The sequence below is a fragment of the Oncorhynchus nerka genome, linkage group LG4 (genome assembly GCF_034236695.1).
Source record: "Oncorhynchus nerka isolate Pitt River linkage group LG4, Oner_Uvic_2.0, whole genome shotgun sequence".
NCBI lineage: Eukaryota > Metazoa > Chordata > Actinopteri > Salmoniformes > Salmonidae > Oncorhynchus > Oncorhynchus nerka.
The window spans coordinates 10,393,962-10,531,321 of NC_088399.1; the positions used below are offsets into that span (position 1 = coordinate 10,393,962).

The window sequence follows — 137,360 nt, forward strand, 5'->3', positions numbered from 1 at the left end:
GTCGACGATAAACTTTCACAAAACACTTCGAAATACTTTTGTAATGCAACTTTAGGTATTAGTACACGTTAATAAGCGATAAAAATCCTCAGGAGGCGATGTGAAAAGATTAGCTTGTCTGTGGAAAAAATGCTGTCTTGAAAAAGTCGAACCAAAATCTGGGCGGGGACAGTAGGAAAGGAGTTCCCATGTTTCGGTTAGACCAAGAATCAATTGCGCAACAAATGACGTGACTCTAGACAACCTGGGGAAGCTGTAGCCAATGAAAACTCGTCTCTATGTAATTCTGTTCGCTTTTAACAATTGCCTGTAGTCGCGGAAGAATATATTTTTCCATTTTCAGTGAACAGATTTTCATGCACTATTCGATGAAACGCACGTTCCGTAAATGCCACAGGCGTGATTTAAACAGTTTTGGAAACGTCTGAGTGTTTTCTATCCACAAACACTAATCATATGCATGTACTATATTCCTGGCATGAATAGCAGGGCGCTGAAATGTTGCGCGATTTTTAACAAAAAGCTGCGAAAATTCGCAACATCCTTAAAAGGTTTTAAGTAGTAGGAAAGAGGAGAAGAAGAGAGAGAGAGGTCAAAGGAAGAGAGGGTACATCAACAGAATGAAGTGAAAGGAATAGGAAAGAGGGGGAAGAGGAGAAGAAGAGAGAGAGAGAGGCCAAAGGAAGAGAGGGTACATCAACAGAATGAAGTGAAAGGAATAGGAAAGAGGAGAAGAAGAGAGAGAGAGAGAGAGGCCAAAGGAAGAGAGGGTACATCAACAGAATGAAGTGAAAGGAATAGGCAAGAGGAGAAGAAGAGAGAGAGAGAGAGAGGCCAAAGGAAGAGAGGGTACATCAACAGAATGAAGTGAAATGAATAGGAAAGAGGGGGAAGAGGAGAGAGAGAGAGGCCAAAGGAAGAGAGGGTACATCAACAGAATGAAGTGAAAGGAATAGGAAAGAGGGGGAAGAGGAGAGAGAGAGGTCAAAGGAAGAGAGGGTACATCAACAGAATGAAGTGAAAGGAATAGGAAAGAGGGGGAAGAGGAGAGAGAGAGAGAGAGGCCAAAGGAAGAGAGGGTACATCAACAGAATGAAGTGAAAGGAATAGGAAAGAGGAGAAGAAGAGAGAGAGAGAGGCCAAAGGAAGAGAGGGTACATCAACAGAATGAAGTGAAAGGAATAGGAAAGAGGAGAAGAAGAGAGAGAGAGAGAGAGGCCAAAGGAAGAGAGGGTACATCAACAGAATGAAGTGAAAGGAATAGGAAAGAGGAGAAGAAGAGAGAGAGAGAGGCCAAAGGAAGAGAGGGTACATCAACAGAATGAAGTGAAATGAATAGGAAAGAGGAGAAGAAGAGAGAGAGAGGCCAAAGGAAGAGAGGGTACATCAACAGAATGAAGTGAAATGAATAGGAAAGAGGAGAAGAAGAGAGAGAGGCCAAAGGAAGAGAGGGTACATCAACAGAATGAAGTGAAAGGAATAGGAAAGAGGGGGAGAGGAGAGAGAGAGAGGCCAAAGGAAGAGAGGGTACATCAACAGAATGAAGTGAAAGGAATAGGAAAGAGGAGAAGAAGAGAGAGAGAGAGGCCAAAGGAAGAGAGGGTACATCAACAGAATGAAGTGAAATGAATAGGAAAGAGGAGAAGAAGAGAGAGAGAGGCCAAAGGAAGAGAGGGTACATCAACAGAATGAAGTGAAATGAATAGGAAAGAGGAGAAGAAGAGAGAGAGGCCAAAGGAAGAGAGGGTACATCAACAGAATGAAGTGAAAGGAATAGGAAAGAGGGGGAAGAGGAGAGAGAGAGAGGCCAAAGGAAGAGAGGGTACATCAACAGAATGAAGTGAAAGGAATAGGAAAGAGGAGAAGAAGAGAGAGAGAGAGGCCAAAGGAAGAGAGGGTACATCAACAGAATGAAGTGAAAGGAATAGGGAAGAGGAGAAGATGAGAGAGAGAGAGAGAGGTCAAAGGAAGAGAGGGTACATCAACAGAATGAAGTGAAATGAATAGGAAAGAGGGGGAAGAGGAGAGAGAGGAACCGGTGAATACAAAGAACAATAAAGATAAGGTGGTAAAGAAAGAGAGTAGAGGACAGAGAATGAGATAAGGGAATGAGAGAGAGATAAGGGAATGAGATAGAGAGATAAGAGAATGAGATAGAGAGATAAGGGAATGAGATAGAGAGATAAGGTAATGAGATAGAGAGAAGGGAATGAGATAGATAAGGTAATGAGATAGAGAGATAAGGGAATGAGATAGAGAGATAAGGGAATGAGATAGAGAGATAAGGGAATGCATGAAGAGGGTGAGATTGAGAGATAAGGGAATGAGATAGAGAGATAAGGGAATGCATGAAGAGGGTGAGATTGAGAGATAAGGGAATGAGATAGAGAGATAAGGTAATGAGATAGAGAGATAAGGGAATGAGATAGAGAGATAAGGGAATGAGATAGAGAGATAAGGGAATGAGATAGAGAGAGAAGGGAATGCATCAAGAGGGTGAGATTGAGAGATAAGGGAATGAGATAGAGAGATAAGGGAATGAGATAGAGAGATAAGGGAATGAGATAGAGAGAGAAGGGAATGCATCAAGAGGGTGAGATAGAGAGATAAGGGAATGCATGAAGAGGGTGAGATTGAGAGATAAGGGAATGAGATAGAGAGATAAGGGAATGCATGAAGAGGGTGAGATTGAGAGATAAGGGAATGAGATAGAGAGATAAGGTAATGAGATAGAGAGAGAAGGGAATGCATCAAGAGGGTGAGATTGAGAGATAAGGGAATGAGATAGAGAGATAAGGGAATGAGATAGAGAGAGAAGGGAATGCATCAAGAGGGTGAGATTGAGAGATAAGGGAATGAGATAGAGAGATAAGGGAATGCATCAAGAGGGTGAGATAGAGAGATAAGGGAATGCATGAAGAGGGTGAGATTGAGAGATAAGGGAATGATATAGAGAGATAAGGGAAGGCATCAATAGGGTGAGACGAGAGATAAGAGAATGCATGAAGAGGGTGAGATAGAGAGATAAAGGAAGGCATCAAGAGAATGAGATAGAGAGATAATAATAATCATAATCATAGGTCCTATGACTGAGTGTAGTCTGGCCCAGGGGTGTGAAGGTGAACGGCAAGGCATTGGAGTGACAAACCACCCTTGCTGTCTCTGACCTGGCCGGCTCCCCTCTCTCCACTGGGATTCTTTGTCTCTAACCCTATTACGGGGGCTGAGTCACTGACTCACTAATGCTCTCCTGTCCCTAGGCACTTCTTGCCAGACTTTCTTCGCTATAATCGACTTGAGTGGGTTGAGTCACTGACGTGATCTTGCACCCACCCCTTTGGGCTTGTGCAGTTGCAGAGATCTTTTTGGGGTAGTCTCAGGGTAGTAAGTTGGTGGTATGTTGATGTCCCTCTGGTGGTGTGAAGGCTGTGCTTTGGCAAAGTGGGTGGGGTTATAGCCTCCCTGGTTGGACCTGTCCGGGGGTATCGTCAGTCGGGGCCACAGTGTGTGTGTGTGTGTGTGTGTGTGTGTGTGTGTGTGTGTGTGTGTGTGTGTCCGTCTCAGCCTCCAGTATCTATGCTGCAATTGTCTACTGGTGTAATCCTCCTGTCTTATCTGATGTCTTGTGTATGCTCCCTCTAATTCTGTCTTCTCTGTCTCTCCTTTCCAGGACGGCCTCGTGACTCCTTCTGTCCCCGTTCCCAGTCCACCTGGTCATGCTGCTGCTGCTCAACTTTTTGCTGTTCTGCCTGTGGCTATGGAACCTTGACCAGTTCCCCAGACGTGCTACCTTGTCCCGGACCTGCTGTTTTGACCCCCTCTCTCTCTCTCTGCATGCTGGGAGTGTTTGGTGCATGCTGGGAATTGTATGAGTGAATGCGAGTGTTGTGTAGAGTTAGATATCCTGGTTTTTCTTTCACGTTTCCTTTTCTTGGTGGTGATCTTTTCGTTCTTCCTCTGCATGATTAAGGTTGTCATTATTTTTATTTAGTTGTTGTGGTAGAATTAAGTATATTGTTTTCCGTGTCGAAATTACCCTGGCTTTGGCGGGGACGCTGTCCCTGTCACTTCGGCACGGCTTTAGGTGGGTTACTGAAGCTACTGTCACTGTGGGTCGTATGGTTGAGCACGGTGTACTTCTTAAAGAAGAGTGTCTTGTTGATCGGATGGTTGAGCATGGTGTATTTCTTAAAGAAGACTGTCTTGTTGATCGGATGGTTGAGCATGGTGTACTTCTTAAAGAAGAGTGTCTGGTTGATCGGATGGTTGAGCATGGTGTACTTCTTAAAGAAGAGTGTCTGGTTGATCGGATGGTTGAGCATGGTGTACTTCTTAAAGAAGAGTGTCTGGTTGATCGTATTGTTGAGCATGGTGTACTTCTTAAAGAAGAGTGTCTGGTTGATCGGATGGTTGAGCATGGTGTACTTCTTAAAGAAGAGTGTCTGGTTGATCGGATGGTTGAGCATGGTGTACTTCTTAAAGAAGACTGTCTTGTTGATCGTATTGTTGAGCTTGGTGTACTTCTTAAAGAAGAGTGTCTGGTTGATCGTATTGTTGAGCATGGTGTACTTCTTAAAGAAGAGTGTCTTGTTGATCGTATGGTTGAGCATGGTGTACTTCTTAAAGAAGAGTGTCTTGTTGATCGTATGGTTGAGCATGGCGTACTTCTTAAAGAAGAGTGTCTGGTTGATCGGATGGTTGAGCATGGTGTACTTCTTAAAGAAGAGTGTCTGGTTGATCTTATGGTTGAGCATGGTGTACTTCTTAAAGAAGAGTGTCTGGTTGATCGGATGGTTGAGCATGGTGTACTTCTTAAAGAAGAGTGTCTGGTTGATCGGATGGTTGAGCATGGTGTACTTCTTAAAGGAATGTTTATTCAAGTTACGCCGCTTTTTCTCGGTCAACAAGGGTAACGATTTCAAATGTACCGCCGTTTATTCCCAATGAGCTATTGGAGCGCAAGTTATCGCGGTTTGGGAAGTTCGCAAGTTCAATTAAGGTTGTCCCATTGGGTTGCAAACACCCGGCGTTGAAACAGGTTATGTCGTTTCGGCGACAGGTGTTTATGTTTTTGGACTCACCGGAGCAGACTTTGGAGTCATCGTTTAAAGAGTCAGTAAGACAACAGACTGTATATGGCTTATGCTAGTACGGGTAGTCAACGGTGTTTTGAGTGTGGGGATGTTGGTCATAAGCGACATGCTTGCCCGAAAAGGGAGAAGGCAGAGGGAGGGGCGCAGGTGGTCATCGTAACGCCTGGGCCCACTGATGTAGGGAGATGTGGGCTGACAGTGGTTGAGCAGCCACAAGCACCTGTTGCTGAGGAACAAGTTATCCGTGTTGAGGGCACAGTGTTGCAACTTGTACCAGAGGAAAATGTTATGCAGTAGAAAAATATTGTTTTAGAAGGTAAGGATGGATCTGAAGAGCCATTTCCTCAGACTGGTGAGGAGTTGGACAGTACGAGTGCTGGGGTACAGTAGAGGGTTCATGTGGAGCTAGGCTCTAAGGTAGTGGAGGAGATGCCCACTACGAGTAATGGGGTACAGGAGGGGGTTCAGGTGGGGCTAGTCTCCCAGGTAGTGGAGGAGATGCCCACTACGAGTGCTTGGGTACAGGAGGGGGTTCATGTGGAGCTAGGCTCCCAGGTAGTGGAGGAGATGCCCACTACGAGTAATGGGGTACAGGAGGGGGTTCCTGTGGAGCTAGGCTCTAAGGTAATGGAGGAGATGCCTACTACGAGTAATGGGGTACAGGAGGGGGTTCAGGTGGGTCTAGTCTCCCAGGTAGAGGAGGAGAAGACTGGTACGAGTGATGGGGTGCAAGTGGGGTGTTGAGAGGGATGTGGTAGAGGGGAGTCAGGGGTCTGTGGCCTCAGCTGAGGAGGATCAGGAGAAGGTTATGGATGTTTTATTTTTATGTTTATGTTTATGCTCCTAATGAGGGTACAGAGCGTATTGCTGTATTTGATCAAATAAAGGAAACCTTAAGACAGTGTTACCAAGAGGGGTGTATGGTTTTAGGGGGGGACTGGGACAGTGGATTTTACTGTTGATCGCACCGCTGAAGAACCTCACCTGCGGTCAGCAACTTGTCTGTCTGGTTTATTAACTGAGCTTTCTGATGTGTGGAGAGTAAGGAATGCAAAAGTGAGGCAGTACACATGGCTAAAAGTTCATGAAGGTTGTGTCAGTGCAGCAAGGTTAGACAGGTGATATGTATCTGATCACTACTGTAGTAGGGTTGGAAGGTTAGACAGGTTGTATGTATCTGATCACTACTGTAGTAGGGTTGGAAGGTTAGACAGGTTGTATGTATCTGATCACTACTGTAGTAGGGTTGGAAGGTTAGACAGATTGTATGTATCTGATCACTACTGTAGTAGGGTTGGAAGGTTAGACAGGTTGTATGTATCTGATCACTACTGTAGTAGGGTTGGAAGGTTAGACAGGTTGTATGTATCTGATCACTACTGTAGTAGGGTTGGAAGGTTAGACAGGTTGTATGTATCTGATCACTACTGTAGTAGGGTTGGAAGGTTAGACAGGTTGTATGTATCTGATCACTACTGTAGTAGGGTTGGAAGATTAGACAGATTGTATGTATCTGATCAATACTGTAGTAGGGTTGGAAGGTTAGACAGGTTGTATGTATCTGATCAATACTGTAGTAGGGTTGGAAGGTTAGACAGATTGTATGTATCTGATCACTACTGTAGTAGGGTTGGAAGGTGTGATATTACTCCTGTGGGTTTCTCTGATCACCATATTATTACTGTTGATTATCACTTCTCATCACCTTACTGGTATTTTAATTAAGTTGTTACATGATGTCATGTTTTGTGAAAAGTTTTTGTTGTTTTGGGAGAAATGGAGGGTTACAAAAGGGAATTTTCAGTCCTTGAGACAATGGTGGTGGCAGGTTGCGAAGGCCCAAATTTGATTATTTTGTCAACAGTATTCTGCTCTGTCTCGTATTGAAGTTAAAGAGACTATCAGGGCCCTTGAACAGGACTTCAAATCTATTGAATTGTAGTTGCTCACTCAGAATGATCCTGGACTAGTCATGAACTTACAGGACAAGAGACATGAACTGAGGTAGTTTTTACTTGAAAGAGTGAAGGGTGCCTTGATTAGGTCTCGTTTTGCTACCCTCAAGGATATGGATGCTCCTAGAGCTATTTTTTTGTTACCTAGGACAGTCGACATTGCAACGTAAAGAAATGGTCTGCCTTCGTCTCCCTGATGAGAAGGTGACCACGGATGACAGTGAAATGCGCCAACATGCCGTGGATTTTTACTCTGCCCTCGATACGGCGGAGGTTTGTGACTCTCTGTGTACTGAACAGTTGTTACAAGGTCTTCCTCAATTGGGACCTGAGCAGAGAGTTTCTTTGGACATTACACTGCAAGAGCTGTCCACAGCAGTTATGCAGCTCTCAACAGGCCGAGCCCCTGGCATCGATGGTTTACCATCTGAGTTTTACAAGCACTTTTGGGGGTCTATTGGGGAGGATTTTTAAGAAGTGGTGTGTGAATCTTTTCATGAGGGTTCTCTTCCTGTATCCTGTCAACGTGCGGTGCTTTCACTGTTGCCAAAAAAGAGAGATTTGGCTCTCATAACAAATTGGCAACCTGTTGCATTGCTGTGCACAAAATATAAAATGTAATCTAAATGTCTCTCAAACAGGTTGAAAGAGTATCTGGGGCTGCTGGTCCACAAGGACCAGTCTGACTATGGATCTGACCGCTCTATTGTTGATGAGATGTTTTAGACTTTTGTAAACTGCCTGATGTGAATGTGAGTTTACTTTCTCTGGATCATGAGAAGCCTTTGATTTGATTGGACCATCAGTACTTGTTCAAGACAATAAAGCCTTTGGGTTTGTTTTTTTGTTTTTTGTCTTGGATGAGTTTACTGTATGCTGGGACCTCGTGTATGGTGAAGGTGGGGGGTGGTTTGAGTTGCCCCATTCCTGTCCAAAGGGGCATCAGGCAGGGATGCCCAATTTCAGGGCAGTTATATAGTCTGGCGATTGAACCAATGCTTTGTTTTTTAAGAGCGAGGCTTACTGGTTTCTCTGTGCCAGGTGTAATGAAGGGTCCCACGATAGCACTGTCTGCGTATGCAGATGACGTGACAGTTTTTATTACAGGGGGTGAGGATGTTAAGGTTCTCTCAAACTCTTTAAAGGTGTATGAGGGGGCCTCCTCAGCTAGAGTCAACTGGGGAAAGAGTGAATCGCTGTGGGCAGGTCAGCTTCAGATGGGGTCCACTCCACGGTTACCAGGGGGGCTTCAGATGGGGTCCGCTCCATGGTTACCAGGGGGGCTTCAAACGGGGTCCGCTCCACGGTTACCAGGGGGCTTCAGACAGGGTCCACTCCACGGTTACCAGGGGGCTCCAGATGGGGTCCGCTCCACGGTTACCAGGGGGCTTCAGACTGGGTCCGCTCCAAGGTTACCAGGGGGGCTTCAGATGGGGTCCGCTCCACGGTTACCAGGGGAGCTTCAAACGGGGTCCACTCCACGGTTACCAGGGGGGCTTCAGATGGGGTCCGCTCCACGGTTACCAGGGGGGCTTCAGATGGGGTCCGCTCCACAGTTACCAGGGGGGCTTCAGATGGGGTCCGCTCCACAGTTACCAGGGGGGCTTCAGTGGGGCAGAGATGGGATGAAGACTTTGGGGGTTTATCTAGGCTCTGATGTATTGCAGAAAAATTACTGGGAGGGTGTAGTGGAGAAAGTGTGTGCCAGACTGTCAAGGTGGAAATGGGTGCTGCCCCAGCTGTCTTATAGGGGAAGGGTACTGGTAGCTAATAATGTTGCTGCCTCTACCCTGTGGCACAGACTAAGGATTTTATAGTCACCGAGGGGTCTGACACAAGTGCTTCAGAGGACCCTTGTCAATTTCTTCTGGTCTGAACAACATTGGATTAAAGCTGCAGCACTGTACCTGCCACTGCACGAGGGTGGGCAAGGCCTGGTGGACATTTCCTCTGGTCTGGACAACACTGGATTAAAGCTGCAGCACTGTACCTGCCACTGCACGAGGGTGGGCAAGGCCTGGTGGACATTTCTTCCAGGATCATGGCTTTCCGGCTTCAAGCAGCCCAGAGACTGTTGTACAGTGACGGTTCTAGCTGGGTCGACACAGCCTATACACTGACGAGGAGAGCGGGCTGTTTGAGTTTAGACAAGCACCATTTCCTCTTAAAGCTGGAGGGGGGTGATTTGTCTCCATTTTATGAGTCTGTTATGCACGCTTGGAGAGTTTTTGTCATGTCCCGTGAGGCCGGCACGCCACCAGGGATGTGGCTTTTTGAAGAGCCTCTTTTTTACAACACTGTCATCCAGTCTCGTGCTCTGGGTTCAGCCATCCTACAGTCATGCCTGTTAGGTGTGGGGTGTACCAAGCTGGGTCATCTGATGTGGAGCAGGAGCAGATCGTTGGAGGAGCTGGGAGAAAGAGCAGGGATCCGATCATCTCGTCTACTGAGGAAGGTCGTCGCTGAGGTCTGCGACTCCTTGCCAGTACTTCATCTGCAGTATGTGACTGACACTTCCAAATCTGATCGGTGGAAGGAGGGTCTGGATTATATGTTCCCTGCACTGATTGTTAGTGCTGCGATGGGGGCATTCGAGGAGGACGTGGGGATGCTGCTGTCCTTCGATACCCCGGAGCTGGAGGAGTTCAAGGAGGTGGGAAAGAAGGCCATGTACAAAATCTGTGTAAAAGTGTCCCATGCCTCTTCCCTGGAAGGGGTAAAATCGATGAGGTGGGCAGGTGCGTTTGGTCCAGGTGCCTCCCCAAAAGTCTGTTGGTAGTCTTTATACAAACTGCCTATCGATGAGGTGGGCAGGTGCGTTTGGTCCAGGTGCCTCCCCAAAAGTCTGTTGGTAGTCTTTATACAAACTGCCTATTGAAAAGAGGACAGCTGTTCTCCAATGGAGGATGATACATGGAGCCATAGTCACCAACATGCATCTGGTACAACTGGATCCTACTGTTGGGGAGGGATGTCCATTCTGTGCTGGGTCTGAAACTCTGGCACATCTGTTTTTACAGTGTCCCAGGTTGGTCGGGATGATTGACCTGATCACTTCTTGGTTCTCAGCTTTGGAAGAGGAATTCTCTTCCCAACTGTTTATATTTGGTCTAAAGTACAGGGTTAGTAGAAGGGGTCTAGTTATTTTACTTAATTTTGTTAGGGTCAGCTAAATTAGCAATATGGAAGACCCGAAAGAACAGTATTTGGGGACAGGGGTCTGTGGATGTGGTGGGAATGCTGGAGGGAATGTTGGCAGCGAGACTGAGGGTTGAGTTTGCCTATTATAAACTGGTTAACAATATTGATCTGTTTATGAGTATATGGGGTATTCAGAGGCTGTTGGTGTTTAGTTACTGTGGAGGATTTAGTGTTGTTTTTTTAATTGATGTGTAACTATGGGTTAGTATGTGTGTTTATTGTGTTGTGGGTTCCCAGACCCAATAAAGATTGTTTAAAAGTAAATCTCTCTCTCTCTTTCTCTTTCTCTGGGTTTCTGTATATCTGCTGATAGAACGGCTTCATAAAGACATTTGATTGATTGTTCTTGGTCAAGAAAGAAAGACAAGAAAGAAAAGTCACTTCTGATTTCAAGTGTAGAATTAGAAAACTCTTGTTAAGATGAAGAGAAAAGAATGAGGCTCCTGTCCCTGAAATAATTCTGCGCTATACCAGTAATTAGAATGTAATCAAATCACAATCGGAAAGTGAGAGGGAGAAAAAACAATTCTGTAGAACGGGGAAATAATTGGTAGTTTAAAAAGAGAGACAAGAGAATAATGAAAAAGAAACATAACTTCACAAACAGTAGGAGGTGAGCCAATCAGTTGCAAAGATGTAAACGTTTCCCTTTGAGATAGCAATCTAACAATCACCATCTTTTCTAACATGTCATGTTTTTTTGATTGACGTCAATGACCAAAAGTGGAATGTATATGACAACTGAAAACCATAAACATGATTGTGATTGCAGAAGATATCTTCTCAAGTAATGCAACCCCTATTCTGAAACGCTGTAGGCTACAGAACACATCAATCACACTTTTGGAGCCATTTGTGAGAGGGAAAAAGAAAAGATCCAGGGTTGAGGTCAATTCCATTTCAGTTTATTTTCTAAATTGGACATTGGACCATTCTCTCTCCTCCAAAAACATTGGGTAATCTAAATCCTTTTTCCAGTTGAGCACTTTACATCGCCAGAATCCATTAACTCCCTCAAATCAACTCTGGACTTCGAAGCCAGTTCCACTGTGTTTTTTCATTGTTCCCCTCTAATCAGGGACTGATTTAGACCTGAAACTCCAAGTGGGTGCAATATATTATCAGGTAGAATGGAAGAGTATTTGATCTAACAAGGCTAATCCATTAGCATTGGAGATAAACCTGGAGAGAACCTCAGTAGTGTGAGGTAAATTGGGTCTATTGAGTCGGCTATGAGATGTGTGTGTGTTTTAAACATCAGAAAGAAGCCATTAATCACCTGAAAATGGAGATGCGCACATTCATCTTCACTCACACTCCATAAGCCAATGAGTAAAAGAGTTGGTAACCTGGGTGCCCACAGACATTATCATACGAAGACCAAATGAGAGCAGAGAGCGATTGCCGTCAAGATCGACTTGATTTAATATATTAAAGCTGATCAAAAAACGTACAATAATATTATTATTATTTCATAAATAAAAGATCGACTTTGTCAGGTATACCTTAGGGCCCTGTTCAATCAGTGAAATCTGATCACCTCAAGGACAATCAATATGTCAACTGAAGGAAACTGTAATGCACTGTCGGCCTGTGCAATCGATATTTATTAATAATTCATATATGTTTTACATTCATAGATTATATTTGATCAAAACTAAAAAAGGTTATTAATCAGTACATCAGAATTTCTTAAATCTAATATCATTAAGTTATTCCTTTTTTAGGCTTAAATAGACTAGAGTACTAATGTCTACTCACTGGGCACAGCACAATATTTGAATGTGGATAATTAGGTAATATTATCGTAGTTCCACCTGTCACCAGAGGGCGCCAGAGACCGTCCTAGAGACATTAATGACACTCAGGTGTGTCCTATTACTCATTATGATTTCCCTGTTAAAAGACGTGTGTTTCCTGGTGTCCTTGGCAGAAGCTTGAATTGTTTATCGTGTACGGTTGTTTCCAGAGTGAGTTTTTCGAGACTTTGTGTTTGTTGTTTTTCAAGTGTACTGTGTTCCTGTGGCTACTGTTTCTCAGTAAAATATTATGTTTATCCTTAACCAATGATTCCTCATCTGGTCTCTTCTCTGCACCTGCGTCCAACCTCAGCACGTCACAAATATTTGTTTGAGAACAATGTTCCCTCAAATAAATGTAATCACTGAGCAAATTTCAGGTTTGCTGAGTGCAAATTTGAGCTTTGTGAAAATTCAGTGCAACTTCCAGTGCGCTGTGAATTACTGTGAACACGGAAGTTCCTGCTTTAAGATAGTTTTAACAGTAGTCAAGTAGGCTACTGTGGTTATTTGATCATAATTTAGGCCTACCATCAAAAAAATAATGCATCCCATAAATTTTAACATGGCAATAGCTTGACACTAACCTGTTTATCCACTTGAAAGTCAGACAAGGAGGTGATTAAATGTTGTTGTGGTGTTTGATGCACTTTACAAAATAAAATGCATAATTATTCCCATACCATTATTACAGAGAATCAGTCAAATTATGCTACCCTCTGCCTATTGGCTATTTATTTTATTCAAGCCTGTATCAAAATACAACACCGCCTATTTAAGACAGAAAAAAAGCTCTTTACCTGACTTGCTTTTCAAAGATGTCTAGAAATGTACACATTTTGTGCTCTTGTAGGAAGCAAACACTCCCCCATTGCAGACCACAAATGATCTATAACTGGGCTAATTACTCACTAACTAGCATAGGATATGAACAAATGTACAAATGTGAACACGTCATAGCTCTCGCTTTGATCTCAAAACAAGCGCATCAACTCACGACCACTCATGCTGTAAACACAGTCCAGTTCAAAGTGAATGGCACAGATCCATACATGGCAATGGTCTATTTGCATATAGGCCTACTGCGGCTCTGATTGGTTATGGCGCACCGGTCTGTGTAGAGTGCGGGCCTGAGTCGAGCCTGTCAACACAATAGAATCCTACTCCAATGCATTCTGCCTACAAAAAAGGTATTTGCATAGTTAGTTTTGCATACTAAGTCTTGCATAGCGCATTTTGGTTCAGTATGTTGCATTGAAAGTTGCTAATATTGCATTGATTCGATTATAATTCCCACTTTAAAGGGAAACGTTGATAGTGTTAACTAATGGGGAAAACTCTATAAAGTTCAGTGAAGTTCAATCTCGTGCTTCTCTGTGTATTGATAGTTCTTCTGCACAGCAGTCCTGCGGGAGATACGAACCCGCACCCAGTTTAGAGGAAACATTAGTTGAGAAGTTGATCAGTGAGACTGTAGTTGAATTTCCAATGTGTTATCACTACGCTTTCAACCATCTAAAAGTAAAACCAAATTCCAATGGAAAAACAATATCTGTTTTAGTTAGTTATAAATATCTATCACTGTACTTTTAACCATTTAAAAGCACAGCAAAGGTCAATTGGGAATACAAAATCAGATATTTTGTTTATTTATACATCAGATCAATGTGTTATATCTGTGCTTTATCTAATAGCAGAACCAAAACGACCTGGATTATAGTTACAGTAAAAGTACATGGTGATCAAAGCCATTCCCCGTTCGAGATTCTGCGCAGATTATTCCAGCAATTGTCAAGATCTCCACAGACCTTCGACAACATATACACGCTATCTTGAATATGCACGCTTTCTATGATTACATAAGAAGACATTTGTAGTTACAGTAACCGCAAATATGTACTAATGGATGTCAGTTGAATGTTACATTAGTTCATAAAATAACTTTAATCTATTTACTGTATTGCAAAAGTAATATTGAATTGTGTTTGGTTGTCAACGCAACCAAATATCAACATTTAAAAGGAAATGTATCTACTGCTTGGATATACAGTGGGGAGAACAAGTATTTGATACACTGCCGAATTTGCAGGTTTTCCTACTTACAAAGCATGTAGAGGTCTGTAATTTTTATCATAGGTACACTTCAACTGTGAGAGATGGAATCTAAAACAAAAATCCAGAAAATCACATTGTATGATTTTTAAGTCATTAATTTGCATTTTATTGCATAAGTATTTGATCACCTACCAACCAGTAAGAATTCCGGCTCTTACAGACCTGTTAGTTTTTCTTTAAGAAGTCCTCCTGTTCTCCACTCATTACCTGTATTAACTGCACCTGTTTGAACTCGTTACCTGTATAAAAGACACCTGTCCACACACTCAATCAAACAGACTCCAACCTCTCCACAATGGCCAAGACCAGAGAGCTGTTTAAGGACATCAGGGATAAAATTGTAGACCTGCACAAGGCTTGGATGGGCTACAGGACAATAGGCAAGCAGCTTGGTGAGAAGGCAACAACTGTTGGCGCAATTATTACAAAATGGAAGAAGTTCAAGATGACGGTCAATCTGGGGCTCCATGCAAGATCTCACCTCGTGGGGCATCAATGATCATGAGGAAGGTGAGGGATCAGCCCAGAACTACACGGCAGGACCTGGTCAATGACCTGAAGAGCGCTGGGACCACAGTCTCAAAGAAAACCATTAGTAACACACTACGCCATCATGGATTAAAATCCTGCAGCCCACGCAAGGTCCCCCTGCTCAAGCCAGCGCATGTCCAGGCCCGTCTGAAGTTTGCTAATGACCATCTGGATGATCCAGAGGTCTGATGAGACAAAAATAGAGCTTTTTGGTCTAAACTCCACTCGCCGTGTTTGGAGGAAGAAGAAGGATGAGTACAACCCCAAGAACACCATCCCAACCATGAAGCATGGAGGTGGAAACATCATTCTTTGGGGATGCTTCGATGGCGCCATCGTGCGTCCCCCTACACCAAACGTGATCACGACACGCAGGTTAAAATATCAAAACAAACTCTGAACCAATTACTTTAATTTGGGGACAGGTCGAAAAGCATTAAACATTTATGGCAATTTAGCTAATTAGTTTGCACTTGGTAGCTAATTTGTCCTATTTAGCTAGCTTGCTGTTGCTAGCTAATTTGTCCTGAGATATAAACATTGAGTTGCTATTTTACTTGAAATGCACAAGGTCCTCTACTCCGACAATTAATCCACACATAAAACGGTCAACCGAATCGTTTCTAGTCATCTCTCCTCCTTCCACGCTTTTTAATCGTTTAATTTATATGGTGATTGGCATCTAAACTGTCATAGTATTACCACGATGACCGGCAAAACAGTTCAATCACCCACGTGGGTATAACCAATGAGGTGGCACTGGGTATCCGCTTCTATAAACCAATGAGGAGATGGGAGAGGCAGGACTTGCAGCTGATCTGCATCAGAAATAGAACTGATATCTATTTTAGCCCTTGGCAACGCAGATGCTCGTTGCGCGCGCGAGCAGTGTGGGTGCAATAATTGAATAACATGGATTTCTAAATTTATTTTGCAACACTCGCGCACGCGACGCGAGCGGTGTGGTCAGCCTATTAGTCTGTTGGACTCACGTCTCCATCTCAACCAAAACGCCAAGTTAAAGAATAGAATTAAATCAAAATGTAACATTTTTTGTGACTTTTTTCAAATCCAATGTATTTTCCACGTCGATTCCATGTCGATAAATTAAGTTGAAACAACGTTGATTCAGCCAGTTTGTGTCCAGTGGGTAGTCGAGTATAAATTCCATAATATATGTCCTCAATAATCAATAGGTCTGAGGTTAGCATGCTGGTATTTATTCTAAACTTGCCCTCTGAATAAACATTTTAATGCGTGATGTTTGAGATGTCAAGAGGGTTAAGGCAGGTTCCACAGTTATTATAACATGACCTTAGGGATTATGAAGCCTTTATGAAGCCTTTATGTGATTTATGTGCTTGTTTTGATTATATAAATGCTTCAAAATTCACAAAATTGTGACGTTAGCTGATGGAGATTATATCATAGAACAAAATATATAAAATCACCTAAGCCTGTGTTTACCACAGACCTTATTTTCAGAGTATATCCAAAACCCCTCCAAGAAACCCATTCATTTGCCAACGAATCATGGTGGAGTTCGCCTCTGTTCGTTCCTAAAGAAAAAGACGCCATTACTATTTCTATCTATAGGCCAATAATATAACAATGCCCACATGTTTTAGCTTGGTGGTCCATAATCTAAGTAGTGAGCTGTCCCCAAAACAAATCATTCTGGAAGCCTCTGATGGGGCAAACAAAAATATTGTTGAGGGCCAAGCTTGGCCCATGGGCCACAATTTGGGCAGCCCCATACCCACTTTAATCCATCAGTAGTGTGACTCAAATTACGTCTATGCAATACCAACAGCAAATGTGATTAGGGTATAGGGACAAGCAAGCTGCGGCAGGAAGTAAAAGAAGGTATGAGTTACGAGCATCGCATCCCAATCTGGAAACCGCTGCAAATTTATCAGCCCATAAATGTCTGTGTCCTCCAGACCCAGAGAATGACAGTCGCTCTATCAGATCCTCCTGTTGGTTATTCACGTTCCAAGAGACATTATTAAATGCATTATTTTGACAGCCTATTCATACATAAAGACGTATGATCGTAATTTGAGCCAGTTTGCTACAGCAGGAAAATAATCCTGCAGCAACAGGAAATGTTAATTATTATGTGGATTATAATTAAAGGACATTTTGTAGGGGTTGATACATTTTTCATTAGGGCAAATCAAGTTTGAAATATCGAAGTGGAAATTACAAACTTTTAGTAGCCTTTTTAAACCTCAAATATACTACAAGTTTGCATTTCCTGTTGTGCAGGCAAATTCTCAGCAACAAACGGGTGATGAAATGAAGATCCTACAACTGTACCGTACCATCTTAATTACACCTTTTCTAATGTACCTTTTAATTCGGAGCTGGTAAATATTATGGGTCTGAGATGTTAGTGCTTTCCCCCCCTCATATTTCCCCTGTAAAATGGCTATAGGTTTATAATGGATAATAAATCATCTGTTCATTGAAGTTAATCTGTATAACGAACGTCAACTTTCTTTCTGAGATGGTGTTCTGAAAAGGCAATTCTACCAATTTTCACATTTAACATTTAAGTCATTTAGCAGACGCTCTTATCCAGAGCGACTTACAAATTGGTGCTTTCACCTTATGACATCCAGTGGAACAGCCACTTTACAATAGTGCATCTAGGTCTTTTAAGGGGGGAGAAGGATTACTTTATCCTATCCTAGGTATTCCTTAAAGAGGTGGGGTTTCAGGTGTCTCCGGAAGGTGGTGATTGACTCCGCTGTCCTGGCGTCGTGAGGGAGTTTGTTCCACCATTGGGGGGCCAGACCAGCGAACAGTTTTGACTGGGCTGAGCGGGAACTGTACTTCCTCAGTGGTAGGGAGGCGAGCAGGCCAGAGGTGGATGAACGCACCTCTGGCAGGCAGTTTCAGCCTCATATTCGTTATCATCAGAACCATACCCGTGTCTACATATCACGGCCCTGTCCCAAATCTGTCTTACCTACTACTTACTAAAACTACATACTACGTACTACATAGGGAAGAGTGGGGTAACTTGAGCCAAAGGGTTTAGTTGAGCCACCCATTGTTTCTACATAGGAAACCATACATAAAATGTATAATGTGACCAAATATTTAGGAAGAGATCATAATTTCAATGGATTCTGTGAAGGAAGAAACCACATTGGAAAAAGTGGTAAGCAAGTTTGGTCAGAAAAATGGATATTCACAAAGTCAAATTATTTATTGTGTTTCATGAGGTTTCATTGATGCATGTATCTAGATTATTTTCTACATCAGTTGGGGTCTCTATAAGCTACAATATGAGGTCCTGAACCTAGCATGAAAGTGCATCCGTGTAGCTGTGTAGGCTAATTTAGTCAATTGTTTGGGTTCGGGTAACTTGAGTCAATGGCCATGGTATTAGTTGAGCCAATGGCCATGGGATTAGTTGAGCCAATGGCCATGGGATTAGTTGAGCCAATGGCCATGGGATTAGTTGAGCCAATGACCATGGGATTAGTTGAGCCAATGGCCATGGGATTAGTTGAGCCAATGGCCATGGGATTAGTTGAGCCAATGGCCATGGGATTAGTTGAGCCAATGGCCATGGGATTAGTTGAGCCAATGGCCATGGGATTAGTTGAGCCAATGACCATGGGATTAGTTGAGCCAATGGCCATGAGATTAGTTGAGCCAATGGCCATGGGATTAGTTGAGCCAATGGCCATGGGATTAGTTGAGCCAATGGCCATGGGATTAGTTGAGCCAATGGCCATGGGATTAGTTGAGCCAATGGCCATGTGATTAGTTGAGCCAATGGCCATGTGATTAGTTGAGCCAATGGCTATGGGATTAGTTGAGCCAATGACCATGGGATTAGTTGATTCCTGATATTTAATCCTAGTAAAAATTCCCTGTTTTAGGTCAGTTAGGATCATCACTTCATTTTAGGAATGTGAAATGTCAGAATAATAGAGAGAATGATTTCAGCTTTTATTTCTTTCATCACATTCCCAGTGGGTCAGAAGTGTACATACTCAATTAGTATTTGGTAGCATTGCCTTTAAATTATTTAACTAGGGTCAAATGTTTTGGGTAGCCTTCCATAAGATTCCCACAATGAGTTGGGTGAATTTTGGCCCATTCCTCCTGACAGAGCTGGTGTAACTGAGTCAGGTTTGTAGGCCAAAATTTCAGTTTCAGTTCTGCCCACAAATGTTCTATAGGACTGAGGTCAGGGCTTTGTGATGGCCACTCCAATACTTTGTTGTCCTTAATCCATTTTGCCACAACTTTGGAAGTATGCTTGGGGTCAATGTCCATTTGGAAGACCCATTTGCGACCAAGCTTTAACTTCCTGACTGATGTCTTGAGATATTGCTTCAATATATCCACATAACTTCCCTTCCTCATGATGCCATCTAGTTTGTGAAGTGCACCAGTCCCTCCTACAGCAAAGCACCCCCACAACATGATGCTGCCACCCCTGTGCTTCACGGTTGGGATGGTGTTCTTCGGCTTGCAAGCCTCCCCCTTTATCCTCCAAATATAACAATGGTCATTATGGCCAAACAGTTCTATTTTTGTTTCATCAGACCAGAGGACATTTCTCCAAAAAGTACAATCTTTGTCCCCGTCTGGCTTTTCGTATGGCAGTTTTGGAGCAGTGGCATCTTCATTGCTGAGCGGACTTACATGGTAATGTCGATATAGGACTCGTTTTACTGTGGCATCGAGTTTTAATGACTCTAACCTAAGTGTATGTAAACTTCCGACTTCAACTGTAGACACTGGTTTGGCGCTGGAGATCATGAATATGACGGTGGTGAAAAGTGGTGTAATTCGCTTTTAAAGGTAACCCTGGATGGAACCTCTGCTTGATTGTAGGCCTATATACAGAATGCATTTAGGGTAGTAAACTCTGAAGGGTGTTAAGCTTAGAAAAAAAAACCCTACTCTGCTTTATCAACAGCACAACTAAATTCTACTTTGTCTTTTCTGATTCATTATTTCAAATCAGACATGGTCCTTAGGATGCTTGGCAGAAGACTGTTGCTTGGCATGTGTAGACAAGGGACAAGTGTTGCATAAAACATTAATCTCACCCAATTAAAAGATTCATCACGACACAAGATGATATCCCATCTCGAGGCCAGAGGTAAGATGCAACCATCCATTTGAGTACCCCTTTGCAGATAAACACTTGAGTTTATGTCTCTTCAGAATAGGGGCTGATAATTTGTACTGCATGGAAGTGGCCTCGTGAAATGTTAATGCCATTCTCAGTCGGAGATTACACCGCTTCAATTATTTACGCTGCATACAAATATTAATGCTCAGCCGGGGGCTATGGCCTTTTCTTTTCCTCCCTGGTCAGAGTTGGGGGGGGCGGGGGTTCATAGGTAGTTGAAATGTGATGGACAGATTAGAATCTAGATGGAAGTTGGTACTGTAGGTAGGAGGTAGCAAAGTTGGTATGAAGGAAGTTTGATAAGCTTTTAAAATGTGGGTATTTCCACCCCCATTTTAATCATCTTAACCAGGATTTCCCAACCCTGGTTCTCGAGCACCCCCCAACGGTACACATTTTAGTTGTTGTAGCCTTGGACAAACACAGCTCATTGAGGCCTTGATGTTTAGTTGACAAGTTGAATCAGGTGTGCTTGTTCAGGTTTACAGTACAAATGTGTACTGTTGGGGGTACTGGAGGACCAGGGTTGGGAAACACTGATCTCAACCACATTAGTATGAAATGACTGAATCAAACTGTCACACAAAGACCTGTTCATGTACAGTTCCCCAGATGAAGAGTACATAATACGCATTATCGGCAAAGCAAATCAGTTTTCAAAAAGCAGAAAGGCAAACTTCTTTTAAATTAGCATATTAATAGCCTGACAAGATGAGGGCCCTCTGAGGCACTTGATTTGAAACATCCACATCAGATTTCTGCTTCACACCATCCTTTGTTCTCCTGCCGTGCAACTGAGGTGCATGCCAATTCTTTCCACTCGCACCGCCCCCTTGTGGCCTTTACACACACTACAATCGGCTATTTTTAGCTCCCAACAACAGCTCACTCTCACAGGATCTGTGGTCCATTTGGCAGAGTAGAATTCAAAATGTTTAATTCCAGAGAACTTTTAATTAGTTCTTACTCTCAAATTGTTTTTAGTGATTTGAAAGTCTAAAACCTGGCATACGTGAACAACCTTATAGAAAAGCTCTTCGACTGGCATCCTTTTTTAACTAGGGGCTTGTATTTGCATGTAAATTACATTGACATTTTTAGCGGCAGTGTTTTAAAACCGACAAGGTGAAGCCGACTAGTGATTCATACAATCGGGGCTAAGCAGCTCAAATTTGCACAAGAGAGGGATTACTCATGCATATTGTTCATTTTTTTGTGTGCGCACATGCTGATAAGAGTCCAAACTTTCACAAAGGGAACAATGGAAACAGAAAAAGCATACAATTTAAAAAAAAGCTAAATAATCTCATCGATTGGCAACTTCAAGTGCAGCGATAATTATTCCCCTCACGGCAACTGTAGGCAGGAGCGCTCACACAGCACAAACACAAACGGCAAAGTAGGCAGCGCCATGCTCGCTACACCAGTTAAATTCATACAGGTTATAGTAGAGTGCATTTAAATTCCCATTCCATCATAAATAAATGGACATTCAGACAAGACCAGAATAAACCAAACATTTCCTGTCTCTGGGAGATTAAAGGAGAAGAAATGTCAATCACACTGTGGGGCTTGTGAAGTGCATTTATTTACCATTGATATATCATCACATTAAGTCTACGTGACAGACTGACAGTGAAATAAGTAGTAGGTCTACGTGACAGACTGACAGTGAAATAAGTTGCATCGGGACAGCATTGGACTATTTGGGGTTAAAGAGATGACGGATGGTAGTCAGGCCGGTAGACGGTCTGTGTGGACAGTTAGCCGGGGGGCCAACCCAACTGGCGTCCGCCCATCACATGGATGTGGATGTGGTAGACGGACTGGCCACCGTCGGGCCCGTCGTTCAAGATCAGCCTGTAGCCCTTGGGCAGGCCGATCTGCTCGGCACACTTCTTGGCCACTATCATCATGTGGCCCAGGAGCTATGACATCACAAAGAAAGAAAAATTTACTTGATTTTTTATTTATTTTTTATTTAACTAGACAAGTCAGTTCAGAAGAAATTCTTGTTTACAAGAAGGCATACCAAAGGCCTCCTGTGGGGACGGACAGGTCTGGGATAAAAAGAAATATATATATATATAGGACAAAACACACATCATGACAAGAGAGACAACATAGCATGGCAGCAACACATGATACAAATTAAATGAAACAAGAATCATGAATATTGATTGCAAATCCTAAGCGCTGGAATCCCATTCGGGCCAAACGTTCTGAGAAATCACTGCTTAAACAACCTGCTTAAAGAGACTAAAACAACTATCCATTAGCAACTATGGATATAAAAAAATATATATTTTTAAACATTTGATAAAAAAGCCAAAATCCTTAACTGATCATGACTCATAAAGCATTAAACATTGTAGAATTGATTAGGCTTTATGTTCTAACAGGTCTCCAATGTTCTTTACATCTGAAACATGAGCTGAATAATAACGTAGGCTACACATAACAGAACAAAATGAGTCATAGGGACGTTTTCTGGCAGGTTTCCAATAGGTAACGAGTTCCATCTGCTGGCCATTGATTGTCTACTACATTTGTCAACCAATCCATCCATACAGAGCAACACTGCAAAGTTTTTTTTATTTCCGACCCAACACTAACACAACAGACAACTAATCAAGGTTTCAATGGTTTAGATTGACCAGTTAAACCAGCTGTGTTAGTGCTGGGATGGAACAGAAGCTTACACACTGTAGCTCTCCCAGGATCAGGGGTTCGTCACTGGTCTAGGTTATAGAACTGATGCAACTGAATGAATGAGTTGAGGTGGTGTCATACTTACAGCCGCATCACTGTCCTCTGCTTTTGACAGTTGCACAATTGGTTTTCTTGGGACAACCAAAAAATGAGTAGGGGCCTGTGGGGTAACATCATGGAAGGCTATGCACTGAAAACACACACAGAATAAAAGTTAATAGAAAATACATATTAGTTAACAGCTCTACAGTCGTGGCCAAAAGTTGAGAATGACACAAATATTAATTTTCAAAGTCTGCTGCCTCTGTATGATGGCAATTTGCATATACTACAGCATGTTATGAAGAGTGATCAAATGAATTGCAGTTAATTGCAAAGTCCCTCTTTGACATGCAAATGAACTGAATTCCCCCAAAAACCTTCCCACTGCATTTCAGCCCTGCCACAAAAGGACCAGCTGACATCATGTCAGTGATTTTCTCGTTAACACAGGTGTGAGTGTTGACGAGGACAAGGCTGGAGATCACTCTGTCATGCTTATTGAGTTCAAATAACAGACTGGAAGCTTCAAAAAGGAGGGTGGTGCTTGGAATCATTGTTCTTCCTCTGTCAATCATGGTTACCTGCAAGGAAACACGTGCCGTCATCATTGCTTTGCACAAAAAGGGCTTCACAGGCAAGGATATTGCTGCCAGTAAGATTGCACCTAAATCAACTATTTATAGGATCAACAAGAACTTCAAGGAGAGCGGTTCAATTGTTGTGAAGAAGGCTTCAGGGCGCTCAAGAAAGTCCAGCAAGAGCTAGGACCGTCTCCTAAAGTTGATTCAGCTGCGGGATCGGGGTACCACCAGTACAGAGCTTGCTCAGGAATGGCAGCAGGCAGGTGTGAGTGCAACTGCACGCACAGTTAGGCAAAGACTTTTGGAGGATGGCCTGGTGTCAAGAAGGGCAGCAAAGAAGCCACGTCTCTCCAGGAAAAACATTAGGGACAGACTGATATTCTGCAAAAGGTACAGGGATTGGACTGCTGAGGACTGGGGTAAAGACATATTCTCTGATAAATCCACTTTCTGATTGTTTGGGGCATCTGGAAAAAAGCTTGTCAGGAGAAAACAAGGTGAGCACTACCATCAGTCCTGTGTCATGCCAACAGTAAAGCATCCTGAGATCATGCATGTGTGGGGTTGCTTCTCAGCCAAGGGAGTGGGCTCACTCACAATTTTGCCTAAGAACACAGCCATGACTAAAGAATGGTACCAACACATCCTCCGAGAGCAACTTCTCCCAACCATCCAGGAACAGTTTGGTGACGAACAATGCCTTTTCCAGCATGATGGAGCATCTTGCCATAAGGAAAAATATAAGTGGCTCGGGGAACAAAACATCGATATTTTGGGTCCATGGCCAGGAAACTCCCCAGACCTTAATCCCATTGAGAACTTGTGGTCAATCCTCAAGGAGGTGGGTGGACAAAGAAAAATCCACAAATTCTGACAAACTCCAAGCATTGATTATGCAAGAACGGGCTGCCAGTCAGGATGTGGCCCAGAAGTTAATTGACAGCATGCCAGGGCGGATTGCAGAGGTCTTGAAAAAGAAGGGTCAACACTGCAAATATTGACTCTTTGCATCAACTTCATGTAATTGTCAATAAAAGCCTTTGACACTTATGAAATGCTTGTAATTATACTTCAGTATTCCATAGTAACATCTGACAAAAATATCTAAAGACACCGAAGCAGCAAACTTTGTGGAAATTAATATTTGTGTCATTCTCAAAACTTTTGAGGCTTTACTACAGACCCGGGTTCGATCCCGGGCTGTATCACAACCAGTCGTGGCCAGGAGTCCCATAGGACGGCGCACAATTGGCCCAGCGTCGTCAGAGTTAGGGGAGGGGTGGCTTATTGCACTCTAGCGACTCCTTGTGGTGGGCCGGATGCCTACAGGCTGACCCCGGTTGCCAGTTGAACTGTGTTTTCACCGATACATTGGTGCAGCTGGCTTCCGGGTTAATCTGGCGGGTGTTAAGGAGCACGGTTAGGCGGGTTAAGTTTCTGAGAGCGCATAACTCGACCTTCACTTCCCGACCCCGTTGAAGAGTTGCAGCGATGAGAAAAGATTGAATTTGGGAAGAAAAACAGGGTAAAATAAATTGAAAAAAAGACACCCTGTTGTTGTTCATGGTTTGGGGCATCAGGTAGCCTAGTGGTTAGAGCGTTGGAATAGTAACCGAAAGGTTGCAAGATCAAATCCCCGAGCTGATAAGGTAAAAATCTGTTGTTCTGCCCCTGAACAAGGCAGTTAACCCACTGTTCCTGAGATGTGAGGGATGAAAGACTTCGCTCTCTCACACACACAGTGCACAGGTTTGTGTCACGCCGTTTAAAGCACGGTAACCAGGGCACCAAAATAGCAGAGAAGCTAAGCCACGCGCTACAACAATCTTATGCACCATTTACACATCGGCAGACATTCACTTTCAATGGAAGGAAAGCGAGAGAAGCAGAGTGGGCAGGGGGACCGTTGAGCGATGAGAACATGGCGAGGGAGCTGAACAGGGCGAGACTAAAGTTGGAAAGCGGAACTTTATTGAAATCCTCTGCGATATCGTGACTAGAGGTTGACCGATTAATCAGCATGGCCACCTGTTACGCGAGTGCAGCATGGAGCCAAGGTAAGTTGCTAGCTAGCATTAAACTTATCTTACAAAAAAACAATCACTAGTTAACTACACATGGTTGATGATATTACTAGGTTAACTAGCTTGTCCTGCGTTGCATATAATCAATGCTGTGCCTGTTAATTTATCATCGACTCACAGCCTACTTTGCCAAACGGGGGATGATTTAACAAAAGCGCAATCGCGAAAAAAATCACAATCGTTGCACGAATGTACCTAACCATAAACATCCATGCCTTTCTTAAAATCAATACACAGAAGTATATATATTTTTAAACCTACATATTTAGTTAAATTCATGTTAGCAGGCAATATTAACTAGGGAAATTGTGTCACTTCTCTTGCGTTCGTTGCGAACTAATTTGCCAGAATTTTACATAATTATGACATAACATGGAAGTTTGTGCAATGTAACAGCTATATTTATACTTAGGGTTGCCACCCATTCAATAAAATACAGAACGGTTCCATATTTCACTGAAAGAATAAACATTTTGTTTTCGAAATGATAGTTTCCGGATTTGACGATATTAACGACCAATGGTATTTCTGTGTTTATTATATTATAATTAAGTCTATGATTTGATAGAGCAGTCTGACTGAGCGGTGGTAGGCGGCAGCAGGCTCGTAAGCATTCATTCAAACTTTACTGTGTTTGCCAGCAGCTCTTAGCAACGCTTCATTCACAGCGCTGTTTATGACTTCAAGCCTATCAACTCCTGAGATTAGGCTGGCAATAATAAAGTGCCTATAAGAACATCCAATAGTCACAGGTATATGAAATACAAATGGTACAGAGAGAATTAGTCCTATAATTCCTATAATAACTACAACCTAGAACTTCTTAACTGGGAATATTGAACCACCAGCTTTCCTATGTTCTCATGTTCTGAGCAAGGAACTTAAACGTTAGCTTTTTTTACATGGCACATATTGCACTTTTACTTTCTTCTCAAACACTGTGTTTTTGCATTATTTAAACCAAATTGAGCATGTTTCATTATTTATTTGAGACTAAATAGATTTGATTTATGTATTATATTAGGTTCAAATAAAAGTGTTCATTCAGTATTGTTGTACTTGTAATTATTACAAAAATATAACAAATCTGCAGGTCCTCCAATAATCGGTATCGGCGTTGAAAAATAATTATCGGTTGCGCCTCTAACCGTGACGCAAGTAACCAATCAAAGCGCACCATAGCATCCAACCCCTACTGGATTGGTTGTTCATGCGTAACGCTACCTACCTTGCTTTGCTAGCTAACTTGTTAGCACTCACATGAGGGAGAAGCTAGCGTGGCTAGGTGAGTGCTGCTTGTATAGTGTAAATGGCTGGTAAATTGCCCCATTATGCTTTTCAAATTCTGCATCTACGTCATATAGCGGAGTCTACCTTTACGTCCTGCCACAGACAGACTGGCGTTTAAAAATCAAATCTATGGTACCAAAACAAAAAAAGATTATACACCTTTTAGCATCTCCAATCTGAAGTAAAATAATGAGTTGAAAATGCAAGCTTGTGTAATTTAGCAGTAACATGTTGTCCACAATAGGGAACTTGCGATATTTAAAATAATTAAATGTTAAAAGTAATGAAATATTTTAAACGTAGCAGCACACTCACATTTTTACAACAATGACATACATTTCTGAACGCTTGACGTCCCTGATTTGACAGTTTACTTACAGCAAGCTAACTACCCCACTTGCATTTGTGGGTAATAACGGATTCATTGACAACTGGTGTGTCGCTAGCTAGGTGGCTTAACCGTACCATACTGTGTGGTTAACTAGATTAATGGTGTTTGCATGAAAATAAGCATATCAATACAAATTATGAATTCATACCTGATCATCTTCAAATAATATTTTTGCAGGAATCTCCTTGCGAATGATTTTGCCGAAGATTGTATCACCGCCGGGCTGGGCAACCTGAGCTTTTGCTATCTCATCCGCCATGGCGCTAGACGTTGTCTTTGAAGTACGCATGCGCTTGAACCTCTGCCTCAAAGGTTAAAGTTTATGGGCTCCGCAGAACGCCAAAACTTGCACACGATTCTTTAAAAATATTGAATGCCATTTTTTGGATTGTCTGTATCACTGAGGTATAATAAGAACGTGCTGTATCATCGAAGACAGTACAGTATGGAGACAGACTAAAACTGCTTATACAATAGAAGTCACACAATTAGATGTCATGGTCAAGTTGACAAGCAAAAATCATCATCGGGCTCTCGCGCCACACTGCGCACGTGCAGGCCGTCAAATCAAAGGTACACCTTCGATATAAAGTTGCTTTTGACTAAAATTAAAACGTGTCAGTCTCATGAAGTTGGAGTAATAACAAGTTCGGATAGTTAAGGCATTGGCTCAAATCTAGTTGAGCCTTTAGCTTTCGAGAAAATACAACTAAGGAAGAATGTTTTACTTCTCCCCAAACCCTCCGCTTGGTCGGCTTCGCAAGCGTTCCCGAAAGTCTCGCGATGTTGCGCCTCTGGGTTTAGAAACTCTGTGGTATCAGCACTTCATACAATAAACACGGTGGGCGCGGAAGCAGGGGTGTTATCAGAGATATAACAATTTTGACCGAAATTCTGCACATTTTCTCATAGATTAAACATTTGATCTCAATAGAGTTTTCTGTTTTTAAAACTATAATATGTTATGAACAAAGTGGACTAAGGTTTGTAGACTTTACCCTTTCCCAAAGTAAAACAAAACTCGCGTTGTTTAGGAGTGCAAAGGCGAATTTAGGTATTGCACACTGCACAGGCGTTCCCAAACCGAAACATGCAAATATTTGCTAGAACGCGCCAATAAGATCTCGCTAACTTGTGCATAGATCTGCACACCTCCTTGCTTGTTCTGCCCACCAGGACTCATCTGTTCCTGTTGGAAACGACAGACTGTGGTCTATTTTGGGTTAGTTAAAACATGTTTGGTGTAACCATTAGTCCAGCAACTAAAACGAGAGTTTCTATTGGACAAATTCTGCTAGGTTCCTCCCCGTTTCGTTCTGTTGGCTTCCGTTTAAAAAACGTTTTGCAACAGAATGAATACGCCTCTGGCTAACCTCATTTCTTTTACATAGTGATAGAGGACTTCTTCGATATTATGGCGTTAGCACATTTTGTCTATCTATGACGCCACCTACTGTGCTGTAGTGTATGGTCGATCACGTTACATTTTGTGATATAAAACTAAAAGGGAAGGTGAAAAATAACTAAATGTGCACCACCAACTCACCCTACACAAAACATGAAGAACCACCTTCCTAATATTGAGTTGACCCCCTTATTCTTGACACAAACCGGTGCGCCTGGCACCTACTACCATACCCCGTTCAAAGGCACTTGAATCTGTCTTGCCCATTTGCCCATTCACCCTCTGAATGGCACACATACACAAGCCATGTCTCAATTATCTAAAGTTTAAAACTCCTTCTTTAACCTGTCTCCTCCCCTTCATCTACACTGATTGAAGTGGATTTAACAAGTGACATCAATAAGGAATCATAGCTTTTACCTGGATTCATCTGGTCAGTTTATGTCATGGACAGCGCAGCTGCTCATAATGTTTTGTACACTCAGTATACATACCACCATTTAAAAAAAACATTTAAATCACCATTATTTTGACCCTAACTGATCTAACATCAGGCCGACGGTGTAGAAGGACGGGACCTCAACCTGTCTCTTTCGCAAAAAAACAACATCAAATATAGTTTGGAAAATATTCAGACCATTTGAATTTTTCCACATTTTGTTACGTTACAGCCTTATTGTAAAATGGATAAAACATTTGTAAAAATCTCATAAATCTACACACAATACCCCATAATGACATCACAATACCCCATAATGACATCACAATACCCCATAATGACATCACAATACCCCATAATGACAAAGCAAAAACTGTTTATAAAAAAAAAATCAAATGTATTAAAATTTAAACAATGGAAATATCACATTCATAAGCATTCAGATCCTTTACTCAGTACTTTGTTGAAGAACCTTTGGCAGCGATTACAGCCTCGAGTCTTCTTGGGTATGACGCTACAAGCTTGGCACACCTGTATTTGGGGAGTTTCTCCCATTCTTCTCTGCAGATCCTCTCAAGCTCTGTCGGGTTGGATGGGGAGTGTCGCTGCACAGCTATTTTCAGTTCTCTCCAGAGACGTTCGATCAGGTTCAAGTCCGGGCTCTGGCTGGGCCACTCAAGGACATTCAGGGACGTGTCCCGAAGCCACTCCTGCGCTGTCTTGGCTGTGTGCTTAGGGTCGTTGTCCTGTTGGAAGGTGAACCTTCGCCCCAGTCTGAGGTCCTGAGTGCTCTGGGGCAGCTTTTCATCAAGGATCTCGCTGTACTTCACTCCTTTCATCTTTGCCTCGATCCTGACTAGTCTCTCAGTCCCTGCCTCTTACAAACATCCCCACAGCATGATGCTGCCACCACCATGCTTCACTGTAGGGATGGTGCCAGGTTTCCTCCAGACGTGACGCTTAGCATTCAGGCCAAAGAGTCAATCTTGGTGTCATCAGACCAGAGAATCTAGTTTATTTTGGTAAAATGTGCCTTTTACTGAGGAGTGGCTTCCGTCTGGCCACTCTACCATAAAGGCCTGATTGGTGGAGTGCTGCAGAGATGGTTGTCCTTTGGAAGGTTCTCCAGTCTCCACAGAGGAACTCTGGAGCTCTGTCAGAGTGACCATCGGGTTCTTGGTCACCTCCCTGACCACGGCCCTTCTCCCCGATTGCTCAGTTTGGGCGGGCGGCCAGCTCTAGTAAGAGTCTTGGTGGTTCCAAACTTCTTCCACTTAAGAATGATGGAGGCCACTTTATCTTTGGGGACCTTCAAAGCTGCATAATTTTTTTGTACCTTTTCACAGATCTGTGTCTCGACACAACAAGGATTTAAAAAATAAAAATCCATTTTAGAATAAGGCTGTAACGTAACAAAATGTGGAAAAAGTCAAAGGGTCTGAATACTTTCCGAATGCGCTGTACAATACAAAAATAAAATTAATCCAAAAACTCATCCCACTCCTTCAGTCATAGTCCAAATCACATCCCTACACAGGCTAAGGAGCCTGTGAGGATGGAAAATTTGTCGACAGGATTCCTTGTAATGCCTCTATTGTAAAATCCCTGAGTCACATTAAAACATTGCGCTGCATTCACAACGATGCCTGTTTTCTCAGATTTCCTCTTTGTTAGCGCTGTGCCGTTCATAACCAATGCCGACTGACCCAATAAACAACACCTTTTTAACAATAAAGTCCACCTTTTTAACATGCAACATGTCACAATCCTGTTGTTACAGGGCATCTCACATAACCCGAATATACAAGCGACTCTTCTTCAAAGAACAAAATAATGGTTGGAGTGGTTCGTCGGTGTGCACCAACCACTACATTCACCGTACGGGTCAGTCGGCGTGCACCGACCACTACATTCACCAAGTCGGCGTGCACCAACCACTACATTCACCATACGGGTCAGTAAGCGTGCACCAACCACTACATTCACCGTACGGGTCGGTCGGCGTGCACCAACCACTACATTCACCGTACGGGTCAGTCGGCGTGCACCGACCACTACATTCACCATACGGGTCAGTAAGCGTGCACCAACCACTACATTCACCGTACGGGTCGGTCGGCGTGCACCGACCACTACATTCACCATACGGGTCAGTCGGCGTGCAGCAACCACTACATTCACCGTACGGGTCAGTAAGCGTGCACCAACCACTACATTCACTGTACGGGTCAGTCGGCGTGCACCAACCACTACATTCACCGTACGGGTCAGTCGGCGTGCAGCAACCACTACATTCACCGTACGGGTCAGTAAGCGTGCACCAACCACTACATTCACCGTACGGGTCAGTCGGCGTGCACCAACCACTACATTCACCGCACGGCAGCAACCACTACATTCACCGTCGGGTCAGGCGTGCACCAACCACTACATTCACCGTACGGGTCAGTCGGCGTGCACCAACCACTACATTCACCGTACGGGTCAGTCGGCGTGCACCAACCACTACATTCACCGTACGGGTCAGTCGGCGTGCAGCAACCACTACATTCACCGTACGGGTCAGTCGGCGTGCAGCAACCACTACATTCACCGTACGGGTCAGTCAGCCTGCAGCAACCACTGCATCTACTTCTTCAATTAAATCCTCTGCGTTCATTTCTAGCTCCATTCCACTCCAGAGATAACCCCCTTTATAGGCGTCACTGTTACGCAGATCCACACAAAACACATTCCTTCAATATTAGAGGACTCTTCTTTGTATCTGTGCCATTATAGAGTCTGTGACAGCATGGGCATTTTGAAGTAGTACATTCTCTTCTTCACGATTGGTTGATCCCTCGTGATGACCCGGTTGGACATGACTCCAACACAGTGGCGTGTATTCATGGAAGCCAAGGGAAGCCAGGCTTCCCTCAAATATTTGACCAATACATTTTTTTAATTTTTTTATTAAATAATTTATCTTTCGTCTCACTGTGTTTTCAGAATTTTCAGTCAATTCGCAACTGGTTGAATCTCAGTGGAGAAATCATCAGAGAGAGAGAGTGAAACAGCGGCCCTCTGTCTCAGTATGTGTAGCCCATGTATCTGATGCGGTCTGGAACTACAACAGTATGACATGTTGCCGCAGTAGCATTTGATTGATTGATACAATCACATCCTAAGCAAAACATAATTTTCAGATAAACGTGTATTTTTCTGGTCTGCTTGTCCTGTCCTGCAGTAGGTATCTTGCTATGGAGGATGTGGATTTGACTTAATTCTCTGTACAGGCCAATGATTATGACAGCGATTTTTATCTAATCATACATTAATATATTGTGCCACTGGTCTGAGACGATTGCAGTTCAATATGTAGCCTAGTAGGTTAACTAGCTAGCTAACTAACTTAGCTGGTTCATTGTTGCCCATGTGAAGAAGTTAGGCTAGCAAGCATTTTAGTTAGGTAGCCTATGACAACAAAAACTAAAAGCGCACTGTATGACAGAGCCATAGACCGTTTTGCCAACATGAAAGTGAGGAGGATGACATTGGTGTTTACAACTAGTCTACAAGTAGGGTGAGTCAACTTTAAATGTTTTACTTGTGCACGCACGGTATGCACACGCACGGTATACAGACAGACAGACAGACAGACAGACAGACAGACAGACAGACAGACAGACAGACAGACAGACAGACAGACAGACAGACAGACAGACATCAGTACTATGGACAGACACATGATATTTAGCAAAATTGATTGGACTAAATTGTTTTAAAAATCTTTAACCTCTACGGGATCGGTGTCCCCCCTCACGGGATGGTTGAGCTAACGTGTGCTAATGTGATTAGCGTGACGTTTTAAGTAACAGGAACATTTCCCAGGACATAAACATATCTGATTTGGGCAGAAAGCTTAAATTCTTGTTAATCTAACTGCACTGTCCAATTTACAGTAGCTGTGTTTTCACACATACCATGCTATTGTTTGAGGAGAGGGCACAGTTATGAACTTGAAAATGTATTAATAAACCAATTAGGCACATTTGGGCAGTCTTGATACAACATTTTTGTTGTCACGGCCTTATTGTATATCACGGTGGTGTATGAACGAATGGGTTATAGAGCAAACAACACAATTATCACACCATAGGTTGTAATATGGCTTTTTTGCTGACTTGGCTTCCCCAGTGATTTTACCCACACACCGCTGCTGCTCCAACAGGGTCAACGGGAAGGATCCGTCAATGAAGTTGGAACTCCCACCCAGTTGACCACGTGAAAATGGATGGAAGCCCTCAATGGCGCTGCCCATACAAGTTCGGCCTTTTGGCCACTAGAGGCCTCTGTCATTCTTCATGATCCCATACGCTCTCTAATGCTGCATCGTGCCTGTATTGCTTACTGTCGAGTCGGTTCAATTGTAAAGTCAAGATGGCTTCTCGTTTGAAGGTGATTGTTAAAACGTTAAGATTTTGACATGTTTTTGTATTATATATTGCTTCCAGAGCATTTGGTTTTTATGCGACTGAAAACAATTTTAAAATAGTCATTTTTGTTCATCTGGATAGCCGTATAAGAAACTAGCTCACATGTTTTAGCATTTGAACTAGCTAGCAAGCTAGTAAACTAGCCTAGCTGGCTATATTAGCAAACTTAACTAGTCCTAGGCTTGGCCATCTTGAAGGTAATGAATAATTGTTTGTAATGCAATAGAGATTGTTGTATGATAAAGGTTATTTCATCGTTTCTTTACATAGGTCCTCAGGGTGTTCAAAGCACTGCACAGAACAAGAATGGAGTTGTTCAAAGAAGATACCAGAGCATTGACAGGTAGTTAGTTGGCTATTATCAAATGAGTTGCTAGATAGTAGACAGTTTATTATTTTTAATAAGTGGAATCAGTTGTGTAGTGCTAAATATATGGTAATGTTACGCATACACAGTGTAGTGCTAACTATATGGTAATGTTACGCATACAAAACATTAAAGAACACCTGCTCTTTCCATGACAGACTGACCAGGTGAAAGCTATGATCTCTTACTGATGTCACTTCAATCATTGTAGATGAAGGGGATGATACAGGTTAAAGAATTATTTATTTTTTAAAGCCTTGAGACAATTGAGAGACGGAGTGTGTATGTGTGCCATTCAGAGGGTGAATGGGCAAGACAAAATATTTAAGTGTCTTCGAACGGGGTATGGTAGGAGGTGCCAGGCGCACCGGATTGTGATCTGCAACGCTGCTGCATAGTATGGTTCAATCAAACCACATGTCAACAAACTCTGTCCGTGCATTTGTGACAAATTGAACAAAATCGTTGCATTGTCATGCAAAATGTCAAAATAGCTGCAGCAAAACCTAGCATTTTACACCGCAAATATCACAAAAAAAATCTATTTGAAATCCTGGAGGGATTGACTATATACGATATGTGTAGTAGCAGTGACTGTAACAGCTGTTTGACCTGACTAGCTTTTTAAAATTTGTTTTTTTAATGTTCAACCCCCTAAGCTGCAAGACGAAAGATAAATGAGGAATTCAGGAAAAACAAAAATGAGACTTCGGAGGAAAACATCAGTCAGGTATAGTAGGCTTTGCATTCATCAGGAAAGGGGATTCTTATCGATGATATGAGCTAGCACTCTTGGTTCAAAGCTTAGTCTACATATCCAGCATACATATTGATAACTGGTATGTGGTATTGTTAAACATACACTTGTTTAACAGTCTTTCCTAGCCACCGTGCTTCTACATCTGCATTGCTTGCTGTTTGGGGTTTTAGGCTGGGTTACTGTATAGCACTTTGTGACATCGGCTGATGTAAAAAGGGCTTTATAAATACATTTGATTGATTTATGTGTCTAGAGACTGAGCACAATAGAGAGATTGTTCATGTTTCTACTGTATTTTTCCAGATGATTAAAATGGCCGCTGGTGTGGAAGTGTTTCTTCGTCAAGATGTCGTACAAGCCGAGCATGTAGCTGAAGATAGGATTCGTAAGTTATTTTCTTTTTAAACAATCCAGTCTAATACATCAAGAAAAGGAAAACATTTTTTGCTATATATTTTTTGCCACGTTGGGTAATGAGAAACACAACGATTACAGCAGTCATATATAAGAACGATATGAATAGGGGTTTAGGCTATGCCCACAGGGGTTTGTTTTTTCGCATTTAGCCTCCAGTGTTTCCTGTGTCTTTTCATTTCACAGAACTCCGACCTAGAGAGAGCCTTCTTCTGGAAAACGTACCGTACTGCGATACACCTAGGAAAAGTTCTTCTTCCAACAATGCACCAAAACAAAGTTGTAACGATGCACCAATTACACGATGTGAATGACCAACAATAACAGCTGAAGACTTTATTTCTTACTCCTCTGGAAGAATTTAAGTGTAATTCAAGACATCAATTATAGAACATACAGTATGTAATTTTATGTGTGTGTGGGGGGGGGGGGGGGGGGGGGGTTGTTAAGAGTTTGTCATACAAATGTGGAAGCTGTAGATTTGGCTTTGAAAGGTCAAAGGTGAAATTCATTGTAAATTCAATGCATATTATTTTGTTTGCTGCTATATATGTTGATTTCTTGTTGAATGAATGACTGTTAATGCCATAACTGAGTTGTGTTGTATGACTTTGAGAACAGTACCAGATTTCGTATCGTAATACTCGATACCAAGGGAAAAACAGAAGGTGTATTAGCCATTAGTCACGGAATGGCACTTGATCCAGACAAATCTTTTGAGTTCAGTATCATTACATTTGAATTGTTAAATATATATTTTTATGTATACGTTAATTAATCAACTACACTCATACAAACAATGTGACTTTTTTTTTTAGCAATCTAACTACATAACAATTTATTTGAGTGGTCAATCTAGTCTTTTGATAATCTTGAGTAAATCAAAATGTAGCCTAGGCCTATTTACAATACAGATTAATGCATATTCAATAGAAGTGTGTGCATGCATTGAGTTATTGAGCTTGTTTTGGCTGATTTCATGGAAAACAATCGGTTTCCCTTCAATTTGGGACTTGTTTTATTGTACTGATCAACATTGTATAGAAGAAGAAATATCTAATTTTATAAAAGTGCGCGCGCTAAAACCATTTTAGATAATTCCATTGGTCGTTAAGTGAATTGTCCACTCACCCGGGGCACCGTGCCATGAAAAAAGGAACACCACTCAGGTTCGTGGATCGAGCAAAGATGATCTTAACTGGGAGAGACGTGACGAATAATGATTCGGATGACTATAGGCTTTGAAGTCAGCTATATTTTGAGTTATGGTTTGCAAGCAAGGTGCGAATTACACCTTGATATCTTGCCGAAAATTTTTTACGAGCCTGAAAATGAATTATCTTTTGATGTGGCATGAATAGTTCCAGTTATCAATATGTATGCTGGATATGCAGACTAAGCTTTGAACCAAGAGCGCTAGTTTACATCATCAAACTTAATGGACATTGTTGCCGTGTTTGCATTATTCAAGCGTGTTAACGTCTGTACACGTCTGTGATCCTCTCAATCAGTAGACGACGCCAGTGACCACAGGTTATGCTGCTTGAATAATAAGTGGGAAACTCGGAAAATACTTGTAAACTGGGAGAAATGAGTTGTGTGCGTTCACGTGTTTTAATAACGCAGATTAGTTCATGGCAAACAACCTGCAACAACCATAAAATACAAGTACAGATATCATCCTCGTAAACAAATGAATAGATTGTATTTTATCGTGTTTTTTTGTGGCATTTAACTGCCGAAAATGCTGGTAATTTCCTTTTTATGTGACGTCAAAGTTCAGAATGCGAGAGAAGTCGGAGCTCAGAGATGATAGACGAATGTCCCACAGGTGGGGGGAGCGTTCAAGTGGATTTCCCCCCCAGCTTTTTTTGGTTAATGTGTGTGCCAATACTGTACCCATATGGCTGTTTCCCAGACACAGAATAAGCCTAGATCTACAGTTCTACAAGGGCTATAAAATAACCCTAAAGTAGATGCTTTTTCATTATTACACTTAAAATAGAGGACTACTGAAACACACAGAAGCGGGTGGAGGAGGGTAGGAAGACGTTCTGTTTGAAGCAGATGATACTTGGAGTGGAGATGAGAGAGAGGAATTGGATTACAAAAATAAACAAGACAAATTAAGTGGTAGTGGAATCTAGTAAATCCGGTCCTTGTTCTGATTCTTTTGGGGTCGGAGTGAGGGTTTTGGATCAATGGAGTTACCTGGGAGATCCATTTTGAAGTCTATGAAAATCGTGGATAAGATGAGGTGGTGTCGGTGAGAGTAATGAGAAGTGGTCTTATTTTGGTTTTCTGTGCATCTGGAACAGAAGGGAGCGTGCTCTGCGCCTCAGGAAGATGTCGGATTGGAATGTGTTGTGTGTGGATCTTCAAAGCAGTGTGCCTATCAAGGGGGCAATGCTATGCGCTACAAGCAAATGCAAGGGAAATACATTAAGAATTGGATCAAGTGGTTGGTGCACACTGAGTGACCCGCATGGTGTATGGAGTGAGGAAACGCACTCTATCCGTTCTGTTGGTTTTTGAAGAAGAGTTTCTCCCTTCTCACGTAGTATTTGGGTTTTGTGAAATACCCTGCAAAAGAGCCTACATGCCCAAACCCCATGCAGTGTGATACATGTAAATGATTTGGTCATGTGTCAAGTGTATGTAGACTGGAGGAGTGTCGTATGACGGCTGAGCCTAAATGATACAATTGTGGAGGCGGACATGCGCCTCAATTTACTGAAGTGTCATGTTAGGGTGAAGGAGACAAGAATAAGGGCTGTCCAGAATGCCTGCTCTCTGGAGGCTGGGTGAGAAGAGTGGAAGAGAGGAATAATGGTAGTATAAGGAGACACCAGTGATTATTCCTTGTCGACAGAGCGATCCTGACATGTTTTCATGTTAAAGAAGGTGGACTGTAGCGTTTATTGCATTGATTATCAACTGTACAGCGCAAACAGAGAAATCATGGGAAAATAGGCATCGTTGTGAGTGTGTCTATGTTTTTGGGGTGATTTTACAGCAGAGGTATTACAAGAAATCCTGTCGATTAATACTCTATCCTCACAGGTTCCAGAGCCTGTGTAGGGATGTGATTTGAACTGTGACCTAAAGGAGTGGGATTTTTTAAAATTCCCGCAATGGAATATTTTTATTTCACTACCCAGTACAGTAGGTGGCAGCAACACACCAGTGGTTGTAGTCTGCCATTAAACCTCGAAGAAGAAGAAAACCCAGAGAACGTAATCAGAGTTTCTAAACCAAGAGGCACAACATCGCGTGACTTCTGGGAACGCTTGCAAAATAGACCAAACAGACCAGAACGGTGTTTGGGATTTGAGAAGTCAATGAGAGAAGTGCAAAAGTATTCCTTAGTTGCTTATTTTCTCGAAATCTAAAGGCACAACCTAGATTCAAGCCAATGTCGTAAGCAGATGAATATATTATTACTCCAACCTCATAAGAGTGACAAACGGAGACGTTTTCATTTTCGTCAAAAACAACTTTATTTCCAAGTGGTGCCTTTGATTGGACGACCTGCACATGCGCAGTTCGTCGAGAGACGACTTGTTAGACCCGGTGACGTGTTTCTACGCATGCGCTAAGCTAGCCAATTTCGCTATGGAAATCGCCTACTAGTGTGATCGGGGACTGGATAAGCAGTTTTCATACTGTACTGACTTTGATGTAAATGCATTTAGAACTACAGTGCCTGTGCATTTGTCAGGAGTGGAACTGCTATTGACTACTACAATGTAGCACTAGGGGGCGCTGTTTGGGCGTACAATATTTTTCCTAGAGATTTCCAGTGGGAGTGTTCTTATGTCAACCCCTCTCCCGCCTTGATACCGACGGATTTCTCCCTATTCAATTCGGATAGTGTGTAGCTAGTAGTAGTAAGAAGGTTACGTTCATGGTTTTTAACTTAAAATCTTCAAAACATCGCCCGTGAAAACGGCAGGCATCGGTACCGGTTTTATTCTGCGAATAAATCACTGCAAGCTCGCGGAGGTTCCTTTGCACAGGTGAAACAACCATTTTCCGCATTGGTGGAGGATTGCATTGGGATATCATCAGCTGAACGGGTCGATTGATATTGGTAAGATTGCGGTTCGTTCTACCTTGATGAAAGCTTATCCAACGTTAGTTCTAGGATATATGCCTGAAGAATATAGCATTGTTCATGTTTTGGGAGTGGAAGGGAAAAGCATTGAATGACCCAGTGTTATTTGAAATAATTTATTCCTCATCTGAATTCGTGCTGTCAAGGAAATAACTCACTGAATGCTGAAAGCTGAAAGCGTACAAAAAGTAAACCAGTACTAGAGCAAGCTATTCAGTTGCGGGGAACACCTGCAATTTTGGCGTCCCTACTAGTAAGCTACTTATTCCTGTGTATCTGTTGTAGACTAACTAGCTAGCTCTCTAATGTGTACACCATGGTATCTAGCTAACATATTATAACAGGCTAATGTGATGCTCCATTAGCCGTTACAGGATAGGTACTGTTTGGTGAAGCACATATCAATTCATTTGAGGATACAACTGTCTTCGTTCTCGATTCGGACAAACATGTATAATCTAAAATGTATGTGTCCAGTTGCAGGTGGTTCATTTGAATTGATAAAATACTAATTTTGTTAAAAAATAATTGTTTTGCGCCATAAAGTAATCCAACAATGTGTACACCACCATCTTGTCTATTTCAAATATTCTCTCAATGATCGAGACCGGTGTGCAGCACTTTGGGATGGACCCACCTGTCTCCATCAATGAGAGAAGATTTGAAATGGACAACATGGTGACGAACACATTGTTGGATTACTTCATGTTCGTGGAGCAAAACATGTATTTTAATAACGGTGCATTTTCTAAATTCAAACGAACCACCTGCAACAGGACACATACATTTTAGAAGGTACATATTTGGCCGAATCGAAAACGAAGATAGTCTCGCCAGGTTAAGGCTGGTTGAAAATGATCTGTTCTGCTCCAAAAAGTAGAGATGCCTTTCCTGTAATGGCTATTGAAGCGTCACATTAGCCCATTACATTCTGCTAGCGGTTTTGACAGGTGGCTCTTTAATCTGAACACCAATTTACATACATGGTACATATGGCTAAATACATTTTACATGGTGCTATAGCATATGGACAGCAGTATGATCAAATATAGCTATTGTTTTATCTAAACAATAGTCGGTGTCAGGGAATTTTCTGCTTGCAACTAATAGATGATGCAATCCGTTTTCCGTTTACAAACTGAAAATTCAGAATGCTGGAGTGGATTCTGTGATTCCACCTGTTCCATGGATGATGATGGCCAGTCTTGTAACCATACAGTAAGCCTACATTATGGGACAATCGTTTGTGATCTATGCAAATATTTCACAAGCAAAACAATGCATTTTTATTTGACAGAATGTTGTGGTTAGGTGACAGAAATACAATGAGTCATTGCACCTCTTATAGTCACCACAATGGAACCATTCTGTAGAAACTGTAGCCTATAATCCCTCTCTACCTTCAATTATGCTGGTAGGGTAGGGCATAATTGGTTCCTACTTTAGCTACCCTCCCTACAACAGGCTAGTGTAGGCCTACACATGGGAGTCAAAGGGCAGGCAAACTGCCAAATTGTGTTTCACTGGTACTGTGAGAACTTGCCTACATTAAACACCACTGAGGTATTAGGTGGAAATTAGTGGTGGAGGGACATTTAAAACTGGCACACTCAAGAATTTAGAACATGGGATTTAAAAAAATATATATATATGGATCAGAAAGGGGCTTAGGCGGTGGGTGTGGCAATAGATGCGGTCGACCTATCATGGCACCTGAATTTTACAGCTCCCCCATCTTGGCGGTGTACAGAAATGTTTTGTATTTTTAAGCCAATTTCCTGTAATTCTACATATTCTGCCATGGAGCTCAGATAATTTAGCCGTTTTAATGCCAATTTTATGCATCTTTCTATGGCGAATGCTGTGTTCTTTTGCTCAAACAATCAATACAGCTAAATTAGTATTATTATTTTAATTCTCCCTGTAACTTTTATTTTGGTGATTGTTCATAGTACTAATGGGTCCATTTTATAATTTTTGCATTTCCAGTACCAGTCAAAAGTTTGCACACAACTACTCAGTCAAGGGTCTTTCTTAATTTGTACTTTTTTTCTACATTGTAGAACAATAGTTAAGACATTAAAACTATGAAATAACACATGTAGTAACATGTAGTGTTAAACAAAGCAAAATATATTTTATTTGAGATTCTTGAAAATAGCCACCCTTTGCCTTGATGACAGCTTTGCACACTTTTGTCATTCTCTCAACCAGCTTCACCTGGAATACTTTTCCAATAGTCTTGAAGGAGTTCCCAAATATACTGAGCACTTGTTGGCTGCTTTTCCTTCAATCTGCGGTCCAACTCATGGGGCGGCAGGTAGCCCCGTGGTTAGAGCGTTGGGCCAGTAACCGAAATGTTGCTAGATCAAATCCTCGAGCTGACAAGGTAAAAATCTGTAATTCTGCCCCTGAACAAGGCAGTTAACCCACAGTTCCTAGGCTGTCATTGTAAATAAGAATTTGTTCTTAACTGACTTGCCTAGTTAAATAAAGGTTCAATTTTAAAAAATGAATCGCAAACCATCTCAATTAGGTAGAGATCGTGTGATTGTGGAGGCCAAGTCATCTGATGCAGCACTCCATCACTCTCCTTGGTCAAATAGCCTTTACACAGCCTGGAGGTGTTGGGTCATTGTCCTGTTGAAAACAAATGCTAGTCCCGCTAAGCACATACCAGATGGGATGGCGTAACCAGCATTCTGCAGCGATTGTGTGCCTTTAATTCTAAATAAATCACAGTGTCACCAGCAAAGCACCATCACACCTCCATGCTTCATGATGCGAACCACACATGCGGAGATCATTCGTTCATCTACTCTGTGTCTCACAAAGACATGGTGGTTGGAACCAAAAATCTCAAATTTCTTCCTGTCTAATGTCCATTGCTCGTGTTTCTTGGCCCAGGCAAGTCTCTTCTTATTATTGGTGTCCTTCAGTTCTTATTATTGGTGTCCTTTAGTAGTGGTGTCTTTGCAGAAATTCAACCATGAAGGTCTGAGTCTCCTCTGAACAGTTGATGTTTAAATGTGTCTGTTACTTGAACTCTGTGAAGCATTTATTTGGGCAGCAATCTTAGGTACAGTAAACTCTAATGAACCTATCCTCTGCATCATAAGTAACTCTGGGACTTCCTTTCCTGTGGCGGTCCTCATGGGAGCCAGTTTCATCATAGCACTTGATGGTTTTTGCGACTACACTTGAAGAAACTTTCAAAGTTCTTAATTTTCCTCATTGACTGACGCTCATGTCAAAGTATTGATGGACTGTCCTTTCTCTTTGCTTATTTGAGTTGTTCTTGGCATAATATGGACTTGGTCTTTTACCAAATAGGGCCATCTTCTGTATATCACCCCTACCTTGTCACAACACAACTGATTCAAACGCATTAAGAAGGAATGAAATTCCACAAATTAACTCTACTTTTGACTGGTACTGTGTGTGTGATATATATATATAACACACACAGTTGAAGTCTGAAGTTTACATACACCTTAGCCAAATACATTTAAACTGTTTTTCACCATTCAACATTTAATCCAAGTAAAAATTCCCTGTTTTAGGTCAGTTACGATCACCACTTTATTTTAAGAATGTGAAATGTCAGAATAATAGAGAGAGAAGGATTTTTTTATAATCTTTTATTTCTTTCATCACATTCCCAGTGGGTCAGAAGTTTACAAACTCAATTAATATTTGTTAGCATTGCCTTTAAATTGTTGAACTTTGGGTCAAATGTTTTGGGTAGCCTTCCACAAGCTTCCCACAATGAGTTGGGTGAATTTTGGCCCATTCCTCCTGACAGAGCTGGTGTAACTTAGTCAGGTTTGTAAGGACTCCTTGCTCGCATACAATTTTTTTTTTTTTTTACCTATTCAGTGGCCACAATCTCAATAGTGAGGTCACTGTATGTCCTCCGGTGTAGGGCAGGTTCTAGGTGAGACAGGGACTTGAACAGACAGGGACTCGAACCTTGGACCCAGTGCAGTAAATATATGAAGGTAGTCCTGTACATTAGGGGGGTATTTGGGGTTCATGTCCTCTCTAATGGCAGCCTTGACATCTATAGTGATGGTGCTGTCTTCCTCACTTGGGTCCATGGATTGTAGAATCCTTGTTTTCAGAGGTAGGATCATGGACACAGACGGTGCAGTTTCAGTGCTCAATAGGGTTGTAACCGTTTTGAGGGGTTTGAGCACCTGGAGGACCTCCTCTGCCACTTTCACGTCATCATCAGACAAGGTGATGATGTCTTTGTTTTTTCAGAGTTCCATCTTGTTGTGACATCGTGTATGAGCTTGTGGGTCGGTAGCTGTTACACTTCCTGCTTGGTCTTAAGCACATGAGCGGCTGTTGTGCTCCGGTGGAAAAAGGAAACCACCTCCCTGGTCCTCCCAAGGAGGTGGTCCATCTGGTTCACTGAGGTTCCCCTTTAGGATGCTAGATTGATCACATGTGCAAAGCAAGCTATCTGTGGCCCCAGTCCAGCCTCTATCACTGCATTTACTTGGTTCTTGGCATTATCCCGCCCTCGCTCCTGGTGCACGTAGGCCCGCCCTCGCTCCTGCTCTGGTACACGTAGGCCCGCCCTCGCTCCTGGTACACGTAGGCCCGCCCTCGCTCCTGGTACACGTAGGCCCGCCCTCGCTCCTGCTCTGGTACACGTAGGCCCGCCCTCGCTCCTGCTCTGGTACACGTAGGCCCGCCCTCGCTCCTGCTCTGGTACACGTAGGCTCGCTCCTGCTCTGGTACACGTAGGCCCGCCCTCGCTCCTGGTACACGTAGGCCCGCCCTCGCTCCTGCTCTGGTACACGTAGGCCCGCCCTCGCTCCTGCTCTGGTACACGTAGGCCCGCCCTCGCTCCTGCTCTGGTACACGTAGGCCCGCCCTCGCTCCTGCTCTGGTACACGTAGGCCCGCCCTCGCTCCTGCTCTGGTACACGTAGGCCCGCCCTCGCTCCTGCTCTGGTACACGTAGGCCCGCCCTCGTTCCTGCTCTGGTACACGTAGGCTCGCTCCTGCTCTGGTACACGTAGGCCCGCCCTCGCTCCTGCTCTGGTACACGTAGGCCCACCCTCGCTCCTGCTCTGGTACACGTAGGCCCGCCCTCGCTCCTGCTCTGGTACACGTAGGCCCGCCCTCGCTCCTGCTCTGGTACACGTAGGCCCGCCCGCTCCTGCTCTGGTACACGTTGGCCCTCGCTCCTGGTACACGAGGCCCGCCCTCGCTCCTGGTACACGTAGGCCCGCCCTCGCTCCTGGTACACGAGGCCCGCCCTCGCTCCTGGTACACGTAGGCCCGCCCTCCTCCTGGTACACTAGGCCCGCCCTGCTCCTGCTCTGGTACACGTAGGCCCGCCCCGCTCCTGGTACACTAGGCCCGCCCGCTCGCTCCTGGTACACGTAGGCCCGCCCCGCTCCTGGTACACGTAGGCCCGCCCTCGCTCCTGCTCTGGTACACGTAGGCCCGCCCTCGCTCCTGCTCTGGTACACGTAGGCCCGCCCTCGCTCCTGCTCTGGTACACGAGGCCCGCCCTCGCTCCTGCTCTGGTACACGTAGGCCCGCCCCGCTCCTGGTACACTTAGGCCCGCCCTCGCTCCTGGTACACGAGGCCCGCCCTCGCTCCTGGTACACGTAGGCCCGCCCTCGCTCCTGCTCTGGTACACGTAGGCCCGCCCTCGCTCCTGCTCCTGGTACAAGTAGGCCCGCCCTCGCTCCTGCTCTGGTACACGTAGGCCCGCCCTCGCTCCTGCTCTGGTACACGTAGGCCCGCCCTCGCTCCTGGTACACTTCCTCGCTCCTGGTACACGTAGGCCCGCCTCGCTCCTGGTACACGAGGCCCGTCCTCGCTCCTGGTACACGTAGGCCCGCCCTCGCTCCTGCTCTGGTACACGTAGGCCCGCCCTCGCTCCTGCTCTGGTACACGTAGGCCCGCCCTCGCTCCTGCTCTGGTACACGTAGGTCCGCCCTCGCTCCTGCTCTGGTACACGTAGGCTCGCTCCTGCTCTGGTACACGTAGGCCCGCCCTCGCTCCTGCTCTGGTACACGTAGGCCCGCCCTCGCTCCTGGTACACGTAGACCCGCCCTCGCTCCTGCTCTGGTACACGTAGACCCGCCCTCGCTCCTGCTCTGGTACACGTAGGCCCGCCCTCGCTCCTGGTACACGTAGGCCCGCCCTCGCTCCTGCTCTGGTACACGTAGGCCCGCCCTCGCTCCTGCTCTGGTACACGTAGGCCCGCCCTCGCTCCTGCTCTGGTACACGTAGGCCCGCCCTCGCTCCTGGTACACGTAGGCCCGCCCTCGCTCCTGGTACACGTAGGCCCGCCCTCGCTCCTGGTACACGTAGGCCCGCCCTCGCTCCTGGTACACGTAGGCCCGCCCTCGCTCCTGCTCTGGTACACGTAGGCCCGCCCTCGCTCCTGGTACACTTAGGCCCGCCCTCGCTCCTGGTACACTTAGGCCCGCCCTCGCTCCTGGTACACGTAGGCCCGCCCTCGCTCCTGGTACACGTAGGCCCGCCCTCGCTCCTGGTACACGTAGGCCCGCCCTCGCTCCTGCTCTGGTACACGTAGGCCCGCCCTCGCTCCTGCTCTGGTACACGTAGGCCCGCCCTCGCTCCTGCTACACTTAGGCCCGCCCTCGCTCCTGGTACACGTAGGCCCGCCCTCGCTCCTGGTACACGTAGGCCCGCCCTCGCTCCTGGTACACGTAGGCCCGTCCTCGCTCCTGGTACACGTAGGCCCGCCCTCGCTCCTGCTCTGGTACACGTAGGCCCGCCCTCGCTCCTGCTCTGGTACACGTAGGCCCGCCCTCGCTCCTGCTACACGTAGGCCCGCCCTCGCTCCTGGTACACGTAGGCCCGCCCTCGCTCCTGGTACACGTAGGCCCGCCCTCGCTCCTGGTACACGTAGGCCCGCCCTCGCTCCTGGTACACGTAGGCCCGCCCTCGCTCCTGCTCTGGTACACGTAGGCCCGCCCTCGCTCCTGGTACACGTAGGCCCGCCCTCGCTCCTGCTCTGGTACACGTAGGCTCGCTCCTGCTCTGGTACACGTAGGCCCGCCCTCGCTCCTGCTCTGGTACACTTAGGCCCGCCCTCGCTCCTGGTACACGTAGGCCCGCCCTCGCTCCTGGTACACGTAGGCCCGCCCTCGCTCCTGGTACACGTAGGCCCGCCCTCGCTCCTGCTCTGGTACACGTAGGCCCGCCCTCGCTCCTGCTCCTGGTACAAGTAGGCCCGCCCTCGCTCCTGCTCCTGGTACAAGTAGGCCCGCCCTCGCTCCTGCTCTGGTACACGTAGGCCCGCCCTCGCTCCTGCTCTGGTACACGTAGGCCCGCCCGCTCCTGGTACACTCCTGCTCCTGGTACACGTAGGCCCGCCCCGCTCCTGGTACACGTAGGCCCTCCTCGCTCTGGTACACGTAGGCCCGCCCTCGCTCCTGCTCTGGTACACGTAGGCCCGCCCTCGCTCCTGCTCTGGTACACGTAGGCCCGCCCTCGCTCCTGCTCTGGTACACGTAGGTCCGCCCTCGCTCCTGCTCTGGTACACGTAGGCTCGCTCCTGCTCTGGTACACGTAGGCCCGCCCTCGCTCCTGCTCTGGTACACGTAGGCCCGCCCTCGCTCCTGGTACACGTAGACCCGCCCTCGCTCCTGCTCTGGTACACGTAGACCCGCCCTCGCTCCTGCTCTGGTACACGTAGGCCCGCCCTCGCTCCTGGTACACGTAGGCCCGCCCTCGCTCCTGCTCTGGTACACGTAGGCCCGCTCCTGCTCTGGTACACGTAGGCCCGCCCTCGCTCCTGCTCTGGTACACGTAGGCCCGCCCCGCTCCTGGTACACGAGGCCCGCCTCGCTCCTGGTACACGTAGGCCCGCCCTCGCTCCTGGTACACGTAGGCCCGCCCTCGCTCCTGCTCTGGTACACGTAGGCCCGCCCTCGCTCCTGGTACACTTAGGCCCGCCCTCGCTCCTGGTACACTTAGGCCCGCCCTCGCTCCTGGTACACGTAGGCCCGCCCTCGCTCCTGGTACACGTAGGCCCGCCCTCGCTCCTGGTACACGTAGGCCCGCCCTCGCTCCTGCCTGGTACACGTAGGCCCGCCCTCGCTCCTGCTCCTGGCTCCTGGTACACGTAGGCCCGCCCTCGCTCCTGGTACACGTAGGCCCGCCCTCGCTCCTGGTACACGTAGGCCCGTCCTCGCTCCTGGTACACGTAGGCCCGCCCTCGCTCCTGCTCTGGTACACGTAGGCCCGCCCTCGCTCCTGCTCTGGTACACGTAGGCCCGCCCTCGCTCCTGCTCTGGTACACGTAGGCCCGCCCTCGCTCCTGGTACACGTAGGCCCGCCCTCGCTCCTGGTACACGTAGGCCCGCCCTCGCTCCTGGTACACGTAGGCCCGCCCTCGCTCCTGGTACACGTAGGCCCGCCCTCGCTCCTGCTCTGGTACACGTAGGCCCGCCCTCGCTCCTGGTACACTTAAGCCCGCCCTCGCTCCTGGTACACGTAGGCCCGCCCTCGCTCCTGGTACACGTAGGCCCGCCCTCGCTCCTGCTCTGGTACACGTAGGCCCGCCCTCGCTCCTGCTCTGGTACACGTAGGCCCGCCCTCGCTCCTGCTCCTGGTACAAGTAGGCCCGCCCTCGCTCCTGCTCTGGTACACGTAGGCCCGCCCTCGCTCCTGCTCTGGTACACGTAGGCCCGCCCTCGCTCCTGGTACACTTAGGCCCGCCCTCGCTCCTGGTACACGTATGCCCGCCCTCGCTCCTGGTACACGTAGGCCCGCCCTCGCTCCTGCTCTGGTACACGTAGGCCCGCCCTCGCTCCTGCTCTGGTACACGTAGGCCCGCCCTCGCTCCTGCTCTGGTACACGTAGGTCCGCCCTCGCTCCTGCTCTGGTACACGTAGGCTCGCTCCTGCTCTGGTACACGTAGGCCCGCCCTCGCTCCTGCTCTGGTACACGTAGGCCCGCCCTCGCTCCTGGTACACGTAGACCCGCCCTCGCTCCTGCTCTGGTACACGTAGACCCGCCTCGCTCCTGCTCTGGTACACGTAGGCCCGCCCTCGCTCCTGGTACACGTAGGCCCGCCCTCGCTCCTGGTACACGAGGCCCGCCCTCGCTCCTGGTACACGTAGGCCCGCCCTCGCTCCTGCTCTGGTACACGTAGGCCCGCCCTCGCTCCTGCTCTGGTACACGTAGCCCGCCCTCGCTCCTGCTACCTAGGCCCGCCCTCGCTCCTGGTACACGTAGGCCCGCCCTCGCTCCTGGTACACGTAGGCCCTCCTCGCTCCTGGTACACGTAGGCCCGCCCTCGCTCCTGCTCTGGTACACGTAGGCCCGCCCTCGCTCCTGCTCTGGTACACGTAGGCCCGCCCTCGCTCCTGCTACACGTAGGCCCGCCCTCGCTCCTGGTACACGTAGGCCCGCCCTCGCTCCTGGTACACGTAGGCCCGCCCTCGCTCCTGGTACACGTAGGCCCGCCCTCGCTCCTGGTACACGTAGGCCCGCCCTCGCTCCTGGTACACGTAGGCCCGCCCTCGCTCCTGGTACACGTAGGCCCGCCCTCGCTCCTGCTCTGGTACACGTAGGCCCGCCCTCGCTCCTGCTCTGGTACACGTAGGCCCGCCCTCGCTCCTGGTACACGTAGGCCCGCCCTCGCTCCTGGTACACGTAGGCCCGCCCTCGCTCCTGCTCTGGTACACGTAGGCCCGCCCTCGCTCCTGCTCTGGTACACGTAGGCCCGCCCTCGCTCCTGCTCTGGTACACGTAGGCCCGCCCTCGCTCCTGCTCCTGGTACAAGTAGGCCCGCCCTCGCTCCTGCTCTGGTACACGTAGGCCCGCCCTCGCTCCTGGTACACGTAGGCCCGCCCTCGCTCCTGGTACACGTAGGCCCGCCCTCGCTCCTGGTACACGTAGGCCCGCCCTCGCTCCTGCTCTGGTACACGTAGGCCCGCCCTCGCTCCTGCTCTGGTACACGTAGGCCCGCCCTCGCTCCTGGTACACGTAGACCCGCCCTCGCTCCTGCTCTGGTACACGTAGGCCCGCCCTCGCTCCTGCTCTGGTACACGTAGGCCCGCCCTCGCTCCTGGTACACGAGGCCCGCCCTCGCTCCTGCTCTGGTACACGAGGCCCGCCCTCGCTCCTGCTCTGGTACACGTAGGCCCGCCCTCGCTCCTGCTCTGGTACCCGTAGGCCCGCCCTCGCTCCTGCTCTGGTACACGTAGGCCCGCCCTCGCTCCTGCTCTGGTACACGTAGGCCCGCCCTCGCTCCTGCTCTGGTACACGTAGGCCCGCCCTCGCTCCTGCTCTGGTACACGTAGGCCCGCCCTCGCTCCTGCTCTGGTACACGTAGGCCCGCCCTCGCTCCTGCTCTGGTACACGTAGGCCCGCCCTCGCTCCTGCTCTGGTACACGTAGGCCCGCCCTCGCTCCTGGTACACGTAGGCCCGCCCTCGCTCCTGGTACACGTAGGCCCGCCCTCGCTCCTGGTACACGTAGGCCCGCCCTCGCTCCTGGTACACGTAGGCCCGCCCTCGCTCCTGGTACACGTAGGCCCGCCCTCGCTCCTGGTGCACGTAGGCCCGCCCTCGCTCCTGGTACACACGCTCCTGGTACACGAGGCCCGCCTCGCTCCTGCTCTGGTACACGTAGGCCCGCCCTCGCTCCTGCTCTGGTACACGAGGCCCGCCCTCGCTCCTGGTACACGAGGCCCGCCCTCGCTCCTGGTACACGAGGCCCGCCCTCGCTCCTCCTGGTACACGTAGGCCCGCCTCGCTCCTGGGTACACGTAGGCCCGCCCTCGCTCCCTGGTGCACGTAGGCCCGCCCTCGCCTCTGGTGCACGTAGGCCCGCCCTCGCTCCTGGTGCACGTAGGCCCGCCCTCGCTCCTGGTGCACGTAGGCCCGCCCTCGCTGGATGCCCCTATGACGACCAGGACACTAATCAGACCAGGGTTGGCCTGGCTACCCTGCACTGTGCAATGCTTACCCCCTGACCTGTTTGAATGTTTTACATAGCCTATACCCATTTGATTCTTAAAGAATATAATTTGTAAATACCTCATGTTCTCAGTTCAGGTTCTGCGTCCTCCGAAAAACACGACCCAGCCAAGCCTGGAAGCCTGGCTTCTTAACCCAGAAGCCAGCTGCCATAATGTGTCGGAGGAAACAACATCGTCCAGCTGGCAACCAAAGTCAGCTTGCAGGCGCCCGGCCCCCCACAAGTTGCTAGAGGGACAAGGAAATCACAGCTGGCCAAACCCTCCCCTAAACCGGATGACGCTGGGCCAATTGTGCGCCGCCTCATGGGTCTCCCGGTCACAGCCAGCTGCATGACAGCCTGGGATCGAACCTGGATCTGTAGTGACACTGCGATGCAGTGCTTTAGACTTTTGTGCCACTCGGGGGGCCAAACAAAGTAAATGTAAACAAACACTGTATATAGCCTGAAAACAGGGTTAAAACTATATATTTTTGATATCATGGATGGTCATTCCTTGCATCCATAGCTGATTTTTAGTGGTTACATTTCTCTAGGCCCATCCCTCAGCTTTAAAAAAAAAAAACAGAGGTGAGGTGACCACTTTGTTATTGTTTCAATTAAGGATTCTAGCTTTTAATGAGTAGGCTAATATATTAATAAATAAATGAAGGTAGCCTTGCAGTCAGAGGCGAGCCAGCAACTGGAGGGTTGCCAGTTCAAGTCCCGAGAAAAATCTATAAGTGAGCTGGCAACCGGAGGGCTACTACCAGTATCAAATTCTAGATGCCATTGCCTGCCATTGTGTCCTTGAGCAGGGAACTTAACTCCCCACAACAAGGGCTCCCGGGGCACCCAATGTGGCAGCCCTCTGCCCCTCCAAAACTTGTCTGTATGTGTGTCTTTTGGAGGGATTGGGTTCAAAGCGGAGGTCACATTTCGGCTGGACCTTGACCAACAAAGTGGTCATAATCTATTAAATGTTATTTTGGCTTTGTAAAAAACCATTTACCCCCAATGGACCATTTTATAATTTCTTCTCATGACGACGCCTGCTCTTGCTGGAGTTTCATTACATTTTTTTTCTGTCAGAATAAAGGTTGGAGTGGTTAATGAGTAACATTCTCTTGTAGTTTCTTTCCTCTCCGAGTACTTTGAGAAAAGCGGTGTAAATCTACAATTGTCATGTCAATGGTGGGAACTCTTTACTAGACCACATCCACTGCATTGGCTGAAGACTTATTACATTGTGCTTCTGCAAAAAACATACAACATGGAAAATGTTTGACTACGCATAAAATGCAACCTAGTTTTACTAACACTGTTGCCTTTCCCCAGATGCTTTACTTGCTGAGTCTTGACATGTTAAGTGGTTTGAGACTGACTGAGGCTGTGACCTCAAATCTAGACAAAACACTCTTCTGGCATGCTCATGATCCATGCACTTAACCTAACAGAGAACCACAGGGGTTTGGAGAAACGCAGAAAGCCCGCTATAAAGGAAAATTATGTCCTGCAAGGGGGTGTTATGACGTTGATCAACCCCCATTAAAATAAATTCAAGACATTTTATTTGTTTTATTTACAATGACGGCCTACTCCGGCCAAACCTGGACGATTCTGGACCAATTGCGCGCCGCCCTACGGTCGGATGTGATACAGCCTGGATTCGAACCAGCCTGGATTTGAACTAGGGACTGCCTCTTGCACTGAGATGCAGTGCTTTAGACTGCTGCGCCACTCGGGGACGCCCAATGGAAATGGAGGCATTACCTCTCAAGTAAAGGCATGCGAAATGATAGTCTCCTTTTGTCATCCCTGAACCACTTTAGGGGCCCTATCTGACAATCCCCCTACATCGCTTACAGCTGGCGTCTGACTGAGGAATGATAAAACACCCTTGCTTTGCACATTCAGACCTGTCCTATATTTGCTATCTGTAATATCAAGGGAACAAGCCGTACTTAAACTGAGAGCGGGTGATTTAACAGCTAAGAGAAGAAGTTACAAACCTATAGCATGACGTAACCACATCAACGATGAACGAACTCTCTAATCGAGTGAAGACTCCATTCTTTCAGTAGTACTGGAGGGCATATTCTATCAATGCAGCTGTATATACCCCAATGCCGGCTGAAGTAGGTGTCCTTGTGCAGTTGCCACAAATTGAAACTTAGGCCTACTGCCCTCCAAACGAAATTCCCAAAGAAGTCCACATTTTAAAGCATTATGATAGCTGGTTATGCCTATGAACAAGCTCGTCTGAACGTATTTTGTGACATCTGGATTCACTGGGGCTCATGCAGCCAAAACGGTACAACGTCTGCATGCGAACGGGTGAGCTTCCTTGTGTAACGCCAGTATATCTTTGTAGAACCTGAAAGAAATAAAAGCTCATGAATGAATTGTTCCCTTAGCCAACGCCTGAGCGCTGCTGTCAGTTTACCTAATTGTGATTTAAATCCAGAAGATCATTTTGGTTTATGAATCAGTGTACCTCATGTGTGGGCCTGACTTGTAATTGCACCAGTGCAGTAATGATTGGGCACATTCAGAAAGAGAGTGAGCAAATGAATGAATTTTTTTTTTCTTTTTTTCTCGCTTATAAATAAGTGCCTTGGCCCTCAGTTCAGTATCCATAGCAACTACTCTGCTTAGTGACAAGACATGTCGAGTCGCATGGGCTGTCTGTATGGAGGGCTGGAGGGCTGTCTGTATTAGAGGTCGACCGGTTATGATTTTAACACCGATACCGATTTATTGGAGGACCAAAAACGCCGATACCGATTAATCGGCCAATTTTTTTAAATTTATTTTTATTTTTTATTTTTTTACATGTATTTTTATTTATAATAATGACAATTACAACAATACAGAATGAACACTTATTTTAATTTAATATAATACATCAATAAAATCAATTTAGCCTCAAATAAATAATGAAACGTTTTCAATTTGGTTTAAATAATGCAAAAACAGTGTTGGAGAAGAAAGTAAAAGTGCAATATGTGCCATGTAAGAGCTAACGTTTCAGTTCCTTGCTCAGAACATGAGAACATATGAAAGCTGGTGGTTCCTTTTAACATGAGTCTTCAATATTCCCAGGTAAAAAGTTTTAAGTTGTAGGAATTATAGGACTATTTCCCTCTACCATTTTTTTCATTAACCTTTGACTATTGGATGTTCTTATAGGCACTTTAGTATTGCCAGTGGAACAGTATAGCTTCCATCCCTCTCCTCGCTCCTCCCTGGGCTCGAACCAGGAACACAACGACAACAGCCACCCTCGAAGCAGCGTTACAACCACTCCAAGGCTCAGAGCGAGTGACGTTTGAAACGCTATTAGCGCGCGCTAACTAGCTAGCCATTTCACATCGGTTACACCAGCCTCATCTCGGGAGTTGATAGGCTTAAAGTCATAAACAGCGCAATGCTTGACGCACAACGAAGAGCTGCTGGCAAAACGCACGAAAGTGCTGTTTGAATGAATGCTTACGCGCCTGCTTCTGCCTACCACCATTCAGTCAGATACTTAGATACGTGTATGCTCAGTCAGATTATATGCAACCCAGGACATGCTAGATAATATCTAGTAATATCATCAACCATGTGTAGTTAACTAGTGATTATGATTGATTGATTGTTTTTTATAAGATACGTTTAACTAGCTAGCAACTTACCTTGGCTTACTGCATGCGCATAACAGGCAGTCAGTCTCCTTGTGGAGTGCAACGAGAGAGAGGCAGGTCGTATTTGCGTTGGACTAGGTAACTGTAAGGTTGCAAGATTGGATCCCCCTTGGCTGACAAGGTGAAAATCTGTCCTTCTGCCCCTGAACAGGCAGTTAACCCACCAGTTAACCTAGGCCGTCATTGAAAATAAGAATGTGTTCTTAACTGACTCGCCTAGTTAAATAAAGGTGTAAAAAAAAAAAAAAAAGCAAGATCTGTGTCCAAAAATACCGATTTCCGATTATGAAAACTTGAAATCAGCCCTAATTAATGGGCCATTCCGATTAATCGGTCGACCTCTGGTCTGTGTGGAGGGCTGTCTAAACATGGTGGTATCTGTCTGTGTGGCGTAGGGAAATGTTTATACTCTGTGCTCCAGCTTTTCTACCTGTGAACATTTACCGTTGTGATATTTAGCCCCTGAAGTTTGGCTGAATTGGTGCCAGGCATTTCCATGTAAAAGGACCCATGAGCACCAACGTGTGAAGTTTTATAGGAGCATATCAAATGAAAGATAAGTCTCTTTTTATTTTTATTTTTTTAAATCAAGGTATGGATCTGTTTTTCTTCTTTATAAATAAAGTTAAAGGATTTGATTTCTGCGTAAATGGATGGAAAAGGGGGTCTGAGAGAACATCTACCAGAAAGTCTTAAAAGGCTTCATAAATACATCAACACAATAATGTTGACGTGATGAACCCTGCCAACTAATATCAACATGTATATTTATACTGAACAAAAAAAAAGTGTTGGTCCCATGTTTCATGAGCTCAAATAAAAGATCCCATACATTTTCTATGTGCACCGAACCACTGCCTGTTCACCCCGCTATCATCCAGAAGGCGAGGTCAGTACAGGTGCATCAAAGCTGGGACCGAGAGACTGAAAAAACAGCTTCTATCTCAAGGCCATCAGACTGTTAAACAGCCACCACTAACATTGAGTGGCTGCTGCCAACACACTGTCATTGACACTGACCCAACTCCAGCCACTTTAATAATGGGAATTGATGGGAAATGATGTAAATATATCACTAGCCACTTTAAACAATGCTACCTTATATAATGTTACTTACCCTACATTATTCATCTCATATGCATACGTATATACTGTACTCTACATCATCGACTGCATCCTTATGTAATACATGTATCACTAGCCACTTTAACTATGCCACTTTGTTTACTTTGTCTACATACTCATCTCATATGTATATACTGTACTCGATACCATCTACTGTATGCTGCTCTGTACCATCACTCATTCATATATCCTTATGTACATATTCTTTATCCCCTTACACTGTGTATAAGACAGTAGTTTTGGAATTGTTAGTTAGATTACTTGTTGGTTATCACTGCATTGTCGGAACTAGAAGCACAAGCATTTCGCTACACTCGCATTAACATCTGCTAACCATGTGTATGTGACAAATAAAATTTGATTGATTTGATTTGCGCAAATTTGTTTACATCCCTGTTTAGTGAGCTTTTCCCATTTTCAATATAATCCATCCAGGTGACAGTTGTGGCATATCAAGAATCTGATTAAACAGCATGATCATTACACAGGTGCACCTTGTGCTGGGGGACAATAAAAGACCACTCTAAAATGTACAGTTCTGTCACACATGACAATGGCACAGATGTCTCATGTTTTGAGGTAGCATGCAATTGGCATGCTGACTGCAGGAATGTCCACCAGAGCTGGTGACAAATAATTGAGTGATTATTTCTCTACCATAAGCCACCTCCAACGTTGTTCTGGAGAATTTGGCAGTACTGGCCTCATAACCGCAGACCACGTGTAACCACGCCAGCCTAGGACATCCACATCCGGCTTCTTCACCTGCGGGATTGTCTGAGACCAGCCACCTGGACAGCTGCTGAAACTGTGGGTTTGCACAACCAAAGAATTTCACGATAATGCATGGAACCATGATGCAAGGATCTGTATACAATTCCTGGGAGCTGAAAATGTCCCGGTTCCCTGCATACTCATCAGACATGTCATCCATTAGCACGTTTGGGATGCTCTGGATCGACATGTACAACAGTGTGTTCCAGTTCCCACCAATATCCAGCAACTTCGCCATTGAAGAGGAATGTGACAACATGCCACAATCGATAGCATGATCAACTCTATGTGAAAGAGATGTCGTAGCTGACACACCATTCTTTCTGCAGACATGTTTAAATCTTAATGTGTTTTTGGGAAACGTGGTTGCTTAACCTGATAAATTCTGTAACATGTTTGCATCTGCACAGTTCAACTAAACTCGTTTTTAATTTTGTTTGTGGAAATGGTTAAAAGTAGTCGTTGTAGTTGTATGGTTTGTTTAACTTTGAAATCAGTTCCTTTTTTTTGCATACATTTTTAAAGTGAGTCGACACGTAATTCCGTTTACCATGGACCTGCCCTAAATTTGGGTGGCAGTTATCAGTGCTTTTGCTCACACGTGGCATCCAAAACCAAAGCACATCCCTTCACACGTGGCATCCAAAACCAAAGCACATCCCTTCACACGTGGCATCCAAAACCAAATCACATCCCTTCACACGTGGCATCCAAAACCAAAGCACATCCCTTCACACGTGGCATCCAAAACCAAAGCACATCCCTTCACACGTGGCATCCAAAACCAAAGCACATCCCTTCACAGGCTCTGTTATCTGCTCAGTGGTCAAGCCCAGCCTCCTTCCACACACCAGCATGGCTGTAAACTGTAATCAGCAGAGGCACTGGTGTGTTACAGCATCACAAGGGTTATCTGTTGCTGATACTACTTATCACCACCCTGTCAGTTGGTGGTTGGATCTGGGCGGCATGGACATTTTTATATTATACTGGACATGCACACTGGACACAGGAAGTAGTCTACTACATTTCTATAGGATCTATGCCTGGCTGGGATCTGGCAGTGACCAACGAAATGCCTATAGCCCTGAATGCAACCTTGAGCAAAACCGTGCTAACGCTAATTCTGAGTTAACGCAGTAGACATCAGAAAGCCATCACTGGGGAATCTAGCTCTTTCACCCTGGAGAGAGAGGGAGAGACGGCTGATATTTAAGTCTTCCTCTTTATTGCTACCTACTTGCTCTTTCGCTGAAGGGCACGATGCAATTAGCAGACGTTTGTCTCGACCTTAGATTTACACTACAGCAGTTGAGGCAAAAGCTTTTGAGGCTTGTCTGAATTCAGTTCAACTGCATAGGGAGGAGTCATCGGCATTGTTACGCTATTGTTGGATTGGTATTGATCATAAGGATCTGAGACTAATCTGTAATGCGAGATCCGTGTAAATTAGCTTCTCTAGAGCAGTCTGAGCCTCTTTTTTTTAAGCTGATTCTTTAAGATATGTTATGCAGTATGCACTCAACTGTAAAAATGCATTTTTTAAAAACAAACAATCAAACTTGGGTCAATTACAAAAATCACTGCGGTACGACTGATGTGTACTACCGGTATGTCATAAATGAGATGTGCTCAAATATTTTCGACTATGTTTTTTTTGGACTTGCAGAACCCATTCGTTGAAAGACTGCTAGTGACTGTATCACTAGCCACTTTAAACAATGCCACTTATGTTTACATACCCTACATTACTCATCTCATATGTATATACTGTACTCGATACCATCTATTGCATCTTGCCTATGCTGTTCTGTACCATCACTCATTCATATATCTTTATGTACATATTCTTTATCCCTTTTCACTTGTGTGTGTGTGTATAAGATAGTTTTTGTAGAATTGTTAGGTTTGATTACTCGTTGGTTATTACTGCATTGTCGGGAACTAGAAGGACAAGCATTTCGCTACACTCGCATTAACATCTGCTAACCATGTGCCAAATAAAATTTGATTTGATTTGTAAGCCCTTTGACATGACAATGTGTGAATTGTCTTTGCTTCCATTGCTTAGGCTGGTAGAAGCAGTAAATCACAAACCAACCTTTCTGGCCAGTACCAAGTCCTCAGACAAATCCACACAGAACTGGTCTTAACCCCTCAAACGGGTCAGAAAGGGGACTAATTGGGGGTTTGGGGGTCTGAGTCTGTTAGGAATGCAGTAATGCAGCCTAGAGGAGCATTATGGGTATTTCGAAAGATACATTCACACGTACAGTTGGAACTGCAACTCCAAAAATGTCGAATAGTAGTTATTTTTTTGAACTTATTTCAAAATATACAATCATTTTCAAGCACATATTATTATTTTTTTGTTCAGATGTGAATGGGTGTGTGAAATGAATAATATGAAATGTCTTGCCAAGAGCTTCAGGCCCAGGGACACGCCTCGAAGCTAATGCTTTACACAAGTCATCCCCTCCCATATCGTTTGTCTTCCTTATTATTATAATTCAACAATAAGGCCGGGGGGGGGTGTGGTAAATGGCCAATATAGACTACATGGCCAAAAGTATCTGGACATCCCTTCAAATTAGTAGATTCTGCTATTTCAGCCACACCCAATGCTGACAGGTGTATAAAATCGAGCACACAGCCAAACAATCTCCATAGATAAATATTGGCAGTAGAGTGGCCTTTCTGAAGAGCTCAGTAACTTTCAACGTGGCATTGTCCCAGGATGCTACCTTTCCAACATGTCAAATTGCAGCCCTGCTACACCTGCCCCGGTCAACAGTAAGTGCTGTTATTGTGAAGTGGAAACATCTAGGAGCAACAACGGCTCAGCCTCAAAGTGGTAGTCCACACAAGCTCACAGAACTGGACTGGAGAGTGCTGAAGCATGTAAAAATCATCTGTCCTCGGTTGCAACAGTCACTACAGAGTTCCGAACTTCCTCTGAAAGCAACGTCAGCACAATAACTGTTCGTCTGGAGCTTCATGAAATGGATTTCCATGGACGCACACAAGCCTAACATGCTGACCAGATCGCACGTTGATATTGTCCACCCACACCAGACGTGATCAGGACACGCAGGTTGAAATATCATCGCAAACTCTGAACCAACTATATTAATTTGGTCACAGGTCAAAAAGCATTCAACATTTATGGCAATTTAGCTAGCTAGCTAGCTTGCTGTTGCTAGCTAATTTGTCCTGGGATATAAACATTGTTGGACTTTATATGGCGGTTGGCAACCAACTTTAAGATGCACTACCACTACCGACTGGAGTGTGAACCTCACATCATCTTTCAATCACCCTTGTGGGTATATGCTCCTAAAACCCAATGAGGAGATTGTACGTGGGTAGCGTTACACATAGAACCAAGTTCTATTTTAGCGCCTGGCTACCCATCTCATTGGTTTTTAGGAGCATATACACACGTGGCTGTTTTTCATGGTTCGGGCTTGGAAAATATTTACGCTACAGCATACAATGACATTCTAGACAATTCTGTGCTTCTGACTTTGTGGCAACAGTCTGGGGAGTGCCATTTCCTTTTTCAGCATGACCGTGCCCCCGTGCACAGAGCGCGGTCCATACAGAAATGGTTTGTCGATTGGTTGTGGAAGAACTTCGCTGGCCTGACCTCAACCCCATTGAACACCTTTGGGATGAATTGGAACACCGACTGCGAGCCAGGCCTAATCGCCCAACATCAGTGCCCGACCTCACTAATACTCTTGTGGCTGAATGGAAGCAAGTCCCCTCAGCAATGTTCCAATTTCTAGTAGAGCGAAGGGGGGACCAAGTCCATATTAACGCCTATGATTTTGGAATGAGATGTTTGACGAGCAGATCTCCACATATTTTGTCCATGTAGTGTACCACGGCTAAGGGCTGTTCTTAACGCAACGCTGAGTGCCTGGATATAGCCCTTAGCTGTGGTATGTTGACCATATACCACAACCCCCCCCCCCCCACCCACCCCAAGGTGCCTTTACAGCTATTATAAACTGGTTACCATTGTAATTAGAGCACTAAAAATAAATGTTTTGTCATACCCGTAGTATACAGTCTTACATACCACTAATGCCAATCAACATTCGTTGCTCGAACCACCCAGTTTCTAATTCATAATCCTCCTGATTTCATTTATTAATCCATAAATCATGAAGACCCTTTTTAAGTCATCCAGGCCCTACCTCTAGTTTTACCTTGTTCAACTTGAGGTTTTTGTTATTCCAACACGCGCACACAGTGTAGGCTTACATTTTCCCCTGAGAGCATTGTACTGCTAAGCACTGTGTTTGTAGTCAACACTGCAGGATGCTCAGTAACCCTCTAATCTAATCTAGCACCCATATGTTTCTTTTTAGGAGATCCTCCAATGTTTTTAAGACCCTTCCCTCCCCTCTGTAAAAGGCTATCAGTCATAGATTCCAAGTATAATTGTCCCTTGGGGCTCATGTGTTGAATTGTAACCTTTTTTATGTAATTTACAATGCATGTGAACTGGAAGAATGTACCGTAGATAGACAGAGGCAAGAAAAAGTATGTGAACCCTTTGGAATTACCTGGATTTCTGCATAAATTGGTCATAAAATTAGCTCTGATCTTCATCTAGGTCACAACCATAGACAAAACCATCTGCTTAAACTAATAACGCACGAACAATATGTTTTCATGTCTTTATTGAACACACCATGGAAACATTCACAATGCAGGTTGGAAAAAAGTATGTGAACCCTTGGATTTAATAACTGGTTGACTGTCCTTTGGCATCAATAACCTCAACCTCAACCAAATGTTTTATGTAGTTGCGGATCAGACCTGCACAACAGTCAGGAGGAATTCCACTTTAAGAAGCTGTTTCAGCTCAGCAATTTTCTTGATGTCTGGTGTGAACTTCTCTCTTGAGGTCAGGCCACAGCATCTCAATCGGGTTGAGGTCAGGACTGACTAGGCCACTCCAGAAGGTGTATTTTCTTCTGTTGAAGCCATTCTGTTTATTTACTTCTGTGTTTTGGGTCGTTGTCCTGTTGCATCACCCAACTTCTGTTGAACTTCAATTGGCGGACAGATAGCCTAACATTCTCCCGCAAAATGTCTTGATAAACTTGAGAGTTTATTTTTCCGTCGATGGCAAGCTGTCCAGGCCCTGAGGCAGCAAAACAGCCCCAAACCATGATGCTCCCTCCACCATACTTTACAGTGTGGGATGAGGTTTTGATGTTTGTGTGCTGTACCTTTTTCCTCCACAAATACCGGTAGTGCTGTGTGTTCTTTCCAAACAACTCAACTGTAGTTTCATTTGTCTGGCTTCTTCCATGGTGTCCTCTCACGAACACCATTCTTGTTTAGTGTTTTGCGTATCGTAGACTCCTCAACAGAGATGTTAGCATGTTCCAGAGATTTCTGCAAGTCTTTAGCTGACACTCTAGGATTCCTCTTAACCTCATTGAGCAAACTGCAAGAGCACAGCGCAGAAAACGGCCACTCGGGAGAGTAGCAACAGTGCCAGCACTTTCTCCATTTATAGACAATTTGTCTTACTATGGACGGATGAACATCAAGGCCTTTAGAAATAGTTTTGTAACCTTTTGCAGCTTTATGCAAGTCAACCATTCTTAATCTTAGGTCTTCTGAGCTCTCTTTGTTCGATGCATGGTTCACGTCAGGCAATGCTTCTTGTGAAAAGCAAACTCAAATTTTGTGAGTTTTAAAAAAATTTATAGGGCAAGGCAGCTGTAACCAACATCTCCATTCTCCTCCAGTTGATTGGACTCCAGGTTAGCTGACTCCAATTAGCTTTTGGAAAAGTCATTAGCCTAGGGGTTCACATACTTTTCCCAACCTACACTGTGAATTTTTAAATGAAGTATTCGATATAGACCTGAAACTACCCTGGGGCGGCAGGGTAGCCTAGTGGTTAGAGCGTTGGACTAGTAACCGAAAGGTTGCAAGTTCGAATCCCCGAGATGACAAGGTACAAATCTGTCATTCTGCCCCTGAACAGGCCGTTAACCCACTGTTCCTAGGCCGTCATTGAAAATAAGAATTTGTTCTTAACTGACTTGCCTAGTAAAATAAAGGTAAAATAAAAAAATAAAAAATCATTTGTGTTTGTTTAAGCACACTGTTTGTCTGTTGTTGTGACTTGGATGAAGATCCAATTTGACACATTTATGTAGAAATCCAGGTAATTCCAAAGGGTTCACATATTTTTTCTTGCCACTGTATGTACCCTTTTTACATGGTTTCAGCCCAACCAACACTCGTTCGACGCTCTGCTACTCCCATGTTTGAGTGGTTTAACAGCGAGGATTTTAATGGGGGTTTTCAGGCTGTCACATTCTTTGCCAACGCGTCTTGTTTCATCACAGTCGTGTTGAACTGAATATGTTCACTGCAGACCTATTCCAGGGCTTCAGTGAACGTGTTGAACTGAATATGTTCACTGCAGACCTATTCCAGGGCTTCACTGAACGTGTTGAACTGAATATGTTCACTGCAGACCTATTCCAGGGCTTCACTGAATGTGTTGAACTGAATATGTTCACTGCAGACCTATTCCAGGGCTTCACTGAACGTGTTGAACTGAATATGTTCACTGCAGACTTATTCCAGGGCTTCACTGAACGTGTTGAACTGAATATGTTCACTGCAGACCTATTCCAGGGCTTCACTGAACCACCAGACAACACAGTATAGATGTAATGGAAATGTGCAATCGGACATTAACAACATATGTCTACACTCGCTGTGTGCTCGACCTGTGAGTTGTCCCCATGACTATTCATTAGTCTGACCGGGTTGGGTTGTGTGTTATCACTGTCCTGAGACTGAAGCCAAGGGGTTAACACACATCTGGAGCGCACGCTTGTCACTGGGCCTTTTAAAAAACACCCAGAGCATTACGTACTCTGTGCGGTGCCAATCAACCGAGTTACAACTCCATCTGCCAATAAAAAATAAGACCTGGACAGTGGATACTGTAGGAACTAAATATGGCGCCATTAGAATTAGATATGTCTAGGAGTTTCTGGCTTCGGCTACACCACATTTTTATCCTTTCAGTCGGACTACTCGGATCACCATGTGATTTTAATTGGAATTTAACATTCGGTATTACGGACATTATTTAACTTGTGATTGAAGTAGCTACTCTAATCTTGCACTGACAACTGTGACCAAATTTGACAGGAGAAATTTGCTCGGTCGCACTGCATCACAGTTCCATTGTGAGAGCAGGAGAAAACTTCCATAAACATGATCAAGAAGCCTGCACGTTAGAGAAACCCTCCCTCAAGACCACAGTACTGTAAAACTGTTATTTATTTTTATTTTTAAAGCCCACCGAATCCATTGTTTGTACTTCCTGTCATTGTGAAGAACAATGGGCAGGATACTCTTAGCCTAACTAATGTGACGTACACTTATCAGACCATACAAAATGTTAGTTTGTTGTGACTAGGGAACTTATTTGACCCTAAGATGACCCCATTGAATGGTCTTAAACAGTATTAAGAATCCATTTTATTGACTCTTCATTCCAACCTTTGCACCAATTTTGGAGGATTGTAGTGGACATGTTTAGACTAAACTATTTTGCTAGCTGAGGCCCTCGTCCACAACAGTGAGAAATACACAACATACTTTTGTGCATGTAGACACCTGCTTGTCGAACATCTCATTCCAAAATCGCAGGTGTAATAATGTGTTTAATTTGGAGCTGGTCCCTTCTTTACTGCTATAACAGCCTCCACTCTTCTGGGAAGACTTTCCACCAGATGTTGCGACCATTACTGCGGGGACTTGCTTCCATTTAGCCACAAGCATTAGTGAGGTCGGGCACTGATGTTGGGCGGTTAGGCCTGGCTCGTAATCAGCGTTAAAACTCTCTCCAGAGAAAGCGTTTCAAGTGTGCCAGAGTCTAATGGTGGCGGCTTTTACAACTCCAGCCGACGCTTGGCATTGCGCATGGTGATATTAGGCTTGTGTGAAGCTGCTCGGCCATGGAAACCCATTTCATTTTTTCAATTTTATTTCACCTTTATTTAACCAGGTAGGCTAGTTGAGAACAAGTTTCGACCTGGCCAAGATAAAGCAAAGCAGTGCGACACAAACAACAACAGAGTTACACATAGAATAAACAGAGTCAATAATACAATAGAAAAAGTCTATATACAGTGTGTGCAAATGAGGTAGGATAAGGGAGGTAAGGCAAAAAATAAAATGGAAAAATAATTACAACATAGCAATTAAACACTGGAGTGATTAGATGTACAGAAGATGAATGTGCAAGTAGACATACTGGGGTACAAAGGAGCAAAATAAATAAATAACAGTATGGGGATGAGGTAGTTGGATGGACTATTTACAGATTGGCTATGTACAGGTGCAGTGATCTGTGAGCTGCTTTAATAGCTGTTGCTTAAAGTTAGTGAGGGAGATATGAGTCTCCAGCTTCAGTGATTTCTGCAGTTTGTTCCAGTTATTGACAGCAGAGAACTGGAAGGAAAGGCTCTCAAAGAGGAATTGGCTTTGGGGATGACCAATGAGATATACCTGCTGGAGTGTGCTACGGGTGGGTGCTGCTATGGAGACCAGTGAGCTGAGATGAGGCGGGGCTTTACCTAGCAAAGACTTATAGATGACCTGGAGCCAGTTGGTTTGGCGACGAATAAGAAGCGAGGGCCAGCCAACGAGAACATACAGGTCGCAGTGGTGGGTGGTATATGGTGACAAAACGGCTGGCACTGTGATAGACTGCATCCAATTTGCTGAGTAGAGTGTTGGAAGCTATTTTGTAAATGACATCGCCGAAGTCAGATCGGTAGCATATTCAGTTTTACGGGGGTATGTTTGGCAGCATGAATAAAGGATGCTTTGTTGCAAAATAAGAAGCTGATTCTACATTTAATTTTGGGTTGGAGATGCTTAATGTGAGTCTGGAAGGAGAGTTTACAGCCAGACACCTAGAATATGTGGACAACTACAAATACATATGTTAGAACCGTCCAGAGTAGTGATGCTGGACAGGCGAGCAGGTGCAGGCAGCGATCGGTTGAAGAGCATGCATTTAGTTTTACTTGCATTTAAGAGCAGTTGGAGGGCACGGAAGGAAAGTTTTATGGCATTGAAGCTCGTCTGGAGGTTTGTTAACACAGTGTCCAAAGAAGGGCCAGAAGTATACAGAATGGTGTCGTCTGCGTAGAGGTGGATCAGAGAATCACCAACAGCAAGAGTCGGCCCGAGAATTGAACCCTGTGGCACCCCCATAGAAACTGCCAGAGGTACGGACAACAGGCCCTCCGATTTGATACACTGAACTCTGTCTGAGAAGTAGTTGGTGAAACAGGCGAGGCAGTCATTTGAGAAACTAAGGCTGTTGAGTCTGCCAATAAGAATGTGGTGATTGACCGAGTCGAAAGGCTTGGACAGGTCGATGAATACAGCTGCACAGTATGGTCTCTTATCGATGGCGGTTATGATATCAGTATCGATAGCGGTTATGATAGACCGAGACTTCATGAAGCTCCCGATGAACAGTTATTGTACTGACGTTGCTTCCAGAGGTACTTTGGTGTTGCAACCGAGGACAGACTATTACATGCTGATCCGTTGTTGCTCCTAGATGTTTCCACTTCACAATTACAGCACTTCCAGTTGACCGGGGTCAGCTCTAGCAGGGCAGACATTTTATGAACTGACTTGTTGGAAAAGTGGCATGACAGCTCTACGTTGAAAGTGACTTTGAGCTCTTCTGTAAGGCCATTCTACTGCCAATGTTTGTCTATGGAGATTGCATGGCTGCGTGCTCGATTTTTATACCTGTCAGGAGTGCGTGTGGCTGAAATAGCCGAATCCTCTTATTTAAAGGGGTGGCCACATACTATTGTGTGTGTGTGTGTGTAGGATGTCAACCAATATTGATGTTCCAAGTTTCCTTGTCAGAGGCATCCAGCATTGCACATATAGGTTTGGATTAAAAGCCAGAAAATCTGGAACAGAGATGGCCTCCCCGGTCACTCCCTTCACTAGAACAAACAGCTAAAGACACAGCAATTATCTCCTGCCTCTCGTTGCCATGGTGGTGGTGCATTCTTCACTTAATGAAGGTCTGTCTTTGAGGACAGGCGAGCTGAATCTGCAGATAGCTGAAACAGCTTTTTTTTTTTTTTTAATGAAAGTACCCGGAGGGATATCGGTGTGATCCGTTCGAGACTAATCGCAAAATCCTGCCTCTTGATCCATTTACTGTCTGGCAAGAAGGAACCCAATCATCCTGCTAGCTCGAATTTCATACTCTGCTGTGAACATTCTGTAAGTAAAGGCTTTAATGCTGTGGGTCTAGTTATAATTTTGGAACCCAGCCCAGACCCAAAATGAGGGCTCGATTAATCTCCTTGCTCAGACCTTTTAAAAAAAAAAGTTTTCTGATTATGAGATTCAACATTTCTGTGGTCAAAGTGGAATCTCCATTTCTCAAGCTGAATCCCCCAGAGACCTAGACTTAGGCTACTTGTTACCTCATACTGGTTCCGTAGGTCATCTCTTTGTTCCACAATTTAGTTGAGCTGTCGTCTATTGAGAGTACTTTTGAATTTCCTTGTGACCACTAGTCAGAACCCAGGCTTTTTAACTGCTAACCACCAGTCAAATGAAAAAGGGGAAGGCCAGCTACGCTATGAGACTTGGCAACATAAGCAGATATTATTAAATAGATCAAACAGATCCTTGACCCTAACTGATCGTTCATTTACCAAACTATTTATTTTATAAAGCCTTTTTTTTATATCAGCAGTTGTCACAAAGTGCTATACAGAAACCCAGCCTAAAACCCTAAAGAACAAGCAATGTGGAGTCCAGAAGCACAGTGGCTAGGGTAGACTCCCTACAAGGCAGGAACCTGAGAAAGAAACCTGGAGAGGAACCAGGCTCCAAGGGGTGGCCAGTCCTCTTCTGGCTGTAATACTTACTGACTGTCAGTTCTGTGTGAAACTGAGAACCTTGCAGGGCTCTCTGTTACATAATGCATTGACTGTGTGCTGCTATGCTGTAGAGCACCCGATCAATAACTAAGGAAAGCTGACTCGTAAGCTGCAGCAGAGATAACAGAGATAAACGGGTTGATGATGCACCCATTACGCTGAAATACAGTGGGGCAAAAATGTATTTAGTCAGCCACCAATTGTGCAAGTTCTCCCACTTAAAAAGATGAGAGGCCTGTAATTTTCATCATAGATACACTTCAACTATGACAGACAAAATGAGAAGAAAAAATCCAGAAAATAGTCTACTTTGAGGATCCTGGTTTCTACACACAAAGCCCCTGTTTATTAGTAGTAGCAGCATCAACCTTGGGATTCTGAAGTCATTATGGTCAAATTTGTTATTATGGAAATGGTTATGATAGACTTGTTATTAAAGCATTAAGCTTTTCCGAGTACTCCTTCTCTTGCAGCATCACGTGATCGCGGAAAATACAGTTGGGCCCGTTATCTGTTAATTGTAACATAGACATATAATGGTGCTATGTATTTGCGTATGTCTCAAATGATGTTTTCATTGACAGATAGATGTAAGCAACTCTTGTTAAACAGGACAGTAACCCAACAACCATGAGGCTTAGGAGACTTGAGATCACGTCTTGCTCTTGCCTTTCCTCAAATCATCTGACCCAACTGCCTTAGGAGTTGTCAGTCAGTTGACACAAACTATAAGGGGAAAAAAGTAAACTTTTGGTTGTCATGGTTTATTACAAACAATGGAGCATTGTGTGCATGCTCACATTCTCCATTCGCTTTGAATTCAGTTGAAGAAGCCCTCCCTTCACACTTCCCACGTCAAAGGCACTTTCCCCCCCAACCCACATCATCTCCGGGGTGGCGGGGTGCTAGGCGGGGTGCCTAGCAACACAGGTTGGTTGTCAGCCGAGGATGATTTGACATCTGCCCCTCCAGGTGACCAGAGAGAACCTTCCCCATACCTATTCCTCCCTGTGGGTCTGAAAACAAGGAAAGCAAATATGTATGTGTGTGTAATACAGTGCATTCTGAAAGTGTTCAGACCCGTTGACTTTTTCCACATTCTGTTACATTACAGCCTTATTATAAAATGGATTTTAAAAAAGTTTCAACTCATGACAAAGCGAGAACAGATTTTTTTTTTTTTTTTTTCAAAGTATTCAGACCCTTTGCTATGAGACACGAAATTGAGCTCAGGTGCATCCTGTTTCCATTGATCATCCTTGATGTTTCTACAACTTGATTGGAGTCCACCTGTGGTAAATTCAATTGATTGGACATGATTTGGAAATCTTTCTATATAAGGTCCCACAGTTGTGACCATGCATGTCAGAGCAAAAACAAAGCCAAGTGGTCGAAGCAATTGTCTGTAGAGCTCCGAGACAGGATTGTGTTAAGGCACAGATCTGGGAAAGAGTACCAAAAAAAATGTCTGCAGCATTGAAGGTCGCCAATAGTGGCCTCATGTTTGGAACCACCAAGACTCAACCTAGAGCTGGCCGCCGGCCTAACTGAGCAATCGGGGGAGAAGGGCCATGGTCAGTGAGGGGACAAATAACCCAATGGTCACTCTGACAGAGCTCCATAGTTCCTCTGTTGAGATGAGAGAACCTTCCAGAAGGACAACCCATCTCTGCAGCACTCCACCAATCAGGCCTTTATGGGAGCTTGTCCAGACTGAAGCCACGCTTCAGTGAAAAGCACTTGACAGCCCGCTTGGAGTTTGCCAAAAGGCACCTAAAGGATTCTCAGACCATGAGAAACAAGATTCTCTGGTCAGATGAAACCAAGATTGAACTATTTGGCCTGAATGCCAAGCGTCACGTCTGGAGGAAACCTGGCACCATCCCTACCGTGAAGCATGGTGGTGGCAGCTTCATGCTGTGGGGATGTTTTTCAGCGGCATGGACTGGGAGACTGGTCAGGAACGAGGCAAAGATGAACATAGCAAAGTGCAGAGATCCTTGATGGATAGCCTGCTCCAGACTGCTCAGGGCCTCAGACTGGGGCAAAGGTTCACCTTTCAACAGGAAATGACTCTAAGCACATAACCAAGAGAACACAGGAGTGGCTTCGGGACAAGTCTCCTTGAGTGGGTCTGAATACTTATGTAAATGATATATATGAGTTTTTTTATTTATACATTTGTAAACTTATCTAAAAAGCTGTTTTTGCTTTGTCATTATGGGGTGTTGTGTGTAGGTTGATTAACATTAAAAAAATGTTTTTATTTATTTTTTATAAATTTGACCCCTTTTTCTCCCCAATTTCGTGGTATCCAATTGTAGCTACTATCTTGTCTCATCGCTACAACTCCCATACGGGCTCGGGAGAGACTAAGGTTGAAAGTCAAGCGTCCTCCGATACACAACCCAACCAAGCCGCACTGCTTCTTAACACAGCGCCATCCAACCCGGAAGCCAGACGCACTAATGTGTCAGCAGAAACACCGTGCACCTGGCAACCTTGGTTAGCGCGCACTGCGCCCGGCCCGCCACTGGAGTCGCTGGTGCACGATAAGACAAGGATTTCCCTACCAGCCAAACCCTCCCTAACCTGGACGACGCTAGGCCAATTGTGCCAATTGTGCGTCGCCCCCACAGACCTCCCTTATGACAGAGCCTGGGCTCGAACCCAGAGTCTCTGGTGGCACAGCTGGCGCTGCAGTACAGCGCCCTTAACAACTGCGCCACCCGGGAGGCCTAACATTACATTAAGGCTGTAACGTAACAAAATGTGAAAAAAGTCAAGTGGTCTGAATACTTTCCGAATGCACTGTCGATGGTGCCGTGGTGTAGCTGGAGGACAGCTAGTTTCCGTCCTCCTCTGGGTATATTGACTTCAATACAAAACCTAGGAGTCTCATGGTTCTCACCCCGTTCCATAGACTTGCACAGTAATGATGACGATTTCCGGAGGGTGTCTTCCAACCGATCAAATCAAATCAAATCAAATTTATTTGTATAGCCCTTCGTACATCAGCTGATATCTCAAAGTGCTGTACAGAAACCCAGCCTAAAACCCCAAACAGCAAACAATGCAGGTGTAAAAGCACGGTGGCTAGGAAAAACTCCCTAGAAAGGCCAAAACCTAGGAAGAAACCTAGAGAGGAACCAGGCTATGTGGGGTGGCCAGTCCTCTTCTGGCTGTGCCGGGTAGAGATTATAACAGAACATGACCAAGATGTTCAAATGTTCATAAATGACCAGCATGGTCGAATAATAATAAGGCAGAACAGTTGAAACTGGAGCAGCAGCACAGTCAGGTGGACTGGGGACAGCAAGGAGTCATCATGTCAGGTAGTCCTGGGGCACGGTCCTAGGGCTCAGGTCCTCCGAGAGAGAGAAAGAAAAAGAGAATTAGAGAGAGCATATGTGGGGTGGCCAGTCCTCTTCTGGCTGTGCCGGGTGGAGATTATAACAGAACGTGGCCAAGATGTTCAAATGTTCATAAATGACCAGCATGGTTGAATAATAACTCGCTAATATATCGATCAGCTCTTGCAGCATGAACTGGCATGTTGTCCACCCAATAAAAGGAACAGAGAATGAATCTAGTACTGAATGCATCAGCAACAGTGCATAAAATGTGGTGAGTAGTTGAACAGTTTTGAACAAATTAATTTCTTCAAAAATGAAGAAGCGAGAGGGAGAGTTGTTTATTTTCTTAACTTTTGCTTACTTAGCTAGTGAATGTAGCTAGCTAGTTTAGCCTACTCAAACACCCGGCTCAAACAGAGAGGGTTGCTATATTAGCGAGTTGGCTATGGCTATCCAACAGAGAGGGATGCTATGTTAGCTAGCTGGCTATGACTATCCAACATGGGAGGGATGCTATGTTAGCTAGCTGTCTATGACTATCCAACATGGGAGGGATGCTATGTTAGCTAGCTGTCTATGGCTATCCAACAGAGAGGGTTGCTATGTTAGCTAGCTGTCTATGGGCTATCCAACAGAGAGATGCTATGTTAGCTAGCTGGCTATGACTATCCAACATGGGAGCTCTTCCAAGTCAAGGTAAGCTTTTGGTTTGATTAATTTATTGCCACTGGGGCCCGCCGGTGTAACCGCTAAACTGCTTGCTTTACACTACTGCGTGATTGTAGCGGATTTACTAACACGTTAGTTCTAGTTGCTATGTTGAATATGATGTAAGCTGATATGGTGACAACGATGTAGTCTGTGTGTATCGGTTAGCATTTTATGGTATAAAGGTACTTTTTCACCTGGTCACAGACAGCTGTTTGGCATTGAGATCCTCAAGTGAAGGGAAAAGGTGAGAGAAGGAATTATACAACGAGAAAAGTGATCGTGCTGTTTATGTGCCTGCTATGAAAGTGAACTGTGTGCGAGTGATCAGGAGTGTATTTATTCCGTTGATTCAGTTGAAAAGTGTTTTACCTTGATTGCTCAAATTTCTCTCGACCTGTGCACCTACGTTGTAAACCTTCATTCATTGGCTAGGTTGTAGCAACCTCATGATGGATATAGGGAACAGTTTACTATCATGTAGTAGCCTAAACCTATTGAAGTTACATTGAGCTGGGTTAATGGAATATGAATGACAGTCATCCAATATGCTGCAATAGAAATAAGGCCATGCTCATAAGAATCTAAAGTCGCCCTCTCTAATCTGAAACGCCACCGACTACCACTGTGTATACAAAACATTAAGGACACTTGCTCTTTCCATGACATGGACTGACCAGGTGAATCAAGATGAAAGCTTGGATCCCTTTATGATGTTACTCGTTAAATCCACTTCAATCAGTGTAGATGAAGGGGAGGAGGACATCCAGCCAACTTGACGCAACTGTAGGAAGCATTGGAGTCAACATGGGCCAGCATCCCTGTGGAACGCTTTCGACACATTGTAGAGTCCATGCACCGATGAATTGAGGCTGTTCTGAGGGCAAAAATAGGGGGGGGTGCAACTCAATATTAGGATGGTGTTCTTAATGTTTTATACACTAAGTGTATATTTACAGTACATACTTTGTATGTATATGTTGGGCTATATATGTTGTTTATTTGTATGTGTTGGTCTTTAGCTGAGATTATTCTTTAGAGTCGAGATGATTTGTCTAGGCATCCATTGTTCCATGAGTAGCAGTTAGAGTTGAGACAAATTGCGAGACCAGCGAGTAGCGGCGGCGGCCTAGACCAGCGAGTAGCGGCGGCGGCCTAGACCAGCGAGTAGCGGCGGAGGCCTAGACCAGCTGGACCAGGACTCCGGATGGTGAATGACAAATGAGTAAGTTGTTTTGCTGTCGGTAGCTAGCTAGCAATATAAACTCTCTTTTTACACGAGGCGGTGTTGTACAGTACAATTTGGTGATAGATTAGGCCATAACAGGGCTTGCTAGCACCACGACAAGTTTAGCTAGCTAGCTAGCTGTGTTTGCTGTAATGTACTGTAGTCTAACATTTATAGTCAGCTAATTAGCCCAGTTTAACCTCGTTGCCTCTCATTAGGAGCAAAACTGGGGACATGTTTTTGATGGAGGAGAATTAAAAAAAAGGGGAATGACTTTGGCTTGATGACCTCATATTAGTCTTGGCGTTTGTATATCCGTGTGTTGTAGCTAGCTAGCGTCTGTGAGATGTCTCATTCTACAGCCTGCTGCTACAGTAGGAATACAGACACCACCATTGCCCATTTCTTTCACAGACAATACGGCTTAGATACTGTTTCACAGACTACTGCTTCACAGACAATACGGGTTAGATACTGCTTCACAGGCAATACTGCTTCACAGACAATACGGCTTAGATACTGCTTCACAGGCAATACTGCTTCACAGACTACTGCTTCACAGACAATACGGCTTAGATACTGCTTCACAGGCAATACTGCTTCACAGACTACTGCTTCACAGACAATACGGCTTAGATACTGCTTCACAGGCAATACTGCTTCACAGACAATACTGCTTCACAGACAATACGGTGTAGATACTCCTTCACAGGCAATACTGCTTCAGACTACTGCTTCACAGACAATACGGCTTAGATACTGCTTCACAGACGATACTGTCCCATAACACTTTCCCATTGTGTTAAAGTGCCTCAGAATACCTCACTGCACCACCCAAACACACCATATGCAAGTATTCCGTTTGCAGGACTGTACTATTTATTATAGTCGTTAGTAGTATATTTTTCTTCTGCTGTATGTATGTCATGCAATTGCCATAACTGTTCCTGCATACCGCTGTGTAAACTCACTTCAGTCTCCAGAGCAAATAAACTTTGTCTAGAATACAAGCCTAGTCTACGTGTATGTTATATTGACAGACTCATGTTTTTATTAAAACCTGCATATTTTGATTTAGCAATAAGACTGAAGCTAATTTATCCAAATAACATTTTATGAATATCGCAATGAGTGGATCAAGAAGTTGAAGTCAACACTATTGGTTTCTGATGCAGAGGGAATCCATTAGTCACCTGTCATTACACTTGTGATTAATAAAAATAAATATATATATATATATATATATATATATATATATATATATATATATATATATATAAAAAAACTCAATTATATACATATGTACTACAGCTAGTAATATCTAGACCACAATGCAGTTGTGAGCATACTAGGTGTTCTATAGTATACTTCTACAGTCTAACTTAATAAGGATGTTGTTTGTTAAATGTTCCAGAATGTTCTTCAGCTGGTGAACCTCTCTTGGGTAATGGCATATGGTTTAGCAGGTTGTGGCGGTGTTGGCAGGGATGTTTTGTTTGAGGGGGCTGAGACTCTGGCTCCTTGTAGACAACCGTCTGGTCCTTTCTGCACTACACAGCCAGGTGGACATGCCTCTCATACACTTTCTGCACCACCCACTGATTTGACCTCTTGCAGAAGATTGGTTTGTTCTGCATGTCTCCTGGAAAGAAATGAAGACTGATCGGATGTTGTGCGGATGTTGCCTGTAATCCATGGCTTCTGGTTGGGGGAAGGGAAAGGGGGATACCGAGTCAGTTGAACAACTGAATGCATATGGCTGACATGCCTTTTGCATTTAACACAACCCCTCTGAATCAGAGAGGTGGGGGGGGCTATAATAACCGAGGAACAGGGGGTTAACTGCCTTGCTCAGGGGCAGAATTACAGATTTTCACCTTGTCAGCTCGGGGATTCGATCCAGCAACCTTTCGGTTACTGGCCCAACTCATAACACTTGGGTACCTGCTGGTTGGGGTATGTATGTACAGTCACTGTGGGGACGACGTCATCGATGAGCTTATTGATGAAGCCAGTGACTGATATAGTGTACTCCTCAATGCCATCGGAAGAAACCCAGAACATATTCCAGTCTGGGCTAGCAAAAACAGTCCTGTAGCTAAACATCTGCTTCATCTGACCACTTCTTTATTGACCGAGTCACTGGTGGATCCTGCTTTCTGTTTTGCTTGTAATCAGGAATCCGGAGGATAGAATTATGGTCAGATTTGCCAAATGGAAGGCGAGGGAGAGTGGTGTTCCCCTCTGGTTGCACATTTAACATACTGGTAGAAATTAGGTTAAATGGATTTAAGCTTCCCTGCATTAAAATCCCCGGCCACTAGGAGCGCCGCCTCTGGATGAGCGTTTTCCTGTTTGCTTATGGCCGTATACCGTTCATTGTGTGCGGTCTTAGTGCCAGCATCTGTTTGGCGGTAAATAGACCGCTACGAAGAATATAGATAAAGTCTCTTGGTAAATTAGTGTGGTCGACAGCTTATCATTTGCTCCGGCGAGCAAAACTTTGAGACTTTCTTACTATTAGATTTCATGCACCAGCTATTTACAAATATACACAGAGAGCCTTTGGCGGCTGTTCAATGTTGCCGATGCAGCATAAAACCCGCCAGCTGTATGTTATTCATGACGTTGTTCAGCCACGACTTGGTGAGATATAACATAAGATATTACAGTTTTTAATGTCCCGTTGGTAGGATATACGTGATCGTAGCTAGTCTATTTTCTTATCCAATGACTGCACGTTGGCTATTAGGACTGATGGTAAAGGCAGATTACAAACTCGCCGTCGGATCCTTACATGGCACCGCGACCTACGTCCCCTATATCTCCTCCGGCAGCCATCTCCTCCGGTGCCATTGTATTCAACATGAGGAACCTTTTGGCTTCAAGGGAAGCAAGCTGTGTATTTGCACACCGACGTCTACCAAATACAATTAATGGTAATGCAAAATTAGCTTGCCTCAATGTTTAGGCTAACACACTCCCCACTCATAAGAGGAAGAGCTTTACTCAGGACAGTATGTTAGGTTCTCTTTTAACAAACATTGAATTGAAATTGAAACCCAAGTTTCGTATTACTGACAGCACCATAGTGACTGAAGATGACACCACATAGCCAGGGCGTGGTCTGTGTTCCATGCGGTGTGTGTGTGTCAGGACGAGGTTATCTACTGGATCAAGTGACCTGCTCTACCACTGACGACACACACCGGGACAGTGTTTACCTCGGCCCAACGTAAGAGGCGTGTAGCCATTCCATCTGGGACAGAAAGCGTTCTCGTGTGTGTGTGTGTGTGTGTGACGGATGCCGTGACAGTGCTGCTGTCTTGTGATTCGGTTCTCCTGAAAGACTTGCTTGTTCCTCGTCGTAATGCCTGCAGAACAACTCCCATAAACCCTGGAAAAAAGGTTTCTGCGTCACTTAAATGTCTCTCCTGTTTGATCAGCTCCATTGCCTATGGATGGTCCATATTCAATACACCATGTGTAACATGAGGCTTGTGTTAGTGTTAGGGACTAGGCTTATTTATCCATCACCTACAGTACTATAGGTGGTCCAGGGAAGTTATTTCACAATTATTTAGGTAAGTTAGCTGGCTAACTCATTAGGGTTATTAATGGGTTCGATCCTCACGTAATGTTTACCCTGTATACCATGACGAGCAGATAAGGCTGGTATGGCGAGGCTTTCAGAAAACGTAGGGGAAGGAAAACGGTGAGGAATGATATCAGGACCGGCATCCTTTTTTTTGGACTTTTCACCTATCAATTAAAAAATGCATTGATGGTAAGGGAAAGGGGATACCTCTGAATCAAGGAGGAGCATCCACGTCATAAATCAGTGCCCAGTTGTTGTTGGTGAACTGCTGCCTTGCTCAAGGGAAGAACGGCAGGTGGGGATTCGAACCAGAGACCTTTCGATTGCTGGCCCAACGTTCTTAACCGCCAGGCTACCTGCCGCCCCACTGGTATATTGCCTTAATTGATCAATTGATTAACTTCCCCTCGTTACCAATGAGAGGAGTCCACGACTGGACTGTGGACTGATATCGGGTTTGTTGTCCCTTTTTTCCGTCAATTCACCAATTAATATGCAGCTGTTAATTAATTAATTAATTAATTGAATATTGTAAATGCGAGATGCTCACATATTCACACAGTTGAAGTGGAATTGATCCCAAGTACCCATGGGATAAAGAGGAGATAAAAGGGGTAGCGTCACCAATAAGGAGGGAGATCAGTCTAACCAGGAAGAAGGTAGGGAAATGAACCAGAGAGAATACAATCTAGCAAGAGAAGAGTAGAGGAATGTCACATGCTGCTTTTGGGTGGAATGGGTCAGGGGGAAGCGTTTTGGTGGGAGACTAAAAAGGCATGCCATTGAGGGCAGTGCAGATGGCCAGGAACCCTTTTGTTTGGGGCTGTATAATCGTACTGTACTGCTAGGCTAGCATTGCTTGTGCCCATTCAGCATAGGGAGGTCTATGTGCTTTATCCTAGCAGATGCAGCACAGTGCACCCATAGAGAGAAATGAGTGGATTTGTACAGTCAAAGTTCTAGCTCAGGGTTTTGTCTAGGCTCTATGTCAGCTCTGTCGTATTGTCCAGGTCCTGTCAGCTCTGTCGTATTGTCCAGGTCCTGTCAGCTCTGTCGTATTGTCCAGGTCCTGTCAGCTCTGTCGCATTGTCTAGGCCTTATGTCTGCTCTGTAGTGTTGTCTAGGCCCTATGTCAGCTCTGTCGCATTGTCTAGGCCTTATGTCTGCTCTGTCATATTGTCTAGGCCCTATGTCAGCTCTGTCGCATTGTCTAGGCCCTATGTCTGCTCTGTCGCATTGTCTAGGCCCTATGTCTGCTCTGCTGTATTGTCCAGGTCCTGTCAGCTCTGTCGCATTGTCTAGGCCCTATGTCAGCTCTGCTGTATTGTCCAGGTCCTGTCAGCTCTGTCGTATTGTCCAGGTCCTGTCAGCTCTGTCGCATTGTCTAGGCCCTATGTCTGCTCTGTAGTGTTGTCTAGGCCCTATGTCTGCTCTGTCGTGTTGTCTAGGCCCTATGTCTGCTCTGTCGTATTGTCTAGGCCTTATGTCTGCTCTGTCGTATTGTCTAGGCCTTATGTCTGCTCTGTCGTGTTGTCTAGGCCTTATGTCTGCTCTGTCGTATTGTCTAGGCCTTATGTCTGCTCTGTCGTATTGTCTAGGCCTTATGTCTGCTCTGTCGTATTGTCGAGGCCCTATGTCTGCTCTGTCGCATTGTCGAGGCCCTATGTCTGCTCTGTCGCATTGTCTAGGCCTTATGTCTGCTCTGTCGTATTGTCTAGGCCTTATGTCTGCTCTGTCGTATTGTCTAGGCCCTATGTCTGCTCTGTCGCATTGTCTAGGCCCTATGTCTGCTCTGTCATATTTTGAATTCTGGGCAGTTAGAAATAAGAAAAGTCCTTTTTAGAATAAGAATTGTTCTGTTCAAATTGAGAGGATAGTTTTGTATCAGGATTAGACTACATTTACAAACTGCCCTCCCCCGCGCTTAGCAGACTTCTTTGAAGCACAGGTATTCTTCCAAAGGCACGATTTCCACAGACAATTCCAACTGTTACGTAAAAGTGACTTATCACAACTTTTTGTTTTTGTTTTGTTGTCTTTGTGAAATATTACTGTGGATTAGTGGCACCATATGGTCCATTTAAGCCCTCCACTGTCTGTATTCAGCTGACTTGTGGGAAATGCTGTATTGGCAAATCTGAATTTGCACTAAAAACAATAGAGGAGAGGATATATTGTTGTTGGTGCAATAAAAGGGGTGCTGTTGTCAAAATATGCATGCAATCACAATCTGAAGAGGGCATTGTTTAGGCTATCTGCACTGTTAGGCTTAGACTTCATCCGAAACCAGCAAACATTTAGGCTATTGCTGCAGAATTAGAGGTGTAGCCGAGCACATCATAAATCAATAGAATTCCCTGTAAATACATCATTCAAAGTCAATGCCATGTCACATCTGCAGTTCTGTGTTAGTCAGACTGCTGCTGAGTATATGTTTTGCTGGTTATTCCATTATCTACAGGAATGTTGGGCTAGGCCACCTCACATTACGAACACAATGTGGATAATTGTTAGGCCTAATTTAATGTGATTTAGAACTCTTCTGAGAACTGCAATAATAACAACCTGCAACTCCAATAATAACAACCTGCAACTCCAATAATAACAACCTGCAACTCCAATAATAACAACCTGCAACTCCAATAATAACAACCTGCAACTCCAATAATAACAACCTGCAACTCTAATAATAACATTTACATTTAAGTCATTTAGCAGACGCTCTTATCCAGAGCGACTTGCAAATTGGTGCATTCACCTTATGACATCCAGTGGAACAGTAGTGCATCTACATCTTTTAAGGGGGGTGAGAGGGATTACTTTATCCTATCCTAGGTATTCCTTAAAGAGGTGGGGTTTCAGGTGTCTCCGGAAGGTGGTGATTGACTCCGCTGTCCTGGCGTCGTGAGGGAGTTTGTTCCACCATTGGGGGGCCAGAGCAGCGAACAGTTTTGACTGGGCTGAGCGGGAACTGTACTTCCTCAGTGGTAGGGAGGCGAGCAGGCCAGAGGTGGATGAACGCAGTGCCCTTGTTTGGGTGTAGGGCCTGGTCAGAGCCTGGAGGTACTGAGGTGCCGTTCCCCTCACAGCTCCGTAGGCAAGCACCATGGTCTTGTAGCGGATGCGAGCTTCAACTGGAAGCCAGTGGAGAGAGCGGAGGAGCGGGGTGACGTGAGAGAACTTGGGAAGGTTGAACACCAGACGGGCTGCGGCGTTCTGGATGAGTTGTAGGGGTTTAATGGCACAGGCAGGGAGCCCAGCCAACAGCGAGTTGCAGTAATCCAGACGGGAGATGACGAGTGCCTGGATTAGGACCTGCGCCGCTTCCTGTGTGAGGCAGGGTCGTACTCTGCGGATGTTGTAGAGCATGAACCTACAGGAACGGGCCACCGCCTTGATGTTAGTTGAGAACGACAGGGTGTTGTCCAGGATCACGCCAAGGTTCTTAGCGCTCTGGGAGGAGGACACAATGGAGTTGTCAACCGTGATGGCGAGATCATGGAACGGGCAGTCCTTCCCCGGGAGGAAGAGCAGCTCCGCCTTGCCGAGGTTCAGCTTGAGGTGGTGATCCGTCATCCACACTGATGTCTGCCAGACATGCAGAGATGCGATTCGCCACCTGATCATCAGAAGGGGAAAGGAGAAGATTAATTGTGTGTCGTCTGCATAGCAATGATAGGAGAGACCATGTGAGGTTATGACAGAGCCAAGTGACTTGGTGTATAGCGAGAATAGGAGAGGGCCTAGAACAGAGCCCTGGGGACACCAGTGGTGAGAGCACGTGGTGTGGAGACGGATTCTCGCCACGCCACCTGGTAGGAGCGACCTGTCAGGTAGGACGCAATCCAAGCGTGGGCCGCGCCGGAGATGCCCAACTCGGAGAGGGTGGAGAGGAGGATCTGATGGTTCACAGTATCGAAGGCAGCCGATAGGTCTAGAAGGATGAGAGCAGAGGAGAGAGAGTTAGCTTTAGCAGTGCGGAGCGCCTCCGTGATACAGAAGAGCAGTCTCAGTTGAATGACTAGTCTTGAAACCTGACTGATTTGGATCAAGAAGGTCATTCTGAGAGAGATAGCGGGAGAGCTGGCCAAGGACGGCACGTTCAAGAGTTTTGGAGAGAAAAGAAAGAAGGGATACTGGTCTGTAGTTGTTGACATCGGAGGGATCGAGTGTAGGTTTTTTTCAGAAGGGGTGCAACTCTCGCTCTCTTGAAGACGGAAGGGACGTAGCCAGCGGTCAGGGATGAGTTGATGAGCGAGGTGAGGTAAGGGAGAAGGTCTCCGGAAATGGTCTGGAGAAGAGAGGAGGGGATAGGGTCAAGCGGGCAGGTTGTTGGGCGGCCGGCCGTCACAAGACGCGAGATTTCATCTGGAGAGAGGGGGAGAAAGAGGTCAGAGCACAGGGTAGGGCAGTGTGAGCAGAACCAGCGGTGTCGTTTGACTTAGCAAACGAGGATTGGATGTCGTCGACCTTCTTTTCAAAATGGTTGACGAAGTCATCTGCAGAGAGAGAGGGAGGAGGGGGGGGGAGGAGGATTCAGGAGGGAGGAGAAGGTTGCAAAGAGCTTCCTTAGGGTTAGAGGCAGATGCTTGGGATTTAGAGTGGTAGAAAGTGGCTTTAGCAGCAGAGAGAGAAGAGGAAAATGTAGAGAGGAGGGAGTGAAAGGATGTCAGGTCCGCAGGGAGGCGAGTTTTCCTCCATTTCCGCTCGGCTGCCCGGAGCCCTGTTCTGTGAGCTCGCAATGAGTCGTTGAGCCACGGAGGCGGGAGGGAGGACCGAGCCGGCCTGGAGGATAGGGGACATAGAGAGTCAAAGGATGCAGAAAGGGAGGAGAGGAGGGTTGAGGAGGCAGAATCAGGAGATAGGTTGGAGAAGGTTTGAGCAGAGGGAAGAGATGATAGGATGGAAGAGGAGAGAGTAGCGGGGGAGAGAGAGCGAAGGTTGGGACGGCGCGATACCATCCAGTAGGGGCAGTGTGGGAAGTGTTGGATGAGAGCGAGAGGGAGAAGGATACAAGGTAGTGGTCGGAGACTTGGAGGGGAGTTGCAATGAGGTTAGTGGAAGAACAGCATCTAGTAAAGATGAGGTCGAGCGTATTTCCTGCCTTGTGAGTAGGGGGGGAAGGTGAGAGGGTGAGGTCAAAAGAGGAGAGGAGTGGAAAGGAGGAGGCAGAGAGGAATGAGTCAAAGGTAGACGTGGGGAGGTTAAAGTCGCCCAGAACTGTGAGAGGTGAGCCGTCCTCAGGAAAGGAGCTTATCAAGGCATCAAGCTCATTGATGAACTCTCCGAGGGAACCTGGAGGGCGATAAATGATAAGGATGTTAAGCTTGAAAGGGCTGGTAACTGTGACAGCATGGAATTCAAAGGAGGCGATAGACAGATGGGTAAGGGGAGAAAGAGAGAATGACCACTTGGGAGAGATGAGGATCCCGGTGCCACCACCCCGCTGACCAGAAGCTCTCGGGGTGTGCGAGAACACGTGGGCAGACGAAGAGAGAGCAGTAGGAGTAGCAGTGTTGTCTGTGGTGATCCATGTTTCCGTCAGTGCCAAGAAGTCGAGGGACTGGAGGGAGGCATAGGCTGAGATGAACTCTGCCTTGTTGGCCGCAGATCGGCAGTTCCAGAGGCTACCGGAGACCTGGAACTCCACGTGGGTCGTGCGCGCTGGGACCACCAGATTAGGGTGGCCGCGGCCACGCGGTGTGGAGCGTTTGTATGGTCTGTGCAGAGAGGAGAGAACAGGGATAGACAGACACATAGTTGACAGGCTACACAAGAGGCTACGCTAATGCAAAGGAGATTGGAATGACAAGTGGACTACACGTCTCGAGTGTTCAGAAAGTTAAGCTTACGTAGCAAGAATCTTATTGACTAAAATGATTAAAATGATACAGTACTGCTGAAGTAGGCTAGCTGGCAGAGGCTGCGTTGTTGACTATGTAGGCTAGCTGGCAGTGTCTGCGTTGTTGACACTACACTAATCAAGTCGTTCCGTTGTGTAATGGTTTCTACTGTGCTACTGTGCTGCTATTCGGGGCTAGCTGGCTAGCTAGCAGTGTTGATTTACGTTACGTTGCGTTAAAAGAACGACAATAGCTGGCTAGCTAACCTAGGAAATCGCTCAAGACTACACAATTATCTTTGATACAAAGACGGCTATGTAGCTAGCTATGTAGCTAGCTACGATCAAACAAATCAAGCCGTTGTACTGTAATGAAATGAAAAATGTGATACTACCTGTGGAGCAAAGCGAAATGCGACCGGATTGTTGAGTGCGGAAGTTCTGTTACGTTAAGGACGACGAATAGCTGGCTAGCTAACCTCGGTAAATTAAGATAATCACTCTAAAACTACACACTCTAAACTACACAATTATCTTGGATACGAAGACAGCAAAGACAACTATGTAGCTAGCTAACACTACACTAATCAAGTCGTTCAGTTGAGTGAAAGTTGAGCTGCTAATCGGTAGACGGTGGACTAGCTAACGGTAGACGTTAGCTAGCTAGCTAGCTGCAGGGCGGTGTAGACTGCGTTAGGACGACGAAATACGATAATTACGCAATTATCTATGATACAAAGACGGCAATGTAGCTAGCTAAGAAGAAAAATTGCTAAGATTAGACAAATCAAACCGTTGTACTATAATGAAATGTAATGAAATGTACTACTACCTACTACCTGCGGACCGAGTGCAGATGCGACCGCTCGCTCCAACCCAGATAATCCGTCCCACAATAACAACCTGCAACTCCAATAATAACAACCTGCAACTCCAATAATAACAACCTGCAACTCCAATAATAACAACCTGCAACTCCACCCAGTAACAATACTGCCTCTTCACTAACAGAACAGTTCTCAAACACTTGGAACTGCCCTGTTTCATGGTCCCACAACGACAAAGCAACTGCACCGTCAAGGTGTGTACCATGGTATAGTTTTACGGTGTCGTTTTTTAAAAACTGTGTAGTTCTCTTCATGTCGATTCTGCTTTGTTTTCGTCAACGTTTGGGATCGCTACAGTGTTTTTAATTTGAGGATGACATAAGAGGATTCTCTACTCCCCGGGCCAAGTGAGGAAGCTGTAAGTCCGGTGGGCGAACCCTGCTCTGCTTTCGACTGGAGCTGATGTTTCTAAACAACTCACTCTTTGGCCAATTCAGTTGACCTTAACGTATGTCCCTTGTCCTGTGACATGTCAAAAGAAATACCATGTCCTTGAAAGACCTTGTGTCCCACCTTACTTTAACACACACCTTTGTTTGAACATTGTAGGACTGCACCTTGCTCCCACTACTCGGCTGTGTGTGAACGTGTTTATGATGCTTATGTGTTTGCGTGTGTGCATGGATGCGTACGCATGGTTAGGTAATGTGTGTAATGTGCAATCATTTGTGCTAGGAACTGTTTGAGGATTTCGCTGTGTGTTTGTAAGACCGAAGTGGGGAGCGCTCCCGATTTGTTGGGCCTTGTGTCTCACTCACCCCTTCCTCTCTGTTGGGCCTTGTGTCTCACTCACCCCTTCCTCTCTGTTGGGACTTGTCTCACTCACCCCTTCCTCTCTGTTGGGCCTTGTGCCCCACTCACCCCTTCCTCTCTGTTGGGACTTGTGTCTCACTCACCCCTTCCTCTCTGTTGGGACTTGTGTCTCACTCACCCCTTCCTCTCTGTTGGGCCTTGTGTCTCACTCACCCCTTCCTCTCTGTTGGGCCTTGTGTCTCTGTTGGGCCCCCTTCACCCCTTCCTCTCTGTTGGGCCTTGTGTCTCACTCACCTCCTTCCTCTCTGTTGGGCCTTGTGTTCCTTCCTCTCTGTTGGGCCTTGTGTCCCACTCACCCCTTCCTCTCTGTTGGGCCTTGTGTCCCACTCACCCCTTCCTCTCTGTTGGGCCTTGTGTCCCACTCACCCCTTCCTCTCTGTTGGGCCTTGTGTCCCACTCACCCCTTCCTCTCTGTTGGGGGCCTTGTTGGGCCTTGTGTCTCACTCACCCCTTCCTCTCTGTTGGGCCTTGTGTCTCACTCACCCCTTCCTCTCTGTTGGGCCCACTCACCCCTTCCTCTCTGTTGGGCCTTGTCTCACTCACCCCTTCCTCTCTGTGGGCCTTGTGTCTCACTCACCCCTTCCTCTCTGTTGGGCCTTGTGTCTCACTCACCCCTTCCTCTCTGTTGTGTCCCACTCACCCCTTCCTCTCTGTTGGGCCTTGTGTGGGCCCCACTCACCCCTTCCTCTCTGTTGGGCCCCTTCCTTCCTCTCTGTTGGGCCTGTCCCACTCACCCCTTCCTCTCTGTTGGGCCTCACTCACCCCTTCCTCTCTGTTGGGCCTTGTGTCCCACTCACCCCTTCCTCTCTGTTGGGCCTTGTGTCCCACTCACCCCTTCCTCTCTGTTGGGCCTTGTGTCTCACTCACCCCTTCCTCTCTGTTGGGCCTTGTGTCCCACTCACCCCTTCCTCTCTGTTGGGCCTTGTGTCTCACTCACCCCTTCCTCTCTGTTGGGACTTGTGTCTCACTCACCCCTTCCTCTCTGTTGGGCCTTGTGTCCCACTCACCCTGTCCCAGTGAAGATGCAGCCCGGCAGCTGCTGCCGTGGCAACAAAGCCAGGGACACAAGAATTGAGAGCCAGCCTCAAAACAAGGCCAACTATTGTTCCCTTTAGTAGTTTGGTGAAGAGATACAATGAATGAACGGGGTCTTTTCCTAAAATTGTCCTTATGTTTATGTTTGCAATTCTGAAGTAAGACACTTCATTGCTGAATCCATAGTGTGAAATTTCTCCCCTTTTTTATGATTTAAACACACAGAACTTTTTACCAATGTTCATCCGTGTTGGTTCCTGATCAACCCTGTTGCTGTGTGCTGGCAAACAAAGGGTCAATCCCAACACTGGCTTGGACTCATGTAATGCAAAATGGAGTTTTAATGCTCTTACGTGGTGCTTTGAAAAGGATTAGCCCTCGGTTCTTTTATTTATTTCAACTGAAAGACAGTCGCCCAAATTGAGTCTGACCACATGGTATTTCAAGTGTTCTTTCTCCTCCCTGAAATAGTTACATAAGACACATCTGATCGGGAAATGGTTCTGTTAAGTTGTGTCCCTGGGCTTATGTAAAAGACCCCATGTGATCAAAACCTCTTATTTTGTGTCGTCAGGACGAGGATAGGTTTTCGTGACTAGGACGGGTAGTGGTTGTGCCCAGTGGGTATTTTACCCATCGGCAACCTGCTGTATGGCTTTGGTGAGAGATCCAACAAGCTTGAATAACTCCCACTCCTTGACTTCCATTGACCTCTAAGGATTCCATAGGTGTCCACCACATCACTTTTCACCCATCCTGTCCTGTCAAGTCATTGGTCATTTTTTTTATTTAACTAGGTTAAGAACATTCTTATTTACAAACACGGCCTAAGAACAGTGGGTTAACTGCCTTGTTCATGGGCAGAACAACAGATTTTTTTTTTTTTTACCTTGTCAGCTAGGGGATTCAATCCAGCAACCTTTCGGTTATTGGCCCAACGCTCTAACCACTAGTCTAGCTGCCGCCCCGATAATAAACACCTTTTCTCTTTGGACACAGCCTAGGTCTACCTATCAAGCGTGCCTGAGTGTGAAGGGAGGCAGTTGCTAGCGAGGGAAGCAGGGAGGTGTTGGTGAATAATACCACAGACCCACTGATCCGTGACTGAGTGGGGGACAAAGGCCTATGGTGAGGAGTCCACCGAGGGAGAGAGAGAGAGAGAGGACCCCTCCTCCTCAGGCCCTGTGTTGCTGTCCCCATACTGTCGCTTTGTGATGGTGCACCTCCCTGCCACACTTGATGAGAAGGGGAGAAACTAGGTCTTGGACTGTCCACTCAGACACACTTTGCCCAGACATGCTTTCTGTGTTTGTCCCTAGGACTAGATGGTCGAGGTGGGTGAGTGATTATTTTTTGTGGTCGCGTTTAAGTTCGGTTAGGCTAATTTAAAAAAAAAAATATATATATATATATATATTTTTTTTAAATGAGTAGAGAAAATAACTCTACTACCAAATCTGTGTGTCTGTGGGTCTCTTTGCACAGACTTTAGTTAGCCAGCTCAACACTTCAGATCAGTGCAAGTCTATTCTGAAGTCTTGTCTTCAATACACTTTATGGGTACCGGTACTTTCAGAAAGATTCTGCAATGCCACTGTAAGATCCAGGCCTTGGGCCTTACCCATCATGCACTATTTGTTGTTCTACCTCCTGTAGAGTGTGTGTGTGTGTGTGTGTACCTGCCTGTGGGGTTCCCTATGGAGCGCCAATCTTCCTTTCACTGGCCCTGGTTCCATTTATGGCTCACCACTAAGGGAGGGGTGTGTAACTGTATTAGTGTGTGTGACTGTTTAATTAATTTATTTATTCACCTTTATTTAACCAGGTAGGCCAGTTGAGGACAAGTTCTCATTTACAACTGCGACTTGGCCAAGATTAAAGCAAAGCAGTGTGACACAAACAACACATAGTTACATATGGAATAAACAAACATATAGTCAATAACACAATAGAAACGTCTATATACAGTGTGTGCAAATGATTAGTGTGTCTGTGACTGTGTGTTTGGACCTGGCTCATTCATCATCCCATCCAGTGAAGGGAAAATGCAACTTCTTCTCTTGGGAGCAATTTGAATGCCTTCCCTCTCTAGCCCTGCAAATAATGTGAGAGAGAGTGAGGTTTGCCATTTTTAAAGACCAAGTAATGAACTAACCAACTCCTCAGTTCCTGCCCCAGGGAAAAGCAGGGCATTCTCATGCATTTCATGAGGTGGAGTGGAATGATGATTTTTCACTGAAGGCTGAAAGTTGTAGGCCAACCTTCCCTCAACCTCCTTCCAACACCTTCCAAGACTTGACATCAAGTGCGTTACTTAATTACAAGTAGACCTTTAGGGTTTGGAATCATCCTAGTGGATGGAATGCGGTTCCATTCTGACTTTTTGATTTAGGTTAGTTGGTCAAATCTTGTCTATTCATGATTCAAACACTGATTTGTATAGTCTCTCATCGGAAACTGACTGAAACTCCAAAGGACCCAGAATAGATGAAGGCAGGGGAGCACAGAGAGACCAACCAGAAGAGGGACAAGCACAGCATCCGCTGGAGGAATCAAAGGAGACGGAAATACAACGTTTTTTAATTTTAGCACTTGAAGATGGGGCTCTGGCAGCAATTCTGTTCTGGTGCTTTCAACTCTGGCCCGTACATATTTGGCCAATGAGGAGGATGTGTGAAGGAGTGTTTTTTCCCCATTCATCTTCATCCTCTGGTTCTATAGCGCCATGAATTAACCCCTCTGTGAGCGGAGGATGTTTATGTTGGCTTTGGACATCTTTCTTTTTTTTCCCACATTCACTGTTAAAGTGAACACTTTTATTCAGTTACACATATTTGGACACAAAGTGGTGAAAAGTATATGCCTTTTTGAAATTCTGATTTTGTTTTCTAATTTGGTAATTTCCTGTGACTTAGTATCGAGTACTGGCTTTAACAAGAAGCAACGTTTTCCGTGTGTGTGTGTGTGTGTGTGAACTTCCCTTTCAAGTCAAAGTGATTTTCCTTCCGGTGGCTCTGTCCCCTTCACTAAACTGTGATGAAAGACTTCTTGAGGTGGTGTTTTGAAACCCTCTTGCTGCAGTGTCTTACTTGGAGTTGAAAGAAAATCAGGCATTTGCAGGTTAACAATATAATACAATTCCTAATGTGATGAGTAGCCAAGATTCAGTAGCAGTTGTCACTGTAGCCTAAGTTAATTTAACTTTTTTTAAATTTATTTCACCTTTATTTAACCAGGTAGGCAAGTTGAGAACAAGTTCTCATTTACAATTGCGACCGGCCAAGATAAAGCAAAGCAGTTTGACAGATACAACGACACAGAGTTACACATGGAGTAAAACAAACATACAGTCAATAATACAGTATAAACAAGTCTATATACAATGTGAGCAAATGAGGTGAGAAGGGAGGTGAAGACAAAAAAGGCCATGGTGGCAAAGTAAATACAATATGGCAAGTAAAACACTGGAATGGTAGTTTTGCAATGGAAGAATGTGCAAAGTAGAAATAAAAAAGAATGGGGTGCAGAGGAGCAAAATAAATAAATAAATTAAATACAGTTGGGAAAGAGGTAGTTGTTTGGGCTAAATTATAGGTGGGCTATGAACAGGTGCAGTAATCTGTGAGCTGCTCTGACAGTTGGTGCTTAAAGCTAGTGAGGGAGATAAGTGTTTCCAGTTTCAGAGATTTTTGTAGTTCGTTCCAGTCATTGGCAGCAGAGAACTGGAAGGAGAGGCGGCCAAAGAAAGAATTGGTTTTGGGGGTGACTAGAGTGATATACCTGCTGGAGCGTGTGCTACAGGTGGGAGATGCTATGGTGACCAGCGAGCTGAGATAAGGGGGGACTTTACCTAGCAGGGTCTTGTAGATGACATGGAGCCAGTGGGTTTGGCGACGAGTATGAAGCGAGGGCCAGCCAACGAGAGCGTACAGGTCGCAATGGTGGGTAGTATATGGGGCTTTGGTGACAAAACGGATTGCACTGTGATAGACTGCATCCAATTTGTTGAGTAGGGTATTGGAGGCTATTTTGTAAATGACATCGCCAAAGTCGAGGATTGGTAGGATGGTCAGTTTTACAAGGGTATGTTTGGCAGCATGAGTGAAGGATGCTTTGTTGCGAAATAGAAAGCCAATTCTAGATTTAACTTTGGATTGGAGACGTTTGATATGGGTCTGGAAGGAGAGTTTACAGTCTAACCAGACACCTAAGTATTTGTAGTTGTCCACGTATTCTAAGTCAGAGCCGTCCAGAGTAGTGATGTTGGACAGGCGGGTAGGTGCAGGTAGCGATCGGTTGAAGAGCATGCATTTAGTTTTACTTGTATTTAAGAGCAATTGGAGGCCACGGAAGGAGAGTTGTATAGCATTGAAGCTTGCCTGGAGGGTTGTTAACACAGTGTCTAAAGAAGGGCCAGAGGTATACAGAATGGTGTCGTCTGCATAGAGGTGGATCAGAGACTCACCAGCAGCAAGAGCGACCTCATTGATGTATACAGATAAGAGAGCCTGTCCAAGAATTGAACCCTGTGGCACCCCCATAGACTGCCAGAGGTCTGGACAGCAGACCCTCCGATTTGACACACTGAACTCTATCAGAGAAGTAGTTGGTGAACCAGGCGAGGCAATCATTTGAGAAACCAAGGCTGTCGAGTCTGCCGATGAGGATGTGGTGATTGACAGAGTCGAAAGCCTTGGCCAGATCAATGAATACGGCTGCACAGTAATGTTTCTTAGTAAACTTGTGACTGTTTGCAACGCAAAATAGACCGTTATGAACAGAGCTCAAGTTTCGAGGGAAACACAAGATTTTGCCTAATTTAAAACTGGGCACAAATGGATATCGCTGAGAAAAGCGCTCAACTCGATCCAACACTGTGTTGCTTGCTAGACTAGTGAGGCAAGTACGCCAACTTGTTTGTGTTTGACATGGGCAGGAGCAGACCTGCAAGCAAAGGTGAGAGAATGCCATGTTCCCTGTTTGTGTTTGACATGGGCAGGAGCAGGCCTACAAGCCGAGGGTGAGAGAATGCCATGTTCCCTTTTCACCAAGGTTAGAATGATAAACTAATAGAAAATAGAAGCTCTAGATCACTTCATATTCACCATGAGGGCACAGAAATAAATAAAATCATTCAATATAGGCAAGCATGATTTGGCCCCAGATCTTTCGCTTAAATTCTTTTTTTTAAATAACAGCTGGATTGTTTTAAATCACAAGCGCATAGCTTACAGTTGGGAGTCCCGCGGCAAGAACGAAATGGATCAGGAATGGGCAACTGGCGGCCTGCAGAAATTACCTGTAAAACTGCACATTTATGTCTCCGCCCCATGGCAAAATGTGTAGAAATGCAGCAAACTTGATTTAAAATGGCAAAATGTTCTCTCCGCCCCATGGCAGAATTGCAGGAAATTGCCTTTTAAAACGTAAATGTTTTCTCTTCACTGTCACAAGGGGGGCTGCTAAAATGTTTTGCTCGTGAAGAGGGGTGGGGGGGGTTATTATGTGTACGCAGACTCACGAGCCACTGCAGTCCCTCGTGATGAGTCCTGTTTTTCACCCCCATCAAAGTTGCCCATCCCTGAAATAGATGATTGTTGAGTTGCGATTGTCAAATCAAGCTTTTATTTGTCACATGCTTCGAATACAACAAGTGCAGATCTTACCGTGAAATGCTTACTACAAGCCCTTAAGAATACAACAAGTGTAGATCTTACCGTGAAATGCTTACTACAAGCCCTTAAGAATACAACAAGTGTAGATCTTACCGTGAAATGCTTTTTGTAGCCCTTAAGAATACAACAAGTGTAGATCTTACCGTGAAATGCTTACTACAAGCCCTTAAGAATACAACAAGTGTAGATCTTACCCTGAAATGCTTACTACAAGCCCTTAAGAATACAACAAGTGTAGATCTTACCGTGAAATGCTTTTTGTAGCCCTTAAGAATACAACAAGTGTAGATCTTACCGTGAAATGCTTACTTCCAAGCCCTTAGCCAACAGTGCAGTTCAAGAAGAGTTAAGAAAATATTTACCAAATAAACAAAAGTTTTAAAAAATAATAAGTAATAAACTAACAATAACGAGGCTATATACAGGGGGTACCGTATTGAGTCAGTGTGAGGGGGTACAAGTTAGTTGAGGTAATTTGTACATGTAGGTAGGGGTGAAGTGACTATGCATAGATAATAAACAGCGAGTAGCAGCAGTGAACTTAACAAATGGGGGTGTCAATGTAAATAGTCCGGTGGCCATTTGATTAATTGTTCAGCCGTATTATAGCTTGGGGGTAGAAGCTGTTAAGGAGCCTTTTGGTCCTAGACTTGGCGCTCCGGTACCGCTTGCCCTGCGGTAGCAGAGAGAACAGTCTAGGACTTGGGTGACTGGAGTCTCTAACAATTTTATGGGCTTTCCTCTGACATCGCCTATTATATAGGTCCTGAATTGCAGGAAGCTTGGCCCCAGTGATGACCTTACGGTCAGATGCCGAGTAAGTTGCCATACCAGGCGGTGATGCAACCGGTCAGGATGCTCTCAATGGTGCAGCTGTAGAACTTTTTGAGGATTTGGGGACTCATGCCCTCCTAAGGGAGGAAAAGGTTTTGTCGTGCCCTCTTCACGGTTGTCTTGGTATGTTTGGACCATGATAGTTTGTTGGTGATGTGGACACCAAGGAACTTGAAACTCTCTACCCGCTCAACTACAGCCCCACTGATGTTAATGAGGGCCTGTTCGGCCCGCCTTTTCCTGTAGTACAAGATCAGCTCCTTTGTCTTGCTCACATTGAGGGAGAGGTTGTTGTCCTGGCACCACACTGACAGGTCTCTGACCTTCTCCCTATATGCTGTCTCGTCGTTGATCAGGCCTACCACTGTTGTCTTCAGCAAACTTAATGATGATGTTGGAGTCGTGTTTGGCCACACAATCGTGGGTGAACAGCGAGTACAGGAGGGGACTAAGTAGACACCCCTGAGGGGCCCCAGTGTTGAGGCTCAGTGTGGCAGAGGGGTTGTTGCCTGCCCTTACCACCAGGGGGCGGCCTGTCAGGAAGTCCAGGATCCAGTTGCAGAGGGAGGTGTTTAGTCCCCCCAGGGTCCTTAGCTTAGTGTTGAGCTTTGTGGGCACTATGGTATTGAACGCTGAGCTGTAGTCAATGAACAGCATTCTCACATAGGTGTTCCTTTTTGTCCAGGTGGGAAAGGGCAGTGTGGAGCTCGATTTTTAAAGATTTGTGTAAACCCAATGGCAGGTATGTGAAGCTGCATGCACTAAGGAATGTAATCAGGATTGGGGCTCAAGCTCGCTCCCTCAGGGCATTTTGAGCCTCTGAGCCTCTGTCTCTGCGCGAGTGCTGTTCACAACAAGCTTTTCCGCAGGCTTTTTCCAAACAGTCATTAATTAACTTAGTGCTGTGACTGCTGTTACCAAATCTTGTCTTATGCTTAGGTTAAGAATAGGATTTTTGTAGTCTGCATAGATGGACTCTGGAGTGGTGCAGTGGTCTAAGGCACTGCATCTCATTGCTACAGAAACCCTGGTTTGATTCCAGGCTGTATCACAACCGGCAATGGTTGGTAGTCCCATAGGGCGGTGCACAATTGGCCCAGCATCGTTAGAGTTTGGCTGGTGTAGGCCGTCATTGTAAATAACAATTTGGTTTTTTTGACTTGCCTAGATGCATGCAATGCTTTGTCATAAAGGTGGTCGTCAGCACCCCCTAATCTAAACAACTTCCCGCAGCTATGTCCTGTATGCAACCGCCTAATCTAGGTTTACGAAAAGGGGAAACACATTGTACAATATGACATCTAACATGGAGGAGGAAATGATTGTCTGAAGAAAGTTTCAGCTGCCACTGACTGAACCCAATGATAAAGAGTGAATATTTCAAAACGCCAGAGGGAATGTATCCAAACTATGTTTTCCCGCGATTGTATTGAGAAATATTACGATATTGCCCCAAATCCTGATTACATTCCTTAGTGCATGCAGCTTCACACACCTGCCATTAACGGGGCGGCAGGGTGGCCTAGTGGTTAGTGTTACCGGAAGGTTGCAAGTTCAAATCCCCGAGCTGACAAACTACAAATCTGTCATTCTGCCCCTGAACAAGGCAGTTAACCCACTGTTCCTAGGCCGTCATTGAAAATAAGAATTTGTTCTTAACTGACTTGCCTAGTTAAATAAAAGGTAAAATAAAAAAATTGTGTTTAAACAAATCTTTTAATCACAGCATGGCATTATTCACAGAATACTCCTATATTAGCCCACGTTGTGAAGGAACCCATCGAAGCCAAGTTCTACTGGATCTGTATACTCCAAAAAAGCACACATTTTTCATTTGTAGACCTTACTACAGGTGTATTGTGGTTGTACTTCTGGAGGTAACATGGGAAAGACGGTTTGTTGACATGCTTTACTATCGGAACATGAGGTAATGAATGCACTGAGGTTTTCCACAGAGGGTATTTCCATCGAAAAGGACCCATGACCACCAACGTGAAATTTATAGGAGCATATCGAATTGGGTGACAAATTTAAGTGAAGTCTATTTTTAGGGTATTTAAAAAGAGATATATATTTCACCTTTATTTCACCAGGTAGGCTTGTTGAGAACAAGTTCTCATTTTCATCTGCGACCTGGCCAAGATAAAGCAAAGCAGTTCGACACGTACAACAACACAGTTACACATGGAATGAAGGAATTGATACATTTCTCGACCATTTCCATCTACAACATTTGGCCTAAGTAAAGGCTTTAACTTAAATCAAATCAAATTGTATTAGTCACATGCGCCTAGTACAACAGGTGTACCTACGAGCCCCTAGTACAACAGGTGTACCTACGAGCCCCTAGTACAACAGGTGTACCTACGAGCCCCTAGTACAACAGGTGTACCTACGAGCCCCTAGTACAACAGGTGTACCTACGAGCCCCTAGTACAACAGGTGTACCTACGAGCCCCTAGTACAACAGGTGTACCTACGGGCCCCTAGTACAACAGCCCCTAGTACAACAGGTGTACCTACGGGCCCCTAGTACAACAGGTGTACCTACGGGCCCCTAGTACAACAGGTGTACCTACGGGCCCCTAGTACAACAGGTGTACCTACGGGCCCCTAGTACAACAGGTGTACCTACGGGCCCCTAGTACAACAATGCAGTTTAAACAAAAGAAATACCGATAAGAATAAAAAATGAAAGTAACAAGTAATTAAAGAGCAGTTGATTTCTGGATAAACAGATGGAAAAGGGGTCTTTTTAGAAATACCAGTCTGGACACACTTATTCATACCAGCGTTTTTATTTTTTACTATTTTCTACATTGTAGAATAATAGTGAAGACATCAAAACTATGAAGTAACACACATGGAATCATGTAGTAACCAAAACCTGGTACTTTCATTTCATGGCAAATAATTCAAGCGACTTCACTCACTAATTTCTCTGAACAGAGAGGGGGGGGGGGGGGTAAACAGGCCACCTACCTCGCGTTAGTCAGCCGGGCACGCCGGGGCGAAGGCCCGGGCATAGCGTGCTGATTCATTAGGCTACTGATATTCCATAGGGTTTGTTTTGGCTTGTAGATCAATGACTGTCAACACAGTTACATGCTCAGTTCAACATTGAATGAAAATGAGGTATTTTCGGAAAGTAGAAAGTAAGTAATATGAGCAACAACAAAAAATATGAATTGTGGATTCGTAACATTTGAATCTATTGTCTGACCCCTGGCCTGTAGCTCTCACAGAAACCCACTTCATAACATTTGAATCTATTGTCTGACCCCTGGCCTGTAGCTCTCACAGAAACCCACTTCATAACATTTGAATCTATTGTCTGACCCCTGGCCTGTAGCTCTCACAGAAACCCACTTCATACCATTTGAATCTATTTTCTGACCCCTGGCCTGTAGCTCTCACAGAAACCCACTTCATAACATTTGAATCTATTGTCTGACCCCTGGCCTGTAGCTCTCACAGAAACCCACTTCATAACATTTGAATCTATTGTCTGACCCCTGGCCTGTAGCTCTCACAGAAACCCACTTCATGTCACCATTTTCCCTGGTTGCCACAACACTGTCCCTGGTTGCCACAACTCTTGCTCAACAACAACAAACAAAAATGCCATCTGTCTCATCACAATTTAAGTCACGCCCCAAAAATGATTGAGGGTTGCGTTTTACCTCAAAGTTATCCTACATTTGACCTGTGTTACATTTAACCCCACTCTCCCCTATGCACTCACTGTGTGAGTGGTAACGTGCCTAACCATGCTGCTAAAAACGCTGGGTTTAAAATGATGCAGTTTCGTGCATATTTAGGAATTGAGAAATAAAGTAGGAATGGAACGTTTGGATCGCCATCTTTTTAACAGAGGCTGTTTAAAACTGCTGTGTTGTGCATTGGCTGCCTGTCAGAATGTAGGTTTCCCTCCCTGTGGCACTGGTAACTTGAATGTAGGTTTCCCTCCCTGTGGCACTGGTAACTTGGATGTAGGTTTCCCTCCCTGTGGCACTGGTAACTTGGATGTAGGTTTCCCTCCCTGTGGCACTGGTAACTTGGATGTAGGTTTCCCTCCCTGTGGCACTGGTACCTTGGATGTAGGTTTCCCTCCCTGTGGCACTGGTAACTTGGATGTAGGTTTCCCTGCCTGTGGCACTGGTAACTTGGATGTAGGTTTCCCTCCCTGTGGCACTGGTAACTTGGATGTGCCTCGGGAGGAATATTTCTCTAGCCTAGAACACATAACAACAAGCAGACTAGGTAAATAGATCAGCTATTCTACACTGGGGTTGTCAGACTCATTACTCCTTTTGTTTGCAGATGAAAAGTAAATGTGGATTGGTTCTAGTATCTTCAGTGTGCCTCGATATTAAATATATATTTTTTCATGTTTCATATTTTTGAGGAGCAATCATGTCTCACCATACCAATGGACACCTTTACGTCTCAGAATAACAATGGACTCATCTTCACGTCTCAGAATACCAATGGACTCATCTTCATGTCTCAGAATACCAATGGACTCACACTTCAGCTCAACATATGTCTGCTGAAAAAGTCCCAGACAGTCTATTGCACATTTTTTCCCCTTAAGAAAACAAGTATGAGAACACCAACATATTTGCTGTTATGTGTGGTTTCACAAGGCCAGGTGTTTAATGTGAATTGTCTTGGCCTTGGGTAGTGTTGGGACACTAGGCGAAGGGAGCCAAGCAATCTATTGTGTCTGTGTCGGTCACCAGACACAATAGCATATGTCTGTACTCTGGGCTCATTGTGAGTAAAGTAGCACCACAGCTAGGTAGAGAATAGTGTCACAAACACACACACACACAGGAGCCTGCGGCCAGTCTCTCCTGTCTTATTAAGACGAGGAATATCTCTGACCCACGAACCCAGATAGTGACGACTTGGAGAACCTTACGCATACACTGCCCTTCGAGCATTTGTTTGTGTGCACGACTGTGTGTGTGTGTGACTGTACACTTGAACACATTTCACATGTGTATGGGTAGTGCTAATGTGACGACTGTACAAACGGTCAGCTCACCTCTTGCCTCTCCTCTCTATCCCAGGTGTGACTGACCCGGTCAGGAGCCTACTGCCCTGAGAGGCTCTCTGGATCTCTACATCTCAGGCTGCGTCCCCCATCCCCACCTACCCAGGCCTGCGCTACAGTACCCCCTCCCCCACCCCACCGTGGGACTTTGGAGCATCATCCTAGCCTGGAACACGTTAAGACTGCTAAGTGATGAGCGAGTTCTGGTTGTGTTTCAACTGCTGTATTGCAGAGCAGCCCCAGCCGGTAAGTGACCCCACAAACAATAGTCATTTTATGTCACACTTTTTAATCGCGTTGTAGTATAGAACACACCCATTTAACTACGTGATTTGTGTTTGTTACGGATTTCTAAACTCACTCTTATTAGTTCAAATGTAGGTATGCGACACTCAGGATCTGGGTGTGTGTGTGTGTGTGTGTGTGTGTGTGTGTGTGTGTGTCAACTGCCTGTAGTGTCCTGCATCCTCCAAATCAGAGACCGCTACGCCTCAGACCCCTAGCCTCCACCAGTGTACCATAGAGCTCGGTGGAGAAATTATCCTAACATCCATCAGACTTTCAGATCTAGGAGAAGGAGTCGTGGGTAGGAGCTGGGGTCCGTCTTGGGTAGGAGCTGGGGTCCGTCTTGGGTAGGAGCTGGGGGTCCGTCTTGGGTAGGAGCTGGGGTCCGTCTTGGGTAGGAGCTGGGGTCCGTCTTGGGTAGGAGCTGGGGGTCCGTCTTGGGTAGGAGCTGGGGTCCGTCTTGGGTAGGCGCTAGGGGTCCGTCTTGGGTAGGCGCTAGGGGTCCGTCTTTGGCGTAGGGGCGTCTTAGGCGGGTCCGTCTTGGGTAGGCGCTAGGGGTCCGTCTTTGGCGCTAGTCCGTCTTAGGCGGTCCGTCTTGGGTAGGCGCTAGGGGTCCGTCTTGGGTAGGCGCTAGGGGTCCGTCTTGGGTAGGCGCTAGGGGTCCGTCTTGGGTAGGCGCTAGGGGTCCGTCTTTGGTAGGCGCTAGGGGTCCGTCTTTGGTAGGCGCTAGGGGTCCGTCTTGGGTAGGCGCTGGGGTCCGTCTTGGGTAGGAGCTGGGGTCCGTCTTGGGTAGGCGCTGGGGTCCGTCTTGGGTAGGAGCTGGGGTCCGTCTTGGGTAGGAGCTGGGGTCCGTCTTGGGTAGGCGCTGGGGTCCGTCTTGGGTAGGCGCTAGGGGTCCGTCTTGGGTAGGCGCTGGGGTCTGTCTTGGGTAGGCGCTAGGGGTGGGTCTGTGTTATGTGGGTGGATTAGGTCTGTTTTAAACACCCAGGCAAGGCAGGAGATGTTATCTTTTGTTGTTGAAAATGTTCTAATTTTGAAATCAGCCCCTTCCATCAACTACAGTACAGGTTGATTTATTTGAATGTTGAGAAACATGCTCCCTCTTCCAACAAGTAGGATACTGTGATCCCCAGTGTGTGTGTGTGTGTGTGTGCACTGTGTTTTTGTACCGTCTCTGTGCAATGTGAAAGCCCTCCCACTAGGCCTAAACTTTAAAATCATTACACATCCCAGGAGATAGCTGCTGTCACAACACATTAATCCTCAACCCCCCCCCATTCCCAGGCTGATCTCACACACCCTGGAAATGTGGTCTAAAAATAGATGGAAATGTGTCTCTGATTAGATTCCTCCACAGCAGAAAATCCTTTGTTCTTGTTCTTTCTCTACTTTTTGAGTGGTGTGTGTGTGAGTGGTGTCCAGCTGGTCCCCTCCCCCCCAGTGTGTCTGTGTCTCCAACTGGTCCCCCCCTCCCCCCAGTGTGTGTCTCCAACTGGTCCCCCCCCCCTCAGTGTGTGTGCACGTGCATCTAGCTTTCTCCACAATAAGAGGTGAGGTTTCCCTCCCTCTGCCTTTTATGGCCAAAGCATGTGAAGAATTCTGAGTGTTTTGTCAGCTCTGTCCAAGCCGAGAGTTGATGATTCTGCTAAGTTTGGCCGACCAGAAGGCTGAGACCTTTATATAGATTTAACCTTTTATTTAACTAGGCAAGTCCGTTAAGAACAAATTCTTATTTACAATGACTGCCTACCGAAAGGCCTCCTGCAGGGACAGGGGCTGGGATAAAAATATATATATATACACACACACACGTACGTACGTGTGTGTGTAGGACAAAACACACATCATGACGAGTGACAACACTTCATAAAGAGACCTAAGGCAGCAACACATGATAACGACATGGTAGCAACACATGGCAGCAGCACAACATGGTAGCAGCACAAAACATGGTACAAACCTAACACTAAGCTTGGCCGACCACAGGGCTGAAACGCTTGTCGCTCTGTCATACATGTAGCAGAGCAAACAATTCACTCTCCCTTCCCATCTGACAAGACACACTGCTTCACACTCAATTAATTTGTTTATTGACTGTTCTATTGAATAACTATGTTAAGACTCACCAAAGGCTTCATGAGGATCACGAATCTAGTTATGTCTATAGGTCTTGGGGTAGGCTAGGAAAAACTCTTGTGTTCAAAATAATACTGACCCACCCACCCCTGCTCAACTAAGGAAACTTTTTATCGCAAGTGGACACTGCTTCGCTGTCCTTTCTACTATAAAAACCACAGGCTAACAACTTCCCATAAGCTTCCCATAAGCTTCCCACAAACTTCCCATAAACAGAGTGATAAAGAACGAATATCTGAAAATTAGTTGGATTAGAATATAAAAAATATTTTAAAAATTCCCTTTTGTTTTTGGACTGTTTCCTCCTGAATTTACACTGAACAAAAATATAGACTCAACGTGCAATAATTTTTTACTGGGTTTACTGTTCATATAAGTCGGTCGATTTGAAATAAATTCATTTGGCCCGAATCATAATTTGATTGGTCACGTACACATGGTTAGCAGATGTTAATGAGAGTGTAGCGAGATGCTTGTGCTTCTAGTTCCGACAATGCAGTAATATCTAACAAGTAATCTAATACATTCACAATGACTACCTAATACACACACATGTAAAGGGATGAATAAGAATATATACATATAAATATATGGATGAGCGATGGCCGTGCGGCATAGGCAAGATGCAGTAGATGGTTTAGAGCAGTATATACATATGAGATGAGTAATGTAGGATATGTTATGGCGTTATATAAAGTGACTAGTGATCCTTTTTATGAAATCCATTTATAAATGTATTCAAGTGGCCAATGATTTCAAGTCTGTATGTTGGCAGCAGCCTCTCTGTTAGTGGTGGCTGTTTAACAGTCTGATGGCCTTGAGATAGAAGCTGTTTTTCAGTCTCTCTGTCCCAGCAATGATGCACCTGAACTGACCTCGCCTTCTGGATGATAGTGGTGTGAACAGGCAGTGGCTCAGGTGGTTGTTGTCCTTTTTTGGCCTTCCTGTGACATCGGGTACTCTAGGTGTCCTGAAAGGCAGGTAGTTTTCCCCCGGTGATGCGTTGTGCAGACTGCAATATCCTTTGGAGAGCCTTGCGGTTGATGGCGGTGCAGTTGCCGTACCAGGCAGTGATACAGCCCGACAGGAAGCTCTCGATTGTGCATCTGTAAAAGTTTGTGTTTTAGGTGACAAGCCAAATTTCTTCAGCCTCCTGAGGTTGAGGAGGCGCTGTTGCGCCATTTCAGTTTGTCCGTGATGTGTACGCCAAGGAACTTAACTTTCCACATTCTCCACTACTATCCCGTCGATGTGGAAGGGGGGCGGGTGCTCCCTCTGCTGTTTCCTGAAGTCCATGATCATCTCCTTTGTTATGTTGACATTGAGTGAGAGGTTATTTTCCTGACACCACATTCCGAGGGCTCTCACCTCCTCCCTGTAGGCCGTCTCATCGTTGTTGGTAATCAAGCCTACCACTGTAGTGTCGTCTGCAAAGTCCGTCAAAGTCCAGGACCCAGTTGCACAGGGCAGGGTCGAGATCAAGGGTCTCAAGATTAATGACAAGTTTGGAGGGTATTATGGTGTTAACTTCTCAAGGATAGGTGGCAGGATTTGGAATTTTGGATGAAAAGCATGCCCAATTTCAACTGCCTGCTACTCATCCCCAGAAGATAAGATATACATATTATTAGTAGATTTGGATAGAAAACACTCTGACACTTGAATCATGTCTGTGAGTATAACAGAACTTATGTAGCAGGCGAAACCCCGAGGATAAACCATTCAGAATTTTTTTTTTGGGGTCACCCTGTTTTCAATGAGAATCCAGATTTCTAAGGGACTTGCTTGCAGTTCCTACCGCTTCCACTGGAGTTCACCAGTCTTTAGAAATTGGTTGAGGTTATTCCTTTGTGTAAAGAAGTACGGCCATCTTGAACGAGTGTCACTTCATGTGTACTGTTTGATAGATCCGCAAGACCAGAAAGCATGCTTGAGTTTTGTTTTCTTCCCATCTTCAATTTTATCAATTATTTACTTTAAAAAATATCTAAAGTTGTATTACAAAAGTAGTTTGAAATGTTTTGGCAAAGTTTACAGGTAACTTTTGAGATATTTTGTCGTTGCGGATGTTGGAACCGGTTTTTCTGGATCAAATGCGCCAAATAAATGGACATTTTGGATATATATGGACGGAATTAATCGAACAAAAGGACCATTTGTGATGTTTATGGGACATATTGGAGTGCCAACAGAAGAAGCTCATCAAAGGTAAGGCATGATTTATATTTTTATTTCTGCATTTTGTGTCGCGCCTGCAGGGTTGAAATGTTTTCTCTCTTTTGTTTACTATGGTGCTATGCTCAGATAATAGCATCGTTTGCTTTCACCGAAAAGCCTTTTTGAAATCTGACATGTTGGCTGGATTCACAACACGTGTAGCTTTAATTTGGTATCTTACAGATTTAATGAAAGTTTGATTTCTATAGGAATTTATTTGAATTTGGCGCTCTGCATTTTCTCTGGCTTTTGACCAAGTGGGATGCTACCGTCCCACATATCCCAGAGAGGTTAAATGCTGAGCTCTAGTCAATGAACAGCATTCTTACATACGTATTCCTCTTGTCCAGATGGTATAGGGCAGTGTGATGGTGATTGCATCTGTGGACCTATTGGGGCGGTAAGCAAACTGAAGTGGGTTGACGGTATCAGGTAGGGTGGTGGTGAAATTATCCTTGACTAGTCTCTCAACGCACTTCATGATAACAGAAGTCATTTAGTTCAGTTACCTTAGCTTTCTTGGGAGCAGTAACAATGGTGGCCATCTTGAAGCATGTGGGGACAGCAGACTGGGATAGGGAGAGATGAATATGTCCATAAACACACCAGCCAGCTGGTCTGCTCATGCTCTGAGGATGCGGCTAGGGTTGCCTTCTGGGCCGGCAGCCTTGCGAGGGTTAACAAGTTTAAATGTTTTACTCACATTGGTCATGGAGGAGGAGAGCCCACAGGCTGACCGTGTCAGTGGCACTATTGTCCTCAAAGCGAGCAAAGAAGTTGTTTAATTTGTCTGGGAGCAAGACGCCGATGTCCGCAACGGGGCTGGTTTTCTTTTCGTAATCCGTGATTGACTGTAGACCCTGCCACATACGTCTCGTGTTTGAGATGTTGAATTGCGACTCTACTTTGTCTCTATACAGACGCTTTGCTTGTTTGATTGCCTTGCGAAAAACTACACTGTTTGTATTCAGTCATGTTTCCAGTCGCCTTGCCATGATTAAAAGCGGTGGTTTGCGCTTTCAGTTTAGTGCGAATGCTGCCATCAATCCACAGTTTCTGATTAGGCAAGATTTTTTAATAGTCACATTGGGTACAACATCTCTGATGCACTTGCTAATAAAGTCACGCACCGAGTCAGCATATACATCAATGTTATTGTCTGAGGCTACACGGAACATATCTCAGTCCACGTGATCGAAGCAATCTTGAAACGTGGAATCCGATTGGTCAGACCAGCGTTTGTTGACCTGAGCACGGGCATTTCCTGTTTTAGTTTCTGCCTATAGGATGGGAGCAACAAAAGGGAGTCATGGTCAGATTTGCAGAAGGGAGGGCGGGGGAGGGCTTTGTAAGCATCGCGGAAGTTAGAGTAGCAATGGTCCAGAATGCTACCAGCTTGTGTCGCGCATTCAATATGCTGATAGAATTTAGGAAGCCTTGTTCTCAGATTAACTTAGATAAAACTCCTCAGCTACAATAAATGAAGCCTCATTTCTTATTCACAATCTATGGATTTCACATGACTGGGAATCTGTTGCATCTGTTGGTCAAAGATACCCTTTGAGGGAAAAAAGTAGGTGTGGTTCAGAAAACCATTCAGCATCTGGTGTGGCCACCATTTGCCTCGTGCAGCGCGTCATCCCCTTCCCATAGAGTTGATCAGGCTGTCAATTGTGGCCTGTGGAATTATTGTCCCACTCTTCAATGGTTGTGCAAAGTTGGTGGATATTGGCGGGAACTGGAACACGCTGTCGTACATGTCGATGCAGAGCAAACATGCTCCGTGGGTGACATGTCTGGTGAGAATGCAGGCCATACTGGTACATTTTCAGCTTCAGGAAAAGTCGCTCTGGATAAGAGCGTCTGCTAAATGACTTAAATGTAAATGTAAATGTGTACAGATTCTTGCGACATGGGGCCGTGTATTATCATGCTGAAACATGAGGTGATGGAGGTGGATGAATGGCACGACAATGGGCATCAGGATCTCATCATGGTATCTCTGTGCATTCAAATTGCCATTGATAAAAGGCACTTGTGTTCATTGTCCGTAGCTTATGCCTGCCCATACCATAACCCCACCGCCACCATTGGGCACTCTGTTCACAATGTTGGCATCAGCAGACTGCTTGTCCACATGACACCATACATGCTGTCTGCCATCTGCCCGGTACAGTTGAAACTGGGATTCATCTGGGAAGAGCACACTTCTCCAGTGTGCCAGTGGCCATCGAAGGTGAGCATTTGCCCACTGCAGCCGGTTACGACACCAAACTGCAGTCAGGTCAAGAACCTTGTGAGGACGATGAGCACGCAGATGAGCTTCCCTGAGATGGTTTGTGACAGTTTGTGCAGAGATACTTTGCTTGTGCAAAAACCCACAGTTTTGTCAGCTGTACAGGTGGCTGGTCTCAGCTGGTTACACGTGGTCTGCGCTGGTGTGGCCGGTTGGACGTACTGTCAAATTCTCTGAAATTATATTGGAGGCGGCTTATGGTAATGAACATTCAATGAACATTCAATTCTCTAGCAACAGCTCTGGTGGACATTCCTGCAGTCAGCATACCAATGTCATGCTCACTCAACTTGAGACATCTGACATCTGTATTTTAGTGGCCTTTTGTTGTCCTCTGAACAAGGTGCACCTGTGTAATTTTTATTGTAATTTTATTTAACCTTTATTTAACCAGGTAGGCTAGTTGAGAACAAGTTCTCATTTGCAACTGCATCCTGGCCAAGATAAAGCAAAGCATTCGATACATACAACAACACCGAGTTACACATGGAAAAACAAACAAACAATCAATAATACAGTAGAAAAATCTATATACAGCATGTGCAAATGAGGTAGGATAAGAGGTAAGGCAATAAATAGGCCATGGTGGCGAAGTCATTACAATATAGCATTTCAACACTGGAATGTTAGGATGTGCAGAAGATGAATGTGCAAGTAGAGATACTGGGGTGCAAAGGAGCAAGATAAATAAATGCAGTATGGTGATGAGGTAGATTGGATGGGCTATTTACAGATGAGCTATGTACAGGTGCAGTGATATGTGAGCTGCTCTGACAGCTGGTGCTTAAAGCTAGTGCGGGAGGTAAGAGTCTCCAGCTTCAGAGAGTTTTGCAGTTCGTTCCAGTCATTGGCAGCAGAGAACTGGAAGGAGAGGCGGCTTTGGGGGTGACTAGTGAGATATACCTGCTGGACCGCGTGCTGCGGGTGGGTGCTGCTTTGGTGACCAGTGAGCTGAGATAAGGAGGGGCTTTACCTAGCAGAGACTTGTAGATGACCTGGAGCCAGTGTGTTTGGCAACGAGTATGAAGCGAGGGCCAGCCAACGAGAGCATACAGGTTGCAGTGGTGGGTAGTATATGGGGCTTTGGTGACAAAACGGATGGCACTGTGATAGACTGCATCCAATTTGTTGAGTAGAGTGTTGGAGGCTATTTTGTAAATGACATCGCCAAAGTCGAGGATCAGTCGGGTGGTCCGTTTTACGAGAGTACGTTTGGCAGTATGAGTGAAGGATGCTTTGTTGTGAAATAGGAAGCCGATTCTAGATTTAATTTTGGATTGGAGATGTTTAATGTGAGTTTGGACGGAGAATTTACAGTCTAACCACACACCTAGGTATTTGTAGTTGTCCACATATTCTAAGTCAGAATCTTCCAGAGAAGTGATGCTGGATGGGCGGGCAGGTGCGGGCAGCGATCGGTTGAAGAGCATGCATTTAGTTTTACTTGCATTTAATGACCATGCTGTTTAATCAGCTTCTTGATATGCCACACCTGTCAAGTGGATGGATTATCTTGGCAAAGGAGAAATGCTCATTAACAGGGATGTTTGTGCACAAAATTGTAGAGAAATATGTTTTTTTGTACATATGGAAAATTTCTGGCCTCTTTTATTTCAACTCATGAAACATGGGACCAACACTTTACATGTTGCGTTTATATTTTTGTTCAGTTTAGGAAGATGTGTTTAAGAGAAATTAGTTGTACGTTCCCCTAAGCATTGCATGTGTGGTTCTGTGGTGTTCAAGCATGTGTGTGATTCTGTGTGTGGTATGCGCTTGTATGATTGTGTGTATGTCTGTGAGAATGAAACTTGGTGTATGAATGAGCTTGTGTGTGAGCAGCTCTTTGTCCCAGATTTAACTAACCCTAACCCATATTAGACTAAATTGCTAAAACAGGCATTGCACTTCTGATGAGCGATGATGGGGAGGCCTATATAAATTAGACCATCCAGTACGGAGAAGAGCGCCTGAGGACTTCCTCACGTGAACACTTTCCCCATCTACACCCAGAGCACTAGTGTGTCCTCATTCCCGGGATGCCCAGCAATATGCCACATCTAGCTTTCTCATTCCGGGATGCGTAGCAATAGGCCACATCTAGCTTAATCATTCTGGGATGCATAGCAATATGCCACATTTAGCTTAATCATTCCAGGATGCATAGCAACAGGCCACATCTAGCTTAATCATTCCAGGATGCATAGCAACAGGCCACATCTAGCTTAATCATTCCAGGATGCATAGCAACAGGCCACATCTAGCTTAATCATTCCGGGATGCATAGCAACAGGCCACATCTAGCTTAATCATTCCGGGATGCAATAGCAATAGGCCACATCTAGCTTAATCATTCCAGGATGCATAGCAACAGGCCACATCTAGCTTAATCATTCCGGGATGCATAGCAACAGGCCACATCTAGCTTAATCATTCCGGGATGCATAGCAACAGGCCACATCTAGCTTAATCATTACAGGATGCATAGCAACAGGCCACATCTAGCTTAATCATTCCGGGATGCATAGCAACAGGCCACATCTAGCTTAATCATTCCGGGATGCATAGCAACAGGCCACATCTAGCTTAATCATTCCGGGATGCATAGCAACAGGCCACATCTAGCTTAATCATTCCAGGATGCATAGCAACAGGCCACATCTAGCTTAATCATTCCAGGATGCATAGCAACAGGCCACATCTAGCTTAATCATTCCAGGATGCATAGCAACAGGCCACATCTAGCTTAATCATTCCAGGATGCATAGCAACAGGCCACATCTAGCATTCTCTCCACATTTTATAACTGTTGTATTGTTTTATGATAGTCATATGGTCATTTTAACAGGCTCTTTTATCCAAAGCCATTTCCAGTAAACTATGTGATGCTTGTGGGATTCGAACTCACAACCCTGGTGTTGCCACTTGCCAGGCTCTGTGGGAACTGAATTATCAGTAGTGTGTTAATGGAAATATAAAGGCCTACATCATGCTGTTCATCCCAATAGCTTAGTGCTCTACACTGCCTTAAAGTATCCACACCTCTTGACTTTCTCCACATTTTTACAGCCTGAATTAAAAATGTATTATATATTTTGTGTCACTGGCCTACACACAATACCCCATAATGTCAAAAGTGGAATTATGTTTTTAGTATTTTTTACAAATTAATTTTAAAATGAAAAGCTGAAATATCTTTAGTCATTAAGTATACAACAGAATGTCGCCGGAGGAGATGGCTGCCGTTTTTCGGGCTCTTAACCAATTGTGCTTTTGTGTGTGTTTCGCATTATTTGTAACTTATTTTGTTCATCATATTTCTGCCACTGTCTCTAATGACCGAAAATAGCTTCTGGATATCAGGACAGCGTTTACTCGCCTTGTTCTGGACGAAGATGAAAGAAAATAACGAGTCGGATGCAAAGGATTCACTTCAGACACCCGACAAGGCCAACATCCCCTTCATTCACAGGAGAAAGAGAGGGAGATATCGGGGACGTGGGTCGTGGTGCCTTGTAAGAATCTGACGCACAGTCATTGGATAACAAAATAGACGAGCTACGATTATGAATATCCTGTAATATCTTATGTTTCTCCAAGTCTTGGCTGAACGACAACATGGATAACATACAGCTGGCGGGGTTTACGCTGCATCAGCAAGATAGAACAGCTGCCTCCGTTAAGACTAGGGGTGGCGGTCTGTGTATATTTGTAATCTGCTGGTGCACAAAATCTAATATTAAGGAAGTCTTGAGGTATTGATCACCTGAGGTAGAGTATCTCATGATAAGTTGTAGACCACACTATTTACCAAGAGTTGTCATCTATATTCGTCGTAACCAAAAAGTGTTAAACAAATCAAAATATATTTGAGATTCTTCAAAGTAGCCACCCTTTGCCTTGATGACAGCTTTGTACACTCTTGGCATTCTCTCAAATATTAAATATTTTGCTTTGTTTAACACTGTTTTTGTCACTACATGATTCCATATGTGTTAGTTCATTGTTTTGATGTCTTCACTATTATTCTACAATGTAGAAAATGGTCAAATTAAGAAAACCCCTTGAATGAGTAGGTGTGTCCAACGTTTGACTGGTACCGTTTGTGACATTTGTTACCATGCACCTGTATTGAAACGAGGCAGTGGGGAAAATGCTCTACTCCTGTTGTAAAGAGACACAATGTGCTTAATATTACGAAAGTTGAGAAACAAATATAGTAGCTGTTATAGAGTGATAAATGATGCTGGCTCATCTAACCAATAGGCAGCGCTATGACCGGTCCTAGATTGGTGACCGTTCTGTGAGCAATAGAGATAGTTGAGTATTGGTCTCCATGATAGATAGTGGTGTAAATCAGTTCCTAATAAATGTCAAATAAAGATTACATCCTGTGTCCTCCAATTATATGTTGATCTATTCAAGATACTACAGTAGGCCTAGCCTATAGAAAGCTGATGGATCCTCCTCTTTTTATTAGCAGCCATCACTCTGTTTTCTCCTGCAATTATAAAACCTATAGAAATGTTGCGCAAAATGAGCTCATGGGCTCTCATTAAGTGTTTTATTAGATTTTCATCACATTTGCATTGATGTCAGAGTGATTAGAGGGACAATAGAGTGCTGAGTACCAGGCAGTTAGCAAGTTTGGTAGGCTACTAATGATCAGCATCAGAGCTTGGAGAAGCCTAATTACCATGGTCATGTGGAATTTGACCACCGGTGTGGCAGTAATACGGTCACCGCAACAGCCCTATTCCTGAGTGGCCTAGTTTTAAATTAAATCGGCTTGATAATCTATGGCTGTCTAGTAATGATCAACATCCAACTTGACAGAGCATGAAGAATTTTGTACAATACAGGTGTGCAAAGCTCTTAGACTCATAGCTGTAATCGCTGCCAAAGGTGATTCTAACATGTATTGACTCAGGGTTGTGAATACTTGTAGATATTTCTGTTTTTCTTTTTTAATACAGTTGCAAAAAATTCAAAAAATATGTTTCACTTTGTCTTTATGGGTTATTGTGTGTAGATGAGTGATTTTAAAATATATATATTTAATAAATTGAATTCAGGCTGTAACACTACAAATTGTGGAATGAGTCAATGAGTCAAGGGGTAGGAGTACTTTCTGAAGGCACTAACTATATCATTTACATTTACATTTCATGGGTATTATAGGCAAGGCTATTAGCATTCTGTGCTGCAAAGTATTTGTTTTGTATTTGGTGAGTGGGTAGAGCTCGCCATAGGATCTAAGTTGCGTTAGTTATCATGGGTTCTGTTAAAAAGCCTTTCCAAGGGAACGTTTCCCATGGTAATTTAGCCACTCCAACAAGGAGTGGAGGACTAGTGAAGTTGACCAGTCTAAGACAAGGTACTCTAAAAATCCTACAAAACTCTAGGTCTACCAGGCCCATCTCCAATTAGGAATATTTTTGATGTCTGGCCAACCCTACTAGAGAACTACTGGGTCTGCAAGCTTTGCTCTAACTGATTCAGGTCCTGATGGACCACTGCTTATTAGTCAGATGGGTTAGAGCAGGGCTGGGACAAAAGCCAGTAGCTCCCCTAGTGGAGGGATGGCCGCCACTGCCTCGAACCTTTGGCTAAAATGAAAGCTATGTAGAACTAAAACAGGATACAAACCAGTAGTCGGAGCCTCATAATGTTGTGGTTTAATTAGAACTATGTTGGACTTCAAGATAATCAAATGATGAGAATTGCGGTTAGTACCCTGGATTTGACATAATTGGCATCTAGATCACCGTTTACTATGGCTAATTCTGACCTGAGGCCACCCGCCATATGCTGCTGCCCGGTTCCATCATGCTCAATATTGTGTTTAATGAGCACAGAGGTCATGCTGAACGGAAGTCCTGAACATGCAAGCCACACCAGACAGTCTGGATCATAGTGTTGGATGAACTGGGCAAAATAAACCTGGAAGGATGAAATACTGTTTTGTCATCTGAAATACTAATTGAGATAAATAGACAAAGCTCATTTGGTTATGTCATAGCCTATATTACGGGAAAACTAACCTATTTGAAGCTTATTATTCTCAAAGGTTTCTTGAGATTAGGTTTAGATCCTGAGGAACACTGTAACTTGTAGCTTTCATCTTTTTCAGGACCGTCTTAAGCCCTTCTGTGTGTGAAAACACTGGAGCGGAAATTAAGCACCTCATTGTTTCGCCGGCCAGATATAATTACATTAACATGTCATTCAATAACCCACTTAATACCATGGAAACGTACTCAAGAGGTCCATGATGTCATGATCACGATGAGAACATTATGACTCCTCCCTAGCAACAGATAGTGTTCCGTCGCTAGGCTAACAGATTGCCATTTGACACAGGAGCTTCCAACTTTTATTTCCTGTGCTCACAAACTGGAAAACTATTCAACCATCTTTATTAAATGAGTCATAATGTACACTGGGTCTATAGTTTTGTTTATACTCTCCTAATTGTATCTCACCTCAATGTTATAAGTCAAATGCATTTCATGTGGCTTGAAACAACAATGCATCAACTGCTCAGCCTTTATGGTCTTGAACCGTAAAACTCTTGTGAACTCAAATGAGAGAAATGATATTCCTGGTAGTGCTGCTGACATGTAGGGGCTAGTCTTTGTTATTACTGTTGATCTATAGATGATCTCACTAGCACTCTGAGTCAGTTTCTCTGGCTGTCTCTCTGGCTGGCTGGCTGTCTGTGTGTCTTTCTCTCTCTTTCTCTGTCTGACTCACGCTCTCTCTTTCCCATACATACACACTTCTAGAGCTTTTTTTTCATAAAAATGCTCCTTCAGACTACATTAGATTAGTTTTTTTTAAATGTATAAATAAGTATGAAAGTGTTGCCTGTGAAAGTAGAGGAGGAGGGGAGCCGCCCTGGCTTGTCCCGACACCAGGCCTCAATTATATATTTAGTACTCCGTTTTGACCCTCTCCTCAACTGGCTCGGCAGTACTGTTAAACTGACAGGCTCTCAAACTGCTAACGGAGGTTGATTCCCGGCGCTTGGAAGCCCATGGAAATCTCACTAATGAGCCATTGGAATCTCGTTATGGTGAGTTTCACTGACAAGGCAGGAAAGCCACACAGCACTGCTCCAGCCATGCCCTGCAGACTCTTTCCACCATGCTTGGGGCCAATATGACCAACGGCACAGTCAGTCCCAGTAACAGTGTATTACAGATATGTTTGTATATATAGTGTATGTGGACACCCCTTCAAATTAGTGGATTTGTCTATTTCAGCCACATCAGTTGCTGACAGGTGTATAAAATCGAGTACACAGCCATACAATCTCCATAGACAAAAATTGGCAGTAAAATGGCCTTACTGAAGAGCTCAGTGACTTTCAACGTGGCACCGTCATAGGATGCCACCTTTCCAACAAAGTCAGTTCGTCAAATTTCTGCCCTGCTAGAGCTTCCCCGGTACACTGTAAGTGCTGATATTGTGAAGTGGAAACGTCTAGGAGAAGCAACAGCTCAGCCGTGATGTGGTAGGCCACACAAGTTCACAGAACGGCACCGCCGAGTGCTGAAGCGCGTAGAGCATAAAAATCTAAATCATCTCTCCTCGGTTGCAACACTCACTACAGAGTTCCAAACTGCCTCTGAAAGCAACGTCAGCACAGTAACTGTTTGTCTGGAGCTTCATGTAATGGCTGAGCATGTGCACACAAGCCTAAGATCACCATGCGCGATGCCAAACGTCGGTTGGAGTGGTGTAAAGCTCGCCACCATTGGACTCTGGAGCAGTGAAAACTTGTTCTCTGGCGTGATGAATCACGCTTCACCGTCTGGCCAGGAGAACACTACCGGTCTGAATGCATAGTGCAAACTGTAAAGTTTGGTGGAGGAGGAATAATGTTCTGGGGCTGTTTTTCATGCTTCAGGCTAGGCCCCTTAGTTCCAGTGAAGAGAAATATTAACGCTACATCATACAATGACATTCTGGATGATTCTGTGCTTCCCACTTTGTGGCAACAGTTTGGGGAAATCCCTTTCCTGTTTCAGCATGACAATGCCCCCTGTGCACAAAGCAAAGTCCCATACAGAACTTGTTTGTCGAGATCGGTGTGGAAGAACTTGACTGGCCTGCACAGAGCCCTGACCCTATCAAACACTTTTAAAAATATGTTTTATTCCCAATTTCGTGGTATCTAATTGGTAGTTAGTCTTGTCCCATCGCTGCAACTCCCGTACGGACTCGGGAGAGGCGAAGGTCGAGAGCCGTGCGTCCTCCGAAATCGCACTGCTTCTTGACACAACTGTGAGCCAGGTCTAATCCCCCAAAATCAGTGCCCAACCTCACTAATGCTCTTGTGGCTGAATGGAAGCAAGTGCCCACAGCAATGTTCCAACATCTAGTGGAAAGCCTTCCCAGAAGTTGTTATAGTAGCAAAGGGGGAACCAACTCCATATTAATGCCCATGATTTTGGAATGAGATGTTTGACGAGCAGGTGTCCACATACATTTGGTCATGTGGTGTACTTCCACTATGACAGTGTTTCCTGGGTTGTAAACATTAGCCTGAGAAACGGTTAGCCTGAGGTAGAAGTATGTTATGGACTCTATGTTGGGTCGGGAACCACTAGTGGATCGTGTTAGTTTCCTGAGTTGTGACCAGAAACATTGGTTTGTTTATCTGGGGGTCAGCAAAACATTTGACAGGCTTTTGCTGGCGTCGATGATGGAGCAACTGGTCTAGCTCTTAGGGGATTAGAACTCGCTAACAGGAAGATATTCGTTTTTTGGACTTCACCGTTGTATGCTATTAAGCTAAAACCATTTGGGGTTGAAAGCACATCAAAGCACTTGGTGGGGAACCGTCAGTACATTTTCATAGGCTGTGTCCCAAAATGGCACCCCATTCCCTATATATAGTGCACTACTTTTTGACCAGAGCCTATGGGCCCAAAAGTAGTTCATTTTAAATAGGTTGTTAAGGGACACAGCCAGTAAACAGACGATACCTTAAATGTCAGTGCATTTTATTTATCCTTCGTTTCAAAGCCATGTGCTGCAGAAAGGTTAATAGGCCAACCCCAGGAAATATGTTGAGGCGAATTGTTTTGGGGGATAGTGGATGCAGCATGCTATTTTGCTGTAAACCTCTGATGTTCTTTGAAAATACGTATTATACGCAGGTGGGGGGATTGATACCCATGAAGCATGGTTTGTGTTTGGGTTCAAATGTAGGCTACAGTTTGTCTCCTAGTAGTGTATAGTCTAGAGATGTTGGCCAAACGAGCAATTTTTGTCATAGTATGAAGTATAGCCTACCTTTTCCCTGAGAACCAACTTGGCTTCCCTCTCCAGTTAAACCCAAGATCAAGGGCATTTTGCATGGCAACAACAATGGACAAGTATGTTTTTTGTCAGCTTTGAACTCATTTCTCAATTTTTGGAATGTCAGTGTAATCTCAGTGAGCCGCTTTGAAGTACTCAAGGATGCTAATATTCTGCAACGGAGAATTGGGGAATGTCTGGGAGGGAAACGGAAGGATTTCCTGTCATTGTGCTCAGTCTGGAATTCCAGCTCTTCCCTGTAGTAAAACACTGGAGCGCAGTGTAACAAGGCTTCCCTGTAGTAAAACACTGGAGCGCAGTGTAACCAGGCTTCCCTGTAGTAAAACACTGGAGCGCAGTGTAACCAGGCTTCCCTGTAGTAAAACACTGGAGCGCAGTGTAACCAGGCTTCCCTGTAGTAAAACACTGGAGCGCAGTGTAACTAGGCTTCCCTGTAGTAAAACACTGGAGCGCAGTGTAACTAGGCTTCCCTGTAGTAAAACACTGGAGCGCAGTGTAACAACTAGTAAAACACTGGAGCGCAGTGTAGTAGTAAAACACTGGAGCGCAGTGTAACCAGTAGTAAAACAAGGCTTAACCAGGCCCTGTAGTAAAAACACTGGAGCGCAGTAAAACACTAAGCGCAAGGCTTCCCTGTAGTAAAACACTGGAGCGCAGTGTAACCAGGCTTCCCTGTAGTAAAACACTGGAGCGCAGTGTAACCAGGCTTCCCTGTAGTAAAACACTGGAGCGCAGTGTAACAAGGCTTCCCTGTAGTAAAACACTGGAGCGCAGTGTAAACAGACCTGCCAGTGACCCCTCACCCCTAGACCAGTACTCTAGCTCGCTGAGTGAGATTTGCAAGTGAAGGAGCAATCACAGCTGCAGACCTAGGACTCACGCAGCACTACTGTATCCCACGAAAGGGATTTGGCCGTTTATCATAAATCCTTTATTGACGATGGGGCTAAGGGCGAGACCCGGTGTTTTTCGTGGCTTACCGCACTCTGAGGAAAAGGTATGATTGAAACGTTGGTTTACATGGACATTCACAAGCATGTTTGTCTGAATTTTATTCACCACTATAGTGGAATCAGTCTTTGACGATGGCTTTGAAGATGGTCCTGTATTTGTCTCTGTGACCAGTGACGTGTGTAGACTGAGGAAAATGGCAGACCTCACAGCACCTCGGTTATCAGAAAGCAGTTGTCATAGCAACTGGATGTGTGGCGTTCAAGTAGTTACCGATTTTAGTTACTGATTCTTTACAGCAGTATGACGTGGAAGGGAAGGACAATAGCTTTTCTGGAACTGTTGATATTTTTACAATCGTGTACAAATTTGAATTAGATGGCCATCTAATGTGTACTAAGGGGCCTCACGGCATAGGTTACAACCTTCATTAACTATGTAACAAGTCAGAACACCACGAGCAATGCCATCTAATCACACACTGCTAATGTTGACAGAATAGGCCTATATTGTGCATGCTGTGATGCCTGCTAGCTGACTCGCTCTGACAATTCATTACAAGCACAGTTCATTATCCTTCGCTAAAAGAGTCAAGTTTATTTTGGTTGTCAGAGTGGGAAAAAATGTATGTTTACATTAAATACATCAGAGACACCAGCACCGAGAGAGAGGCCAAATTCCTTTTTACTGGGAGAGGAAGGGTTCACCCACTGGCTAGTATTCCATACAGCTCAGGCATGTGCACATAGCAATAGATTCTGTTGCTTGCTTCACAGATGCACAAACCCCTTGGAAGCTGAACATAGGAAATTGATTTAACATTAAACGTAATGGTAAACTGAAACTCTTATCCTTGTCATAGAATTAAAAACAATTCCCAAATGGAACTTGGGTAGAAAAAGACGGATGGTGAATGTATCCTTTTCCTCCCCCTCTTGCAGAAGCGGCGGAGGCGCATCGACAGGAGTATGATCGGGGAGCCCACTAATTTTGTCCACACATCCCACGTGGGATCGGGAGACATCTTCAGTGGCATGAACTCGGTAAGAGGAAGCAATGGAAGCCGTGCAGAGGAAGCAATGCACAATGGGAATGTGATGGGATGTCAATCATTAGCCACCAAGATGGGATAAGTATAGACCTATACATTATTATTTAAAGACTATTCATTATGATTGACTACATTATGATTTAAAGATTAAACTATTATGACCCATCTATGGAAAGATGAGACTCTCACGAATGGTGTTCTCCATTGTGCTGTACACAAGTGTCTTGGGACTCGTCTGAAGTCGGTACAGCCGATGTGCCAACTTCAGTCTGTAGCGTCCGAGAAGTTTGGGCTCATATGACCCCTCTGGAAAGGTGGAACTGTTGAACACACGTCGGTTGTTTTGCTCTAGGACACCTACAGGCCTCACAACTCATCTGCAGGTCCCCCAGTACCAGATGAAAAAATGTATGGAAGTACAGTGCATTTTGGGCCTTTTCCACATTGTTCCCCCCCCCCCTTATCAATCTACACACAATACCCAATAATGACAAAGCAAAAATAGTTTTTAGAAATGTTTGCAAATGTATTTTTCTTTTTTAAATAAAAAACATCACATTTACTCAGGTATTCAGACACTTTTTGAAGCACCGTTGGCAGCGATTACAGCCTCGAGTCTTCTTGGGTATGGTGCTGCAACCTTGGCACACCTGTATTTGGGGAGTTTCTCCCATTCCTCTCTGAAAATCCTCTCAACTTCTTGTCAGGTTGGATGGGGAGTGTCGCTGCACAGCTATTTTCAGGTCTCTCCAGAGATGTTCGATCAGGTTCAAGTCCGGGCTCTGGCTGGGCCACTCAAGGACATTCAGAGACTTGTCCCGAAGCCACTCCTATGTTGTCTTGGCTGTGTGCTTAGGGTTGTTGTTGTCCTGTTGGAAGGTAACCCTTTGCCACAGTCTGAGGTCCTGAGTGCTCTTGAGCAGGTTTTCATCAAGGATCTCTCTGTACTTTGCTTCGTACATATTTCAAACAATCCTGACGATTCAGTCCCTGCCACTGAAAACCATCCCCACAGCATGAAGCTGCAACCACCATGCTTCACAGTAGGGATGGTGCCAGGTTTCCTCCAGATTTGGCATTCAGGCCAGAGAGTTCAATCTTGGTTTCATCAGACCAGAGGATCTTGTTTCTCATGGTCAGGGAGTCTTTAGGTGCCTTTTGGTAAACTCCAAGCGGGCTGTCATGCGCCTTTTATTGAGGAGTGGCTTCCGTCTGGCCACTCTACCATAAAGGCCTGATTGGTGCAGTGCTGCAGAGATGGTTGTCCTTCTGGAAGATTCTCCCATCTCCACAGAGGAACTCTGGAGGTCCGTCAGAGTCACCAGTTCTTGGTCACCTCCCTGACCCAAGGTCCTTCTCCCCTGATTGCTCAGTTTGGCCGGGCGGCCAGCTCTAGGAAGAGTATTGGTGGGTCCAAACTTCTTCCATTTAAGAATGATAGAGACCACTGTGTTCTTGGACCTTCAATGATGCAGACATGTTTTGGTACCCTTCCCCAGATCTGTTCCTCGACACAATCCTGTCTCAGAGCTCTACGGACAGTTCCCTCGACCTCATGGCTTGGTTTTTGCTCTGACATGACCTGTCAACTGTGTGGTGTGCCTTTCCAAATCATGTCCAATCAAATTGAATTTACCACAGGTGGACACCAATGAAGTTGTAGAAACATCTCAATGATGATCAATGGAAACAGGATTCACCGGAGGTCAATTTCAAGTCTCAGGAAAGGGTCTGAATACTTGGTGTGTTGAGGGACACTGAGGGTCGGGATGTGGGAGTGAAGTTGCTGGGAATGATGTTCAAAGATTAAAAACAAAAAAATTAAGTCTAAATAAACAAAAAAATATATATATTTTAAACTGATGCTAAAAAGGAACGTTGTTACATCCAATTCCTTTTTGCCTGATGCCAAGCAAGCGCTTGTATGCACACGGACATACACATGTAAATAGTGCCACACATGCACACAAACTAGAGGTTTGGGAGCTTGGGCCGGTGGCTGAGCGGTCGCTGGTTCGAGTCCCCGACTCGACTGGGTGGGGGAACTGTCCTTGTGCCCTTAGGCAGTGTGCTTGACCCTGGTTGCTCCTGTGGGTCGCTCTGGATGGGAGTGTCTGCTAGATGACAATGTAATTGAAATGTTCGGGTTAGCAGGTTAATAGATAAATGTGGGTATTGCTTCAACAAGGTTAGCAGGTTAATAGATAAATGTGGGTATTGCTTCAACAAGGTTAGCAGTTTAATAGGTAAATGTGGGTATTGCTTCAACAAGGTTAGCAGGTTTATAGATAAATGTGGGTGTTGATTCAACAAGGTTAGCAGGTTAATAGATACATGTGGGTATTGCTTCAACAAGGTTAGCAGGTTAATAGATAAATGTGGGTATTGCTTCAAGGTTAGCAGGTTAATAGATAAATGTGGGTATTGATTCAACAAGGTTAGCACTTTAATAGATACATGTGGGTATTGCTTCAACAAGGTTAGCAGGTTTATAGATAAATGTGGGTGTTGATTCAACAAGGTTAGCAGGTTAATAGATAAATGTGGGTATTGATTCAACAAGGTTAGCAGGTTAATAGATAAATGTGGGTATTGTTTCAACAAGGTTAGCAGGTTTATAGATAAATGTGGGTATTGATTCAACAAGGTTAGCAGGTTAATAGATAAATGTGGGTATTGATTCAACAAGGTTAGCAGGTTAATAGATAAATGTGGGTATTGCTTCAACAAGGTTAGCAGGTTTATAGATAAATGTGGGTGTTGATTCAACAAGGTTAGCAGGTTAATAGATACATGTGGGTATTGCTTCAACAAGGTTAGCAGGTTAATAGATACATGTGGGTATTGCTTCAACAAGGTTAGCAGTTGTCCATCGTCTTGTCTTTAACATACTGTTTACTTCCTCCACAGGTGAACTCCATTCAAAACCAAATGCAGTCAAAAGGTGGATACGGCGAAGAGGCCATGCCTGTGAATGTGCAGCTGCAACTGGTGGACACAAAAGCAGGATAACATGGAGGGGCAGCTTCACGGTAAGAGCTCAGAGACTGTAACATTGACTCTGCTTTGAATAGCTGAAGGAGTGAAAAAAACATTAAAACAATATTTTTTGTTGTTGTCTTATTTAAAATAAAACTGTCATATTTTGCCTAAATGAATGTAGATGTTTGTCATGTACTCTGGTAATGTGCCATGTATGGGAGATGTGGCCTGTATTTTAGGAATATGTCTTGAAAGACATTTAACTTATCTGAAGACTGTTTGGTTTTAGACAGTTGCTAAACCTTGCCTGTTTGTCTTCCCTCCTAGGTTCCTTCATGTTGATGTTTTTCATCCTGGTCTCCATGTCTGCCTTCAGTGACTGCTTCTCTCATCCTCCCTCCCCAATATTGGACTAGGGAATGATGTTCGCCTCCTGTCCTCCCGCTCTGTCTGTCCTCCTTTGCTCCTCCCAATGAGCCCACTATCGACCCCCCTCCTTCTCTCCGCCTCAGCCCTCTCAACTCTCCTCGCGCCACAAATACATGGACAGTTTTTGTCACGCCATTGGAATGAGGCTGCTCCCCCCCTCTGCCTGTCTGTCCATCCGCCCATCTCCCACGGAGGACGACAGTCAAAAGGACAGCAGCGCTTCAGTTTTAGTGTACCTCACCCTTCCAACTTAAGCCAGACGCAAAAAGCATGATCCTCATCTCTACAAGTTCAAAGTGTAACACGCTTCTTCTCTTCAAATTATAATTTTTTGATGTGAGTTTTTTTTTGGGGGGGGGGGTTTGTCAATTCAGTGTTTAAAGGTCTGGAACCTACAAGTACAAAATGTAGATTTTTGTTTTATTTTTTATTATTAACATATTCTTTTTATATATATTTTTGTCTGGTTTGGATGTCAGAATGGTGGGTGACCACGTTTGTGAAAAGTGGCTTGCTATGGCCCTTGGGTGCCAAAATGTCTGTAGAGCATATGGAATTATATTTTTTCTGCTGACAAGAAGTTAAAAAACTTTTTTTTTTGACTGCCTCAAGTGAATTCCACTCCAATAGGAAATGTGATTGTTACTTCGCTGTTGTTTACATCGTTCCAGTTCCCATTCCTTGTCTTTATTTTCATGATAATTGTTCAATAGAACAATAACTGATGTTGAAATGGCATGAACTGGCATTTCACTCGACATTCTACTGTAAATGTTTTGGTAAACTTGATTTCAATAAGCCTGGGCTATATGAGTATATGCTGTGCAGTAAAATGTAAAGACCTTTAGCTATGTGGTACAGTGCTGGCTACTGGTGGTACAGTGCTGGCTACTGGTGGTACAGTGCTGGCTACTGGTGGTTAATGACTAGGTACTGGTGTGGGTAACAGAATCTATAAAGCATTCAATGTTGCAATCTGGCATCGAGGAGAACCCAAACTCGAAGTTGTCTGTAAAAGCTTGACCATGTGGCCGAGTTCATGAACTCATGCACATTATAAGAGTAAAGAATAACTTATCAAAGAAAATGTTATCTTTTGTCTATGAAATTACTTGGGGTCATTGAAGATGCCTAGACAACTCCAATGTTTGTGCAAAACAAAGGACAGTATGATTACCATTGACACACAGGTTGACATCCTACTGTTTAGCTCCAAGACATTTTGTTCAGGTTCAGAGGCATATTTTCCATTATTTTAAACATGACGCGTGTATGATATTGCACTGGTGTTGTAAATGGTTTGGGGTAGGATAGGGTGTAGTCTATGGTTTGGGGTAGGATATGGTGTGGTCTAATATAGGGTGTAGTCTATGGTTTGGGGTAGGATATATGGTGTAGTCTATGGTTTAGGGTAGGATATATATGGTGTACTCTATGGTTTGGGGTAGGATATATGGTGTAGTCTATGGGTTGGGGTAGGATGGGGTGTGGTCTAATATAGGGTGTAGTCTATGGTTTGGGGTAGGATATATGGTGTAGTCTATGGGTTGGGGTAGGATAGGGTGTAGTCTATGGTTTGGGGTAGGATAGGGTGTAGTCGCTATGGGTTAGAGTAGGCTAGGGTGTAGTTTGTATGGGTTAGGGTAGAATAGGATGTAGTCTCTGTGGTGTAGCATAGGATAGGGTGTAGTCTCTATGAGTTAGGGTAGGCTAGGGTGTAATCTCTATGGGTTAGGGTAGGCTAGGATGTAGTCTCTGTGGGTTAGGTGTAGGATAGGGTGTAGTCTGTATGGGTAGGCTAGGGTGTAGTCTCTGGGTTAGGTGTAGGATAGGGTGTCGTCTGTATGGGTAGGCTAGGGTGTAGTCTGTATGGGTTAGGGCAGGCTAGGGTGTAGTTTGTATGGGTTAGGGTAGAATAGGATGTGGTTTAGCATAGGATAGGGTGTGGTCTCTATGGGTTAGGGTAGGCTAGAGTGTAGTTTATGGATTTAGGTAGAATAGGGGGTAGTCTGTGGGTAGGATAGGGTGTAGTTTATGGATTAGGGTAGGATATTTTAAGAATTTTAACAAGCTGTAGAAAATATTAAAAATCGAAAATTAAGTCTTCAAAAAGTCCTTTAATTTATCAAATTAATAATTTGTTTTCAATTGATGCCTCTGTCATGGTTGAAAATGTAAATAATGAAATGGGGGTTTGGTTCACTTATTTGGATTAAAACTAATACCAGTATTGATGAGGAAAGAAGAGTCACTGGGCCTCGAACTCATCTGATAAAAGTATCACACTGATTGTTGTCGGTCCTTCCCTCAAGTGCTTTGTTTGTATATACCATATTCCTTGTGTGCCACAACCTACCTGAGGTATTCTAATTTATTGTCTTTTGCCACTTTTTTTGTACTCTAGTTTCTTTCAGATTTATTGGAATGTTCAAACCCCCCCAAAAAATTCACCATCTGATAAATAGTGGTAATATTTATTCACCATTATTAGAAATGTACTGGACTTGGGGGGGGAGGAGGAGGGGAGGGGGGAGTTTTCCCAAATACTAAGTCTAAATGAGGATGTCATACAATGTTTTGTGACAACTGAAAAGCACAAGAGTGTGTGTGTGTGTGTGTGCGTGTGTGAACAATATGAAGTTTGCAATACAATGCGAGTGTCGGCCAAAGTGGTATTGACCAGGGTACGTCAGCATGAATCTACTCTCAGCCAATGCTCACCACAAATGAATTTCAACATCAGGGAATTCACTCTGCTCAGTAATGTTAATTTTTTTGTTGTTTTACATATCTGATGGGTTTTTTTGTGCTTTTTTTTGTACACTTCCATCCCTCATGAATTGACATCCAGTGTTGGCTTGTAGATTACCAAATGTCTTCGGTTGAAATAAATATTTTTTTTCCATGTTATGTGACCCTGTCTTTGTGGAATCATTTGAATAGAACCAGAGCCCTATTTGCGGTGGCCAAAAGTAGTGCACTATATAGTGATTAGGGTGCCAAAGTATCCATTCCCACCAGAAACTGTTGTTATACATAGTTAACACTTTTTAGGAAAATGCCATAGACAACATACAGTTGATTTGAACTATAATCTATTAACCATGATGGTTACCAGTATTCATTTTAATACATATGACTAGTGGGTACAGTACATTGTAAGTAAATGCCATCACAGCTTTAAAGAGGAATTAGGGTGTGTCCCAAATGGCATTCTATTCCCTATATATAGTGTACTTCCTTTTACCAGGAGCCATAGTGCTCTGCTCAAAAGTAGTGCACTATAAAAAGGATAGGGTACCATTTGGGATGAAATCTTAATATACAATGTAGATGTCAGTATTCAGTGTGGTGTGGTGTTGTGGTAATGTGTACTGACTTGAATGTGAAAAAGGACATTGTGTACTCCAGATTCCATCATAATCTATCCATGGAGCCTACCATGTGGTGACTGTGAGTGGGCATAATCCCTGTGAATTCCCCCTCTGTTGAGAAGATTATGAGCTCCAAGCCTAAGGTTAGTTAGATAATACAAATGTTTCAGGAAACTCACTTGAAGCAAGTGACATTGCTCAGAATTTATCCCCTTACACTTGTGTCTATAAGGTAGTAGTTTTGGAATTGTTAGCTAGATTACTTGTTGGTTATTACTGCATTGTCGGAACTAGAAGCACAAGCATTTCGCTACACTCGCACTAACATCTGCTAACCATGTGTATGTGACAAATAAGATTTGATTTGGTTTGCATTGCAGAAACAAGATGGCCGACCATTGTTTGGAATTTGAAAAGATGGTTAAGTTAATGTGAAAAAGCAACAAAAATATAAACACAACATGCAACAATTTCTAAGATTTTTACGAGTTACAGTTCCTATAAGGAAATCAGTCAATTTAAATAAATTCATTAGGCCCTAATCTATGGATTTCACATGACTGGGAATACAGATATGCACCTGTTGGTCACATATACCTTTAAAAATATATTTAAAAAATTGGGGTGTGGGTCAGAAAACCAGTCAGTATCTGGTGTGACTACCATTTAATGTTGTGGTCCACCAGCCACTGTGGCAGGTAGATTCAAAATATATATCAACCACTCAGATTTTTTTCACAGCCAAAATATTTTGGGGGACATAATTACATTTTAAAAAACTAATGGATGACCATGCTTTGTAATGTTTCTAAAATAAATGTATTTGTAAGAAGTAATGTGGTATATTCAGTTGTATTTCATTTTTTGTGACCTGAGTCTTTTAATCAAAATATCAGACAACATTTTCTCCTGCCCCTTTAAGGGCGGGACGTTTCCGTGGTAACGGGCCACTCTAGTTCTGTCACGTGTCGGTGTGTGCGTAAGAGATGGGACCTTTACTTCACAGTAAAGTAGCAGACTCAAACTAATGTTGAAAAACAACCAAGTTTGTGAACAAAAACATGTAAATAGCCAAGATACACGAGGACAAAGTCGCACTTTGTAGACTTTTGAGTAAATTATACCAACGTTTATGCCTGTGCACAGCGCCTCCAAAAATGAATACAGTATATCAGCACTTTCACTCCTTGCGACACATCCACTACCATGCAGTGTTTCTGCGAGAGGTGGGATATAAAATGCCTATTAGCAGCTATGAAACAAATCAGAATGACTTTGAAACAACTTCTGCAACATGATTCTAACCCTAACTCGAACATGTGCTTATACTTACTTGACTTCTGACTTTTTATTCGCTAATGTAATGCTCTCACCGTAGAGCCCTGCAAATTGACCACCCGCTAACGTGGCTGGTGAAATATACATTCTTACCCGCCAATACCTAAATCTACCCACAGGTGGCGGGTGTTATTCCCTGCTACCATTTGACTCATGCAGAGCAACACATCTCACATCTCCTTCGCATAGAGTTGATCAGGCTGTTGATTGTGCCTTTAAGAAAAAATATTGCAGTCAGAGTGCAGCATGACTACAGCATGATGCAAATCAAGGGTGCAAATTTGGTTTTCGAAGTGTGTGGGGGGCATTACTTAACAAAAATAAAATGTAAGTCTTGATGAACACTCCAAACAGCCTACGCGACCACTCGTAGGCGTCCGCATGGTTCGAAAGCACACCGTTGTTGCCTTATCACATTTCAATGATAAAACTGTCAGGGACAAAAATGCATTTTCAAAATGTGTTCGGAACGCCCCGTCTGCCAATACTGCATCCAATCATTTTGCAGGGTAACTGCAGTTATTATTTTTCTTTTTTTCTTTAACTTTTCTTTAACTAAAAAAAGAGGGGTGTTGTAGGGGTGTTAACCCAGGTTGTTGCTGTAAATGAGAATGTGTTCTCAGTCAACTTACTGGCTAAAATAAAAATCTATGATTAGAGACCCTATCTGTGGTTAAATCACTCAGGAGAAGAAAAAAACGTTAGGTTGTATTTTGTGCGGAGCAATTGCATATCCAAAGGCAAATCCAATGGTGTATCAGTATCTTCTGGTAGGCTTGTGGGAGCATGGTAGCCTAGTGGTTAGAGTGTTGGACTAGTTCAAATCCCAGAGCTGACAAGGTACAAGGTACAAATCTGTCGTTCTGCCCCTGAACAGGCAGTTAACCCACTGTTCCTAGGCCGTCATTGTAAATAAGAATTTGTTCTTAACTGACTTGCCTAGTTAAACCAAGGTAAAATTTTTAAAAATGGTGGCTCCGGTGAGAAGGAAGTGTCAAACTATCACAGGCGGCTGCCTGCTGTTGCTAGGCAACGTGGTGGCCAATGATGCAGATTTTTCACCATTGACGCTTTCCTAAATGACTGAGACTTGCCTTCCCCACGCTGTCATTCCACTTGAATGAATGGAATTGGAAAACCACAGTGTCTTCATTGATAAGGATAGGGGAATTTGTAGTATTCACCTACAAACAGTATTCACCTTCAAACCTTGTTGGGATCGTAATGAAGTCAATGTACCATGAAATAGGAAATCTGACTGGTGTCCCCTTCACTTGTGTATTTGCTTTTCGACACCCTTGCCATGTGGCTTTCGTCATTGATCACTACTGCCAGGAGCCAGTTCTGCTGTGGTCAGAACCGTAGACGAAGCTTCCTGAACAGGTTGCCTCGCATGCAGAGAGGGAAGTTGTCGAGCTCACGCCAGTCAAAAGAAGTTGGACACAGTTCTATTGTTTCAGTCAGAGTTAATGGTTCAAACCCCATAAAAGATGGCACTGGGGCAAAGAAATAAGTATTTTACTGAAACCAATATGTCCTCTATTCTCCTTTAATGAGATTTCACTGAGCTGGTTACTGCCCTGTGCCTCATATGTCACATGCAGATGATTATGCTGGCTACCACTGGTGTTCAACTGCCAAGCAGAACCCTTATTTTCTTTTCTTCACTTCTGCAGCAATGAATCTGCCATCTGCTAGGTTAGCCATCACTTAGACTCATTTCTCAAAGAGCCTTCAAGTTTTTAAGTGAAGCGTACGTAGGGAGCTTTGTTCAATTACTATGGCCCATCTGGAGCCCCTGAAACACTTCTGTATTTCAGTTCCACAACATCAGCCTATAAAGCAATATCACTTATTTTACGCAACAGAAGCATAGTATGGTACAGTACAGAGTCTAATGCAGCTTTGGATTATTACATTAGATCATATTATACCACAACATCATGCCCAGACAAGGTGTAAGCACAGAAAGGTTTTAGTTGCTTGATATGTAGGGAATATGTCCTACCCTACGCCGGGAGTTTACTACGGCAGATAGTTCGCTATGACATCAATTCTTTGAAACCTTGGCAGATATTGATTCTAACGGAGGTCGGCCTAAGACAGCCGCGTATATCACAAACCTACTGCAATGGCAAAACTAGGAACAGCTCTTAACTTTCAGCTTCCCCGTAAACACACAGAGCTAGGTATTAACCTTGTTCTCGTAACCATGTGCTACAAGTTAAGCACCTTGTAGGGGCACTTGCAGACTTCACATGTAAAACTTCCTGAGGCTATGCATGAAAGAGATACAGCCTTCATACAATGTTTTGAACGATGTATCTTTTCAAATTCCTATCGAAAGGTCGTCTCCCCGGTAACTATTCCCCAGGTCATAGCTGTAAATGAGAATGTGCTCTCAGTCAACATACCTGGTAAAAAAAAAACGAATCCTCTTCTAAGAAGTTCTCTACCAGCTTATGGTGACCTAATCATTTACATTTTTCTCCAGATTTGTTATTGTTTTTCAGGACTTAGTTCTATTCTAAGAATTTATTTGTTAAACAACCAATGCCATTCCATGGAGTTGCCATTGGACCCTTCTGAAGCACTTCTCATCCCAAGGTGTCTTATCAATGTGAGTTAGGCTACCTGATAGAAACACACCATTGAACAGATGAATAAAGCTACGCTCAATTCAATCAAAGCCGCATTGCAGTACTCACAGTTTGGGGTACTGTAAAAAATAAAATAAAAAAGATACAGGTGAAGTCAGAAGTTTACATACACCTTAGCCAAATACATTTAAACTCAGTTTTTCACAATTCCTGACATTTAATCCTAGTAAAAATTCCCTGTCTTAGGTCAGTTAGGATCACCACTTTATTTTAAGAATGTGAAATGTCAGAATAATAGTAGAGAGAATAATTTATTTCAGCTTTTGTTTCATTCATCGCATTCCCAGTGGGTTAGAAGTTTACATACACTCAATTAGTATTTGGTAGCATTGTCTATAAATTGTTTAACTTGGGTCAAAAGTTTCAGGTAGCCTTCCAGAAGCTTCCCACAATAAGTTGGGTGTATTTTGGCCCATTCCTCCTGACAGAGCTGGTGTAACTGAGTCAGGTTTGTAGGCCTTACTGCTCGCACACACGCTTTTTCAGTTCTGCCCACAAATGTCCAATAGGATTGAGGTCAGGGCTTTGTGATGGCCACTCTAATACCTTGACTTTCTTGTCTTTAATCCATTTTGCCACAACTTTGGAAGTATGCTTGGGGTCATTGACCATTTGGAAGACCCATTTGCAACCAAGCTTTAACTTCTTGACTGATGTCTTGAGATGCTGCTTCAATATATCCACATAATTTTCCATCCTCATGATGCCATCTAGTTTGTGAAGTGCATCAGTCCCTACTGCAGCAAAGCACCCCCACAACATGATGCTGCCACCCCTGTGCTTCACGGTTGGGATAGTATTCTTTGGCTTGCAAGCCTCCCCCTTTTCCCTCCAAAAATAATGATGGTTATTATGGCCAAGCAGTTCTATTTTTGTTTCATCAGACCAGAGGACATTTTTCGAAAAAGTACGATCTTTGTCCGCATGTGCAGTTGCAAACCATAGTCTGGCTTTTTTATGGCGGTTTTAGAGCAGTGGCTTCTTCCTTGCTGAGCGGCCTTTCGGGTTGTCGATATAGGACTTGTTTTACTGTGGATATAGATCCTTTTGTAGCTGTTTCTTCCAGCATCTTCACAAGGTCCTTTGCTGTTGTTCTGGAATTGATTTGCACTTTTCGCACCAAAGTACGTTCATCTCTAGGAGACAGAACGCGTCTCCTTCCTGAGCGGTATGACGGCTGCCTGGTCCCTTGGTGTTTATACTTGCGTACTATTGTTTATACAGTTGAACGTGGTACCTTATTTGTTTACCTTTTGTTTACCTTCTTTGGCTAACCTAGACGTTTGGAAATTGCTCCCAAGGATGAACCAGACTTGTGGAGGTCTACAATATTTTTTCTGAGGTCTTGGCTGATTTCTTTTGATTTTCCCATGATGTCAAGCAAAGAGGCACTGAGTTTGAAGGTAGGCCTTGAAATACATCCACAGGTACACCTCCAAATGACTCAAATGATGTCAATTAGCCAATCAGAATCCTCTTAATTAAGGCATGTCTTAATTTTCTTGATTTTTCCAAGCTGTTTAAAGGCACAGTCAACTTGGTGAATGTAAACTTCTGACCCACTGGAATTGTGATACAGTGAATTATAAGTGAAATAATCTGTCTGTAAACAATGGTTGGAAACATTACTTGTGTCATGCACAAAGTAGATGTAACCGACTTCCCAAAACTATAGTTTGTTAAACAAGAAATTTGAGGAGTGGTTGAAAAACGAGTTTTAATGACTCCAACCTAAGTGTATGTAAACTTCCGACTTCAACTGTATAGGCCTACCCCAGCTCACAGGAAGAGGAAGCTCACAGACATAGGCATGCAATTTCTTTGTAAATTGAACGAAAACTAGAAGAACATTGCTATGACAGGGTGGATAAAAAAATAAAAATATTTAACCTTTATTTAACTGGGCAAGTCAGATAAGAACAAATTCTTATTTACAATGACGGCCTACCCTGGCCAAACCCTAACCCGGACGGCGCTTGGCCAATTGTGTGCCGCCCTATTGGACTCCCAATCATGGCCGGTTGTGATACAGCCTGGACTCAAACAAGGGTCTGTAGTGACTCCTCTAGCTTCTAGCCTTAGACTTCTGCTCCACTCGGGAGCCAAATTATAGGATTTAATGATAAGTTACTAAATCATCATACCTATGGTCGACAACTCCAGTGGCACAGCCCATCTGGTGTTCAACCTTCCCAAGTTCTCCCATGTCACCCTGCTCCTCCCATGTCACCCCGCTCCTCCGAACACTCCACTTCCAGTTGAATCTCACATCCCACTAAATGACCAAGGCCATAGCTGTAACGATGTGAGCTGAGAGAGTCGGGAAGCAAGTTCAGGGAGTGAGTGTTTTAATAAATAAACACAACATAATACAAAATAAGTAACATGAACAACGCACAGACATGACACAGAAACAATAACACCTGGGGAAGGAACCAAAGGGAGGGACATTTATAGGGAAGGTAATCAGGGAAGTGATGGGGAAGGAACCAAAGGGAGGGACATTTATAGGGAAGGTAATCAGGGAAGTGATGGGGAAGGAACCAAAGGGAGAAACATTTATAGGGAAGGTAATCAGGGAAGTGATGGGGAAGGAACCAAAGGGAGGGACATTTATAGGGAAGGTAATCAGGGAAGTGATGGGGAAGGAACCAAAGGGAGGGACATTTATAGGGAAGGTAATCAGGGAAGTGATGGGGAAGGAACCAAAGGGAGGGACATTTATAGGGAAGGTAATCAGGGAAGTGATGGGGAAGGAACCAAAGGGAGGGACATTTATAGGGAAGGTAATCAGGGAAGTGATGGGGAAGGAACCAAAGGGAGGGACATTTATAGGGAAGGTAATCAGGGAAGTGATGGGGAAGGAACCAAAGGGAGGGACATTTATAGGGAAGGTAATCAGGGAAGTGATGGGGAAGGAACCAAAGGGAGGGACATTTATAGGGAAGGTAATCAGGGAAGTGATGGGGAAGGAACCAAAGGGAGGGACATTTATAGGGAAGGTAATCAGGGAAGTGATGGGGAAGGAACCAAAGGGAGGGACATTTATAGGGAAGGTAATCAGGGAAGTGATGGGGAAGGAACCAAAGGGAGGGACATTTATAGGGAAGGTAATCAGGAAGTGATGGGGAAGGAACCAAAGGGAGGGACATTTATAGGGAAGGTAATCAGGGAAGTGATGGGGAAGGAACCAAAGGGAGGGACATTTATAGGGAAGGTAATCAGGGAAGTGATGGGGAAGGAACCAAAGGGAGGGACATTTATAGGGAAGGTAATCAGGGAAGTGATGGGGAAGGAACCAAAGGGAGGGACATTTATAGGGAAGGTAATCAGGGAAGTGATGGGGAAGGAACCAAAGGGAGGGACATTTATAGGGAAGGTAATCAGGGAAGTGATGGGGAAGGAACCAAAGGGAGGGACATTTATAGGGAAGGTAATCAGGGAAGTGATGGGGAAGGAACCAAAGGGAGGGACATTTATAGGGAAGGTAATCAGGGAAGTGATGGGGAAGGAACCAAAGGGAGGGACATTTATAGGGAAGGTAATCAGGGAAGTGATGGGGAAGGAACCAAAGGGAGGGACATTTATAGGGAAGGTAATCAGGGAAGTGATGGGGAAGGAACCAAAGGGAGGGACATTTATAGGGAAGGTAATCAGGGAAGTGATGGGGAAGGAACCAAAGGGAGGGACATTTATAGGGAAGGTAATCAGGGAAGTGATGGGGAAGGAACCAAAGGGAGGGACATTTATATGGAAGGTAATCAGGGAAGTGATGGGGAAGGAACCAAAGGGAGGGACATTTATAGGGAAGGTAATCAGGGAAGTGATGGGGAAGGAACCAAAGGGAGGGACATTTATAGGGAAGGTAATCAGGGAAGTGATGGTGTCCAGGTGAGTCTGATGACCCACATTGTTTTTAAATTGAAGCTCATTTACTGCATATGTATACAATTTAAAAACAAAATAATGATATTTGGAGAACAGCAAAAACTAGCAAATATGACCCCAGCCATTATCTCTTTGGTTGCTGTAGCTTCACTGACAGTCGATCTACAAACGCAGCCTATTAGCTATACGATTACACGTTAACGCAGCACCGGGATTAAAAAGGTATTTTATGAACAATAGGTAAACAAATAATTTGCTTCAAAGAAAATATCCTGCAATTATACACATTTTGCCATTACTTATGCCAGTGAGAGTGAGAGGAACTAACTAAATCATTGGTGGCACCCTGGAGGTCAGGGCCCCTGGGCACATGCCCTCTGTGCCCGGTCGGAAATTCAGTCATGATTACTACAAGTTTAGATAGCTGGCTAGACTGACTAGACTACTTTACCAATCTAAAATATTTAGGCATGGCATGGGCTAATTATTAAGTGAATGTCTGTGAGTGACATACAACAAGAGGAAAACTGCTGCAACCAATTTACCAAATTGCACCTTTTGTATTCTACTATTCAAACACTCAACAGTAAGTTGAGGCCCAGACTGAATCCCTCCCACCCCCATTTAAAAAAATGATATACAGTACCAGTCCAAAGTTTGGACACACCTACTCATTCAAGGGTTTTTCTTTATTTGTAATATTTTCTACATTGTAGAATAATAGTGAAAACATTAAAACTATGAAATAACACATATGGAATCATATAGTAAGCAAAAAAATATTTTATATTCTTCAAAGTAGCCACCCTTTGCCTTGATGACAGCTTTGCAGACGCTTGGCATTCTCTCAACCAGCTTCATGAGGTAGTCACCTGGAATGCGTTTCAATTAACAGGTGTGCCTTGTTAAAAGTACATTTTGGGAATTTATTTCCTTCTTAATGCGTTTGAGCCAATCAGTTGTGTTGTGACTAGGTAGGGTTTGGTATAGCTCTAGATAGCTCTATTTGGTAAAAGACCAAGTTCATATTATGGCAAGAACAGCTCAAATAGGCAAAGAGAAATGACAGTCCATCATTACTTTAAGACATGAAGGTCAGTCAATCCGGAACATTTCAAGAACTTTGAAAGTTTCTTCAAGTGCAGTTGCAAAAACCTTGAATATGATGTATTTTATACTGCAGGTGCAACAGCACAAATTAATTCAAACACAACACTACTCATCTAATTGCCTGTAGGATTGGTTACAGTGGGAAAACATGACATTGTTATGGTTGAGTTACTTTGAAGTCTTTGGTATCTACATCACACAGGGTCACTGAAGAGTCAAACTTAACCCCAACCCCTGGGTAGAGGGGCTCAGTGAATGTGGTATTGAATGAGTGCAGGTGGGTCAGTGTGTCAGAGGAGACATTGTAGAAGGACAGAATGCCAGCCTGCCAGTCCAGATAGACTCCTACTCTGTTGGAGTGGGAGGAGGAAACAGATATGTCGTTGTTTTCATTATTGTGCCAGGCAGTGTAACTGTTACCGCAGCAGTCCAGACTCCAGGACGTGTCATTGGCTCCTAGCCGTCTCCTTCCCGTCTGGTATAATCTTCTATATGTCACCGCTATAAGAGCCCAATCCCCACTCCACTCTACCTCCCAGTAACAGCGTCCAGTCAGACCCTCTCTACACAGCACCTGGGGCCATTTGTCATATCTCCCTGGTTGGTCAGGATACGGCTGCTTCTCTTTCACCTGTGTCACCTTCCTGTTCTCCTCAGACAGAGAGAGGTAACTGTGTGCTGTGTTCGGATTCAGTGTGAGATCACAGCCGTACACTGAGGGAGATAAAGGACATCATGATACAGTTATATATTGGTGATGTAATTGGTGTATTGCATTAAATGTTATTTTTTCTTTTCCATTATCTTACGTCAGGGCAACACTTGCCTACTACACTTACAGTCTCGTATCTTGGTTGAGGTATTTCTTTTACCGTAGGAGTGACACCATCTGACGTAAGACAATGGTGTTTTTGATAATATGTGCAGAAAAAAACAGAATAATAACCCACGTCTTCTAAACAACCAGCCCTCTCCCCCAGGGTGAACACTGTAAGCAAAAACATCAAGTAAGCAACAAAAAAACAAAAAATATTGCTGTAACCAATTTTGGAAAATTATACCTACTATTCTAACTCTCAACAGTAAGTTGAGATCCCATGACTAAGTTCCGCTATCACAAGTCATATTTGTATTTATCCTTTATTTGACAGATTTACAGATTCAGTTCTCACATGACAGTTTGTAGTTTGTACATGGTATCCTCCAGTCCAGAGGAGAGCAGGCTCACCCCCGAGTCTCCTGGGTGATTGTAGCTCAGGTCCAACCCTCTCAGATGGAAAGGGTTTGACCTCAGAGCTGAAGCCAGACATGCACAGCCTTCCTTCGTGACTCCACAGAATGACAACCTGTGGAAATAGTTTAATTCTATCTGATATCAAGTGTTTGGTAACAGTTGTCAGCTCGGGGATTCGATATCTGTGGTAACACTTCGTATTACTATGTAACGTATTGTTACATTGTTGTTACATTATAAAAATGAAGATTTTTGTATTCACATAACGATGAATTGACAGCCGTATTGCGTTTCTTAGTCCACGTTAAAAAACTCAACTCCATTGCCAAACAATTCCTAATTGCTGTGCTTCCTTTTCTTACGGGTCACATCAGTAGTTGGGTGTTTTTTTTATTTTATTTCACCTTTATTTAACTAGGCAAGTCAGTTAAGAACAAATTCTTATTTACAATGACGGCCTAGGAACAGTCCCTACCTTGTCAGCTTGGGGATTCGATCTAGCAACCTTTCGGTTACTAGCCCAATGCTCTAACCACTAGGCCACTGTTTACTGCTACTAAAGTTTCTAGTGAGTGGAAGGCAACAGCCCATTATGATGGCTTCCTAAAACGAGATGATGCTCAGTTATCAAGCCCAGACGTTTAAGCACATTCCTTAAACATTGATCATGATGCTTAAATATCTCCATTAGCCCAAACTGACCTCAGTGTCTCCAGTTTACAGTGTGGACTCGCAAGTCCAGCAGAGAGCAGCTTCATTCCTGAATCCTGCAGCTTGTTGTCGCTCAGGTCCAGCACTCTCAGGTGTGAAGACGTGAGGGCTGAAGACAACATTTTACAGCTTATCTCTGTGAGTTGACATCCATTCAGACTAGATACGAAACAAGAGTAAATACAAATAAATACTCAGAAAACGGTGATGCTAATGAAGAGCAGCAGACCTGTAGAAAGGCTGGAGATGACCTGTGGAACAAGTCTTGAATCGAAGTACAATTATTTAGAATGATTATGATCATATTAGTCTGTTGTCTGATATACAATCTCCCAGATTCAATGCAGTCAGTGGTATAAAAAACAAAATGGTGGGTATATGCTGATGTCTGTTCTAGGGGAATAAAGCAATGCCCCTTACATTTTTCTGTGATCGGTGGGTAAATGCTTATGGAAAAAAAAGTGTGTTAACAGCCTTTATGTACTTTTACTTCCATCACACCACTGATTCTAACGTCTGGTCTCAATATCTAGTAGGCTACAATGTGAAGCACATTCCTCACACAACATCATCATGCTTAAATATCTCCTTTAGCCCAAACTGACCTCAGGGTCTCAAGTTTACAATGTGAACTCTCCAGTGCAGCGGAGAGTAGCATCACTCCTGAATCCTGCAGCTTGTTTTTACTCAGGTCCAGCTCTCTCATGTGACAAGTGTTTGAGCTGAGAACTGAGGCCAAGGCTTCACAGCATTTCTCTGTGAGGTTACATCCATTCAGCCTAATGAAGAAAACAATCCAACATACAAACAAATGAAAGTTTAGACAAGGATTTTTCTTTATTTGTACTATTTTCTACATTGTAGAATAATAGTGAAGACATCAAAACTATGAAATAACACATGGAATCATGTAGTAACCAAAAAAGTGTTAAACAAATCAAAAAACTTTTATATTTGAGATTCTTCATAGTAGCACCCTTTGCCTTGATGACAGCTTTGCACACTCTTGGCATTCTCTCAACCAGCTTCATGAGGTAGTCACTTGGAATGCATTTCAAGATAATTTGTGGAATTTCTTTCCTTCTTAATGTGTTTGAGCCAATCAGTTGTGTTGTGACAAGGTAGGGGTGATATACAGAAGATAACCATATTTGGTCAAATACCAAGTCCATATTATGCAACAACAGTTCAAATAAGCAAATAGAAATGACATTCCATCATTACTTTAAGATATGAAGGTCAGTCAATCTGGAAAATTTCAAGAACTTTAAAAGTTTCTTCAAGTGCAGTCGCAAAAAAACATTGAGCGCTATGATGAATCTGGCTCTCATGAGGACCGCCACAGGAAAGGAGGACCCAGTTACCTCTGCTGCAGAGGATAACTTCATTAGAGTTTCCAGCCTCAGAAATTGCAGCTTAAATAAATGCTTCACAGAGTTCAAGTAACAGACACATCTCAACATTAACTGTTCAGAAGAGACTGCATGAATCAGGCCTTCGGGGTCAAATTGCTGCAAAGAAACCATTACTAATGGACACCAATAAGAAGAAGACACTTGCTCGGGCCAAGAAACACGGGCAATGGACATTAGACCAGTGGAAATCTGTCCAAATTTGAGATTTTTGGTTCCAACCACCGTGTCTTTGTGAGATGCAGAGTAGGTGAATGGATGATCTCCGCATGTGTAGTTCACACTGTGAAGCATGGAGGAGGAGGTGTGATGGTGTGGGGTTGCCTTGATGGTGACACTGTCTGTAATTTATTTACAGAATTCAAGGCACACTTGAACAAAAGGACAATGACCCAACACACCTCCAGGCTGTGTAAGGGCTGTTTGACCAAGAACAAGAGTGATGGAGTGCTGCAACAGATGACCTGACCTCCACAATCACCTGACCTCAACCCAATTGAGATGGTTTGGGATGAGTTGGACTACAGAGTGAAGGAAAAGCAGCCAACAAGGGCTCAGCATATGTGAGAACTCCTTTAAGACAGTTGGAAAAGCATTCCAGGTGAAGCTGGTTAAGAGAATGCCAAGAGAATGCCAAGAGAGTGCAAAGATTACATTGTAAACTTGAGACCCTGAGGTCAGTTTGGGCTAAAGGAGATATTTAAGCATGATGATCTTGTGTGAGGAATGTGCTTCACATTGTAGCCTACTAGATATTGAGACCAGACGTTAGAATCAGTGGTGTGATGGAAGCTGTCATCAAGGCAAAGGGTGGCTACTTTGAAGAATCTTAAATATAAAATATATTTTAATTTGTTTAACACTTTTTTGGTTACTACATGATTCCATATGTGTTAATTCATAGTTTTGATGTCTTCACTATTATTCTACAATGTAGAAAATAGTACAAATAAAGAAAAACTCTGGAATGAGTATGTGTCCAAAATTTTGACTGGTACTGTATAATCATGCACATTGAACTGAAATTCACTTCATTGTAACAGAAATCTAGTTATGGATGGGGCTGGAAAATGTTTACCACTCTCAAATTCATAGACCGGGCTCATAGATCCATGAGATCAAAATCATAATTTTAACCATGTTTTTTAAGTGATACAGTTTACAATTACATTGTTTTCAAACAATGGAGTAAAACAAGTTTATATGTTGGGTTCTGACGGGATAAGAACTAAGCTCATGAGCCATTTATGTATATGATTTATACAAAATTCCAAAAAATAGATGTACCAATCCTGGATTGCCCCTTTAAAGGATCTCCTTTAGGGTTCTTAAATTATTCATCCATTATCATTAAAAGGCTTTATTAATTACAATGACTTATTAGTTGTTGAATTTCTGAATACTTTCCCATTTAATATTGAGCATGACGTTAATACAGGAACTCACAGAGCTATTCTGGACGCTTTGACCACTGGCAACAACCTCAGAAGACCCTCCTCTGATCTGGAGTATTTCTTCAGGTCAAACACATCCAGGTCGTCTTCTGAAGTCAGCAACACGAACACCAGAGCTGACCACTGTGCAGGTGAAAGTTCGGCCTCTGAAAGACTTCCCGAGCTCAGGTAGGTTTGGATCTCCTCCACCAGAGAATGGTCATTCAACTCATTCAGACAGTGAAACAGATTGATGCATCTCTCTGGAGAGGGATTCTTCCTGATCTTCTTCTTGATGTATTCAATTATGTTCTCATTGGTCTGTGAGCTTCTTCCTGTCTGGTTCAGTAGGCCTTGTAGAAGAGTCTGATTTGACTCCAGTGAGAGGCCGAGAAGGAAGCGGAGGAAAAGGTCCAGGTGTCCATTATCACTCTGTAAGGCCTGATCTACTGCACTCTTGTATAAGTCAATCATAGGTTGTTGGTGTTTCCGCCATTTCAAAAGTTTGACGAGGGTGTTCTGTTTGACCAGTGGGTTCTCATTGCAGTTTATGAATGTGAAAAACACGTATACAGCAGCAAGAAACTCCTGGATGCTCAGATGCACAAAGCTGAACATAGTTTTCTGACACGTCCTTCCCTCCATCTTAAAGATCTCTGTGCATAAACCTGAGTACACTGATGCTTCTGTGACATCAATGCCACACTCTCTCAGGTCTTCCTTGTAGAAGATCAGATGTCCCTTCTCCAGCTGACGGAATGCCAGCTCTCCAAGTTTAAGGACTATGCTGTCACTTCCTGTGGAATTTTCTGCTTCTCTCATTCTGTCTATCTGAAAGATCAGGAAATGTATGTTCATCTCAGTCAGAGTCTTAGGTATCTTTCTTCTCTCTGCTTCACCCAACAGTTTCTCTAGAACAGTGGCTGATATCCAGCAGAACACTGGTATGTGGCAAATGATGTGTAGGCTCCTCGATGACTTCATGTGTGTGATAATTCTGCTGGCCAGGTTGTCATCACTGATTTTTTTCCTGAAGTACTCGTCCTTCTGTGGGTCATTGAACCCTCGTACCTCTGTCCACTGCTGGATGTATTTTCGAGGGATCTTATAGGCTGCTGCAGGCCGGGAGGTTATCCAGATGAGAGCAGAAGGCAGAAGCTCACCTGTGATCAGGTTTGTGATCAATTTGTCCAGAGAGGCTGGCTTTGTTTCATCTGTCAGGACCTTATTGTTGAAGTCTAGACGGAGTCGACACTCGTCCAGACCGTCAAATATGAACAGAACTTTAGACTTGTTCCTAAGATTCTTGATTGGTTCCATGTCAGGGAAGAATTGATGAAGCAGTTCAATCAGACTGCAGTCGTCGTCCCCTATATTAGCGTTGATTTGGCGAAAAGAAAGTGGAAAGATGAAACCAATGTCCTGGTTCTCCTTTTCTTCTGCCCAGTCTAGAATAAACTTCTGAATAGAGACAGTCTTTCCTACGCCGGCAATGCCCTGAGTTAGAACTGTTCTGATTGGCTTCTTTTGATCGGACTGTTGTTTGAAAATGTTTCTGACTTCAACAGTGGTCTCTCCTGTGACTGGTGTTCTGATGTTCAGATGTATGACCTCATGCTCATCTCTGACCCCTCCCCAGGCCCCCTCAAACACATGGAGCTCAGTGAAGATCTGATTTAGATAGATAAAATCCCCTTCCTTTGACGTCCCCTCATATATACAGCCGTACTTCTTCTTGAGATAGCATTTCAGTCTGTCTTCGACTGCAAGGAAAAAACAAAGCTTTTACGGTTATTACGGTCATGATAACTTTATGTGTTTGTGTCTGGATTGGATCAGTCAGAGTGCAATAGAGCCTGTCCAGTGGATACAACTGGCTGCAATATGACGTCATCATGATGTCTTTTGGTTAGGTTGTAAAAGGTTTAGCCAAATGCTTTCTAGAAACCAGACAATTATCAGTTTTTCTGAACAGATAACCAAAATATGACGTCTTTCTCATGACGTTTTAATAAATGTATTACCTGCACTTCTCAGCCCCCCCAAAAACTGTTTACAACATCACTTTGGTCCAACAGGTGTTTTCTTGATTCATTAAGCTTACCTCTAGAAGCAAAGGAGCACTCTGGGAAACAAAGAAAAATACTGTTTTGTTCTATTGTCTTCTTACTAGTTCCTCCTTTATGTTACCTGCTATGCAAAAATCAGTGATCTCTTATCTGCTTTGTGTTGTTTTACAGTCCACTAACCTGCTGGTTCTGTTGTCTCGACCTCATCGTACTCGTTCTTTAGCGTTTTAGCCAGTTGGTTCTGGCTCATTTTCCTCAGGATCTCCAGTGAGATCTTCACAGTTCCCTCAGGACCGTAGGTCTCCACCATCTTCTTTATAGTGTCCAGTCTGTCAGTGTTCTCCAGCTGGCTCACTGGGATGTGAGGAAAGCCTTTCACCAGGTCCTGGGTCAGGTGCCATTTAAATGTCTTAAATTCTGCTTCAACCAACTCCTCCAGAGTGGCCAGCAGCAGCCCAGGAACAGGAGCCATTGCAGATCACTGAGAAAAGGAAGTTAGTTGTGATCGTAACTATTTTGTCGCAACAAAGGAATCAGAAGGAAGCTCTAAGTTCCCATCAGCACAAAGTCTGATGACATTTTGTCTGAATATACGACAGGGTCTGGCTGGAAATGGTGGAAGGCTAGAACACTGTGTTGCTGTGACTGAGAAGAGACTGTTAATGGAGGGATAAAACACTGTGCTGCTGTGACTGGGAAGAGACTGTTAATGGAGGGATAGAACACTGTGCTGCTGTGACTGGGAAGAGACTGTTAATGGAGGGATAGAACACTGTGTTGCTGTGACTGGGAAGAGACTTAATGGAGGGATAGAACACTGTGTTGCTGTGACTGGGAAGAGACTGTTAATGGAGGGATAGAACACTGTGTTGCTGTGACTGGGAAGAGACTGTTAATGGAGGGATAGAACACTGTGT

At 44.4% G+C, this 137,360-nt stretch overlaps 3 protein-coding genes and 1 non-coding gene across 7 annotated transcripts in view; 2 read left to right on the forward strand and 2 right to left on the reverse strand.

Annotated features, from left to right (window-relative positions):
- Positions 1-21,433: 21,433 nt before the first annotated feature.
- hint1 (histidine triad nucleotide binding protein 1) lies at positions 21,434-27,257 on the reverse strand. Its single transcript, XM_029646292.2, has 3 exons — positions 27,113-27,257; positions 22,662-22,766; positions 21,434-21,792 (listed from the first exon to the last, which is right to left on the reverse strand). The coding sequence occupies exons 1-3, from the start codon at positions 27,251-27,253 to the stop codon at positions 21,628-21,630; spliced, it is 411 nt and encodes a 136-aa protein (XP_029502152.1). The 5' UTR covers positions 27,254-27,257; the 3' UTR covers positions 21,434-21,627.
- Positions 27,258-33,228: 5,971 nt separating this feature from the next.
- Positions 33,229-34,730, forward strand: LOC115128838 (uncharacterized). The gene is made up of 5 exons (XR_010463736.1): positions 33,229-33,245; positions 33,554-33,626; positions 33,809-33,879; positions 34,310-34,380; positions 34,714-34,730. It is a non-coding gene; the product is annotated as an uncharacterized LOC115128838 (transcript).
- A 3,742-nt stretch (positions 34,731-38,472) lies between these two features.
- cdc42se2 (CDC42 small effector 2) lies at positions 38,473-120,124 on the forward strand. The gene is made up of 5 exons (XM_029646302.2): positions 38,473-38,917; positions 95,551-95,780; positions 113,694-113,795; positions 116,714-116,835; positions 117,113-120,124. The coding sequence occupies exons 2-4, from the start codon at positions 95,727-95,729 to the stop codon at positions 116,813-116,815; spliced, it is 258 nt and encodes an 85-aa protein (XP_029502162.1). The 5' UTR covers positions 38,473-38,917; positions 95,551-95,726; the 3' UTR covers positions 116,816-116,835; positions 117,113-120,124.
- Positions 120,125-129,144: 9,020 nt separating this feature from the next.
- The window catches only part of LOC115117809 (NACHT, LRR and PYD domains-containing protein 3-like), a 12,033-nt gene continuing 3,817 nt past the window's right edge, over positions 129,145-137,360 (reverse strand). For 2 of the 4 annotated variants that reach the window (XM_029646314.2, XM_029646320.2), the window contains exons 2-9: positions 136,624-136,924; positions 136,479-136,499; positions 134,388-136,137; positions 132,135-132,308; positions 131,521-131,688; positions 130,757-130,930; positions 130,535-130,572; positions 129,145-130,298 (exon numbers count right to left, since the gene is read on the reverse strand). In XM_029646314.2, the coding sequence (XP_029502174.1) occupies positions 129,742-130,298; positions 130,535-130,572; positions 130,757-130,930; positions 131,521-131,688; positions 132,135-132,308; positions 134,388-136,137; positions 136,479-136,499; positions 136,624-136,915 (3,174 nt within the window). In that variant the 5' untranslated portion in view covers positions 136,916-136,924 and the 3' untranslated portion in view covers positions 129,145-129,741. The remainder of the gene's footprint in view (positions 130,299-130,534; positions 130,573-130,756; positions 130,931-131,520; positions 131,689-132,134; positions 132,309-134,387; positions 136,138-136,478; positions 136,500-136,623; positions 136,925-137,360) is intronic. The other 2 variants (XM_029646333.2, XM_029646325.2) reach the window with 2 other exon arrangements.

What these genes read in the sequence shown, in the direction of transcription:
- hint1 (XM_029646292.2), bottom strand. Translation starts at nt 27,253, where the DNA reads ATGCGTACTTCAAAGACAACGTCTAGCGCCATGGCGGATGAGATAGCA. An exon ending in TATTATTTGAAGATGATCAG is followed by an intron (nt 22,767 to 27,112) that starts GTATGAATTCAT and finishes GTGTGTTTTCAG; the next exon opens with TGCATAGCCTTCCATGATGT. An exon ending in CAGAGGACAGTGATGCGGCT is followed by an intron (nt 21,793 to 22,661) that starts GTAAGTATGACA and finishes GTGATGTCATAG; the next exon opens with CTCCTGGGCCACATGATGAT.
- cdc42se2 (XM_029646302.2), top strand. Translation starts at nt 95,727, where the DNA reads ATGAGCGAGTTCTGGTTGTGTTTCAACTGCTGTATTGCAGAGCAGCCC. An exon ending in TTGCAGAGCAGCCCCAGCCG is followed by an intron (nt 95,781 to 113,693) that starts GTAAGTGACCCC and finishes CCCCTCTTGCAG; the next exon opens with AAGCGGCGGAGGCGCATCGA. An exon ending in TCTTCAGTGGCATGAACTCG is followed by an intron (nt 113,796 to 116,713) that starts GTAAGAGGAAGC and finishes CTTCCTCCACAG; the next exon opens with GTGAACTCCATTCAAAACCA.